The 144,179-nt window shown below is 39.1% G+C and overlaps 3 protein-coding genes and 1 non-coding gene across 6 annotated transcripts; all 4 read right to left on the reverse strand.

Moving 5' to 3' along the window:
• Positions 1 to 11,124: 11,124 nt before the first annotated feature.
• On the reverse strand, positions 11,125 to 14,671 carry LOC133831117 (uncharacterized). 2 transcript variants are annotated; one of them, XM_062261282.1, is made up of 3 exons: positions 14,515 to 14,671; positions 11,645 to 11,883; positions 11,125 to 11,473 (listed from the first exon to the last, which is right to left on the reverse strand). In XM_062261282.1, the coding sequence occupies exons 2-3, from the start codon at positions 11,825 to 11,827 to the stop codon at positions 11,381 to 11,383; spliced, it is 276 nt and encodes a 91-aa protein (XP_062117266.1). In that variant the 5' UTR covers positions 11,828 to 11,883; positions 14,515 to 14,671; the 3' UTR covers positions 11,125 to 11,380. The 2 variants fall into 2 exon arrangements, with proteins under 2 accessions (XP_062117266.1, XP_062117267.1); XM_062261283.1 differs by having other exon boundaries at positions 11,645 to 11,828; positions 14,515 to 14,656.
• A 28,438-nt stretch (positions 14,672 to 43,109) lies between these two features.
• LOC133832808 (alpha,alpha-trehalose-phosphate synthase [UDP-forming] 1-like) lies at positions 43,110 to 84,970 on the reverse strand. Its single transcript, XM_062263102.1, has 11 exons — positions 84,382 to 84,970; positions 46,838 to 46,959; positions 46,600 to 46,722; positions 46,290 to 46,391; positions 45,607 to 45,757; positions 45,232 to 45,320; positions 44,869 to 44,917; positions 44,454 to 44,554; positions 44,072 to 44,259; positions 43,745 to 43,862; positions 43,110 to 43,575 (listed from the first exon to the last, which is right to left on the reverse strand). Exons 1-11 carry the CDS (start codon positions 84,968 to 84,970, stop codon positions 43,567 to 43,569), a joined length of 1,641 nt encoding a protein of 546 aa, XP_062119086.1. The 3' UTR covers positions 43,110 to 43,566.
• LOC133833752 (small nucleolar RNA R71) lies at positions 48,254 to 48,360 on the reverse strand. Its single transcript, XR_009893115.1, has one exon. It is a non-coding gene; the product is annotated as a small nucleolar RNA R71 (small nucleolar RNA).
• A 2,278-nt stretch (positions 84,971 to 87,248) lies between the features above and the next one.
• On the reverse strand, positions 87,249 to 91,458 carry LOC133831118 (OVARIAN TUMOR DOMAIN-containing deubiquitinating enzyme 12-like). Of its 2 annotated transcripts, XM_062261285.1 has the most exons (12): positions 91,250 to 91,458; positions 90,933 to 91,072; positions 89,774 to 90,119; positions 89,522 to 89,673; positions 89,035 to 89,117; positions 88,617 to 88,671; positions 88,442 to 88,516; positions 88,262 to 88,335; positions 88,089 to 88,137; positions 87,902 to 87,986; positions 87,625 to 87,681; positions 87,249 to 87,511 (listed from the first exon to the last, which is right to left on the reverse strand). In XM_062261285.1, the coding sequence occupies exons 3-12, from the start codon at positions 90,084 to 90,086 to the stop codon at positions 87,456 to 87,458; spliced, it is 999 nt and encodes a 332-aa protein (XP_062117269.1). In that variant the 5' UTR covers positions 90,087 to 90,119; positions 90,933 to 91,072; positions 91,250 to 91,458; the 3' UTR covers positions 87,249 to 87,455. The 2 variants fall into 2 exon arrangements, with proteins under 2 accessions (XP_062117269.1, XP_062117268.1); XM_062261284.1 differs by lacking the exon at positions 90,933 to 91,072 and having other exon boundaries at positions 91,250 to 91,456.
• Positions 91,459 to 144,179: the final 52,721 nt, after the last annotated feature.

A 144,179-nucleotide genomic window follows, 5' to 3' on the forward strand; every position in this document is an offset into this window, starting at 1 on the left:
GTTTATGTGGAAGGATATTGGTCAGGATATATGCTCAGCAATCATACATGGTTTCTCTACAGGCCAATTTCCTAAGGAGCTTTATGAAACTACTTTTCTCTGATTCCTAAAGTGTCTAATCCAGCTAGGGCCTCTGATTACAGACCTATTGCTTGTTGCTCGACCCTTTATAAAGTCATGGCTAAGTTGTTATGTTCTCGGCTGGCAGTGGTGCTTCCCTATCTTATTCAATCTAATCAAGGTGCGTTTGTTCGAGGTAGATCTATTGCTCACAATATCATGATCCTTCAATATCTAATTAAGAATTATGGTAGAGCTTTTACTTCTCCTCGCTGTGCTATTAAAATAGACCTTAGCAAGGCCTATGATACTGTTGACTGGCATTTTTTGGAAAATCTCTTGAAGGCTTACTGCTTTCCAATGAAGTTCATTGGCTGGGTTATGAATTGTATCAGGAATACTACCTATTCTTTATTGATAAATGGTCGGGTTCAAAGTAGTTTCAAGGGGGAAAAAGGCCTGCGCCAAGGGGATCCTATGTCCCCTCTTCTCTTTGTTCTCATTATGGAATATATGACTAGAAGTTTGCAGTTGGCTGCCAGGTCTCCTTCATTTCGGTTTCACCCCATGTGTAAGAGCCTAAAGCTTGTATACTTGTGTTTTGCAGATGATGTTATTCTGTTTTGCAAAGACTCTCTTGCGGCTGTTAGTGTTCTTAAGGATTCTCTAAGGAAATTTAGTGAGGCATCTGGGTTGTCAATAAATGCTAAGAAGTCTCATACTTATTTTGGAGGAGTTAGTGCAGCATATAGGAATGTGATAACGCAGGTTATTCAGCTTCCTGCAGGGACATTTCCTCTTCATTATCTTGGGGTTCCTATGAGGCCTACTAAATGGAAGCATGTGGACTGTGAGATTATAGTCCAAAAAATGAGAACTAAGTTGTTTTCCTGGTCTAGTAAGCATCTGTCCTATGTTGGCAGTTTATTGCTCATTCAAACTGTCCTTTTTGGCTTGAGAAACTATTGGATGACTGTGTTTATCTTACCTCAAAGCATCATCAAGGAGGTAGAGAAGTTATGTAGAATGTTCCTTTGGGGGGCCTCGGGGACTCGTAGTAAACTTCATTTAGCTTCTTGGCAGCAAGTTTGCCTGCCTAAGGCTTATGGAGGGCTCGGGCTCAGAGATGGCGCTAGCTGGAATAGAGCACTTCTAGCTAAATATGTTTGGGCTGTCACTGCTAAACAAGACACTCTTTGGGTCAAATGGATTCAGCATGTTTACCTAAAGGGGGTTAACTTTTGGGACTATGTTTTGAAGCAAGATAGCAGCTGGTATTGGCGGAAACTCTGCCATCTAAGAAACAGATTCAGTGAAGGAGAGGTAATTGTTGCTGATTTTTCTGGGAAATTCAAGCCATCCAAGCTGTATAACAGCTCATTAAACCAGCAACATGTGGCCTATAAGAACGTTGTCTAGTGTCGTACAATCCTCCCTAAGCACCGTTTCTTATTATGGATGGTGGTCAACTCTTACCTCCTAACTAGAGATAACTTGGCTAAATGTACCATTCAGCTAAATAGTTCTCTCTGTCCGGTTTGTGAAGACCAGCTAGAGAGTCATCACCATCTGTTTTTTGAGTGCTGTTTATCCAAGAGAGTCTTGTCTTGTATTTTTTCTTGGCTTGGGTTTCATGCTTGGGCCACCAAGTATTCGGATTGGATTGTGAGGCTCAGTTTTGGGCAAAATGACAGTTTGAGCATAATCCTGAATATGGTTCTAGCTGTTGTGGTTTATCATATATGGAGGAATATGAATAGATGCATTTTTGATGTTTTCTCATTGACAGCTAACTATATAGCTAAAGATGTAATTACCTTAGTCCAATACAGATTATTCATTGTTCATAGTAGGAAGGCTCTCCCTCATCTCAAGCTTTTCTTAAGAAAGCTTCAATGTATGTAGAGTGAGGGTTGGAGCTTAGTTGGTTGTATCTTGGCTTTGTTTGGGCGGTTTGCCCTTGATTGTATTTTCCTGTTTGTTCAATGAAGGTTATTTCTTCTTGATCAAAAAAAGTTTCACTTAAGCTAATCCCAAGGCTCGGGGTACCAAAAACGTCCCCGAGGGCAAAATGGTCAAAATCCCTAGTATTCCCTCCTAATCTTGCTAACTTCAAATATATCCCCAAATATTCATTCTCATTACCCAATAACCCAATTTAATGCCAAATATCTAAAATACCCCTTGACACGCCCCGAGTCGAGTATTGGGTCTCATTGTGACTTTTCCGCTAACTTGCTCCCTAAGACCGTCTCATGCCGAGTAACCCAAATAAACCCACATAATAATGTGGTCTCTCACATAAATCACATATATGAACATATATACAATTATGCCCATAACGGGCCAAATTACGAAAATTTCTCTTTTAATAAGAAACGGGCCCACGTGCATATTTAATACCCCTAAACATGCATAACTAGTTATATTATCATATAACTCACATAATCACAATCAAATATATCAAATAAACATATAATTCCATATGTTTCCATCATAGCCCCCTAATCAAGGCCCTAAGCCTTATTAAGTAATTTTGGGACGTTACATGCAGGGGATTTCAATTGACTGGCATCCCTTGTCCTCATGCGCTGGCTTGCATTTGGGCATCTGGTTTGGATTTCTTACACTACATTGAGGATTGGTACAAAAAGGATGCTTACATTGCTGCATATGCTGGGATAATTGAACCCATGCCCAGCCCTGACAAATGGCCTCAAACTGGCCTTAACCTGATACTTCCACCTCCAGAGCATGCTTTACCAGGCAGACCCAGAAAAAAAAAAAAGAAACAGAAGTGCTGATGAACCACCACCTGAAGCCAAAAAAAAACTCGAAGGACAGGTCAACTTCAACATTGCAGTAATTGCAAGCAAATAGGGCACTCTAAAGTGACTTGTTCAAATCCTACTATTGTTCAGGTTAATTTCTGTTTTATCACTAACTTGTAATTGTTGGGATAATTTTCTAAGTGTGCCTAACATGATCGATATTACCACAGTAGCCAAATTTTCCAAGGAAAAGGGGCAAACCAAAAAACCTGAATACAAAGCCTAAGACTGTCAAAATAAATCAAAGGAGAACTAGACAGAAAGCAAGGGAACAAGCCTCTGCATCTCAGCAACAAGAATGAATGCAAAGCATATGATGACTGTTTTTTGTTAGCCAAGACTGTTTTTTTTTTTTTTTTTTGTTAGCCATGGAAGCCACCGTTTGTAAATGACTAATTGTTGTAATATCTCCCTTAGACAATGGTTATTGGCTTTTAGCATTATGTCCACTCTTTATGCATAGCTTTAATATGTTAATTTCTTGTTTTGGAACCAAATCTGCTTAATTATGCATAGTTGTAATATTTTGGCTATGCTTAGCCACTCAATTAATGAGTGCCTTTTTTTTGGTATCTGGTTTCCATTTTCATTTATTTATTTACTGTGAAATATATAAGTAAAGTATGTATAATGGCAACATAATGTATAGAAATTGCAAACTGGTTTTCTTTTATTCAAATAATCCATATAGACAAAATACAAGGCATCAGGGTGTGTACCCAACAATACAATACAAATTTTCATTTACATATCAACCAACAAGCAACCATACAAACAAACACAAATATCAGTACACTTATTCTTATACTCGTATTAAGCCAATCATGGTCATCCCTATTTGCAATAACTTGCTCTCTCAGATAGCAGTTTCCTCATACCATTGGCCCTTGCATTCTAACTTCATGTTCAATAGTTTGTATAGGACCTGAGAAATTGGCAATCTCATATTCCAGCTCCCTAATTTTTCTAAGCATCCCTAGTATGACATTTTTCGATCTATGAAACATTTCAGGGTCAATTCATTTGAAAATTTTGCATCCATCTAACTGAAAATTCATAAACACATTTTAACCAAACAATTTACATTATAGTTCTAACGTTATAATCATCCTTAAAAAAATTCAGGCAAACCATATCTTACTCTCATCTTGTAGCAAGATATGAACCTTCTGCCTAGATTATCATCAGTCCAGGAAGTCCTCTCAACCCACAGTAACCCACAAAAACAACTGATGTTAGATTAAGCATTGGATGTCTGAAATCTCCTTTTCGTCCCTGACGTTCTGCAAGAACTCTCATAACTGTAACTTTGTGAATTGCTGAAAGGGTTTTCTGTGAGATGCTTGCAAATATTGATCTTCCATTATCTCCCTTCAAGCTTCCTTCAATGTCCTGGTTCGAAAAATGTCTGGGTATTATGAGATTCTTCTATTCTTTGTTTTAGGTTTAATTGTGACCATTAGGTTTTAGGTTTATATTCAGTCAAAAAGAATTTAATTTTTATTTGTTTTATATTTAATTAAAATAGTTTTAAAAATAATTATGTGTTTTAAAATGTAAATAAAAAAAAGGTTTTAGGTTTGAGTTTCATTTTTTTTAATTAATATTTTTAGTTAATTTTTGGGGTTTAATTATTATTGTTAAAGATATTTTTAGGGTTTAATTTTATTACATTATTTTTAAATTAATTTTTATAATAAAAATTATATTTAATTGAATTTTTATTTTAAATAAATTATAAATTATTAAAAGTAAAAAAAAATACACATGGGCCAATAATATACTGACACCTATCAACTTAATGAGCTCAGTCAACACTTAACATACTAGGTAGTAACAGCTGCAACGAAAACATAACATTCAGTATTTTTGTCGCAAAATATATATATAAGTATATAAAATCGAAAACTTTAAGTATTTATACCACAAATACCCAAACAAATAATAGTAATAATCCTTACAAAAATATTTTAAACTTTAAAATTTCGTTTACGTTCTTTAGTTTTCAGATAATACAAAATTATCCAAATATACAAAGAAGATATATTATTTTGGTTCTCTAAGACCACTCTCATCAACAACTTTAAAATAGAGAGCTATCTAAAATAATAAATAAATATGTTAAAATAGATGTCCATCATATGCTTCATGCGGTTAGATGTTTCATAATAGAGAATTCTTCAAATATTTGAAGAAACAAGTTAAAAACACCCTCCATTAGATGATGTAAATTGGTTCTTCATTTTAAAGATTCTCTCAAATTTACTATTCATTCCTAGATGTAGAGAAGGGTATAGAGCTCCTTCAAAAATTAATATTTTATTACTTTTACTTTTGTTTTTCTCCTTTAAAGAATTTATTAATATTTAGTATTTTTTATTTAAATGAATAAATAGTATTTAAAAATATAGTATTTAAATGATGCAGAGAAAAACATAGAGAAGTTAATGCATGAAGAGAAATAAAAATTTGACGTAAAATAGAAAAAAATAGAGTTTTGGTAATGTATTTTGAAGAATAGAATAGAAAAGCTAATGTGAGTGCTCTTAGGCTATCTTCATTTTAAAGATTCTCTAAAATTTACTATTGCTTCTCTACATCTAGACCAGGAATAGAGCTCCTTCAAAAAAAATAATTAATATTTTATTGTTTCTATTTTTGTTTTCTTTCTTTTAAAGAGGTTTTAATTAATATTTTTATACTTTTTTTTTATTAAAATGAATTAATAATATTTAAATTATGTTAAGAAAAATATAGAGAAGCTTATAGAGTGAAGTAAAAATTTGATGTGAAATAAAAAAAAAAAGAGTTTTGATAATACATTTTGAATGATAGAGTAGAGAAGCTCGTGTGAGTCCTCTAAATTTAAACAAAATACAAAGTTTATTTTTAGGTTCTTAAAAAAATTAAAACAAACGGTCGGTTTTTTAATATAGGCTTGGTGCAAAATGACTCTTAATGGTGTGCGAAAGTAACTAACTGTCCATGTTTTTAATTTTGTAATAAAATAGTCTAATGACATTTTTTATATTATATATTATCAAATATGTCATTTAGCAAATTACTATTTTATTCTAAATATTTTAATATTATATTATATGTATATTAGTTTTGTTTAATTCTTTTTTATTTTAAAGTTATTTTAATTTTTTTTAGGGAAATTAACACATATACGATAAATTATAAAAAAAATTGAAATATACGGTATCTAAATGTATTTACAAATTTACAGCACCTCTAATGAATAGCCCATTATACACAGAGGCCCACCCAAACTCAAACCCCCAACCGAGTCATAATTTTTTTTGTAATCAGGTAAAGTTTACGTTTATACAATATTCATGCTTATAAATAGTTAAATTTGCATCAAAAATTTATATATGATCTAGTTAAATTATTATGGAATTTATTGTTAAAAATGTAAAACAAAAAAAACTTATATATTTTCTTGAAACAAACTATTACTAATTTTATGATGTAAACAATTAAACAATATTGTAACCATCGTTTACAAACTTAAAAATTATTGTTACATATAAAAATAATTTTAACATATATTTCTAAAAATATTCACAGAAATCTCTTACATAAATATATTCTTAATATAAAATGAATCAATGTAGAATTAAACTTAACATTAAACCAATATTAGTTTGATATTAAGTTTAATTAAGTTACAACTAACTTCATGAATTTGTAGCAAATTCTTACAAAATCTATCCCGGAAATTAAATTTCAAAACTTTTAGTCTATTTTTTTTAAAAAAAAAACAACAATAGCTTTGTTATTACAACCTTTACCTGAAACAAAAGACAGAAACACAATAACCATTAGAAAAAGATTTGTGAAAATTCAATGCACTGAACTACAAATTCAAGAAATTGTAATAGATAGTTACATAGCCAAAATTTAGCAAATTATAAAAATTGTAACCAACATTTTTAGTTAACATACTAACAATAAACATTCAAAAGTTGTAACAAATATTTACAGAAACTAATAGAGTGGCTATGACCTATAATAAATAACTAGAGCTATCAAGCTATCAACATGACCCTCTGTACTAAAACTAGGATCTCCTTGATTTGAGTATAAGAGTATAAAATAAACTAATAAAAAGAAACTTTGTTTAAAGGAAACAAAAAGTGATATTTCAATTTTTTTTTACGAATGTATGAACAAAAGGGTAATAAAATAATTTAGTCCTCCAATAGATAGAAGTTTATTTTAATTATGAAATAATAAAAAACAACAAAAAAATCTGGAAACAATTTTTCAAAACTGTAACATATAGAACCAAATCATTCTGCAAGTATACTTTACAAAATTGTAACAGCCTGTTACAGATCCACATCAAACAATAAACAGACTTTACAAACTTCAAATAGATGGTTACTGATCTAGAAAATAACATATAATAGTCATCTTTCTTGTATTAGAGTTTACTGCAATTATGAAATAATAAGAAACAACAAAAAATTGGAAACAAACTTTTCAAAACTGTAACATATGGAACCAAATCATACTGCAAGCATACTTTACAAAACTGTAACATACTGTTACAGATCCACATCAAACAATAAACAAACTTTACAAACTTCAAACAGATTGTTATAAATCCAAAAAATAACATATATAAGCCATCTTTCTTGTACAGAAGTGAAAATTTTCTTCGTTTTGAGTCAATGAATTGACATTAAAACACCCAATAAAATGACCATGTATACTTATAGGGCTTTGAAATGTTTAGCTTATTTCAATCAAGCAAAGTACATGGAGAATTGTTTAAATTAACATATAATAAACATTATTTCTTAAACACAAATAATTGTGATCCCCATTGTAAATGGTTATTAAGGTCTATTATAGATCTCAGCACATTTTTTATCTAGTTTTACTTTTCATGATATTAGTGATATAATCACAGGATCATGATGAGCATGCCATCAGATTTTAATAACCCAATTACACTCTCAAGCTTGCCACTAGATTCTAAGAATTCAAGCAAAAAATCAAAATGGTAAGCAATTAAATAAAATAGATAAATGCAACAAAAAAAATTAACAAGATTGTAACAATTATTTATAGAATCATAACATGTGCTAACAAACTTGAAACAAATTGTTACAGGACCATAATATAGAATCAAAAAAAGTCGTGAAAAATCATAATCAAAGCAAGCAAACATCATAACAGAGTACTTAATTTCATAGCCCCAATGAGCAAGCTACATGCCTTTTATCAAGAGAACAAGAGTTGTATCGGTGGTAACCGAAGAGCTATATCAATAGGTCTACACTTAATCAGTCATTATAATAAACATCAACCGAATAAATTCAAAAACAAAAAAAAACAAAAACAAAAAAAAAAATTGGACTTTTCTTATGAGAAAGGATAAATTTCTCTTTTTATTTTCTTAGCAACACTTGAAGAAGCAACAATGGAGTTCCTTCGGAGCCAAATTTAGTGTAGACACACACACATATATATACGAACAAAAAATAAGAGCTAAATCGTGTGATAGACACTTTAGGGGCAAGTACTTTAAATCAAGGATTCAAACACCAAACCAACAAAAATGGTGAGTAGCCATAGATAGAAACCTGGTAGACGAATGGAAATAATGAGTTTAGTTTTCAAGCCACAAAGATAAATGGGGAGAAAAAGAGAGAGGGACGATGAGAGTATTGAAAAATTTAGAGAGAGAAACAAGGAGAATGGGTAAAGAGAATCAATTTACTATGGTTGTGAGAGTGGTGAGAATGAGGAGTAAAAATAGTGAAAATATGAAGAAAAAAATAAGAAAAGTTGAGGGGACATGGTCATTGACTCTTAATGGAGGAGAGAAGTGAGTGTGCTTTTCACCTAATAAGGGGATATAAGATATTCGTATATTTGATATTAAAACTGTATTTTTAATATAAACTGTATATATCAATTTTTAAAAAAAACTTACCATGAATTGTGTAATTTTTTTATGGATTGTTGAATGTTATATCATACCACAAAATACATATACCGAGTTGAAAAATAATATACCTACAAAACTTACAAAATTATTACTAAAAAATGTATATACTATGCTAATAAAATTATATACTACCATTAAAATGTATATACTATGATATAAAATTATATACTACAATTATGTATAATAAGATAGAAACTAAATATCATAAAAAAATAATATACCATATCACAAAAAATATATACACTAGTTAGAAAATAATATACCAACAACTCATAAAAAACTTTAAAAAATCAATATAACTGTAAAATAAAAACTAATTAAACAAAACTAATATACATATACTACTATATTAAAGTCATATGCTCCTAAATAAATAAATGATAAAAAATGACAATTTAGGTAATAAGCAATGTAAAATGGTCATTTCTCTAAAAAATAAATAACAGGAGGACATTAGCTTCTTGATACCATTATTTTGTGTCATTTACTTCAATTATGTCCAACAAGTACTTACACATACCCTATTTCAAAAAAAAAAGTACACTTTGCCTATTTTTTTATGGGAAATCTACAAAAATGTACTAGAAGTTAAAAAAAAAATATGAAAAATACGGTATATTACAAAAATACAGAATTTTTAGATAAAAACACGGAGTGGAAAAAGTGTAAATACGGAGTGACTTTTAAATCTTAAATAAAAGCAGTAAAATATAATGTTTTGTGATCAACGTTTACAAACTTGTAAATATCTGTTACAAAATTGTAAATATCTTGTACGTGTTTGTAAATAATATTTACAAAAATTAGTTTTAAAATTGTATTATTTTGTACATAAAACTTACGAATAAAATCGTAACTAATTTTTTATTTTTGTAACAATAGTTTACAAATCTAGTTTCATAACTAGGAAATATATTTTTGTAACTAACATTTACAAAAATAATTTATAGTTAAGAAATCATAACCAAAATTTACATAAAAATATTATAATTTTCCATATGTTATAATATTGTACCAAAAAATTACAGTAAACATCAAATTTATATTATACAACTTAAAAATATAAATTTAAATTATTCATTATTTATAAAACACTTTATTATATGTATATATTTATATAAAAATACATTTAGAAGTTAGAGAGTAGTGAATTACAATAATTTTATATATAAGTTTTACATTTTTGTAACAATAGTTTGCAAAACTAATTTCACAATCAAGAAGTTTATTTTTGTAACTAACATTTACATAAATATTTATAAATTTATTTAACATGATTGTTACAAAAATTTACAAAATTATTTTTTTAACTTTAAAATATATTTTTACAACAAAGCTTAAACTTTGACTAGATTAAGATTTTAGTTTAACATTGAGTGTTGAGATTTGACTAGCTATGATTTTCAAAACAATATAATATTTTTTATCACTATCTATCCTACTACTATTAATATATGTTACAAAAATTTATGAATATATATAATAAAATTGAAAGATCATTTATATCAATTTAAATAAAAATAGGACTATAAATAAATTAAATATAAAAAGTAATATTAATGGAGAGAAAAAAAAAGTGAAAAATGACATATTTAATTAGAAATTTTATGTACGATACTAAGACAATAAAACAAAAAAGTAGAAGATAGTTGATATTAGAGAAAACCCCAACCTCTTCTGGGCTGAGGGAAGATAGTTCCTCCGACCCCAGGTCAATGGATTAGTTAGACTAATGGATATGTGTCAGCAGATTTTTTGGTTGTTGGCAAATGAGGGTATACCATGACCTCAGTCTTGTTATGATGGTATTTTAGTCTACGGAAAGTATAGTAATCACCGTATTTTAGTAATTAGTTTACATTACCGTATAAATCAATTTTTTTTTTCAATTGCCGTGGAGAATGCAATTTTCTCTTTTTTTATCAAGCTATTTTTTTTAAAGACCAATGTACCTTCAATTATAAAACCCTAATATATTAATAATCTATTTTTATTATTTCTACAAAATAAATTAATAATTTTATTTATAAGATTTAAATTATTTTTTCAACAATATTATTATGTTTAATTTTTTTTTTAAATGTTAGTTTTATATATTTTTTTCTTTTTTGAAGCATTAGTTTTAGGATTTTGCCTGTAATTAGTTTTGTCAACTATTTTTGTTCGTCAATGTCTTTATATAAATATTTTTCACTTACTGTATATGTATAATATATAAATTACAGAAAATTTCCTAAAATGATCCATATTTAGAGTGCCAACTCCCAACCAATATATACTGATATTTCATATATTTTGAAACTAATATTATTTTTATACAAAATCCCTCAAACGAGTACTTACTACCTTATGAGATAGGCCATAGTCATTAAAAATTTGTAGAGAAGGGAGATGAGTGTAGCCTTTTATACTCATGAGGAATATAAATTTTAATAGAACTATGAATTTTATAAATGCCAAGAAATAAAGCATATTTCTAAAACTAGATTTTGAGCTATTAGGTGGTGATGAAGAGATTCTAGTTTCCCACCGTTGTTTTAAGGGGCAGAGAACTTTCAACTCCTTCAGCTTCAGCAGTCCTATCAGCAACAATTTTCGACATTCCAAACATCTGAAAATGAGTGCAAATAAACAAATTTAGTAAAATCATTCGACATTAAAATCACATCACATCCAGCCTCATATTGTGCAATCTACTAATGAAATTACGAACACTAGTCACTTAATTAACAAACAAAACAATACTATATACAAACATAGAAACACTGATATGAGAGTAAACCTTTTGTATGGTCTTCTTAAAGCATGTTTTATGCTCATCCATGGAAGCATGGATGAACTCATCAATGTGATCCTTAACATCTTCCAAGAACGATGCTTCCTCGCTCTTCTTTTTCCGACAAGAAGTAACAGGTGGTTTTGCGATGGATGACTGCATTTCAGGCTGAGTTTTATTTGACTCCATCCTTAATAGTGTTCAATCATCAACTTATAATTAAAACTCACAAGCAGCAGATTTAACTGAAACCAAACAAAATACAAACCCCCTTCAATACAATGCATTTATTAAGGAAGCAAAAATGGTTTAAGACCTGGAATTTATTGATATCCACATAGTAAATCACTGTTGGATTGGTTTAAAACACTAACATTGCGTAGTAACATGAGTTAATAGAATCCCAGAAAGAAAAAAAAACATTTGAAATAGACCAACGTGAAAATTTAATAAAGTTGATTGAATTACACAAATATTAATATATTTCAGTTAAACAAGACAAACAAGAAAATTGAATAATAGTTAAAGTCTATTGAAACCCACATATTACAATCGAATTGGAATAAAACATAGAACAATTAGAGTTAAGTAGTATCCGGCAACAGAGGCAGAGCTATGTCCCACTGCATGTTGTCTATGATACGAGTTAGTTAGTATTTTGTTAGAAGTTTGTTATAAATGTTAGAATTCTGTCAAGCTGTTTGTTGTGCTAGCTGTGCAGATTAGTTCATACATATTGCTGTAACATAATGAGAATGAGTTCATTTTCTCCATCATATATTTCTCTAATAATATACATTTATATTATTTTTCAAAACAAGAAAAGCAAAATTTCATAATCTTGGAAGCAAATAATAATTTTCAATAGCCAAGAATAAATTAATACCAAATTTGATAACAAAAAATAATCTTATCATTTCATGGGGAAATCAAACTCTACCAAAAAAAAAAATTAATTGACTTCATTTTTCCTATCTAACTAATCACACAAAACAAAACCTGATTCAATCTCAAATTATATTCAGCACACAACACAAAATTAATCCTTTGAACATGAATCAGCACACGACACAGAATCAATCCTATAAGATATATGTAGCACACAAAATATGCAGGCAAAAAAATCATATAAGTTCAAGACTCTGCACACTCTTAACATTTGAATTAAGGGGTTAGGGTTTTCCGTGTGGGGTTTTAAAAATGTATAGCTTAGAGCAAATTAGTAAGTCAAGAACATGTAATTATTTAAATATGTAATTGTAAACATGAATATGAAGCTCTTTGTGATCATAAAATGAACATTTTAAAAGGAAGAGTAGGTCTCATTTGGTGTTTATTGCAATAAATTATAGTAATATTATCATAAGACACGACCCCTAAGAAAGAAAGAACTACAAAACTGAACCTACATGCAGAGGCAGGTTAAAATTGAATATTTGGAATCCCAACTCCTCACCAACCTCGATATCAAAGCGCATTATTCCATCAGAAATTATGGAAGTAATAGGAGACTTCAAGACTAGCTCTTTGAATGGAGCTAGAAAGCTATATATATTAATGAGAAAGTAAATGATAAAACCAACTGACCAAAATAAATGAACAATCGCAGATTCTGAAATTGCTAAACAAAATTAAAATTATAATGTACACATCTATAATAACCCTGAAAAAGAATGCATATATCTTAACAATTATATAAATGGCTATCGAACAGTGCTTAACAGAAATTCGTATGGCTTTAACAGAATATGTTTTAGAAAAAATAAAACTTTAACAGTGCCTATTAATCAGTCATCCAAACTCAACAGTTGCTTCTACTCAAACAAAAAAAAAAAATTCAACAATTGCTCCTTTACACAAAATTAATTCCCATAAAATGCAACAATTCAGAAGTATACACAACCTTTAGCATTCATAAACACATTACAAATACAGAAAAATTATCCCATCATCAATTCTCTCATCAGTAAAAAGAAACCCCAAAATAAGAAAAACCAACTCCTAAAACAGAAATTCTGAGAATTCAATATGGTTATCTGCTCCTTGAACAAAAATTCTGAGATTGAAAGTGTTGAAGTTATACAATCTGATTTCAACCCTGGAAGCTTTAAAGAAATATTAAAAAGATTAATTATATTGTTTTAAATATGCCTATAGCATATTAATATTAAATCAGTACATAAGCAAGATTCAAATTAGTATTCCTGCAAAAACTAAAAAGCTACATATGTTTAAAGAAACAGAGATGAAAAAACTAATTGTCCTTTACATAAACACAGAAAACTAAACTCAACGCCGTGTATTATATTTAGTTTAGAAATAAGTAAGAGTTTACAACTAAAAAAATATAGAAGAATCAAGAATAGAAATATTTAGAAGTACATACAAAAAATAATTCTTAATTCCCGATAATAGTAAAAGACCTGAAAGATAAAATTCTTCTACAATCAGTTTGAATTTAATAAAACTTATAATCAGTCAAAGAATTTGGAATTATTATGAATAGAGAAACAAACAAGCAAAAAAAATGCACTTAACCTCTACCAAAACCAAAATTAAACTCAAATGAATAGCCCATATGATCCAAAACATCAAAAAAATAATTCATTTTAGGAACAACACTAACAGACCACAACTAAAACATATACAAAGAAAACCAAAATTTGTCAACAAAAAAAATTAAGCATACTCATATTTACAAAATCATGATAAGAGCAAGCCTGATTAGGAACAAAAAAAGCAGATCAAATCATGCACAAAAATACAAACGCAAACCCCTTAACGTTTTCCATTAAATAGAAACAACTACCATGAGAACAAACATCATACAATCAATACCATCAAACCCTTGACAGGAAAAGAAAATATACGATTACCTTGTTTAAAATAGAACGCGACACCAAAGCCGAGCAAGACTACTTCGAAGACCGAGTGAGGATGACGGCGAGATGGAGAACGTCGAGAGAGGGAGATGGTGGAAAAGAGACGATGGAGATCTGAAATTTTATAAATTTTATTTTATTAGGATCTGCAATGTGATTTAGATAGAATGTGGGCGTAGGCTGGGCTTGGGCTTGGGCTTTTTGTTTTGGTACCCCACTAACTAAATTTAAGAGATTTTTTTTTAAATACAATTTTTTTTTTACTTTTTTTTTAAATACCTACTCAAATTTTTAAAGTTTTATAATTACAAAATATATGTTTTTTTAGAAAAAACAACTTAAAAATAGGAAAAATTACGGAATACACTGTATAAAGCAAAAAAATTTGAAATATACAGTTTCCTACTTTTATACAGTTTTTTTTATACCAACTTTACGGTATTCAAGCTTTTTTTTACAAAATTTAAACCCCCGAAGCTTTTCTCAAATTTTCTTTCTCTCTCATCTCTTTCATCCTCCCTTGTTTCTCATTTTTCATCTTCATCAAAAAACCTATGTGGGTTTCTTTTTTTTTTTTTTTTCAAAATCGTTTGCCATTGATTATTGAAACAATGGCTGTCACTCGTGCGGGGTCTGCATCTCCTGATCGAAGGAATCTGAGGATCAAGAGTCTGCCGAGTCGAAGGGGAAAGTTTTGAAGAGTAATATTTCTCCGTTGTCTAAAGGCAAAGCTGTTTTGAAGTATTCCTCGAATTCTTCCCTTCCTAATGTGATCGAGGGTGATGTTGGTGGTTCAGATGAGTTGAAGGAGACCAACATGCATGTGAGTGCTGAGTTAATTGGGCATCAGTTGAAGAGAAAACATATTCCATTGTCAAAGAGCAAAGTTAGTGCAAAGAAAGCAAAGAAACTATCGATTGGAGGCTCTAGTCGAGTAAAGTGCAAGGCTAACCAAAAAAATTTGAAGAAGAATGTTAGTTTACTGGATAAACCGAAGGTATTTTTTGTTGTTTCATTTAAATTTTTTTGTTCTTTTATCTGTTTTTAATCTGTTTTTTATGGGTATGTAAATATATGTTATAATTTTTTTAATTATTTTCCCAAATTTTGATTGTTAATGTTTCTTTATAATATAGCAACATTATGTTTCAGAGTTATTTACTTGTTTGGTTGTTTTGTTTAAAACTGTTTCAATTTTTTTTTAATTTAATTTCTCTAGTTGGAATATAATGTGTCTGTTTGTTTTGATGCTGTTAATATTTGTTAAGTTTATGTAACGATATGTTATAGATATTAAGTTATATCTTCTTGAAATATGTTTTCAATTTTGTTAGCATTTGTTAAGTTTTTGTAACAATATTTTTCAGGGTTGTGAATGTTATTACCGATGTTGTAAACATGTTTTTTATTTTTTGTAAACATGTGTTATAGGTCCTAATTTGGTAGTTTATGTATTTATAGATAATAGGAACTATATTCTTGAAATATGTTTTCAATTTTGTTAATGCTCTGATTTGAGTTATTTTTTCAATTTTGTTAGCATTTGTTAAGTTTTTGTAACGATATGTTTCAGGGTTATGAATGTTATTACCGATGTTGTAACACATGTTTTTATTTTTTGTAAACATATGTTATAGGTCCTAATTTGGTATTTATGTATTTATAGATAATAGGTTCTATATTCTTGAAATATGTTTTCAATTTTGTTAATGCTCTGATCTGAGTTATTTTTTCAATTTTTTTAGCATTTGTTAAGTTTTTGTAACAATATGTTTCAGGGTTGTGAATGTTATTACCGATGTTGTAAACATGTTTTTATTTTTTGTAAACATATGTTACAAGCCCTAATTTGGTATTTATGTATTTATAGATAATAGGTTCTATATTCTTGAAATATGTTTTCAATTTTGTTAATGCTCTGATCTGAGTTATGTACAATATAGGTTTAGTATGTTTCATTTTTTTTACATGTTTTATTGCTCTTTTAATAACTGTTACAATTTTTTTTAATTTAAGTAGTAAGATAATATTTATGTTCTATTCATTGAATGTTATATTTGTTTTGATGTTGTTAACCTGTGTTATGTTTTAGTAAGGATATGTTACATTGCTAATGTTCTGATATGATTTTATGTAGATGTGGATTATATTTTTCAAGTTTGGTGATATATTTTATTATTTTGTAAATTTAGGTTACAAATTTGTTAATCTTGGTTGTCTATTATTCTATGTAGCTTATGGAATGTTTTATCAAACATGAAGATCATTATAGAGCAAGAGTCAATTTTCACTGTGGTTTTGAGAAGATCAATGTGATCTCTGAAAAATTGACTGGGTCTCAAAAGGATTTGTTTAGTAAGACTTGTTTTGGTCATTTTCTAAACATTAAACCCTATGCTAATCAAGCTAAACTGGTTCACCATGTATTGTTGAGGGAAGTTAACCAGCCAAACGTAAATGAAATGTGGTTTAAAGTTTGTGGAAAGCTGATTAGGTTTTCATTGGGTGAATTTGGGTTATTGACTGGGTTAAATGTGTTTGGTGACATTGATAGAGGTGGAATTAAGAATAGTAATCCTATTGGATTGTATTCTAAATTTTTTGGTGACCATACAAGGGGCATTTCAAGAATTATTGTTGAAGAAAGGTTTCAGGCTACCAATTTTGATAATGATGATGGGGTTGTTAGGATGGTTGTACTTTACCTCATCACTAACTTTTTGTATGCTTGGCAAAAAGAGAAGAACATTGAAAAAACTGACTTGTATCTTTGTGATAGTGGTGGTTTTAATCATTTTTCATGGGGTAAGAATATTTTTAATGTGACTCTCTCATCATTGAGAGATACTTTAAGGCAAAATGAAGTTGTTATTACTAGACAAGGTTCTTACCCAACCTATAAGTTGAATGGATTGCCATTTGTTTTCCAAGTTTTTATTTACGAATCAATTCCTAGTTTAGATGAAACTTATTGTGAGAAGGTTAGTTGTGGTCTGCCTAGGATTATAAATTGTTTATCTGTTGCAATCCCATCTCATAAAGAGCTTAAGAGGAATGCGTTTTCATTACATAAGGTCATTTTTAATTTTTTTGTTTTTCTTTATTTATGAATTTATTTGATTTTTTTAATTTTGTAAACTGATTTTTCTGATTTGTTATTTGCAGACCAAAATTGTTAAAGTTTTGCCCACTGATGAAGAGAACAATGATTTCAAGCTTGAAGGATTTTTCCAATGCAACAAGGATTTGAATGTGGCTGATTTTGAGGATGATGATTTTGTTGCTCCTCCAAAGAAACCAACAAGTGAGGCTCCTTCATCATCTTATGTTCCTTGTGTGACATTTGGCTTTTCTGATCTGAAAATTATTGTGGATGACTGTCAAAAGAAGTGTAACAATATGTCTAAGGAAATTGATTCATGTCGTTCCTTCTCCAAAATCAAATCTGTAATTTGATCTGCCAATTGAATGAAATTTGGTAGTTCTTGAGGTTCATCTATTGAGAATGTTGATGTGTCTGAAATATCATTCACTATATTATTACTACTTGAAGCAACTGTAGAACTCATCTTTTGAAGTGCTCCACAGGTGATTGTTTGGTTGTTCTCTGTTACAGAAACTATCAAAGGGTATTTTGTGAGTGTTCTGTCATTTCATTTGCACTTCAAGTAGAATTGTATAGAGCTATCACTATTGATCTTCAATGGAGGCAATGTTTCTGCAATCTGGTACTCAATTGTTGCATTTTCTATTGACAGAATGGTAGACAAGATATTCATTAGTGTTGTAAATGAGCAATCTAATGGTATTAACACTCCAAGCATTTTGAAATCATCATACACATTATTTTCATTCCAATGATCATCATAATATACCAAAGATGTTATTGGATACATGTCTGCAAATGAATAAAAAGAAAAAATTAGATTGATATGTAAAATTCTTTATATTTTCATTATAAAACCAAATAGGAGCATCAAAGATTTAGCAAAGACAAATAGCTTATGGGTTATAAACTACCAAATTCTGCACAAGCTATTCACACATCCACCAATAAAATGAGAATTTAACATATAAACTCCTCACTTTATGGGTTATAAATTACCAAATTCTGCACAAGCAAGAGCAAATAACTTAAAGATTAATAAATGTTTACAATAAATTGGAGACATTCTAAGAAACATCTTTATAATATTTGTAACGCCCTACTTCCTTAGAGCCGTTACTAAGTGAGTTTTAAGACAAAACAGTGTGCAATGAACTCGCTAACCGAGGTTTTGAAACAAAAGTGTGACTAATTAAAAGTTAGGGCTGTAATCTTTGAAAATGCGACGTTTCATTAAAAAGCTTCTAGTATTAAACACTTGGGATCCCAAAACAAAGTTTGAAAACTATTTACATATTGAAATAAGTTTACAGTTGATTAATCATAAAAATCATAGATTATTACAGCCATTTTCGAATAAACCCCCAACCAAAGCAGTCGGGCAGGCCAAACATGTACGCGTTGCTTCACGCTCTCCGTACTCATGGTTGGTTGACTCAGTCATTGCCCTTACCTGCAACGCAGAGCACCCGTGAGCCGAAGCCCAGCAAGAAAACCCAAATAATACATAACATATGCAATTCATATAGCTGGCATAATTCACTGATAAATAGGAAAACCATCATAATAAACAAGCACGGCCATGCCGCCCCAGAGGCCTTACCAAAGCCTGGGGTTTCGGTTCTCACCACGAGGATAACTCATGTATCCCTTGGGTCCCACCCTGAATATATGCATCCCATGGGTCCCACCCTGAATATAAGCATCCCATGTGCTGTGTGTTACTTTCGGCCCCACAGCCGTACCCGGCCTACGCCGCACTCGGCCCTTGTCGTTCATTTCAGTATAATCACACATATAGTACATTCGAAATAATCATTCATACACATCATGATTCATTTAAGGTTAAACATTTGCACATAATACAATCTGGGGCCATGCCCTGCAATCACACAGTGGGGCCATGCCCTATTCTCGGGTGTTACGGTTTTCTTACCTGTATTCCGAGCCTCCTGATGCACTAAAGCCGCGAGCACGGTCCTCTAGCACGAGCCTCACCAACAACCTAGTCACAACACACAAGAAACATCCCTCAATACTAATCAACCCAAAACCACTTCCCGGGACCAATCCCGCACTCTCGGGACCTCTAAAACCTTAAAACAACACCCCGGAGACATCCCCCAAACCCCCCGGAGCAAAGGCCTAAAGTTGCCAAAAATGTCCACCTGAAATTGGCCTTGTGCCGCGGCACAACTTTCTTGTGCCGCGGCACCCATCAGTCAGGGGCTCCCTTGCCGCGGCACCAAAAACCTGTGCCGCGGCACGCCTTCGCAGACCCAGAATTCTGGGTTTTTCCCCTGCATCATCTCCGAGCTAAAACCTACCAAAATCATACCAAACCAATACCTAAGCCCCAAAATCGATTTAAGACTTCAAATGGACCATCTAACAACCCATAAACACTAGATTCAAGCTCAAAACACAAACATATCCAACAATCCACCCCTAGATTGAAAAAATCAGCAACTTCAAACTCAAACTTTAAAAAAACTTAACTCAAGCTTTAAGTTTCATAAATCTAAATGTTATCCAGATTTCCGGATAGCGTTTAGATGGATATCCTCGGGGAAGCAGAATTATCAAAGTCTTTCACGGTAGGTGACCAGAGCTCGCAGATGGACAGAAAGGCTTCGCCTCTCCCGTTTAGTGTCCGGCTTACTCTTTCAAGCAAACGCGACATGGAAGCTCGTCAACTCTCCCGGACTCCCGAAGGGATATCCTTCGGGGAAGCTCCTTCCAGGAGAAGCTCTTCAGGTTGCCTTCGCGGAAACAGTTCCGTGCCTCGCACGGAACAAGACCGAGCGGTCGAGTCATGGAGGAGGCATAGTTGGAATGATATCCGCCTGACACAGGATCCCGCCTGACACGCCCGACAGGTCAAGGCCGCACACATCCCAGGACGCCTAAAAGTACCATTTCGCCTACTGTTCCGCTGACAACTTGGAAAAGACGGCTGCCTTTGTGCATTCCCCATACTTTCACGTAAATATACCCACATAGAGCCTGGTAGCTAGGCGACTACGGTAATTGTATCCCCTATTTATGGCTGGTGTAATTAAGACTCATGTGAGTAGAGAAAAACCCTAATCCAAAACCCTAGCTATAAAGACCCCCTCATTTTACGATAGTGGGGACGGCCAACAAATCACATAGCAAGAACTCTACTAAAATCTCTCTAGCTTCATCTTCTCCAAGAGAACCCGAGAGAAACACTGTGATGTTGTGAGTTTCTTGTACACCAGCTGTTTAACTGTTATTCTCTACAAGTATAATAACATCGACTCGTGGACTAGGGCTCGTTAACGCCTGAACCACGTAAAAACACTGTTTGTTTATTTACATTTCTGCACTTCTACAGTTCTTATCTTTTTATTATTCCGTTCGTATTCGTTTCCGAAAAACTCGGTAAACATTTTGGTGCTTTCATTGAGAGTTGTAGGAAGTTGTTAGTCAGCTCTTTTTCTGCGTACTGAAAAGATGGTGACTACGAGAAAATCTGCGGTTGACAAAAATGCTAGGGTCAACCCCGATACTATGATGGAAGATGTGGTACAAAATGAACCCTCGGACCACCAAGGTGAAGACCCGACATCCTGCCAGGATCGGGTCAGTACTGAAGATACGACATACTTAGAAAGCGAAGAAGAGTATGTCCGAGACGGTTACTACAAAGAGGGCTACTACTACGAGAAGGATCCAGAACTGGTCCAAGTAGCCAAAGAACTGGTGGTCACTAAGGCCAAGCTTGCTGAGTAGGAGCGCGTCTCCGAAAAAATGCAGTGCATAATGGAGCGCCTCCAAAGCAAGTTCGGAGATCTAGGCGACTCGGACGAGGACGCCTCTGTTCTAGGTGGTGCTGATGCCACCATGCTGGATCCAGCCGTTGCTGGACCATCCAAAGCCGCCCCTAACAAGGGCAAAGAAAAGGTTGGGGAGCCTGTGCGCACTAACGCCCCTGCACCTCCTAAAGGCGTGAATCACCAGGCCGACTGCCCCCCCCCCCCCCCCGCGCGCAGAAGGTCTCTGGCGCTCCTAAGCCCAGACGTCCTTCAGCCCCAAGGGGGCACTCTGTGCCTAAAGGGCCCGGTGCTAAGGCACCCAGGCCTAGGGGAAGGAACAACCGCCCCAGTGATTCCGTCAACCAGGACGGTCGGGCTGCGGACACGCACTCCGAAGATAGCTAGTCCACGGTGGACCTAAGAAGAAGGTTGGAGGCCAAGTATGAAAAGGCCAAAGGAGAAAAGGCCCAGCCTCGCGGAGATGACCTGCGGAATCATCTTAATGACAAGTTCCGGGGACGTGACCTCCCGGAGAGTGATACAAAGAGGCTCGAGGAACAGATCGCTGCCTTGACCAAGCTGGTCCGGAAGCAAAGTGGGGCCCTGTCAGACTCCGAGGAGGAGGACCCGGAGCCATGTATTCGGAGGATCGCGGAAACGTCCCTCCCGGATAACTTCAAAATGCCTCACATAGAATTATATGAGGGGAGGACAGACCCGCGCACCCATCTAGCTAAATACAACAAAATGATGCAAGTGGCGCGCGTTAGTGAGGATGCCAAATGCATGTGCTTCTCACTCACCCTTACCAAGTCCGCGGAGGACTGGTGGAAAAGATTAGCTCCCGGATCCATCCACAGTTGGAAGGAGCTACAGTCCGCATTCAGAAGGCAGTTCATTGCTGCCCGAGACCACGACATGGAGGTTGGTTCCTTAACCAACATCAAGCAGCTACCCAATGAGAACCTCAAAGCTTTCATTCAGAGAATGATGGAAGCTACTGCTAAGACCAAGGTCAGCGATGACATGAAGCTGATCGCCCTTCAATCGGGCCTTACTGTCGGCTCCCTACTATGGGGGGAAATGCAAAGGAGGCGGGCAGAAACGCTGTCCGAATTCATGTCAAAAGCTCAGGGAATCATCAACCTTGAGGATGCCTACCAGCAGGCCTTTGGAGTTCCCCCAGCTCCGACGCCTTCCGTGACTGCGCCGAGCTTTGCTTCGCAAGCTCCCGCACCAGCCCTCACGCTTCCAGGAGCCCAGTTCACTCCAAGCGTGTATGGGCCTTCTGCGTCTGCTCAGACGCCGAGTCAAACCCATTTCTCTGGGTACGGAGCTGTACAAACAGGATGTAGTATCACTCCTGGACCCTCGCAACCGCAAGCAGAAGGCCCAGAACAAAATCTGAGCCAATCGCGGAATAAACGAGGCGGAAGAAACCCCAACCGGGGAGACCATTCAAAGAAACCCCGGAAGGACTATGAGCCCAAGTTCACGGAGTACACCAGTTTAATAGATTCACGAGAGAATGTCTATCGGGCGACCTGTAATATGGTCAACTACAGGAAGCCCCCGAAAGTGTCTCACGGAGGAAGGCGTCCGCGAGACTCCAATAAGAGGTGTGAGTTCCACGGAGACGTGGGGCACACCACAAACGAATGTCTTCAGCTGAAGGATGAGATCGAGTCCCTGGAAAGAGCGGGACACCTCGGTCAATGGGTGAGGATACCCATAATCTATCCCGGACAGGGAGTAGTTCACGGAGCTGCATATTCTCCGGGACAGAGGGGGACCGCTAGCGCTCCTGGAGCCGGTCACCCCCAAGCTCCTGGGTCTCAGTTCCCAGCGCTCCCTGCTCCAACCTCTCCGGCACCCATTGCCTTATTGGCTCCGGGACCCGGAAACCCATATCCGCCCGGCCTTGCTCCGCCACCCGTTGACGGACACATAGCCACCATTTCCGGAGGACCGCACCTTGCCGGAAGCACCCGCAACTCCCAGAAAAGGTACTTGAGGGAGTTAGAACACACCGGAGAGATGTGCGCCTTGGTTCAGTCACTTGCTCAGCGTCCCCGAATGATGGATCTTCCCATCACCTTCACGGAAGATGACGCCCGACATGTGCACTTCCCCCACAACGATCCCCTCGTGGTGGAAGCTCAGATTGCCAATAAGAAGGTATCACGGATCCTTGTCGATAATGGAAGCTCCGTAAATATCCTCTTCAAAGCTGCCTTCCACGCTATCGGATTAACCGAGACAGACCTGACCCCATGCCTCATCCAGCTTCAGGGGTTCAATGGGGATGCACTCATGCCATTAGGCAAAATTCAACTTCCAGTCACCCTCAGAGGAGAAAGCGACGCTTGTGCCTTCAAGCACTGCACATTTGTAGTGGTCGACTGCCCCACGGCGTATAATGCTATCCTAGGCCGACCGGTCCTAATCGATTGCGGGGCCATAACCTCGATACGCCACTTATGCCTGAAGTTTCCATGCAACGACGGGCGTATCGGCACCCTCCGGGGAGACCAACGAAGTGCACGAAGCTGTTATAACGTCTTCGTCCGATCCGTCTGCACGGTCCAGGAGGCGGTTGTTGCCGCTCCTTTAGCGGGAGATTTACCAGAAACTGGGGGTGCCCAAGGGGCGTGCGTTGACGAACTCGACCCTAGAGTGGGGGTCGAGAGAGCGATAGATCCGATGGAGGAAGTCGAAGAGGTGATCCTCAACCCGGGAGATCCCACCAAAGTCATTCAGGTAGGGAAAAACCTTCCATCGGCCATTCGAGAAAAGATCGTGGCCATTGTGAAGAATAATCAGGATATCCTGGCATGGTCCCACGCTGATATGATGAGGATTAATCCTAATGTTGCGTGCCACGCACTCAACATAGACCCATCTGCAACTCCAGTTCGCCAAAAGAGGAGGCCGTTAGACCCAGTGAGGGCCGAAGCAGTCAAAGCTGAAGTGGACAAGTTGATGTCCATAGGCTTTCTCCAGGAGTCACACTATCCCGTGTGGTTGGCCAACCCGGTTCTGGTCCCGAAACCCAATGGGTCCTGGAGAATGTGCATTGACTTCACGGACCTAAACAAAGCCTGCCCGAAAGATTGTTTCCCTCTTCCGCGAATCGATCAGATGGTAGACGCTACTTCCGGGTATGAACTCTTATCCTTCATGGATGCGTACTCCGGATACAACCAGATCAAGATGCATGTCGCGGACCAGGAACACACCAGCTTCCTCACGGACAAGGGTGTCTACTGTTACGTGGTCATGCCTTTCGGTTTGAAGAATGCTGGGGCGACGTACCAGCGTCTAGTAAACAAGATGTTCAAGGACCAGCTGGGGAGGAACATGGAGGTGTACGTAGACGACATGTTGGTAAAGTCCAAGACCTCCGGGGACCACAGTGACGACCTTGAGGAAGCTTTCGCCGTGATCCGAAAGTATGGAATGAAACTGAATCCGAAGAAATGTACTTTCGGGGTCTCGTCTGGGAAGTTCCTCGGTTTCATTGTCAGCTCCCGCGGAGTGGAGGCCAACCCTGAGAAAATTAAGGCGTTCATAGATATGCCTTCTCCCCGGAAGCATAAGGATGTCCAAAGCGTTACCGGAAGGATAGCTGCGCTCAGCCGCTTCGTATCTAAGGCCACTGACAAATGTGTCCCCTTCTTCAATGTGTTGCGAGGAAACAAGAGGTTCGAGTGGACCCCCGAATGCGAAGCAGCCTTCCAACACCTCAAGGAACATTTAACCCGAGCTCCCATTCTGTCCAAACCTGTCGAAGGAGAGGCGTTGTTCTTATACTTAGCTGTGACAGAGCACGCCGTGAGTGCCGCTCTCGTCCGGGAAGACAGCCGTATCCAGCTCCCTGTGTATTACGTAAGCAAGAGGTTACTGGACGCCGAGTCCAGATATTCAATGATCGAAAAACTCTCCCTCTGCTTGCTAATCGCTTCGCGGAGGCTAAGGCCCTATTTCCAGGTGCACACCATCAGAGTACTCACCAACCACCCTCTCCGACAAGTCTTGCAGAAGCCCGAGTCTTCTGGCAGATTGCTTAAATGGGCCATGGAACTGAGCCAATTTGACATCCACTACCAGCCACGTGTTTCCATAAAAGGACAAGCTCTCGCGGATTTTATTGTGGAATGCTCAGGAATGAATGACCTCCCGGAAGATCCTGTCCCGGAACTTCCCACATGGAAGGTCTATGTAGACGGAGCCTCAAATGAAAAAGGAGCTGGGGCAGGGGTCATCCTAATATCTCCCCAAGGACATCAGCTCCAGAGCGCCATCCGTTTCGCGTTCCCAGCGTCCAACAACGAGGCAGAACACAAAGCCATGCTAGCTGGATTGCAACTGGCCAGAGAAGTCGGAGCCCAAAAAATCGAGGTATACAGCGACTCCCTACTTGTGGTAAACCAAATATCCGGGGAATACCAGACGAAAGGCGAAAAAATGGCTGCCTACGTGTCTCTCTCCCGCGGCCTCCTGCAGCATTTCAAAGGCTACCAAATCCGCCAGGTCCCTCGGGACCAGAACTCACTCGCGGACATGCTGGCCAAGCTTGCAACAGACCCGGAGATTGAACAATATGGCCTAGTGCCCATCGGGCACTTAGAAGCACCTAGTACCGAGACACAGAGGGTAAATGCCATCATCGACCATTCCCATTCCTGGATAGGACCCATCCTCAGATTTCTCACCACCGGAGAGCTCCCCACTGATAAAGCTGACGCAAGAAAGCTCCAGTATCAAGCTCCCCGATACGTGGTTATGGATGGAAAGCTTTACCGCAGGGGGTTGTCCATACCCTTCCTTAGGTGTGTTGCCGGAACCGAAATCAGCGCCATCATCCATGAGGTTCACGGAGGCTTCTGTGGCGACCATACCTCCGGGCTGAGCCTCTCCAAAAAGATCCTTCGATAAGGATACTTCTGGCCCACCATGAAGAAGGATTGTGTGGATTATGTCAGAAAATGTGAGCAGTGCCAGAGGTACGCCAAGGTTCCGCAAGCGCCGCCTACAGAAATTACCTTAATGACCAGCCCCTGGCCGTTCGCCGTCTGGGGCATTGACCTAGTAGGTTCCCTTCCAACTGGAAGGGGCGGAGTGAAGTATGCCATAGTCGCGGTAGACTACTTCACCAAATGGGCTGAAGCTGAACCTATGAACACAGTCACGTCTAAGAAAGCACTGGACTTTGTCATCAGTAATATAGTGTGTCGTTTTGGGCTTCCACGAAAAATTGTGTCCGATAACGGGAAGCAATTTGATAGTGAACATTTCACGGACTTCTGTGCTTCGCATGGAATCATCAAAAGCTTTTCCGCAGTCGCCAGACCTCAAGCTAATGGGCAAGTGGAAGCAGTAAACAAAATCTTAAAGACCACGTTGAAGAAAAAACTCCAAGCCTGCAAGGCTCACTGGCCGGAAGAGCTTCCGCGAGTACTTTGGGCCTATCGCACAACAGAGAGAACTTCGACGGGGCACACACCTTATTCCATGACCTTCGGTTGCGAGGCCGTCATCCCAGTAGAAACTATGATCCCCTCTCATAAGCAGGACACCTACGACCCTACCCGGAACCACGCCCTTCTCCAGGAGTCCCTGGACATGATCGAAGAGCTCCGGGAGCAGTCGCAGGTCCAACTAAAAATGTACCAAGGCAAGATAGCCCGACACTTCAACACAAGAGTCAAGAGCCGTACATTCGAAGTTGGGGACCTTGTCCTACGGAGAGTATTTCCTGCTACGCAGGATCCGGGAGTGGGAGTCCTCGGACCCAACTGGGAAGGCCCCTATGAAGTACAAGAAAAAGTGGGCCATGGGACGTATCACTTAAAGACACTCGACGGATCTAAAGTCCCGCGCGCCTGGAACGCGGAGCACCTCCGCCGTTACTATCAGTAGGCCCCGGACTATCTAGTCGAAAGTCCTTGGTGGACGTAGCAAAAGTGTAAAATGTGGAGATAATCCTCCCTGCTATAAAACACATGCCTAACAGGCTAATTTAATGAAACACGGAGAGATTCACTCCGCTTTTACTGCATTTTTTATCCCTGTGTTCAAAGCTGCGTTTTAACAAGTGACCACGCGGTCCGGAGACGTCCGGACCCCACGCTCACTTGGGGGGGTATACATGGCTAAGGCATAGCCATACGCCCCTTGAACAAAACATACACAGAACACCACTTATGTGCTAGCATTTTTTAAATTGTTAAGCTTAGGTTAATTTGTTGCCATAAACATACTTGCATTACGTGTCATGTGCGCATTATGTGTTTATGTGAAAATTTCCATTGAAATGTCTGCCATTATGCATCATGAAAATTATCTCCTGTGTAGCCCAGCGATGAACAGGACTGGGGGTTGGGGCACATTCAGAGAGCTACGCCGAAACACCCCCAACTCCCTGACAAGTCCTTTGCAGAATACTCCGCGATCGCTGTAGAGCTTTGCTTCGCAAGCTCCAGCTCCGGGTCCCGCAAGGCGAAAGATGGCAAGATCCGCGACCGTTGTAAGCCTTGCTTCGCAGGCTTCAGCTTCGGATCTCACAAAATAATGCATGGCGAGCTCCTCGACCACTGCAAGCTTCAGCTCCAGGAGCAGATATGGTCGATCCCCCACTCACAGCAGGCCTTGCTTCGCAAAGCCCCTGCTCCGGGATCGCACATGGTGGGCGTGGCAATTTCCCCGACCGCAACGAGCCTTGCCTCGCAGGGCTCCATGCCAGGTCCCTGAAGTCAGCCACCATGAGGTTCGCAACGACAGTTAGTTTTGCTTCGCAAAGATCTAACCTTAAGTCTAGCGACGCTCACCAAAAGAACTCCCGTTCCGGCACCATGGAACGGCTCACCTTAGCAATCCCAGCGAACAGTATAACTACAAGTCCCGGGATTGGCTATTTGCCTTAGGAAAGCTGAAATACGGTGAAAGGAGTCTGGCCGTTGGAACCAGGAAACCTTCGTAACCTAGAAACTACGTGGGAAAAGACATCAGCCGTTAGAGCTTCAAGTTGGAAGTGCATAGGTTCTGGCCGTTGGAACCAAAACCTCATGCGCCCCTACAGCAGTTTCTACCGTATAAAAGTCTACCCTAAACGCAAAGTTAAACAAAGAACTCGGCAGAAAAGAAAGGAGAATGCTATAATTATGGCAAATATGTCTGCAATGAGAAAAGAGTACAGGGAGCTTCGCCCCAAAGAAAAACACAAATGAAAAATAATTAAAGATAAGGCCCCTTCAAGCATTGGGGGTGGCAGCGGTATCCACATCCAAGGCCTCGAGGTCAGCGGTTTCAACTGGGGCTGGCGGAGTCGGCTCATTGGAAGGCGGAACTTCATCACGGGCAGGTTCAGAGGTCCCCGCCTCTCCGGGATCTCCTGCCTCAGGGGCTCCAGCAGGTTCGTCAATGTTGTAAGTTTGGACGTACACCTCTGGGCCTTGATCCCACACCTGTAGCTTCTCCCTCATGGCGTCGGCATCCTCTCCCAGATAGCCTAGTACCTCCGGGTTCATTTTCCAGAGTTGATGCATGAGGACCACGTGCGATATATTAATCGTCCTGTTCAGTACCACCTCGGCATCCTCCTTCTCCTTCAAGCGCTCCGCCTCGGAGGTTGCCAGCTTTGCCTCCGCGACAGCTAATTGAGCTTTCAGTTTTTCCATCTCGGCCTTGGATGCATCCCGCTCTCCCTTAAGAGAATCAATCTCCTTGTGCTGCACCTTATTTTGGTTCAGCACGGATTGCTTCTCGGTCACATGCCCCCTGGTGGTGAATTGCAAGGCTCCGATCTCTTTATCCTTCTCGGCGAGCCCCAACTCCAGCATAGACACGAGATCCCTGCTCCTCTTATGAAATTGCTCTTCCTCGTGCAGCTTATTCTGAAGAGTGGCATATTCCTCTTGCCGCTTAAGGAGGAGATCATTTTTCGATTGCAAGCGGGCTTCCAAGGTATCCTTCTCCACCCTGGCTTGGGATAGCTCTTCCCGGAGCTTGGAGTTTTCGGCCTTCAAGTCATCCGACCGCTGTTTGAACTCATTCTCTGCGCTGGCCCAGTACTCTCGATATTTGGCAAGATATTTCTTGTCCGCCTCTTCCTCAGCCGTGCGCCGGGCCTGGTCAATCTTCTCCGAAGCCTCCCCCCTTATGCTCTCGACCTGTTGGGTCAGTTTCTGCTTCTCCGCCTCCAAGGCCTGGCGAGCCACCTGGCTCTCCTCCAGCTGAACCAGAACTGCACCCACCTCCCGGAATGAGCGTTCCGCGATCAGAGAGGCCTGCAAGGAAAGACAACAGAATGAGTTAAGCAGAACCAAATGTGCTAAGACAGATGCTCCCAAAACACAACAACTGACGGCTTACCCCGGACAATTGCTGCTTCACGGCATGTGTCAGCAACAGCGGATCCTTACTACTACTGATGGCCCATTTCTCAGAATTGAGGTCACACAAGCTCAGGGCCATGTCCTCCATCATCTCCGCTCCGAACGGTGCCAATGCACGTCCGAGCCTAGGCACCAGCCTCTTCTCCAAGGCTGGGCCATCCAAAACCGCTCCAGCCGGGTGAAGGGATCTCACCCCCTCGGCCAGCTCAGCTCTCTTCACGGCAGACAAGTTGTCTGCCCTTCCCTGAGTAACAGCCTTCTCAGCCTCCAACCGCCTCTTCAAAAAATTATCGGCCTGTCTTACACCCTCCAGGAGGGCAGCGGGGAAACGGGTTGGTTTCTGAGGGAAGTGGACTTCAGGCCAGGCAGAGGAAGGTTTGTTTGCTGAGAAGAAGGAGACCCCGAAAGGGTGGACTCCCTTTGGGCTGGAGGAGGAGGCAGACGGGGTATTAAGGACGGTAGGGAAGACACTACCGCCCCGGTCTGTTGTTGTTGCTGGTGTTGCTGTTGTTTTTGCTGCTGCGGTGGCGGAGGTGACTGCCTTTGTTATTGCTGTTGCTTTTGCTGCTGCGGCGGCGGAAGTAATTGCCTTTGTTGTTGCTGCTGGTTTGGCTGTTGTTGTTGCTGCTGCTGTGGCGGTGGTGATTGTCTCTGTTGTTCTTGTTGTTGCTGTTGTTGTTGTTGTGGTTGCTGTTGTTGTTGTTGTTGTTGTTGTTGCCTTCGACCGGGAGAAGAGTGTCTAAGGCGTTTCTTCTTGGCGCCCTCAGCATCTCCTCCGGGACGCTTGCTCACCCCAGTCGTCTTCACGGGGAACACAAGCCCTTCCCCGTCGCTGCTACTACTCGAGGTCGCCATAGTCTCGGAAGGCCCCTTGGCAGGAGATCTCTCCACCGCCGGGGACACTTGCGCCTCGCCACCTGTCTTCTTGGATGTGGCAGCTTTACCTCCCCTACCGGCTCTGGCTTTTCGTCCTTTCCCCTTGGACGGATCTTGGCTGGTGGCGGCTTTCTTGATGAGTAAGGTAACTCTCCCCAACATCCTGGCTTCGGGATATTCTGCAAGAAACGTACGAAGCAAGGTTAACGAACCAGCAAGCAATGTGAAAGAAGATAAACAGAAGACAAGACAATCAACAATATAAAAGCACAAGCAAGTCCGCCAGCAGGGAACAAGGAACAAAAAAGAGAGACGTTTGAGAGGGACGACCATGCACGAGAAACGTGGATGGCCTTCCCCGAGCGAAACAAGACACCGCTTCCTGCTCCAGGAAGCTCCCGTACTCCTTGAAGTCCGGGAATGACATGCTGAGGGAAGAAGGGTCAACCATGGTGACGCCTTCTTGCGGACTACTGTCATCCAAACATCCGAGGAGCTCATCTACCCTATCGCAATATCTGTCAAAGGGTATCCTGCGCGGATCTAGCCTAAGGAAGCGGGGATCGAACCCCATCTGAGAGGTCCGGGAAACCTCAGATAGGCTGGGGGTGTGGATCAATCGAAAACTAGTCTTATCTCTCCCGGAGGTACCAGCCCCCGGAGTCCCTTCGTTGGGGTAAGCTGCGGCGTGGCGAGCCTCGATATCCTCTTCCTCCGGCTGGGGGTCGGGGAACCTCTCCGCCCAACTAGGGGATAAAGTATTCTCGTCCCGGGCCGCTTGGCAGATCACCTTGGACAGCTCCAGGGCAATCTGCTCCCGGATGTCGGCTGACACCTGACTTTGCCCCCTTCCACTCACTGGCTCAATGTTTTGGAAAGAGGCGAGTAGCCCATACTCCCTCAAAGATTCGGAGGTCACAAGTCCTTCCACTTTCAGCTCTTCCTCCGAGAGCCCTTCGTATAATTTTGACCTCCTTATCATCTCTGCACAGCGAGGTGTCCGCGGGACGACTTCTGCAAAATCCAAAAAACGAGCATTAGAGATCCTCCCGAAAGGCAAATCAAACGTAAAGAAACAAAGTTAAAAAGGAGAGGAAGGAGCACTTACCAGGGACTTTGAAGTCCAAAGATAGGGCTGGCACCCTCTTCAATGGGAAGCCGGTCGTCAGGAACCAGTACTCCCGGAGGTCTGGAACCCTTGCGGTATGGCAGGTAGGACACATCACGTCCGGGTACCTCTCCAGCCTGTAAAACCCCACCTTGTCTGGATGACCTCTCATGGGTTGAGACTTCAGCCCATAGAAGTATAGCACCTCCTCCGGGGTAGGGGCCTCCAGGTCCCGGGACTTGCAAAAGATGTACCACCCCGCTAGGAGCTTGTAGCTGGGGGGAATCAACTGGAAGGGGGCAATCCCCGCCTTCACACAGAAATTGGCAAAATAACTTCTTAGGGGCAAGTGCGCCCCACACACTATGTGTGCCCAGCTCCAGGCACCAAAGCCCTCATGACTTTGACTAGCAGACTCACCCAGCACCGACAGACGGTGCCACATCAGGCCTGGGATGTTCTTCAGGCCTACTTCTGAGGAGTACAGCTCCAGCATGCCATAGTTCCTGAGCAGGTTCGGCTTCTGGTCCATCTCCCAGATTGAACTGTTAATAGTCGGGGGGCTAGCCGCGACCACTTTAGTCTTTCCTTTCCCCATTGCGCCAGCGACAGGGGAACCTTGCTCCTGGGCAGATTCAGCCTCTACCGCGGCAAGGATTTGTTCCTTTGAGGTGTTCGTCACTGAACAAAAGAAACAAAGAAGAAAACACTCTAAGCAGTCAGCACCCTTGTCATACCCTAACGGTATCAAAGGCGTCGGGGAGACCCTCCCCGAAAACTGCTTGGAGAGGCTCCCACCGAGCTTGCCGAGGGGTTGACACCATGCCACCCGAAGGACAGCAAGGAGCCAAACTCAAACTCCGAGCCTAAGCCCGCCAAGAGAAGTGTTTTCCCAGAGGAAGACACCCTAAAGGCGCTCATGCTTATGCCTTAAAACAGCAAACCAAAACAGCACAAGCAAGACGAGGAACGACTTTCCAAACGCAAATCGTCAAAGCATGCAAAGAGATTACTTATCGACTCACATCAATCGCATGCCTATCAAATCCCTATTCACGCATGCACATAGGCGATACTGGCAGAAAACTCAACTCTAACAACTACCAACAACCTAAGGTTTGGGAGGAAAGAGCAAAGTAGAAATACTTACTGGTATTCGGGTAGTTGAAGATTGAAGGAGTAACCGGATCACTGCACAGCACGATTGCGAGAAGTAAAAGCTGCAAAGACAAACGGCGATTCAAACCCTGAACTTCGGCGAACAAACCCACTGCCAAATCAAAAGAAAAGTTTCTAGATTCCTTACCAAAAGAAGTGGCAAGTTCGAAGGAATGGAAGCTTGGAAGCCTGAAAGTTCGAAGGTTTGGGAATCTGAAAATCCAAAAGATAGAGAATTTGAGAGCGTAAAGAGGAAGAAAGGTTCGTTCCCTGGTTTTTATAGCAGGAGTGAAGTCCTTTCGAATCCTGCAAATGGACGGTCCTGATCTTCCCATACCGCATGCATCAGATCTGACGGCTGGAGATGAAGCGCCGATCCTATTTATGACTCCTCGGATGGGAATAAAGTATTTATTTCCCATCATTATACCACCTCGGGCCCGGTGTACCATTAAAAACCGTCAAATCATTACTCAGATGCCTGACGCACGCATACTCAGCCAGTCGCCTCACGCACACGTCTTGGTCACAGAGCCATTCCCGGCATGACGCGTGGCCCTTGCCACACTTGAGTACTTGAGTTCAAACAGAAGAAATTTCCTTTCTTTTTCATACTAACACTCAGGCGGGAAAAAGGAACCCTTCCAGGAACACAGGAGGTGACCCCTCGCCTAATCTAGAAACCAGAATACCCGGAGGACTGTACAAGCTCCCGGATCTCTCAAAGCTCCGTGACCTTGGGGGGTAAATGTTATCCAGATTTCCGGATAGCGTTTAGATGGATATCCTCGAGGAAGCAGAATTATCAAAGTCTTTCACGGTAGGTGACCAGAGCTCGCGGATGGACAGAAAGGCTTCGCCTCTCCCGTTTAGTGTCCGGCTTACTCTTTCAAGCAAACGCGACACGGAAGCTCGTCAACTCTCCCAGACTCCCGAAGGGATATCCTTCAGGGAAGCTCCTTCCAGGAGAAGCTCTTCAGGTTGCCTTCGCGGAAACAGTTCCATGCCTCGCACGGAACAAGACCGAGCGGTCGAGTCATGGAGGAGGCATAGTTGGAATGATATCCGCCTGACACAGGATCCCGCCTGACACGCCCGACAGGTCAAGGCCGCACACATCCCAGCACGCCTAAAAGTACCATTTCGCCTACTGTTCCGCTGACAACTTGGAAAAGACGGCTGCCTTTGTGCATTCCCCATACTTTCACGTAAATATACCCACATAGAGCCTGGTAGCCAGGCGACTACGGTAATTGTATCCCCTATTTATGGTTGGTGTAATTAAGACTCATGTGAGTAGAGAAAAACCCTAATCCAAAACCCTAGCTATAAAGACCCCCTCATTTTACGATAGTGGGGACGGCCAACAAATCACATAGCAAGAACTCTACTAAAATCTCTCTAGCTTCATCTTCTCCAAGAGAACCCGAGAGAAACACTGTGAGGTTGTGAGTTTCTTGTACACCAGCTGTTCAACTGTTATTCTCTACAAGTATAATAACATCGACTCGTGGACTAGGGCTCGTTAACGCCTGAACCACGTAAAAACACTGTTTGTTTATTTACATTTCTGCACTTCTACAGTTCTTATCTTTTTATTATTCCGTTCGTATTCGTTTCCGAAAAACTCGGTAAACACTAAACAAAGTCAAACTTAAATATGCATAAATCCTTACCTTAAGAAGAGAATCCCATCTTAAGCTCCCTTGATTCATCTCCTAAGTCTCCAAATTTCAGCTCCTTCACTTCTCTTCTTCTTCTTCTTCCTCTTCTTCTCATTGCCCTAACTTTCCTTCTCTTTAGTTTTTCTTCTCTTTATTTTTAACAAAACCAATCAATGACAAAAATAACTAAGCCCCAAACCGTGTACCCCATATAACCCAGCTGCCATTTATCTAATTCCCAACCAAATGACCATTTTGCCCCTCCTTGCCTATCCTTTCCCAACTAAACCTCAAGGGCACATAAGCCCTTTCATTTCTATTTCATATCTACCATTTTCTTTCTAAAACTTGTTACTCTCAGCAGTAACAAATGGTTACCCAGGTTACTAAATCTCCAATAACCATTACCCGCTAAATCTCAGCTTAACCATAAAATTCCCGAGGTACCCCTAGGCTCCTCCCGAGCCGGCTATAGAAACCCCGTTGCGACTCTAGAGTTAGCTAGCTCTCTAGGACCGTCTAGGCACGTGCATCGCCATAATAACACCACACTCACGTGGTACAATTCACAGAATACAATTATCACATATATGCCCTCAGCGGGCTAAAATTACCAATTTACCCCTATCATGTAAACGGGGTCCACATGCGTAATTATTTCACCTAACATGCATACTAACCACGTAGTCATGCATCTCAATGTTCAATTAGTCATATAACATGCTTTAAATCATAACCATGCATTTAACTCATAAAATCACACATAAATCCCATCGTGCCCTCCTGGCATGCTAATCAAGGCCCTTAAGCCTTATTAGCGAATTTGGGTCGTTACAATATTGTAACAGTTTTTTTTTTATAAAAGGTTTTCAATTGTTTCTATGGTAAAATTTGTATATGATTCTGTGGAGAAATATGTTAAAATATATGTTTTTGCTAGATTGTCTTAGTGATTTTCGAAAGTTATAAACTCCAACTAATTATCTATTCTAGATGCAACATGTTCCAAGAACAAAATAGAAGAACAAGGAAACTTACCACATAATAGATGTCGTGTAGTTGTTTTTGTAGACCCATCGATTCAGAAATTTCGCAGTAGATTGCAAAAGAAAATTTCTGATTTTACCCTAACTTCTCGAATTTGTAAGCTCTAATATATGGTTTTTGAATGTTTTTTATTCTTTGAAGAACTCTGAAAATAGGTTGAAGACAACATGTTACAAAAAGATGGGCAGGGTTGTAATGGGTTAGGTTTGTGGGTTGGGGTCTTCCGTATATGTGGTATTGGGTTTTGGCCTTGTGGGCTTAGATTTTACCGTAATTTTGTAGGAAATTGGGAATACTGTAAATTTCGAATTTTTTTTGTTATGTTCCGTATATATCAAAATTTCCCTTAAAAATAAGTCACTGAATAAAAATAACAAAAAAACAATATGTATATCAGAATAACTAAACATCAAAAAAAAAAAAAAACGTGAAAACAACATAAAAAAAATAGAAAAAAGACAAAACCGTAAAAATGTAAAAATTTCCTTACAACTGTAAAATTGAAAAAAAAAATGTTTGACTGTAAAAACGTAAATTTTAGCGAAAATGAGTATTTTATGTAAAAATCTCTAAATTTAACTCTATCTTTTAAAAAAACCAATTTAATCAATTTAAAAAAAAATAGTATTTTATGTAAAAAATTAATCGTGTATTAAGTTAATAGTTTTTATCATTAATTAGTTCATATTATATATATATATATATAATATTTTTAAATAGTATATAGAATATATTTGGTCACTTTATTATCTTCCTTTTGTATACAATTATTAATTTTATACTATTTATATGTATCAAGAAACAAATAAATATAAAACACTATTTACAACATTTAAAAAAAAAACACCAAAATATAATAGAGATTGGTCTTAAGGTTGTCAAAAAAGAAAAATAATATTTTAATTCAAATTTGGAGTCTCTTTTCCCATTTTAAATATCTATATTATAATTATCTTTACTCAAGGAGAAAAAGGGAAAAATGAAACCCTTAAAAAATCACATCACCTTCTTAAAATTGTGAAAGGAAAAACATATTTTAAGGTTGATTAAATTTTAGGTAAAACGTATGTAAAGAAAAATGTAAAACGTAAAGTAACTTATGAAAATATACCAGCTTAAGGTATGTATTTGAATTATTTGATTTGCATTTATTAAATATTCATTAAATTACTAAGTAAAAAAATACTTAATTAATAATATTGTGGTCCAATTAACTCGTGATTGGAATAAGAAGTAAAAAAATATTAATTATTTAAAAAAAATACAAGTAGTAAATAATAATGTAGATTTTGAGACATTTTCTAAAATCAATTAATTTTAAAGGATTTTTTTAATTATTAATTGATTTTTTTAATTATTCAATCAATACCAAATAATTGAGAAAGTTAATATTACAATTTAATCAAACAATAATACCCTTCTCTTATATATATTAAAATTATTTTATGTTTCTAAAATTTTATAAAAATAATCATAAAATATTACAGAATAAAGTTATTTCACTTTTGAAATAAATTTTTTTCCCAAAACCATTTTAAAAAACGACAAATAATTTTATAAATTTTGTCAAAAAAATATTTTTTTTAATGAAGTTTACAATTTAATCAAACAATAATACCCTCCTTTCATATAGCTTGAAATTATTCTTATGTTAAGAATATTTTATAAAAAGAAGCAAAAAAATATTATAGAGTATAGTTATTTCACTATTGAAATAAAACTTTTCTCCAAAATGGTTTTAAGAAAATTATTTTCAAAATTAATAATTTTGTCAACAAAAAAAAAACTTTTTTAAAATAAAGTTATGAATATTTTTTGTTTTACTTAAATAAAATGATAAAATATATATAATTAACATTAAAATTGGAAAGTTTGTTTGGTAAATCTATTTTCATTTTTTACTTTTTTAAATTTTCATTAAATTTTATCAAATTTTGAAAACACATTTTTCTTACTTTTAATTATTTTTTAAACAGTTTCTCATTTCTTTTCCTCTTCACCCGGGTAACTTTGGGCTTCTTTTCTTTTCCTTTTCACCCGAGTAACCTTGGGCTTCTTTCCTCCTCCAGCATCGATGATTTCCAAAACTATTTACCAAATATATAAGTTACCAAATACATTTTTTATGTTTTTGTTTTTAAAAATAAAAAACAAAAGTAGTTACCAAACACATTTTTATTTTTAAAAAATCAAAAAACAAAAATGAAAACAATATTTCTATTTTCATGTTTAAGAAAATAAAAAATAAAAATTTTACCAAACACAACCATTATATCTACAAAATTACTAACACTGTCAAGATTAAATTAATTTAATGCATGTATTTACATTCTATTACATAATTTCAATTATTCAACTATTATTATAAATTTTACTATCAACAATATCCAAACTTATCATTAAATATAATTTTCCAATGTTTTGGAATTTTATTAATTAAAATTAATACTTTATAATAATAAAAATCTAAAATTAGTATATCTTAAAAAAGTGAAGAAAATAAAATCACAAGTTGCACACATCAATAAATGATATCGATCAATTTACAAGTAATTGGACAATTAAGATGATAATTGCTAAAAATCAGTTGTACAAACAAACGTGGAAAAAAAAACCAAAATATGACGTTAAATGATAAAGAGATAATATATTTTAATAATTTAGTCATCTTTACAAAATATTATTAGTTTCCATACATTTTTTTTAAATATTACACAATTAGTTTTGATGCAGGGAAATAAAGACGCACAAACTACAATTTTTGAAGTTGATATCATGCCTCGGAAGACACTTTAAATATTTGTCAATGATATTACATCAACAACACACGTGTTATACAAGTAAATCCTCGTTTCAAAATTAGAGATCATCCATATCAATGGACAATTAAATCCAACAAAAAAAAAATGACAGAAAATTAATATCACATACAATAACCAAAATATTAAATTGTCAATTTTAATGATTTAGAGACCTACAAAATATTTGATGAAAAAATAAGTAATTAATTAGTGCCCAAAAATACACATTTATTGATTTTAATAGTTAAAATAAATTAGGTTTTAATTAATACTTTCATGGAATTAATATGATTTAATTAATAAATGAAAGTATTTAGTTTTAATTTAGTTTGTTTATTTTGTAGGATTTAATTGGTATTTTTGGCACTTGGAAACAAAGAAAATAAAAAGAAAGAAGAAATAAATAAATAAAATTGAAGAAAGAAAGGAAATGTGACATTTTTGAAAGGAGAAAACCCAAATCGCAGCCGAGGCCCGTATCCTCTCCAGCTCCTTTTGCTTTCCAGGCGCAGGGTGTCATCCTTGCAGCTCGCCACACGTCGCCAAGATGCCCAGCTGTTGCCTCTAGCGCGCGTCACGCGTCCACCTCTCTCCAGCAGCCCAGTGACCCGCTTGTGACCACACCTGCTGACCCGCGAGCCCCCATCCTGACCTGCGAGCCCCCATCCTGACCCATGCCTGACTCGGTCAAAGTTTGGTCCTTTCTTCAACTCCAGCCGTGACAAGTGGCGCCTCCCCACTGGTCCAACCCTTGCCTTTAGCTCCAACTGCTCCACGTGGCCTCCTTTGATTGGCTGTGATTGGTCAATGCCACCAGCCACCCACCAGCCCATTTTCTTATGCATTTTGGGCCTTAACATTTCATTTTGAGTTTTAAAGCTCACATTTTGTATTAATTTAGAAAAGTGTATATGATGACTGTTGACGCCGTTTTTCGTCAGCAGTGAAAGAAGAGCACGTAAACAATAACTGATAATGACCGATTAAAATGCGACAATACAAACACACGATTTTTACGTGGTTCAGCAGTTAAATCTGCCTAGTCCACGAGTCTCTGTTATTAAACTCAAGATTATCTCTGAAAATTCTTCAGCATGAATTCTTCAGAGTTTTCTCTCAAGGTTCAGAATTTCCGTCCATTACAATGGTGCATGACCTCTCTATTTATAGAGAAGGCTGCAGAATACTATCCCACATATTTTGGGTAGTTACTCTTTTTGTATATAAAATTAATGGCTTTAAATGCCTATAATCAAATATAAAAGGAAACGTCCCCTGAAGACCAAGGGACGTATAACTGATCAAATAATATCCCACGATTCTAGGGGATTTATAGTAATAAATGAGGATTACATCTCGTATGGACAACACTTGTAGATATTCAAGGTTTTTATCATATATCTCCAAGGCCTTAGCTTCCCAGGTTTCTCGTCAGCTTTCGAGATCGTATGTGTGTCGAGCTCGGGACCCCTGATCCGAGGTCATCCCTGAGGATGGATGCGTCTCCGGAGCTACCTTTCGAGATCATGAACACTTCGAGGTCACCATACTCGAGGTCGTCTATGTCTTGCAGGCTCGATACTCAATCCTGGAGCATACTTCAAACTATACGAGTTCATTTGCTGCGAATCCAACTTTCGAGGTCATATTTAACATAGCTCGAAATCTGGGTATAACAATGATCATTCACTAAAATAGCTAAGTTAATATTAATAATAAGATTTGATTTTTCAAAATCATATTTTATTATTAATATTTCATATTTATTTTGTAAACCTCATTTGTAGTTTAATTTCTTTTTAGTCATTTTCTTCTTCTATAAATAGGGATTATTCTTTCACATTTGATATGTAATTTTAGGTGTAAAGAAACTATAGCAAAATTTCTACTCACTTTCTTCTCATACTTTCTTCTTAGAATTTTGTGAGAATGATGAGCATAATGGCCTAATTTTTCTAGGAAGGTTAGGGATGATTCTATATGCTAGTGATGTTATTTTGCTACTTTGATTTACTATGTTCTGAATATAATGCATTTGACTTGTTTATGTTAGTTCAACCTCATCTTCATTTTGTTATCTTTATTTACTTGTGATAATAATATATAGGATTAGTCATGCTCTTTCTATGTGTTTTTAATTAGTAAAAGTAATATTGATACATAATTTTATGTCTAATCTTCTACTGTATTAGTGCCCTTGGGTGTTTTGTTATTTTTATATTTTTCATAAGATTAACATTGTGCTCCTAAAGTAAATAACTTTATAACTCAAATGGATTTTTGTTAACAAATAATATGGACTTTAATGTTAGATTTTCCAAGTAAATGTTGGGATGTAAACTATTTACTTGTGTAGTTTTGTAAATCAAGTAACTAAACAAGCATATGGATGATTCTTGAAACCTTTCTACTTTTCAACTCTTGAGTACATCTTATTTTTATTTCACTTGTCTCATTTTATCATTTCACCAAAAAAACAACAAAAACATCTCAAATCTATTTTTTCATTTCCATTTCTAGTTATTTCATGTTACTAACTTTTTGTGTTATTTTTCTATTAATCTTTTGGTTTTAGGTTACCTCCTTGTGGATCGACCGTCCAACTTTTACTACAACTATCGCTAAGTGGTTGTCATATTTTGGGCGTTAAATAAATTTGGCGCCGTTGCTGGGGAGGTAGTTTTTTTTCAAAAGTTTTAGTGGAACTTTTACCAAGATGATAGTAACTTTATTTGTAATTTTGTTGGTATGAATGTTTTGTTAGGACAGTGTTCTTCTACTTGTGTGTGTTGTACTTTTTTTATTATTATTTGCTAATTTTTAATTAATTTGAATATCTAAAAATGCAGAGTTTAGTTATATATTTGAAAAAAAATTCTAAAAAATTGATATATATATATATATAAACATATACATATATATAAGTACATATATTTTTTTCTCTTTTCTTTTTCTTTCCGGATAAATTTTTATACATATATATAAAAAAAAACTTATATATATTAAACAATAAAACAATTAGTTATCTAATTTTATTTTCTTTTTTTTAGTTAATCATAATTTCATTTATTTTTCTTAATTTTTTTTTAATTTTCTTAGTTGAAGAAATATTTGTAAAAAAATAATAATAATAAGATTGTCGTTCTTATCTTTACTTCCTAAAAAAAAAAGTATATCTTCTTTGATGAATATTGTTAAGTAGGTTCCTTCCTCTCTTTACTTTATTTTTGTGTTGATTATTTTGTTGCTTTAGGTTCCTTAATTTAGGCTTTTCTTTAATTTTGCCTTAGTTTTTCTTAGAATTTAGGTTTTTAAAAAAAACATAAAATTGCATAAAATTGTTCATAAAATTTCAATCATAAAACACTTAGTATTGAGAACAATTGTGTAATATTACAAATGGTAAAAACCGATATTGTTCTGTTTAGAAAGATTGGTTGTTAATAAGGTTTGTGATAGCGTTACCCCCCACACTTACCTAGGAGCCCCAGGGAGTTCTGTTTAGGCAAGTGTGAGTCTAAAGCAGTACATTAGCAACCTTCCCAATTAACCTAGGAACATTTCAATCATATACATTTGCACTATTACGTTTTTGAACTTATTACTATAAGAAAACCAAGCTTATTCTAATCTTTCTAGGAACAAGTTTAGCAAAAAAAAAACAAATAAATAAATTTAATTATGATTTCCGAGAGTGGATGAATCATCACGAAACTTCTAGTGAAACTTCTTCCAATTCATCCACCACTCCTTTCGGAACTCCTTCCACCATTCCTGCTTCTCCACAAACTTTAGTTGATAATAATCCATTCACAATGGCTCGCAATGATGAAATCCAACCAAGAACTCTCAATGACTACCTCCATCCTACTTGCACTTCCACGCCTTCATGTATTATATTCCCTCCTAATATGCCCGCATTAGACTTTAAACCTGGCATGATTCAACTCCTGCCCATATTTCATGGAATGGAAAATGAAAGCCCATACGTGCATATTAGAGAATTTGAGGAGGTAGTAGCCACGTTCTATAACCGAGCCGAAAATGTCGATTTTGTGTGACTAAAGTTCTTCCATTTCTCCTTGAAGGACAAAGCCAAAAGCTGGTTATACTCTTTGAGACCTAGGTCTATTAGAACATGGGAGGAAATGACCAAATCTTTCTTTTTCACTACAAGAAAATGGGGTCTTTACCTACCAATTGTAAGTGTAGGTAAAACTAGCCTAATGGTGGGTAACATGGTTTACCTACCAATATTGAATTGGTAGAGATTGGTAGGTAAAAGTTAGTGGGGAAAGAGTCTTTACCTACACTTATTAACACTGGTAGGTAAAAGAATCAGTGGACCCCACTAAGTTATAAATCAATTGATGAGTAATCAGATGACGTGTTTGATGACATGGCATCCTATGTGTATGCTGACATGGTTTTTGTAGTTTTACGTGTCTGATGATGTGACATCATATGTGGCATCCTACGTGGCATTCTGCGTGGCATCATATGTGGCATCCTACGTGGTGTCATTTTATTAGCCCACATAGCATTATTTTATTGGTTTGTTACACAATTTATATTTTGTTCAAATTTAATGGTTATGTGTAGGTAAAAGATAATAACAGTTATTTATAAATGTTATATATTAGAAATAAACTAGAAAAAAACCATTCAATAATAAAATGTTTAATGCTAAAATTCTTTATAATGTTCAATACTAAAATAAATCATAAAGTTATCATTTTAAGGTTACCCCTACCAAAATAAAAAAAAATTCATAAAGTTCATTCCTTAGTAAATTAATGTAAATAAACTAAGAATCATCTTGTGACTCCCGAACTGAAATAGATGGCGACTCTCTTAAATTTGCATATGAAGCTTGGTCTGTTGGAGGTGGTGGAGGCGGTGCCATCAAATTGTTATGACGAAGTATATCCACAACTACACTAAGTTGTTCGTTAGTAGCATTAAGGCGGGAAGTTGTATCATTAAGTCGTTCAACTAACTCTTCATAAGTTGGTTGATTACCCACAATATTTTCACGATGTGGGTAAACCAAACTTATGAAACAAAAGCATGTGGTGCTAAAACATTCATTTCTACCAGTATATTTGTTATTCCATCTGAAAAAAAAAAGTAAATTACACAAATTAACACACTGTCACTTGATAAGTTTTACTTCACTTACCCAATTTGTACATAATTGAACATGGAAAATGAAAATATAGAAATGAAAAACAGATATCATATAAAATTCCAGCATGTAAAGTGTAGCAAGAGAAAGATGCCTACCAGTATAAGCAATCTATTATTGGATTCCAAATAGTGATCAACAGCTTCTTTCATAGGAAGTAGAGGTGGAACTTGCCTAGTCCTCAGTTGAGCTTCCACAATAGTATCATTAAGTTCACTGAAATGGAGAAACAACAAATGACACTAGATTAGAATAAAGCCTGAAAAAGAAACACTAGCTGGTATGAACAGATAAATATTTTTGCTTCTTAGAACATAAGTGAAATTTGAAATCCTAGAATACATGTCAATCTCCACATTGAGAAGGTTTCATTATCTATAAATCATACATGCTAATGCTAATGCTAATGCTATATATGAGCATACCTAACAAAGGTTGCAGCCCATTCTTGAGATGTATGAGTTGTTACATGCATGAAATTATGCTGGTGTCTCTTTTCTCTTTCATCAGCTGGCATATTCAAAGCATAAGCAATGGAAGCAGCAACTTCTGTGATATTCCATGGATTTACTAAAATGGCACCAGCACCGAGCGATTGTGCTGCACCTGCAAACTAAATTTAAATGGAATAAACAAGAAGATGCAAGCCCGAAGAACTATGAAGACAATGCGTTGAACATAATTCACAACAAAGTATTCCTTTTTTCCTTTTTCTTTTTTTTTATTGATAATTTAAGCTTTTCTGATGAATTTAACAATGGAAAAAACCTACCATGCAAACTCAGAGAAAATATAAAGTTAAATTACCTCACTCAGAATGAGGACTCCTTTCTTGGATGCTTGGCAAGCAACAAACTCATAACTCACAAGATTCATTCCATCTCTAAGAGAAGTAACAAGTGCAACATCTAAACAAGGAAAAACAAACAAATAAACAAAATTACATGCATATAAACAGAAATGAAAAATATCTATATTTATTTTTATATATACATATATATATATATAAAATTTGCACCGGAAAAAGAAATAGCAATTGAGTTACTCATGGTAAACAAAATTAATTAATTGAAGGCACAATTGCCTTCTGTTGTTTCACCATATTAATGTATTACATGATTGAGTTACCATAGGAATCACTACAAACTAGGCAGCCTAGGAACAATTTACTTATCTAAGACAAAATTGATTAACGGTTTTTTTACAAAACAAAAATGAGTACTAGTAACAACATACAGAGCGCACAATTCATGAAAGTCAAGAGATCGGTCCTGTACAAGGAAGACAAAATGGTTTAGCAGTCTTGAAATAATCATTGAACAAAATTGTAAGAAAATCAGGTTCAAAGAAAATGAGAGACAGAAACATAACATACATAATATTTGACTAAATTGCAGTTTCAAAACATATATTAATCAAATGTTGTTGCTTAAAAAGACCTGAACTCAGACCTTTTATTCTTCTTTTTGTTTGATTTTTCTTTCACTAAAATGTCTTTTGAAGGTTGGGAAAGTGATTAAAACAGAACAAAGAAGATCACTTGAAACAGTGTCTCTAATTTACATGATATATAAAAAAGACAAACCAAATGGTGTATGGGAACAACAGTAAGAGTTCCAAATCTCCCATTAATGCGTCCCACAATCTCATGAACTTGGCTTGTAAGCTTTTGATCTGTAACAAACAATAGTAAATAGATAAATAAATAACTGTATTATTTTAAAGCTTCATCAAGATGAGATTAATTTAATAGAGTAGAAATGAATGTTATAGCACCACATGCTTTTGTTTCAGCATGACTAACTTCCAACTCAGAAAAACTACCCATAGTCAAATGATTGAAATAACATTAGAAAATAAACTACAGATAGAAGAGGCAGTTATGAGTATTATCATCCATCAGACAGTGGTTACTGCAAAGTCAAATTAGAGTAGGAACATATTTTGATCATGAACATACATTCTGGAACATCTGTTCTGGTTGGCACGGCAATTTGAAGTAAAACTACTTTATCACGCCAGCTTGGATTTTCCTCTAGGAATTTTTCGAAAGCCAAAATCTTTTGTGGAATTCCTTTGATCATGTCAAGACGATCAACCCCCAGCATCACCTGTCCATAGTTTAACAGCAATGATAGGAAATTAGGGAACCAGAATTGTGAAAGGCAAATTCATGTAGATACATTGCTGAAACACCAAAATAACTCATGAACATCTGTTCTGGTTGTGACCAGAAAATTATAGCAGTTGCTATGTAGGTGTCGAGGAGGGGCTCGAACCTCAGACCTTGTAGGAGCAATATTAGAAGTTAAAAAATAAACTAGAGGCGAAAACTCATTTGTTTGTATATATATTAAAGTCAAGAATTCCATGCGAGTTGGTTGAACCTGTTCACTTCAGCCAATGCAATTTGAATAAAGAAAACAGATAACTAGAAAACACCTAAAGATTGCAAGAGAATTTGAACAAAACAGATCTTAAACTGCAGCCATATCTAATTATTAGCAGAAAAACAAGTCTTATTAGTAGACAAGCTAGCCTAGTAGGCTCCCTTCTTTGGGAAATAATTTTGCATGCCTCTATTTCAAGCCAAACATGTACCATATTGTTTATCAAAGAAACCAAAAGTTGTAGGTCAACTACCTTCCGACCAGCAAATCTCTCTTTCAGTTCTTTCATGTGTTCCTTGACTTGAGGAATTTCCAAAGCTCGAACAAACCGGTCAGAGTCTATGCCAATTGGAAACTGTAGTTCCACATCCAAATGGAAAGAAGGGAATGCAGGCATCACAATAAATAATGAAGTAAAGAAACTCAGCTTGAAAATATTAAAACTAATGCATTACACCACATCAATGTACAAATGATTATGTATTATGTACTATGTGAAATGCTAATTTTGCAGGTGCGCAAATAACTATAAAAGAATGATGGAAAGGCTTCCAAATTTGTACCGCTGCAACACGAGTAAGCTTTCCTTGGTCCTCTACTCCTTCAGGTGTACCCTCTAGCCCAAGTATACGAGTACAAGCACTCACAAAATGCCTTGCATAATCGTATGTATGGAAACTGGAAGCTCAAGAATCCACCAATTAAAATCCTCATCAAGAAATACTGGAATGCACCTCTGCAATCAATGAACAATTTCGTTAAGGGTAGCTGATATGTATAGAGTTAGAAATACAAGATTACATAATGACAAGTAGCTATTTGAACCTTTTCAGCTAAAGCTTTGGTTAGTGCAATTTGTCCAGTCTCATCAAGCACATTTACACCAGCCCAACCAATCCATTTAGCATCAAACTCCTTCACCCCTATTAAGAATTGAAAAGACAAACAAACAAACAAACAAGGGATTGAAATTTTTATCTATTTGTCACAATATCGAACAAAATGAGCTCAAGTGATCAGATTACCTAGAAGTGCACTAACCAAACCCTTCAGAAGCAGAGAACTCTAACACGCTCTTAAGCAATTCTCATTGTATCATTCTGAAAAATTAACCATGGACTAAAATATATACATACATATTTCCCATAATATATCATCACCAATAAAATAACAACTATCCCATGTGTAGAGTCTAAAAATGATTCCTTCTTCCCATATTTTCTCAGCTACCAAGCATGTCAACAAGTTGTTCTCTATCAAGAACAACACAAAATCCCCCATTTATAGATTTCAAGACACACATAATATCTAAGTATATGTATATAGCTGGAGGGTTACCTCAAGTTTTCAGATTCATGATTTACTCCCACAAGATTTGAGAAATCGAGATTTCGATTCATGAAGAATCTGATACGCTATGAAGAATCTGGGCTTCAGGGGAGGACGGAAGGGGCACCCCGCTCGTGCACATCTGGGTTCTTCTTCTCAGGTGGCGGTCGGCGAGTATGGGTTCTTCTCTCAGGCGAGGATGGGCGCTTCTTCTCAGGCGATGGTCAGCGTCGGGGCCTCGGGGGTACTCTTGTTGAGGATGGGCGCTTCTTCTCAGGCGATGGTCAGCGTCGGGGCCTCCGGGGTACTCTCGCTGAGGATGGGCGCTTCTTCTCGATGGGCGCTTCATCTTCGACTGGTTTTCTAAGAGGGAGAGAGGGCAGACAACCAGAGTATTTTTTTATGTCTGAAAGGTTAAATAATAAAATATATATTATTATGATTTTGTTTTTACTATAGTTAGAATTAATTTAATTTTAATTTTTGTTTTTGTAATGTTTATTTGTTTTTAAGATTTGTACCCTTTGTTAAAAATAATATGACATGTTAAAAGTAAGTAAGATGACATGTAGGATATTTTTAACACATCATCACACAACTCAGCATCATTTTTATTAAAATTTAAAATAATAAGAGGGAAATATTGGCGCCAAATGCAAAAAAATTTCCCTCCAGTATATGTGTAGGGTAACACTCTTTACTTATCCATATTATTAGTAGATAATCATCCTTCTAAAATATTATAATATTGGCAATATTTACCTACCAATAAATCTTACAAATAAATATTGGTGGGTAAAGGTTCCCTTTACCTACCAATATATATTGGTAGGTAAAGATCAGATTTCTTGTAGTGTTTTGAAACACTTCCCTAGCCATAAGACCAACAATCTAAAATGACAGATTTCCACATTTTCCCAAAAGGACAATGAAACGTTCTATCAAGTCTGAGAAAGATTCAAAGAACTGTTGAATCAGTGCCCGCACCATGGCTATGAGAACTGGTGTTTGGTCAGTTACTTCTATAAAGGGCTCACGAGTCGTGAGTACCAGTTTGTAGAAATTTTATGCAATGGTGAATTCCTCAAAAAAGAGCCAGACGATGTTCTTGAATATCTCAAAGAAACCGCGAAAAAATCTCACACTTGGACTAGTCCAAGTGCTACTGATAGCACCAACCGACATAAACCATCTGGGATCTATCAACTTCGAGAAAAGGATAGTGTAAGGCCTAACTCGAAGCTTTGAAAAATCAGTTTGAGGTATTAATGACAAAAAATGGGCAAAAACCGCACATGATCGCTCAAGCAGAACCACGAGAACCTTGCTTTGTTTGTCGAGGGATGGAGCATTTAGCTAAGGATTGCTTACCTTTTAATGAAATAAGGGGGGTTTATGAGGAGCAATGCAATGCCTTAGGGGCATATAACAAGTCATTCTCCCATACGTACAACCTTGGTTGGAGAAGCCCCCCAAATTTTAGTTGGAGAGATTCCAACCAATCTAGTCATCTAGAAACCAATGGAGAAACCAACATCAAGTTCAACCATCAAAGGTGTATTCTACACCTCAATACAATGCTCATCCACAATGAAACTCTCTCGAGAATACCCTTCATGCATTCATAGAGGAACAAACAAAAATAAATTGCCAAATGATGGAAGAAATCAAGGAAATGAAATGTCAATTTTCAAAATTGACTGAATCCTTGGCCATACCAGAAAAAGGAAAACTTCCTTCCCAGCCTAAATTCAATGTGCAAGGTCAACACATGGCCCAATCCTCAAATTCTAATGATCAAAATGTTAAGGAAGTAAATGCCATCACAACTAGAAGTGGTAAAACTTTGCAAGACCCATCCATAAAAGCCACCTCTCCCAACATTCCAAAAGTTAATCCCGAGAATGCACCATTCAATGCTTCTCCAAAAGTACCATTTCCCCAGGCTTTGAAACCTGTTGGGAAACTTCCTGATAACCGAGTTGAAATCCTTGAGAACTTGACACAAGTGAAGATTCATCTTCCTTTGCTTCACATCATAAAACAAGTCCTGACTTATGCCAAAATCATCAAGGATCTATGCAATGCAAAAAGGAAGCACCATGTCAAGAAGACTGCTTTCTTGACTGAGCACGTGAGTGTGGTGATTGAACAAAAGACACTGCCGAAATACAAAGTTCCTGGTTGTCCCACCATTTCTTGCCAAATTGGGACTCATGAAGTCAGCTAGGCCTTACTTGACCTTGGCGCGAGTGCAAATCTCATGCCTTACTCTGTGTACTCGCAACTCAGTCTTGGAGAAATGAAGCCAACATCTATTGTGCTAAAGCTTGCTGACTGCTCCACCAAAAATCCTAGGGGGCATTTTTGAGGATGTTTTAGTTCAAATTGAAAAATTCTATTACCCTGTGGACTTTCTTATCCTTGATACCCAATCTGTGGTAACACATGGAGTCAAAATTCCTATTATCCTCGGAAGACCATTCCTTGCTACTGCAAATTCTTTAATCAATTGTCAGAATGGCCTAATGAAGATATCATTTGGAAATATGACTCTTGAAGTCAATATCTTCCACATCGGGAAACAACCCCGAGAAGATGATGAATGTTATCAAACATTCATTATTGACACCTTAATTCCCGAGGAGGTTCAATTGCGAAGAAACTTCGATAATCTTGATGAACTCCTCATTCTGTCTAACAATGAAATTCTCAGTTCTATTGAGTCTACTCTTGCAATATTAGATCACAAAGACTCACGCAATAGAAGGACTAAGTTTTGGAAACCTCGCTTTGAAGAGCTACCTCATGAGAGGGCAAAGCCAAAAACTTCAGCTAAAGAGGTTCCTATTGTTCAATTGACCTAACTACCCAAGGGTCTGAAACATGTCTTCTTGGGAGACGGTGAAACCTTTCCAGTTATCATCTCGTTCAACCTTCAAAATTCTCAAGAATTGCAGTTACTCGAGCTACTACGAAGGCATAAATTTGCAATAGGTTGGACGCTTGCTGATATCAAAGGTATTAGCCCTTTAATTTGCTCCCATCGAATTAATTTGGAGGACGAGGCTATCCCTCGAACAGACCCTCAAAGGCCACTAAACCCCTTAATGAAAGAAGTCGTGAAAAATGAAGTTCTGAAATTGCTAGACGCCGGTATCATTTATCCAGTGGCAGTCAACAAATGGGTTAGTCCTACTCAAGTCGTGCCCAAGAAATTTGGTGTCACTATGGTCCAAACGAAAAAGAGGTCCTTGTCCCCATAAAAACTGTGACAGGGTGGCGCATGTGCATTGATTATTCAAAATTAAATGTCGCCCCCCACAAAGATCATTTTCCACTCCCATTCATTGATCAAATCCTTGAGTGTGGAGCAGGTCATCCTTTCTATTGCTTTTTTGATGGCTATTCAGGCTATAATCAAATTGAGATTGCATCAGAGGATCAAGATAAGACCACTTTCATGCAGAGTCCAAGAACTTTACTTAGCTAGTTAGATAGTAGTATTATAGTATTTATAGTATTATCTTTATAACTGTGGATTTTTAGTTCAGACCGGGACTTATTTGGACACTCATAGTAGTACTTGTAGATTTTCTAAGTTTAACCTATAGTTTAAGAATATTAATGTTAACCTAAGGTTTGATTAATATGACTGATATTAAGGATAAAATTTATTATACTATAAGGTTTAGATAAGAACCAATAGGATTTTAAGCACATGTTATGTATGGGTGATTAAGGATTAAGTATTTTGAGGATTAAATTTAATAAGGGTAAAGTTTGAATGCTCTAAGGTCAGTCAGCAACTTTGAATACGTTTGAGGGCTTAGTCAAGGCTATTTACTCAATTTGAATTAAGCTAAAAATGTGTAATTTCGTGTTTAAATAATCAGCGAATGCCGATATATCGCAGCTATAGGGGGCGATATATCACAGCACGTAGATACAGAAAACACGAAACGATGCACGTCTGCCTCGGGCATAATGGTCCAGGCGATATATCGCCTATAGGGGGCGATATATCGCCTCCTTCAGCTTATTTTGAAAATTTTTGAAATCATTTTCCATTCAGCCCTTCAACCTCTTGATAAGTGCAGCACCTTTTTGAACGAGTCTTCAGCCTCTGCTGAACAACAATTCAAATTATTTTCACCTAAAAAGCCATTATTTTTATTCAAGTAAAATTAAAATCCTTTCATTCCTAAACTCTATAAATAGGACCTAGTACCCATCCATCATTCATCTTTTGCTCTAAGTTCAGAGGCTGCAAGTTGCTAGGTGAGTGTGAGAGTGTAAACACTTGGGTGGGGAAATCATAAGCTTGATCATCATAAGCTTATCAAACACTTGGGAAAGTAAGGATTTATAGTATTTCGGTTCGAGGTTTCGATTGGTCTTACAAGTCTTCAAGGTAACCCAAACTCTAGTTTGTTTCTATACTTTTTCTTCAAAAGTTCTCATAGTCCTCTACTTATTCTAACCTTATTCTTATTTTGGTTAGGAAATCTAAGAACTCACACATAAGTTTTTGGTAAGTATTTTCTCAATGGTTTAGTCCTTCCATTCCTTTCATTTCTCTTCTTCTCTATACTCACTCTTTTTCAAATGGTTCTTAGGAGTGTTCCAAAGTCCCACCTTTGTCCTCTTATCCCGGTATTTTGGTAAGGAAAATAGGATAGAATTCATATGTTATATGTTTTATATGTGTTATCTTATGTTTTTATGTTATGAAATGTGTTATGATATGTATGTATGTAGGCTTGGGCATATGACCCATATGACTAACAAGCCCCAAACAGATTATGGGCATATGACCTACTTAGCTAGTAGGACCCCACTAATCTAATGGGCATATGACTTGTTTAGTCTATGGGACCCCAAGTAATAATGGCCATTATAGTATGTGTATGATATAAGTGATATGTTATGTTATGTTTTTATGTTTCTTATGAAATTTATGTATATGAACTATGTGTTAGATTTTCCTTGCTGGGCACTAGGCTCATTCCTTTTTGTTTATATGTGTAGGAAAGTAGCTATATTGGCGGGTAAGATTCGTGGATGCTTGGGAGAATGTGTATCGGTGATGAATGGATTCAAGGAGTCGAGAGTTTGATTTCGAGGATGTAGTCTTTTATTTATGGTTTATGTGTAATTTTTCCGCACCTATTTATGTAATTTCTTTTCATTTCAATTAAGATATGTTTTCTTTTTAAAACAATGGGATCCCATATCCTGCTTTGAGTTATGTAAGTTTTAACATTGGTTTTTACAAGTTTTTAATAAAGTATGTTCTTTTTTTTTTCACTTGTAAGTTCTATTAAAGATTAGGGCCTATATATAGTTTTCGTTAATGGTCCAAAGTCTAGAGTAGTTGGGGCATTACATTTCACTTGTCCCTTTGGCACCTTTGCTTTCTGGCGTATGCCATTTGGCTCGTGTAATGCACCAGCTATATTCCAAAGATGCATGATGAGCATCTTTAGTGACATGATTGAAAAATCAATGGAAGTATTCATGGATGACCTAACCGTTTTTGGAAATTCCTTTGACACATGTCTTCTTCATCTTGAAGTTGTTTTAAAATGGTGTATTGAGAAAGGACTTGTGCTCAACTGGGAGAAATGTCATTTCATGGTATCTTCTAGCATAGTCTTAGGCCACATTGTTTCTAAAAGAGGAATTGAGGTTGATCAGTCAAAAGTCGACCTTATCTCCAACCTTCCTACTCCTAAGACTGTCAAAGATGTTAGGTCATTCCTTGGTCATGCTGATTTTTATAGGAGGTTCATACAAAAAATTTCAATGATTGCTCACCTGCTAAGCAACCTCCTAGCCAAAGATGTTATTTTTGAGTGGACACCTAAGTGTGAGGATTCATTCCGAACGCATGTAAATTCACTCACTTCCGCCCCCATCATTCAGTCACCCGATTGGAGTCTTCCTTTCGAGATCATGTGTGATGCCAAAATCTTTGTTGTGGGAGTTTGTTTAGGACAACGAAGCGAAAGGAAATCCTTTTTTGTCTACTATGCAAGCTGAACTCTCAATAGTGCTCAAATGAACTATTCCAATACTGAAAAAGAGTTGCTTGTCGTCGTCTTTGCCCTTGACAAATTATGATCTTATTTGATTGGATCACCTATTACGATTTTCACGGATCACTCCGCCTTGAAATATCTCCTTTTCAAAAAGGATGCTAAGGCACGACTAATACGGTGGATCCTTCTCTTGCAAGAATTTGATATAACGATTAAAGACAAGAAATGTGTTGAAAGTGTCATCGCGGACCACTTGTCCCAACTTGAATTCAGTGATCCTACCGATGGTCCACCTATTCATGATGATTTCCCCGATGAGAAATTGCTTTCTGTTACTAAGTTACCGTGGTGTGCTCACATTGTGAACTACTTAGTAATAGGCGAACTCCCATCTAAATGGAGTCCACAAGACAAACGAAAATTTCTGGTCGATGTGCGAAATTTCTTTTGGGATAACCCATACTTATTCAAGTATTTCCCTGGCCAAATCATGTGAAGATGCATCCACGACCTCGGCTACCCCATCCACGTCAAGACCCTCCGGAGATAACCCTTCAAAAAGAAAGAAAAATGAAGGGAATAACTGTGAGGCAGATGGGGGGAAAAAGAAGAAGGGAGACAAGTATTTCTCCATTTATACGGTATATACCGAGTTCCTTGAGACTCGGGAAAATATCTTCCTCGCCAATGAGAATCAGGTCCCGTTTAGACGACCTGATCCAATGCGAAATCAGAAGGCGAAGAGGGACTCCAATAAGTATTGCAGATTCCATAGGGACGTCAGACATACCACTGATGAATGCCGACAACTGAAAGACGAGATCGAAGGCTTGATCTTGAGAGGGTATTTCAGACAATATGTGAGAAACTAGAATACTAATCAAGCCTCGATAGGACAGAGGGCAACGTCTGCGCAACCTGCCCAACAAAACAACAATTCCTGAGCACGAGAGGATGATCGACCTCCCCCAATAGATGGGGAGGATGTGGTAACCATATCCAGGGGACCTCACCTTGCCGGATCAGAAATGCCTAGAAAAGATATGTAAACGAGCTCAAGACTGGAGACAGTTCTCCCTACAAACCTGAACCATGAGCTCCAAAGCAACAGAGGGTTGAAACTCAACCCATCACTTTTATAGAAGAGGACGCATCACATGTCAAATCTCCTCATAACGATCCCCTAGTCATCACACTTTAGCTTGCGAACAAATGGGTACACAGAGTCCTAATTGATAACGGGAGCTCTGTCAATATCCTTTATAAGGCCACTCTAGAAAAGATGGGACTTACGCTTTGAGATTTGAAAGCTTGTGCAACAACGTTGTACGAATTTTTTGGAGAAGGGATTGCTTGTATGGGATCCATTGAACTCCTCGTAACCTTGGGAGACTATCCAGTCTCGGTAACCAAGATGATGGAGTTCATTGTGGTGGACGCCTTGTCAGCCTACAACGCATTGCTCGAGAGACCAACCCTTGTTGGGCTGGGGATAGTATCGTCTGTTAGGCATTTTCTCGTCAAGTTCCTGACATCTAGTGGCATCGGGACACTGAAGGTTGACTAGCTCGCTGCGAGGGAATGCTATAGGATTTCCATGAGAGGGAAAAACCAAACAAGTGCACAGACACTTGTGGTTATTCAGGAGATGGACGGATCCATCTTCGAGATAGAAGAAGAGATCGACCCTAGAGTTGAAGAAATGGTCGATCTCGAATCGTTGGAGGAGCTTGAAGAAGTAAAGCTCGATGAGAAAGATACCACGAGGGTGGTAAAAATAGGAAAAAACCTTTCTGAAAGTGCAAGATAGCAATTAACTTGTTTTTTGAAAGAAAACCAGGATGTATTTGCATGGTCACACTCGGATATGGTAGGGATTAGTCCGAGTGTTATAAGCCATGCGCTCAATATTGATAAGAGCTTCCCCCCGAAGCAACAAAAATGGAGGCTCCTAGACGACGACAGAAAGAAATCCCTAAAAGAGGAGGTCGAGAGGTTAAAAACAAATCGGTTTATTCGAGATGCTTTCTATCCTGATTGGATAGCCAATCCTGTGCTGGTCCTGAAACCCGATGGCAAATGGTGAACATGCATTGACTATTTGGACCTTAACAAGGCATGCCCCAAGGACTGCTTTCCCTTGCCTTGAATCGACCATCTCGTAGATACCATTGCAGGCCACGACATTATGTCATTCATGTATGCTTATTCTGGATATAACCAGATTGCCATGCATGCACCTGACCAAGAACATACGAGCTTTGTACCCGACAAGGGATTGTACTGCTACAACGTCATGCCTTTCAAGCTGAAAAATGTTGGAGCCACATACCAAAGATTGGTAAATAGGATGTTTGCTGAGCAGATAGGGAATAACATGGAAGTTTATGTGGATGATATGTTAGTCAAATCCAAACATAACAATAACCATGTAAACTATCTCGCTGAATGTTTTGTAGTGCTTCAAAAATACCATATGAGACTTAACCCATAAAAATGCTCATTCGGAGTATCTTCGGGTAAGTTTCTTGGGTTCATCATGAATGCTCGGGATATAAAGGCTAATCTTGACAAGAGCAAAGCTTTAATGGACATGCCCTCACCTAATAAACATAAAGATGTCCAGAGCTTAATTGGATGAATGGTAGCCTTAAGTAGGTTTATCTCAAAATCTACAGACTGATGCCTTCCATTCTTTATTCTTTTAAGAGGGGGCAAAAATTTTGAGTGGTCAGATGAGTGTGAATTCGCATTTCAGCATCTTAAGAAGCACCTCGCCAAACCACCGATCTTGTCTAAACCTATCACAAGAGAAGTTTTGTACTTATACCTCGCCACAACAGAGCATGCCATCAATGCAGTACTTGTACGTGAGGATAAGAAGGTACAAAAGCTTATATACTACATCAATAAGAGGTTACTGAGGGTAGAATCGAGATACCCATTAATGGAGAAACTGGCTTTGTGCCTAATGCATGCATCTCAAAAGCTCTGACCCTATTTCCAAGCGCATCCTATTCATATGTTAACTGACCAACCTCTGAGACAAGTGTTATCTAAGCCTGAAGCATTCAGAAGACTGTTTAAATGGGCTGTCGAGCTCAGACAGTTCGAGATTACTTATCATCCTAGAACAACAATCAAAGGACAGGCTATGGTAGATTTCATTGTCAAATGCACGGGGATCTCCAACGAAGAAGTCGTAACCCCCGCCCTCAAGCTGTGGAGACTTTATGTCGATGGGTCCTTCAATGAAAATGGATCAGGGGCAGGAATCATTCTAATCACCCCAACAAAAATTGCTTCCACTCGGTTCTAAGTTTTGGCTTCGAGGCTTTAAACAAAAAGGCTTAGAACGAGGTGTTATTAGCAGGACTTCGAATAGCCACTGAGCTCAAAGCAAAGGTCATTCATTGCTACAGTGACTCACAGTTGGTTGTTAACCAAGTCTTGGGTGAATATCAGGCTCGTGGTATAAAAATGGTAGCTTACCTGGAAAAAGTAAAAGCGACATTTGGGGGGTTTGAGTTCTATGCTATAGAACAAGTCCCTCAAGAGCAAAATTCAAATGTAGACGCATTGGCCAGGCTTGCCACGACTAACGAAGCTGACACACTCAACATGGTCCTAGTAGAATTTCTACCAACCCCGAGTATAACCGAGCCTGATGAGGAGGATATAAACATGATTAACTCGCAACCCACCTGGATGGCCCCAATAGTTGAGTACCTCAAAACTGGAAGTCTCCCTGCAAACCAGAACTCGGGTAGGAGGATTATGTACCAAATACCAAGATATACCATTTTGGAATGAAAGTTGTACAAAAGGGGATACTCTATGCCATTACTTAGGTGTGTAACTCTTCCCGAGGTGAAAAATATTTTGGAAGAAATCCATGAAGGATTTTTTGGAGACCATACTGGGGGGCATAGCTTGTCAAAAAAGGTGATTAGGCAAGGGTACTTCTAGCCAACAGTCAAGGCAGACTCATTCGAGTATGTAAAGCGCTGTGATAAATGTCAACGATTCGCTTTGACACCACGAGCTCTACCTACCGAGCTTACCATGATGAGCTCCCCATGGCCATTCAAGATATGGGGAATTGACCTCATAGGCTCCATGCCAACTGTAAAGGGTGGAGTAAGATATGTTGTAGTCGCTGTGGATTATTTCACAAAATGGACCAAGGCTGAACAATTGGCCACCATCACCTTGAAAAAAGTCCTAGATTTCATAGTATAAAACATCATATGAAAATATGGGATTCCCAAAAAGATAGTATCAGACCATGGGACCCATTTTGACAGTGATCTGTTTAAACATTTTTGCGAAAGGAATGAGATAATAAAAAGTTTTTCCTCCGTGGCCCATCCCCAGGAAATGGCCAGGTCGAAGCAGTCAATAAAACCTTGAAAAGTTCCATGAAGAAAAGGTTAGAAGAAGCAAAGGGGAGATGGCCAGAGGAGCTGCCTCGAGTCTTGTGGGCCTATAGAACCACGACAAGAACTTCCACGGGGCATACCCCCTTCTCTCTAGCTTATGGGTGCGAGGCCATGTTGCCTATCGAGGTCAAAATCCCAACTATAAGGCGTGATGCATATGATCAGGCCTCGAATCAATCCCAGCTCGCAGAAAGTCTGGACTTCATCGAAGAAGGACGAGACGAGGACCAATCGAAAAGTGCTGCATACCAGCAATGGGCTACTAGATATTTTAACAAGAAGGTCCGAGATAGGAAATTTGGATTGGGAGACTTGGTGTTAAGACGCATGTTTTTGGCCACGCGAGACCCATCAGCTGGGGTACTTGAGCCTAATTGGGAGGGCCCCTATTAGATTGAGTCCATTGTTCGACCTGGAGTATATAAATTGGCGAGGCTGAACGGAAGACTGATTTCGCGAGCTTGGAAAGGTGAACATCTACGACCTTATTATCAATAATATAGGAATGATGTTTATTCGTTTTAACCAAGCATGTATTTGATTTTTACTTTTTGATTAATAAAATACTGAATTTCACTCAAAAGTTGTATTTTTATTGTTATCCTTTTTTGCAAAACCCTCAAAATTCAATAACCTAAGATCACAATCATAGGATATGAAGGGGGCATAAGTGGTATACAATCATACCATAGGCTCGAAAAAATATAACATAAATTAATAGTAACTCTAATGGAAATGTCTGGATTATTAACCCGACATGAAGAAAACAATAAGTGTATGGATCATTAACCAAACACGCGAACTTGTATGGATCATTAACCAAACACACGACCTAAAAATGTCTGGATTATTAACCCGACATGAAGAAAGCAATAAGTGTATGGACCATTAACCAAACACACAAGATAAACAAGTCTGGAACAAACCAGCAAAACCTAACCGACAATAAAAAGTTGGAATTCTAAATAAACCAACTGTAAACTATAAGTCGAAACTAGGGCTGGAAATTTTTGCAAACAAGTTTTGACCTCGCAACCTCAAGGCCATACTCGAGGATGAGGAAAAGTAACTGGAAAGGAAAAATATAACTAGACTAACAAGGTTACATACTAGTTAAGTATTTTTCAAATACATGGTAAAAGTAAAGTTTGACCTTGACAATAACGAAGTCGAACATGGATATTTTGAATAAACTATGCATGAATGTATTGAAATTCAAACTTAAATCCAATATATATTTGTATGAATAAACAAGTATAAAAGCAGGTCCTTAATAATAACGTGCTCAAAATATTTTGATCTAGAAATATAGTGCATAATATGAAGGCAAAAAGCTAAAGGTAAAACAAAGTGCAAAAATATTTTCGAGTTAGAAAATTGAAAGCACAAAAATTACTATTGATATAAATTCATAAGATAATCAAAATAGCTCAAAATCAAGTTGTAAATTGTCACTGCCCCGAGGGCACAAAAAATATAATTACAAAAAAATTCTAAGGGATGCAACCCTATTCGAAGCAGTTCATTGTTAATTGGCTGAATCAAATTCAGCCTCCTCGCCCTTTTCATCCCCATTCTCACCATCTTGGATAGTGGCTGTGACCTCCTCCTCGGCCAACTGCTCCTTCCACTTGGAGATAAACTCCTCTTCTTTGTCCTAAAGGAACGAGGTTTCGATGTCATGGTTCAGAGACCACATCATATACATAGCCCGAACGGTAGCCCAATCCTTCTTGGTCTTAAACTCCTTGAGCATGCGCTTCTTCTCGTCCTCAAGAATTTCAAAGGCATAATTCTTTTCCTCCTTCAGGCGTTCAATCTCGACCTTGGCAGTGTCGAAATTCGTTGTCTTGACGTCGAGCTTCGCCTTCAAGCTGTTGACCGTCACCTCGGAGGAGTCAAGTTTGTCTTGGAGAGGTTTGAGGGCATCCTCAGTGTAATGCCCCCAAATCCCTAATAAGGTTTAGGACCTTGATTAAGAGGCCGGGAGGGCCATACTTGATTTATTATGCCATTGGATGATTATATGCATGCTTATGGGAATTATATTATTATATGATGATAAATGCATGCATATGGGTACACATTTTATTATAAGGGAATTTTAGTAATTTGGCTCATTGAGGGCGTAATTGTGTATTTTCATGCATGTGGGTGAATTATAAATAATACCACATTATATGTGGATTTGTTTGAGCCATTCGGCATGAGACGATCTTTGAATGCAAGTTATCGGTCTAGTCATAAAGGGATTAGCTTCGGGGTGAGTCTTAGGGTAGTTTGAGGATTAGAACATTGCCAGAAATTAAAGAGTAATGGGAGATGATTTATTAGCATATGAGAATATTGAGAATAGTGGGAATTGGAGGGTGTTAATTATGATTAAAGAGATAGGTGGGAAATGGCGATTTTGCCCTTGGTGGGTGTTAAGGCTTTTATTTAGGCATGAGAGCATTTAGGTCTTTTCACCCTAAGCTTATAATTAGCCATTAGAAGGTTGTGGAAGTGAACCAAAACAGAGCATCATTCTTTCCTTCTCCCATACATCATTTCTCTCCCATTTCTCTTTGGATTTTGAAGCTTCTTTTGAGGAACCAAGCCTTGAGGGTTTTGGGTTATGCACTACTATTGAAGAGGGTCCTAAGCTGAGATTGAGGTGAGTTTTTAACCATGGAATCTCTTGTTCTTGCTTTGTTTTCTCATTGAGTTTCAGTTGGGTTTTTCGTTTGAAATTTGAGTTTCAATGGGATTTTTTGGCAAAGGATACTTGGGTTATGATGCCTAGGACTTGTGTATATGATATTTGGGTTCATTTGGGGGTTTGAAAGAAGTTTGGAAGCTTGTTTTTCAGGTTGGAAATGGAGGATTCAAAGGAGGGGAAAAACCAGGGTGATCTACCTGGTGCTAGTGCTATAGCGCTAGCCAAGGCAAAATTCCCCTGGTTGTAGCGCTGGGGCGCTAGGGGGGCAGCATTGTAGCACTACCCTATTTTCTCTGATGCATGTTTTGGGTGTTTTTAAGGGTTTTTGGCTTGGGGTTTCAATTCCTAAGGCTCGGGATCGAAACTACTCACCGTTTGGGTACAATTCGAGATCCTGGGAGTGAGGTTTAGGTCAAGACCCTATTATTGTTGATTTCATTAATCGAAGATTGTATTTGGTTATGACTAGGTGACTGCTAAGAGATTAAAGGATTGATCATTTTCAAGGGTCGTTCATTTGTTATTTCTCACTCAAACCAAAGGTAAGAAAACTACACCCCATATGTGACATGCATGGTTATTATTGAGGAATGCTGAGTGTTTAAATGTGGACATGGATTGCATATCAAATGCTTAGAAAATCTTGCTTACTTGTGAATGAAACTGACTTACTAGTCAGAATCAGTAATAGTGTCAGAACTAGCTGTGAAGTTGTGACTTACTAGTCAAGTTCGACAGTATTTTTGAGCACTGGTCGTATGTTACTAACCTAAGAGTCAGGAGCGGCATAAGCATCATGAACACAGAGTTGATAAAAGATTAGTTCTAATCGACATCTACATTGAATGACTCCTCATAAGCATTAATGCCGGACCGACCTCAAGTTCGATGAAAACTAAAAGTGCTTGTCTAGTCTAAAGTCTAGTTACTTAGAGCCAGAGTCAGAAAGACTAAGGTGACCTACACGTCACATGGCTAGGAGGGTATGGGACCTCCGAGATTGACTTACTAGTCATATGTCCAAGATTGACTTACTAGTCCTCTGACTGAGATTGACTTACTAGTCATCTGACCGAGATTGACTTACTAGTCATCTGACCGAGATTGACTTACTAGTCATCTACCTCAGAATGAGAGACTTACGAGTCATCTACTAAGAGTGCAAGACTCCACAAACATTTATTTGTACCTGCTTTCATGCGCGATTAGGGCTATTATTGCTAGGCATGCACATTATAATTTGATGACATGTTATTACTGTTCATGATCATATTGAGTTTTCTTGCTAGGCTTCGGCTCACGGGTGCTATGTGGTGTAGGTAAAGACAAAAGAAAGCTGGACCATCCTTGAGTTGGAGAGCTTAGGTGATGATGTGTACATATGCGGCTGCTTGACCGCCACGACCGAGGGTTTAAAGAGGAACTAGGGTTAAACCCTATTTTTCCGCTTAGGTTGGCTAGTTGTAAATATTTTACTGTAATTAACCTTTAAATTATATTTTTGGGATCCCAATCTATAAAGTAAAGGTTTTAGTGAAATGTTGTATCTTAACCAAAAGTTTTAACCCTAAATCACTAATCATACTTAGTTACACGATTATGGCCAAATGACTTGAATAGCGAGTTTAGCACCATTTAAAATGCACAATGTAACAGTCCCTGGAGTTTAGGGCATTACAACTTGGTATCAGAGTGAGCCAAGGTTAAGGGTTTCTAAAGACAAGCTGGGCATGTACACTCGTCACTGAAGATAGCTTCACTCAGGGAACGGTAACTATTTCTGTAGTTATGTGCTTAACTGCTTAAATAGAATGTAAATGCTTTACCTGCACATTGTATTAGGGAGCATGAGATTCTGATAGAGCCTAGCTTTGGACTATTAATATGATTATATGATTACATGCTCCGTGAATATATAAATGTGATATTTTCATGCTGGAGTTAGAGGCATGGTATGTCTATTGGAAGAGCAGGGATTATGATTGATGTACGAATGCTATGGGCATGTTTTTAGCACTGTAGTGGTTTGTGATTGTAGTGTGGTATGATTGATCCCGTGGGGAAAGCTCTTGATATGCTCATCATATTTAATGGGTCAAGTTATTGACTGCAGATTTAATTAGCAGGTATGTATCCAAGGCAGATAATGAGGCATGGTGGTAGTTATATCGAGGCTGGGAGTTTCAGCTAAGGCTTGAGTTCTTCATCTGCCCCTCAGACTTTCCAGTAGGTGCTTTCTGATGTGCAATTAAGATTGCGGAGGCAGGAGGAAGATATTAGGTGTTTGAAGCAACAATGGAATCTGTCGGGGAACACCTCTTCCTTTGTTATGCCAGGAGTGGCACCAGTTTTGGCTCAGCCTAGGGTTGAGAACAGATGGGAATTTCTTTGTGGAAGATTCCAGGAGTATTACCCTCCAATCTTTGAGGGAGGCCTAGATCCATTCAGAGTTGAGCAATGGATGGGCATGATCATTTCCATTCTTGACAGTATGGGGCTGGTAGGTCATGATAGGGTGATATGTGCTACTTATGTGTTGCAGAATGATGCCCAGACGTGGTGGGAAGTAGTATCCCAGACACGAGATACAGCTGTGATGGACTGGAAAGAATTTAGGCAGCTGTTCAATGAAAGGTATTACTGTGATGCAGCCAAGACTGCTAAGATGAATGAGTTTCTGAATCTCGTTCAGGGAAATGCAATAGTAGCCAAGTATATTAGCAAATTTGATGGGTTGGCCAAGTTCTCTGTTGACATGGTACCCTCAGATGCAGCTCGAAAGAAAAAGTTTATTCAGGGATTGAATCCTAGAATAGCTCGGGGCATTAGAGTTGCCCCAATGCGTGAAATCTCTTCCTATGCTCTGGTGGTAGGGAAGGCTCTTGCTGTTGAGAGCGCAGGAAATCAGATTGGGCATGAGAGTGCTGGAGAGCACGGAGCTCAAGCAGTGATGCCTCCATTTATTGGAGCAAGTAAAAATAAGAACTGGAGGACTTATCCAATATGTGCTCGGTGCAAGAGGCGTCATTTGAAGGGGTGCTGACCAAAGACATGTTTCTTATGTGGAATGGTTGGGCATATCAAAAGGGATTGCCCAAGTCGAGAGACAGAGGAGCAAAAGGGGATGGATAGCTCGACTCTAGCTTGAGTGTTCATTGTGAGGCAGTCAGAGTTGGAGACTGAGACTGAGACTGAGACTGAGGTTGGTTCCTCAGGGATGGTAGGTCAGGTTTCTAGTTCTGATTTTGTATTATGGTAACTGGTTTTGGTGCCATGTTGTTTCTTTGTTTGTTGCATATAGAGAGGCATAGAGTTGTTATGCAGATCACATGGTTATGTTATGCTGGGAAAGTAATATTGTATTGGTGATTCAAGAGATGAGTTGGATTATGGTGAAAAGAACTCATCAGTGGTGTTGATAAAGTTTGTTATGACTGGCTTTAGGATGATCTAGAATATGGATTGGTTAACCGAATGTGGGGAAATGCAAAATTGCAAGAAAAGGATAGTAACTCTTGGGTTGAGAGTGGAAACCCTTGTGGTAGCAAGCACGATGCATGGATTTGGTATGCTGATGACATTTGTATTTAGAGCTAGAGATCTATTGCATGAGGATGCATGGAACTCTTAGCTAGTGTGGTGGATACCACTTAAGTTGTGCCAGTGGGATTAGGACAGAATGGATTAGTCTGTGAGTTTCTGGATGTGTTTCCAGGGGATTTTCCAGGGTTATTATTTTTATATAAAGAGATAGAATGGTGATTGGATTGGTTTCAGAAATGGAACCAGGTCTAGGGCACTGTATTGAATGACTTCAGTAAAGTTGTAAGACATAAAGGGCTCAATTATTGGGTAAGATGGAATTCTCAAAGAGGATCTTTGATCTGGTTAGTACCAACTGAAGATCAAAGAGAAGAATATGCAAAAGACTGACTATTGTATCAGATAAGGGCACTGGGAGTGCTGAGTATATTTTGAGGATTTGGTTAATGGCAAGATTGCTTTGATGAATCAGATGAACAGAGTATTCAAGGATTATCTAAATTGAATTTGTGATCGTCTTGGACGACGGTATTTTGGTATATTCTCAGTTAGAGATTTGCCAAGGTCAAGAAATGCCTCTGTGGGCAGGAGTTTCCTTGGACGGGCATGATATTATATGTACTTTGTGAAAGAGTTCTGAGTCTTCTTACAAATCAGAATCAGTTAGTAGGTTGTTATGACACCTCCGTGGCAGGGAGAAAGGGATTGCCTATGCATCATGTTGGTTAAAGGATCTGACCAGAACTAGAGTAGAGTTTTTGGTGGGCCAGGTGGCTAGTTTTATGCTTGAGATTATTATCTCAGAGAAGATCAAAAGGAAAGGAATTTAAGTGAACCACAGATGGCAGAATTGAGGGTAGTGTCTTAGCTGGATTAGCTAAGGGTTATGCAGTGTCAGGTATGAATTTATTGAGGTATAAGGATCGGATTTGGGATCCGAAGGACACTGAGATTTATTGGGAGATTCTGGATGAATCTCATATTATCCTATTTTATTCTCTTCATTCAGGCATTATGACAGTGTATCAGAGTTTGAAAGCTTAATATTGATGACCTGGGATGGAGAGGGATATAATAGAATATATGGCAAAGTTCTTAACCTGTTATCAGGTCAAGACAGAGTATCATAAACCAGCAAGGTCATTATAGCCTTTGGATATTCCATAGTGGACATAAGGAAACATTGTGATGAGTTTCGTGGTGGGGCTGCCCATGATAGTGGGTCATCGTGATTTGGATTGAGTCATTATGGACCAGTATTTAAAGTGAGTTCACTTTTATCAGTAAGGACGAATAATACAGCTGATCAGTTTTCAAACCTCTATGTGAAAGAGGTAGTGCGCCTTCATGGAATTTGAGGTCTATCTTATCAGATGAGGAGTCAGTTTTTACTTCCAAGTTTTGAGGAAGGTTACAGAAGGCCATGAGTATATAGATGGAATTTAACACAATTTATTACTCTCAGACTGATGGTAAATCAGAGAGAGAGACAGAGACTTATCCAATTATTATTGGAAGGACATCTTATAAGATGAATGAGATATTATATCTAGATCCTGAGGTAGTTCAGGGGAGCATGGAGGTTTTGAAAAGGGTAGAGCTTGTATGCTCACTTCTCTGAATAAATGGAAAAGTTTTATTGAATTGAAAAGCAGGAACATGGAGTTCCAAGTAAAAGATTGTATCTTCCTTCAAGTATCACCATGGAAAGGGGTGAGTAGATAGAGGCAAGTTGAGCCCTAGATTGATGTGACCATTTGAGTTCTGGATAGGACTGGTCAGGTTTCCTTTGGATGGGCCTTAGTTTTGGCACTATCAGTGGTATACAGTGTATGTTACATTTGTTGGGGTTTTATGCCCTAATTAAAACTCAAATTCTTTGTAATCTCATTTTATTATCAATAAAAGAATAGAAATCATTTTTTGACTTAGTTAATCACTTTGCTCACATGTTTTATTTTCATGATTATTTGTTTAATATAAACTTCTATTAAATCTTAAGCATATAGCTAATCGTATTTATAGTGACGTAATCACAGTGGAATATAAATATGATTATATGTTCAAAATATGTTAGTCCTAAGATTAGTCAGTGCACAGGATTTACACTTACTTGCTAATCTACGATATGATCTACTTACACATCACAGTGTTATGTTCTTTCCAGAACATTAGCAAAGTAGATAAGATCAGATGTATTTGTTACATCGGACAAAACTGATATTGACAATTGATAAGATAAGTAAACATACCATTATTATCTATTCTAGTCATATCATATAGTTGACCATAGGTCAATGCAATATCAATTCTGAGTGGTTAGTATTCTAACTGATTGTATTATTTGAGTTCTTTGACTTAATTGTTACTAGCTTACCCTACGGACTAGCCCATACTTACATCTTAGGAACTCAGTAGTATAATTGAGTGGGAGTGTTAATCATAGATATGAACATCTATAGCTTCTGATGAAGAAGTGAAATGATGGTTTCCTTTTAGTTTGGTTCAAGGTGTTAAATGATAGAGATCTCATTTGAGTAATTAAATTAGTTTACTGAAATATCATTTACAAGGAACTAAGTGTTTTAAGGATAAAATACAATGAGAGATAAAACAGTATTTTAGTCCTATCTCATTGTAGACCGTCTATAGTGGATTGAGTGACAATTATGATTGTAAAGACGGATAATTAATAGCGTATCTATATTTGTTATAGAGCATTCTATGAATTCAAGAGTGCAATTCCGAGTCTATAGTGGAGTCACGAGGAATTAATAAGTTAGTAAATTTATTTGTTAGATTTATGATAACTTATTGGAGCTTGATTTCATAGGCCCATGGTCCCCATTGTACCTTGGATAAAATCATCTAGATAGTCTCAATTAATTGATTTAATTATCAATTAGAATTATCAAAGTTGACTAGGTCAACTTTGGATAGTTTCACAGAGTTATGTAATTTTGAGAAGAAAAGATAAATTAAGGCAGATTTATTAATTAAGATAAATTGGTATCTAAATTAATAAATAAGTTTAAATTAAATTCAAATTATAGATAATTAATTTGATAAATGATTTAAATAATTATTTAATTAATTAAATCAATAGAAAATAATACATGCCTTGATTTTAAGTCCAATGGGCTTATAATCAAATGAGAAATTTCACGGGCCTAAAGCCCATATGATAATTTCGACCTAGGGCTTCATATTGGCTATTATTTTATTGATTTTTTAATTAAAATTAAATGGCCTAATTGAGTCTATAAAAGGAGTGCTTAGAGAGAAGTCAGAAGTTCAGATTTCTGACATGACAGATAAGTTTGACAAGTCACAAGTCAGATTTTCTGATAGGTTTTAGATTCTCTCTAAACAGAAGTCCTTTTCTAAGCCTCTTTGCTATTCTCTCTGTATCTATCTCATGTGTTGAGAATTTCCCACACTAATCTAGGTGATTCTAAGGATACATTGGAAGACTGTGAAGAAATTAAAGGAACGATTCAGTTTCTTGATAATACTTTGCGACAGAAAGGATACAAGAGTTAGAGAAACTGAAGGAAGGACGCTTTCATTTCGCTGCGTATACTGTAAGTATTCTTATCTTTGTTTCTCTTTGAATTTAATTTTAGAAACATGTTCTAGGCTATCTCATATTAATTTTTTTAATATTAGATATACATGAAAATAAATAAAGATCTTGTATAAGTTTTCCTAACAATATTTCCATGTTGAGGACATAAGTTGGAAGGAAACTCATGAGTTAAGTTATGAGAATCTTGAGATTGAGGCTAAGTTAGCCTGTAAGGAATAGCCAGTTCAGATATGAGACAGAAAGAATAAGTTTCTGAGGAACAAAGTTATACCTTGAGTCAAGGTAAGGTTATAGAGACAACGAGGTCGAGGGAGCAACTTGGGAAACAGGAATCAGTTGTGCGGAATTCATATTCCAGGTAGTTTAGATAAATTTCGAAGGCAAAATTTGTAACGTCCTGGATAGCCAAGACCGTTACACTGTGTGTTTATAAAGGTGCAAGACTTGCTAATCAAGTCATTTAGTTAGAAACGTGTTACTGAGACTATAGTTGAACTAGGGTTAAAATTTTTTGGTCACAAAAGTTACACTTCATATATTCAAACATACTTTTACATGGGATCCCAAAAGTAATAACGTTTAAAAAGACAGTTTACAAAATTTGAGGTTAAAAGTACAGCTACTAGCCACTCTAATGGAAAAATAGACATTTAGGCTTTCCTGTCCTGTACCACTCCTCGACCGTGGAGCCGATCAGCCGACTATGTACATTCAGCTCCAAAGCTCTCCAACTCAAGGCTGGTCCACTTTGCTCTTGCCTTTACCTGCACCACGTAGCACCCGTGAGCCAAGCCCATCAAGAAAACACAATAACAGAGCATAATCATCAATCAAACAATCAAATAATTAATACAGTGTAATCATACACTCAACAGTCCAAAACATCCATATAATCAGGCATTCAACATACCAAACTTATCAATTATCATTAACAACCAATTCACATATAACAACCAGGGTCGACGCCCTTAGGTCGCACCCCCTATTTATCCCACTGACTCCGACCAGTTTAAACCGAGCTTAGTGAATATCAAGTTGTCCTCAGCTACCAGTGCCCGAGCCGCGCCCTGTGCGCAAATATTGATTACGGCACTCTTAGATCGTTTATCACATGTCCCATGGCATAATACCATCTATGACATCATACAGATATAGGGAGCTCTTAGTCCCAATACAATCACATAACCGGGTACAGTTTTCTTACCTTTGAATTCCGGTAGCTTTGATCAATGATGACAACCCTTAAGCATGATCCCTTCCAAGCCCTAGCGTACACCTAGTCACGACCATCAATTAGAATCAACACCAAACTTCAATTCCAAAACCTAGCCTTGGGAAGCCCTAATTCCACCAAATGGGGTGGTGAAATCAAACCCCGAGCCCCCCGGGCAAAAACCCTAAGAAATAACCCAAAAACCCCCCTTCTGGAAACAGGGTAGCGCTACAGCTCCATAAGGAGGGCGCTATAGCGCTACAAGCAGAGCAAAAAAGCTCTGAAACAACAGGGCCTAGCGCTGTAGCGCCCAATGACTAGCGCTACAGCGCTAGTCACAGCACAACCAAGCTTCAGACTTTCTTCCTTCGATTTTCCCCGAGCGAAACCTCTCCAAAACTCATCCAAACCTTAACCATATCCCAAAACAAGCCTACCAACATCTATAACACATCCCATAAGACCTAACCATATGAAAATCAACCACATGCACCCCAAGATAAAGAATTCACCATGATTGAGCTTTAAGCTTAAAACTCAGCAGAACAACACAAATTCAGAACTTTGAAGCTAGAACTTCTTACCTTTGATGGAGGATTGACCTAGGTTATCTTCCACACCTCCTCAGCTTTCACTCCTCAAAACCTCAGCCTTAATTCCCTAGAATTCCCATCATAACTCAACTCAAAAATCCATTTCAACATTAAAAACCAGAAACTGAAAAACAACCTTAAAACTTACCTTAATTGGACCGAATTTTAGTAGAACTCCTAGTTTCTCCAAGAACCTCAAGTGCTAAACTTGACCTAATCCTCCTCTGAACCACAGCTCCAAGAATTCACAAGAAATGGTGCAAGAAAATGATAAACCGATAGAGAGAGAAGGGTAAGCCCCAAGTGTTCTATTTTTTCTTCTTTCCCTTTTTCTTTCAGCTTCCCTCAGTTTCTAAACATTCCACTAAGTGTATAAAGGATGAAATAACTCTTATCCCTTATAAACCAAATGACCATAATACCCTCCCATTAAATCTAAGCCCTTTAAACATCCTAAGGACATTTTAGTCATTACTCCCAATTCCAGCTAATTCCTCGAATGTCTCTAGTATTTACCGCTTACTTCCCGACACCTAACTAATCACCAATTATATTCCTAAATATCAAATAAACTCCAATAGATTTCCTAAATTCCCAGAAATACCCCCAGGCTCGCCCCGAGCCGGGTATAAATCCCCGCCGTGACTTTTCCGCTAAACCGCTCACTAGGATCGCCTTGAGTCACAAGCTACAAATACATCCACATAATAATGTGGTCTCAACAATTTATCACAAATATTTACATGTATGCCCTCAATGGACCAAAATTACAAATATACCCTTATAACCTAAACAAGGCCTACATGCATACTAGTACACATAGTCATGCATCACTTTTATCCAATTAGTCATATAAGCATGCATTTAATCATTTAAATCACTCATAATCCAGTTATGCCCTCCCGACACACTAATCAAGGCCCTTAAGCCTTATTAGTAATTTTGGGTCGAAACAACTATCCCCTCCTAATGAGAATTTCGTCCTCGAAATTTACCTGTATAACTCGGGATATTGATCCCGCATCGCTGATTCAAGCTCCCAGGTCGCCTCCTCGACCCTACTATTCCTCCACAACGCTTTAACAAGAGGAATTGTCGTATTGCATAGAAATTTATTCTTCCGATCCAAAATCTGAACTGGTCGTTCCTCATAAGACAGATTTGTCTACAACTCCAGATCTTCATACTTCAACACATGTGTCGTATCTGAGACGTACTTCCAGAGCATAGAAACATGGAATACGTCATGAACTCTCGACAATGACGGTGGCAAAGCTAACCGGTAAGCCACCTGACCGATCCTTTCCAAGATCTCAAAAGGTCCGATGAACCTAGGGCTTACCTTGCCCTTCTTCCAAAACCTCCTCACTCCTCGCAGTGGTGAAAATTGAAGAAACACGTGGTCCCCAACCTAGAATTCCACGTCTCTAAGCTTGAGATCAGTGTAGCTTCTCTGTCTGCTCTGTGAGGCGAGCATCCTAGCTCGGATCTTCTCAATAGCCTCATTTGTCTTCTGAACCATATCCGACCCCAAATACTTCCTCTCACCCATTTCATCCCAATGAATGGGTGATCTACATATCCTCCCATACAGCATCTCATAGGGAGCCACTCCAATCGTCGATTGGTAACTATTGTTATATGAAAATTCAATCAACGGGAGATACTTACTCCATGATCCCTCAAAGTCGATCACACATGCCCTGAGCATATGAGATTAGGAGGCTGGGAGGGCCATAATTGATTTATTATGCCATTGAATGATTATATGCATGTTTATGTGAATTATATTATTATATGATGATAAATGCATGCATATGGGTCCACATTTTATTATAAGGGCATTTTGGTAATTTGGCCCGTTGAGGGCGTAATTGTGTATTTTCATGCATGTGGGTGAATTATAAATAATACCACATTATATGTGGATTTGTTCGAGCCATTCGGCATGAGAGAATCTTTGAGTCTAGTCATAAAGGGATTAGTTTCGGGGCTCGGGGTGAGTCTCAGGGTAATTTGAGGATTAGAACATTGCCGGAAGTTAAAGGGTAATGGGAGATGATTTATTAGCATATGAGAATATTGAGAATAGTGGGAATTGGAGGGTGTTAATTATGATTAAAGAGATAGGCGGGAAATGACAATTTTGCCCTTGGTGGGTGTTAAGGCTTTTATTTAGGCATGAGGGCATTTAGGTCTTTTCACCCTATGCTTATAATTAGCCATTAGAAGGCTGTGGAAGTGAACCAAAATAGAGCATCATCCTTTCCTTCTCTCGTACATCATTTCTCTCCCATTTCTCTTTGGATTTTGAAGCTTCTTTTGAGGAACCAAGCTAGGGAACCAAGCCTTGAGGGTTTTGGGTTATGCACTACTATTGAAGAGGGCCCTCGGCTGAGATTGAGGTGAGTTTTTAACCATGGAATCTCTTGTTCTTGCTCTATTTTCTCATTGAGTTTCAGTTGGGTTTTTTGTTTGAAAGTGGAGTTTCGATGGGATTTTTTGGCAAAGGATACTTGGGTTATGAGGCCTAGGACTTGTGTATATGATATTTGGGTTCATTTGGGGGTTTGAAAGAAGTTTGGAAGCTTTTTTTTCAGGTTGAAAATGGAGGATTTGAAGGAGGGGAAAAACCAGGGTGATCTACCTGGTGCTAGCGCTATAGCTCCCAAAGGGTAGCGCTATAGCGCTAGCCAGGGCAAAATTCCCTTGGTTGTAGCACTGGGGCACTAGGGGGGAAGCGTTGTAGCGTTACCCTATTTACTCTCATGCATGTTTTGGGTGTTTTTAAGGGTTTTTGGCTCGGGGTTTCAATTCCTAAGGCTCGGGATCGAAACTACTCACCGTTTGGGTACAATTCGAGGTCCCGGGAGTGAGGTTTAGGTCAAGACCCTATTATTGTTGATTTCATTAATCGAAGATTGTATTTGGTTATGACTAGGTGACCGCTAAGAGATTAAAGGATTGATCATTTTCAAGGGTCGTTCATTTGTTATTTCTCACTCGAACCAAAGGTAAGAAAACTGCACCCCATATGTGACATGCTTGGTTATTATTGAGGAATGCTGAGTGTTTAAATGTGGACATGGATTGCATATCAAATGCTTAGCAAATCTTGCTTACTTGTGAATGGCACTGACTTACTAGTCAGAATCGGCAATGGTGTCAGAACTAGCTGTGAAGCTGTGAGTTACTAGTCAAGTTCGACAATAGTTTTGAGCACTGGTCGTATGTTACTAACCTAAGAGTCAGGAGCGGCATAAGCGTCATGAACGCAGAGCTGATAAAAGATTAGTTCTAATCAACATCTGCATTGAATGACTCCTCATGAGCATTAATGTCGGACCGACCTCAAGTTCGAGGAAAACTAAAAGCGCTTGTCTAGTCTAAAGGCTAGTTACTTAGAGCCAAAGTTGGAAAGACTAAGGTGACCTACACATCACATGGCTAGGAGGGTATGGGACCTCTGAGATTGAGTTACTAGTCATCTGACCGAGATTGAGTCACTAGTCATCTGACCGAGATTGACTTACTAGTCATCTGATCGAGATTGACTTACTAGTTATCTGAATGAGATTGACATACTAGTCATCTGACCGAGATTGACTTACTAGTCATCTACCTCAGAGTGAGAGACTTACTAGTCATCTACTCAGAGTACAGGACTCCACAAACATTTATTTGCACCTGCTTGCATGCGTGATTAAGGCTATTATTGCTAGGCATGCACATTATGATATGATGACATGTTATTACTGTTCATGAGCATATTGAGTTTTCTTGCTGGGCTTTGGCTCACGGGTTCTATGTGGTGTAGGTAAAGGTAAAAGAAAGCTGGACCATCCTTGAGTTAGAGAGCTTAGGTGACGATGTGTACATATGCGGTTGCTCGACTGCCACGGCCGAGGGTTTAAAGAGGAACTAGGGTTAAATCCTATTTTGCCGCTTAGGTCGGCTGGTTGTAAATATTTTGCTGTAATTAACATTTAAATTATATTTTTGGGATCCCAGTGTATACAGTAAACGTTCTAGTGAAACATTGTATCTTCACCAAAAATTTTAACCCTAAATCGCTAATCATACTTAGTTACACGATTATGGCCAAATGACTCGAATAGCGAGTTTAGCACTATTGAAAATAAACACCGTAACGGTCCCTGGAGTTTAGGGCGTTACACTCGGCTTTGGCTCGGGCTTCCTCTGCTCTGTTCTGGGCTCCTTTGGCCTCCTTTAGACCATCTTCGGCCCAAATACGAGCTTGGTTTTCCTCGTACACTAGGGTCTCCGCCATCGCCATCTTTGAGGTGAATAACGAACTTTGGCGAAGAAAACTAAGAAGGGCCTGAGAAAATTTGTTTATAAGGGTTAGAAAATAAATAGATTACCAAGGAGATTTAAAGAGAACAAAAAATAGACTCACCGAGACTGAGAGCTCCACCGTCTGGTCAATGAGGTGTGTGGGGTTTTCTCCTCTCAAAAATTGCCACACATCGGCATCAAGGTTGTTGCATGCCTGACTAGCCCGAGACAACATATCCGAGCACAAATCGGCTCCTAAGGCCCCTGCCCCTTTCTCCAGGGGGTACTCTCGCATGTGGGATGATGCCACGAACTTATGGACCATGGTCGGGGCACCTGTAGCTTTGAGGGCCGAAGGAGGCATGATTTGTTTGCCTTTGTCTGTGACAGGGATCTGACAGGGAGGAGCTTTCTTCTCTTGGGGAGGGGGCATGGTCTCTGAAGGCTTAGTAGAGGCAGCTACCGAGGTCGTAAGAGTTGTGTCAGGAACCACATTCGTGGGGACCAGAGCCTGGACCTTGGGCTCCGTAGAAGCGGGTTTTGAGGGAGACGAGCCTTCTGCGATCTTCGCTGACTTTGAGACGACCCCTTTCTTCGAGGCTGTGCGACCTCGTTTGGTTCTGCGGGGCTTGGGGGGCTGTCCCAAGAGGCTGTCTAGATCTGACTCCATGTCACCTGAAGAATACAAGGTACTTTGGTCAAGCCAGGAAAGAAAAAAGTCACACATATTTTTACACGTAAAAATGACTAAGTAATAAGAACCTAACAAGAAGACTCACCAGAGCTCCAGGAAATTCCTCTGTCTTCCAATGAGGCTATGGGAGTCCCCTCTCTAAAAGTGGGGGACATCCTTGAAAGGACTCTATAGTCGCTTGTGCCATAATGCACTGCTACCCCATCCCAAACCTCATTTAGACAATACATGGTTTGGTACTTACCTAGCTAGCTATCAAACCTACGAACCCTAAGGTCTACCCACGACCATACTAAGAAATTATTCCTGGGGTCCTCGAATAGGATCATCACGTCAGGCTTGTGCTTAAGTAATGAAGGGTTAAAAGGGGCGAGGTCGATGGGCTCGAAATTTTTGACCCCCACGGTTGCCTCTCGTAGGGAGCTTGGCAGTGGGCATGGGTACGTCCTCCCATCTTGCATATTTGCAATTGTTGGAGTCTTCAGTGGTCTTGCCTTCTCTTATAAGGTTGCACAGCCGGAGCCTGTCCACGTGAAGGAGATAGGAGAGGGATTGTCGACCATACGGAAGCTTGAGGATGGTTTCCCTACGCCCCCTTATGGCTTCTGTAGGCTAAGGACGATGATAGGTGGCTATATAAAAGATTAAAGTAAGTCAGCAGGGCATACAAGTTAAAAGGGAATTTAGCTAAAGAATATGAGGGACTTATGAATTCTCTGAAATGAGTAGAGTCGAGAAGGAGCGAGGTCATTTGTCCAGAAGAAGGAAATTTTAAAGTTCGGGGGGTGGTTTGGTATGTCCTCGAACATGCGCTTCTCTTTTGGGTAACTGGACAGATAGTAGAACCCATCTCCGCCATGGGCTCGGGAAGGGTTGCTTTTGAGGCAGAAGAGATATAAGATCTTGCGTGCTGTGGGCTCCTCCCACTTCATCTCCTTGTATAGCGACTTCAACGCAGACAGCACCCTATACGATTTCGTCTGAAGTTGGAATGAAGCAATGCCGGCATAGTGGAGAAAGCCTCGAAAATAATCCTTTAGGGGCAACAAGGCCCCAGCTCGTAAGTGCTCATGGCTCGAGGCCGCGAGCTTAACCTTCCTATCTGGGTTGTCTTCCCCAGGTGCAAAGAAGCTTTTCTCGTCGGAGCTAGTAGGATGACATACCAAACTTCTGAAGAGTCTCAACCTGTGACAAGAAAGGAGCTCGAAAATTTGTCGAGTTGAGGTGATGGAGCTTTAATAATGTTTGGCCTCGAAGAAAGAACTCTCCGAGACCGAGATGGAAAGTGGTTTGGGAGCTTTAGGTGGTTGGTTAGAAGGACCCTCCATTAAGCTGAATACGAGCTCACCAGGTGGAAAGGCTACGGTAACCTTGAGTTTGGGGTCTAATGGGATAGGCCTAATCTTGGGGTCTAGATTAGGGTAAGCTGCCACTCGAATTCTTTTTCTTTTTCTCTCTTCGACCTCGTCGATCTGACGTCGAAAATGGTCCCGTATATCTTCTTGCTCACACCGCTCCTTGTGCTCGCGGATCATGTTGGGGTTTTATGCCCTAATTAAAACCCAAATTCTTTGTAATCTCATTTTATTATCAATAAAAGAATATAAATCATTTTTTGACTTGGTCAATCACTTTGCTCACATGTTTTATTTTCATGATTATTTGTTTAATATAAACTTCTATTAAATCCCGAGCATATAGCTAATCTTATTTACAGTGACGTAATCACAGTGGAATATAAATATGATTATATGTTCAAAATAAGTTAGTCCTAAGATTAGTCAGTGCACCGGATTTACACTGACTTGCCAATCTATGATATGATCTACTTACACATTACAGTGTTATGTTCTTTCCAGAACATTAGCAAAGTAGATAAGATCGGATGTATTTGTTACATCGGACAGGACCGATATTGACAGTTGATAAGATAAGTAAACATACCGTTATTATCTATTCTAGTTATATCATATAGTTGACCATAGGTCAATTCAATCTCAATTCTGAGTGGTTAGTATTCTAACTAATTGTATTATTTGAGTTCTTTGACTTGTTCGTTACCAGCTTACCCTACGGACTAGCCCATACTTACATCTTGGGAACTCGGTAGTATAATTGAGTGGGAATGTTAATCATAGATATGAACATCTATAGCTTCTGATGAAGAAGTGAAACGATGGTTTCCTTTTAGTTTGGTTCAAGGTGTTAAATGATAGAGATCTCATTTCAGTAATTAAATTAGTTTACTGAAATATCATTTACAAGGAACTAAGTGTTTTAAGGATAAAATACAATGAGGGGTAAAATGGTATTTTAGTCCTATCTCATTGTAGACCGTCTATAGAGGATTGAGTGACAATAATGGTTGTAACAATGGATAATTAATAGCGTATCTATATTTGTTATAGAGCGTTCTATGAATTCAAGAGTGCAATTCCAAGTCTATAGTAGAGTCACGATGAATTAATAAGTTAGTAAATTTATTTGTTAGATTTATGATAACTTATTGGAGCTTGATTTCATAGGCCCATGGTCCCCATTGTACATTGGATAAAATCATCTAGATAGTCTCAATTAATTGATTTAATCATCAATTAGAATTATCAAAGTTGACCAGGTCAATTTTGGATAGTTTCAGAGTTGTGTAATTTTGAGAAGAAAAGAGAAATTATGGCAGATTTATTAATTAAGATAAATTGGTATCTAAATTAATAAATAAGTTTAAATCAAGGTTCAAATTATAAATAATTAATTTGAAAAAGGATTTAAATAATTATTTAATTAATTAAATCAATAGAAAATAATACAGGCCTTGATTTTAAGTCCAATGAGCTTATAATCAAATGGGAAATTTCACGGGCCTATAGCCCATGATAATTTCGACCTAGGGCTTCAAAATGGCTGTTATTTTATTGATTTTTTAATTAAATTAAATGGCCTAATTGAGTCTATAAAAGGAGTGCCTAGAGAGAAGTCAAAACATATGTTTGATAAGTCACAAGTCAGATTTTCTAATAGTTTTAGATTCTCTCTAAACACAAGTCCTTTTTTAAGCCACTTTGTTATTTTCTCTTCTTCTCTCTATATCTATCTCATGTGTTGAGAATTTCCCACACTAGTCTAGGTGGTTCTGAGGATACATTGGAAGATTGTGAAGAAAATAGAAGATCGGTTCAGTTTCTTGATAATACTCTGCGACAGAGAGGATACAAGAGTTAGAGAAACTGAAGGAATGACTCTTTAATTCCGCTGCGTATACTGTAAGTATTCTATTCTTTGTTTCTCTTTGAATTCAATTTTAGAAACATGTTTTAGCCTATCTTGTATTAATTTGTTTAATATTAGATATACATGAAAATAAATAAAGATCCTGTATAAGCTAATCCAACAGATCAATCAATGGTTTCGGGTGAACGACGATTCAGGACTGGGAGTTGGTGGGTGGTAAGGAATTGTAAACTTGGGCCCCCACCGATTCTTAGAGTATTGTGACATCTAACAAAGAAGAAAAAGGTGAGGGCCCATCATATAGAAAATAACAAGGGATTAAAATTTTGATAACTTGAGCTTGAGTACTCGAGATACGAGATTGCCTTAATCGAGACTGAAGGCTCGAAAGGGCGAGATTAACTCAGATGTCATTCCTGAACTATTGTAAAGCTCGGGCGTCGAGAGTGAACCCACGCAAGGGTGGGGCGGTTAATACCAGTTTAAAAGAATCCCGGATTTCCAGGGAAAAAGTTGGCAGTTACCCGAAAAGGCGATGCTTTCGGGATTCGTGCATTTAAACCCTAAACCAAAACCCTATTTCTTAAGCTACATGAAACCCCCCATTACCAGAAAAAAAAACTCCATTTTTACACATTTCTACCCTAAATTTTTCAATCTAAACATGCCAAAATTACTTGGATCAGAAAACTTGCTTAGTACAAGAATAAGGCCTTAGAAATTTGGTAAAAACCAGAAATGGCATCTTTACGGGCAGAAGAAACACGTAAATATATATATATATATCAAAGAGAGATCAGTGCACTTACACAAATTGGTTCATGGAAATGAAGAAATTGTCGACTGAAGTAGATGGAGCAAGAATGATTTCACGAAGCTGAATGTACTGGAGTTGTTATGCTTCTTTGGTTTAGAAAACATGCAAAGAAAGCTCTAGTTCCTTATTCTTTTTATCTCTGGTTCGTGTTTGTTCTGAAAGGTAAGAGTGAATGGGGAAGACAGAGAAAGGGTATATATATATTGTCAAACCAAAGGTCGAATTGATCTGGGTCATTTATTTGGATTAGAAGAAGATCCAAGGGATCATGTTTGATTCCAGATATATGGTGGAAAAAGAATTGGAAGGGACATACACAGAAAAAGAGAGTACTCGAGTATTCTGGGTATTCAATCCTCGAGTGATGTGTGTCTGCACTCGAGTGTGGTAGGTGGCACGATTCCTGAAAGTGAAGTTCGAAAGTTTCCTTCTCATAGGATTCGGACCAACACTTTTGAGGGGGCAAAATGTTACACCCAAATTTCGAAATCATCATAAGTGAGCCTTGAAATGTAGGCTCGTAAAGCATAAGCTCGAAGATAGCAACTTAGGGTTCAACACTTGTATAAATTTGTGTGATTCTTGACTTGTTCTTACTGGCGATCGAGCGCCAGTTCAGAAAACTCGAGCTTAAGCATCAAGCTAGAAAGGATGAACCTTCTCTGATGCATATGGGTGTAATTCGAGCCTTCGTTGCAATGAGGAAGCTGACCAGAATAACGAGCTTGAAGTTGTAGTCGATCTCGGAATAGCGTAAACCTTGCCTTTGAGATTAGCAATGCGTTTTACGCATGACAACTGTTAGGAAATCCCTATTCCTTAGGGATTTATTATTATCTGATATTAAATCTCAATTATCATGGGGTATTATGTAATGAGTGCATTTATTTTTATTTATTTCAAATTTGAATTGCAACTTCCTAAAATAAGGGGAAGATATTTTTCTTAACCAATCTATAAATAGATTGGAAAATTTCATTTGTAGACACACACAATTTGGTACTGAGAACACTCTGCTAAATTGCTTTGTAAAAGCTTTGAGAGAATACCACCAGTCAATAATATTGACTCATGGACTAGACAAATGTTAACTGTTGAACCACGCAAAAATCCCATTGTTCTTCTTTATTTTCTTAAATCGTTGTTTAGTGCTCTTCAGATTTAAGTTGACGAAAAACGACGTCAACACATTCTGGAAAAGACGGTAAATCCCGACCGCAAAGATTGGTCTACATGTCTTTTAGACACTCTTTGGGCATACTGCACTGCTTTCAAATCCCCTCTTGGGATGTCTCCCTATCGGCTTGTCTTTGGAAAAGCCTGACATTTACCTGTCGAGCTCAAGCATAAAGCTTATTGGGATATCAAAGCCCTCGACTTTGATCTAAATGTTTCAGGTATCAATCACAAACTCCAATTGTCCAAAATTGAGGAGTTGAGAAACAATGCATATGACAATTCTAGGATTTATAAAGCAAAATTGAAAATCTCTTACGATAAACAGATCCTGCGAAAACACTTTGAGCCAAATCAGAAAGTGCATCTGTATGATTCTCGTTTGCACTTGCACCCCGATAAACTGAGATCGCGATGGACTGGTCCATTTGTAGTGAAGCAAGTATTTCCCAACGATTCTGTTGAGGTCGGGGACCCGACAGATGGGAGAATTTTTTGAGTTAATGGCCAAATACTGAAGCATTACATTGAGAGTGTGAGTCATGTTGAAGAGGTTCTTCTTAAGAACCCAATTTATACACTCAGTTTTCTGAATGGTTTGTTTGTTTTATTTTTTTTATTTATTATTTTTTTGTATTTCTTTTTGTGTGTTTTTCGTTTTTGTCTTTTGTTTGTTTTGGGGTATTGTTATCAGGTTCTTTCTGCTCTCACCTCATGGACATGGTCATCATCCAGGTGTTCTATTTCCCTATCTTTTTCATTGAGTATTCATTTTGACATTGAGGACACTGTCTGGGTTTTGGTTGGGGGTGGTGAGCATTCATTTGGAAAATCTTATTGTCTTGTTGGATTTTTAAGTCAAATTTTCTCAAAATTATCAAAGCATGAATAAAACTTGTTAGTTTGAGTAAGTTTTTACTATGTTTAGCTATTAAGAAGTGATCTCCAGAGTTCTTTGTGCACTTTCCAAACATGTGGTAACACAAATAGTTGAGAGAAATTTCAAGTTTAAAGTTTTTCATTTCTTGGTGAGTTGTGAGAGTTGAGAAAACATCTTTTTGAACTTTTATTGATCATTTGTGTTGGTAAAGTCACATCTTTGGAGTTTAAAACATGACATTTACTAGATGGATGTTTTTCATATAAGAATGAGTCTTTGTAATAAAGTTTAAACTTGTGTTCTATTTATTTTATTTTATTTGTAATTTCCTTTTATTTTTGTGTTGCCTCATGTCAAGAAAAAAAAGAAGAAAAAGGAAAAAAAATAAAAAAAAGGAAAAAAAAACATAGTACAAAAAAATGAAAAATGAAAAAAAAAAAAAGAGAACAAGAGCAACACTTTCATTTATTATTTTGTAGTTGTTGAAAAAAAAAATCTTTCTATTATTATTTTTTGTTTTGTGTAATTGTATTAAAAAAAATATTATTAATAGGTTCCTATTCTTATTTATCATCTCTAGTTAGTTTTCATTTTATTCTTTGAGTTTTCTCATGTAAATCCCAAAGATTGTTTGTCAATTGAATTCCAATAATTCGATATGGCTATCTTGTGATCAATACTTGTTCAAATTTCTTGTCCTAAAAAGTTTATCTTTTCTCATTTGAGTGTAAACTGTTACATTTCCAACTCCAAGAATGTTATCATTTCCATAAAATACTTTCAATGCCCGTGAGGAATTTGGAGTTGAGACCTTTATACTTTTGAGATTTTTCGATATTATTTGTGTTATGACTTGCGATAAAAAATGAATGTGGTTTGGTGTACACACACGCAACTCTGGAATTGCAACTAGAGTAGCTTCGATAGTAATCTCTGACTTATTGCTGATACTTTGAAAATGCTTAGATGATTTTGCTTAGTTTAACTTAATAATTTTCTTTTTCGCTTGAATTGTTAGGGACAATCAATAATCTAGTTGGGGGTTGTGATTAGTGCCCAAAAATACACATTTATTGATTTTAATAGTCAAAATAAATTAAGTTTTAATTAATATTTTTTATGGAATTAATATGATTTAATTTATAAATGAAAATATTTAATTTTAATTTAGTTTGTTTTATTTTGTAGGATTTAATTGATATTTTTGGCACTTGGAAACAAAGAAAGAAGAAAGAAATAAATAACATTGAAGAAAGAAAGGAAATGTGGCATTTTTGAAAGGAGAAAGCCCAAATCGCAGCCCAGGCCCGTATCATCCTTTTGCTTTCCAGCTGCCATGTGTCATCCTTGCACCTCGCCACACGTCTCCAAGATGCCCAGTTGCTGCCTTCAGCGCGCGCCACGCACCACGTGTCCGCCTCTCTCCAGCATCCCAGCGACCCGACCGTGACCCGCGAGCCCCCATCCTGACCTGGTCAAAGTTTGGTCTTTTCTTCAGCTCCAGTCGTGACAAGTGGCACCTCCCCACTGGTCCAACCCTTGCCTTTATCTCCAGCAGCTCCACGTGGCCTCCTCTGATTGGCTGCGATTGGTCAATGCCATCAGCCCATTTTCTTGTGCATTTTGGGCCATGAACCTTCGATTTTAATCTTTAAAGCTCACATTTTGTATTAATTTAGAAAAATGTGTATGGTGACCATTCACTAAAATAGCTAAGTTAATATTAATAATAATATTTGTTTTTTCAAAATCATATTTTATCATTAATATTTCAGATTTATTTTGTAAACCCCATTTGTAGTTTAATTTCCTTATAGTCCTCTTTTCTTCTTCTATAAATAGGGACTCCTCTTTCACATTTGATATGTAATTTTGGGAGTAAAGAAACTATAGCAAAATTTCTACTCACTTTCTTCTCATACTTTCTTCTTAGAATTTTGTGAGAATGATGAGCATAATGGCCTAATCTTCCTAGAAAGGTTAGGGATGATTCCATATGTTAGTGATGTTATTTTGCTACTTTGATTTACTATGTTCTTAATATAATGCATTTGAGTTGTTTATGTTCTTTCAACCTCATCTTCGTTTTGTTATCTTTATTTACTTGTGATAATAATATATAGGATTAGTCTTGCTCTTTCTATCTGTTTTTAATTAGTAAAAGTAATATTGATACATAATTTTATGTCTAATCTTCTATTACATTGTTGCCCTTGGGTATTTTGTCATTTTAAGATTTTTCATAAGATTAGCATTGTGCTCCTAAAGTAAATAACTTTATAACTCAAATGGACTTTTGATAGAAAAGAATATGGATTTTAATGTTAGATTTTCCAAGTAAATGTTGGGATGTGAACTATTTACTTGTATAGTTTTGTAAATCAAGTAACTAAACAAGCATATGTATGATTCTTGAAACCTTTCTACTTTTCAACTCTTGAGTACTTCTTATTTTTATTTCACTTGTCTCATTTTATTATTTCACCAAAAAGACAACAAAAATATCTCAAATCTATTTTCATTTCCATTTCTAATTATTTCATGTTACTAACTTTTGGTGTTATTTTTCTGCTTATCTTTTGGTTTTAGGTTACCTTCTTGTGGATCGACCGCCCGACTGTTACTACAACTACAACTACAACTAAGTAGTTGTCACATTTTGGCCATTAAACAATAGGATTGAATTGTATGTAATGATTAAATCGATGGATGCTTTTTATATTTAAAAATTACTCCATAAATAAATGTATATAATTATAAGAGTGCAATCTCATATTTTTAGTGGAATAATAATGAGATTAATAAATAAATGTTATTATATTAAAGAGTTTTAATTAATAATATTTATTATTGGAGCTTGAAATTATAGGTCCATAGGTCCCCGAGATTCCTCTATCAATATTATTCAAGGTAACATTGAAACTGGGAAAATTCAGATAATGGACATAATTGTAAGAAATTTGTTCTTCAGGATCAAATATGTAAATGAGATAAATTAATTAGTTAATATATTAATTTTTTTTAATTTTAAAAATTAATTATTTAAATATAATTACAATTTCAAAAAATATCATTTAAATAATTAGAATAATTAATTAATTTTATTTATTGAATTAATTTGAAATTTATTCATTAATTGATCTGATAAGATTAATTATGAGGTTTAGATATTTTTTAATAAATAATAAATAAATAATTTTTTTTAGGACACGTGCCTTGAAAATAGCATGTGTTACACACCAATCACAGTGCTTGCACTGTGACCGGCGTGTAATAGAGTCCAAGACTGGGTCTTGGATATTTTTATTTATTTATATAATTACTTAAAAAATTGTTTTATAATTTGAATTTTGAATTTATACTTATTTTATAAAACTATCTAATAGAAAATTGTTTTGATCAAGAAGAAGATAATTCAAGATTATTCCAGAGTATTCTAAGTCTTTCACGGAGAGAAAAATTAAATTGTATTATTTTTTTCTATCCCTGAAAATTGTCTCAGACCTGAAAATTCTAAGATTTCATGTGTTGAGAATATATTGTGAATCACAAAAATTCCTACCATAACTCTACGTGTCCACTCACGTCTTGAGGTGTAGAGATACATCTTGGAAGATCTTAGTCTGAGTATTTTGGAGGCTGCTTAGGATTTGATGTTTGTTGGAGATACAAAATGATAGCAAGGAATCTTGATAGTTCTACAACTGGTAAATTCCTTATCTTTTTCTGTCATTGATTATGTAAATTCCGATTATTTAAAATTTGTTTAAATATTTTTTTCAAATCCCTAGACCCACCACCTTGTGCATTTCGCTGCTCACATGGTAAACCAGTTACCAACATTTTAAATCCCACAGGGAATGGTGTGCTCGAAATGTGTGGGGCGAACGGTTTGAGCTCCTCGTTCGAATCATAAGTTTTAACCTTATTTTTCTCTTCTTGGAGGAGCCTAAACTCTTCTTCGAGACGATTAATCTGATCCTGAACAGGATCATTGAGTGGAGCAATTTGTACCATTCGGGGTTGGTTTTTGTTCTGTGGAACTCCAACTCCCTGTTGCAATATCGAGTTATAATTATTCTCGTATTCTTGCGATATGGCATCTCCTCGTTGAGCATTCAGGTGTGGCCTCAAGTCCAGGTTATGCTGGTTGAATTGCCCCTGTTTCTGGTTCAAATGTTCTCGAAGGTTGGGACCATTGTTCAAGTAGTTTCCGTAATAGCAAGGTTCAGTGTTGTACACGCTAACCAACCTACTCATATCCTGACTATTGGTTTGATAACTTTCTTCAGCGAAACTTACAGTCCACTGTTGCTGATGCCAAGAATTGTTCCGAGGTGGATTCTCGACATAAATCCTAGTTCTTGTGGCTCGAGACCTAGACATATGATTGGTTTTTTGTTGCTGAGGTTGTCTTGCTTGTCTAGCTTCGCGGTTCGCTCCTTAGGGAGCATTGTTGCTGAACTTCTGTCTTTATCTAGCTCCAAGATTCCTAGGTAAACTGGCACTTCTCGCACTTCGAGCATGCCTTTGTGGTATTTCATCACCAGCTCTCTGTTCTTCTTGGGTTGGCCCCCTATTCGGAGGGATATCTTGAGCCAGAGAAAGGTGCCTTATAAGAGAGGGAGGGTGCCGAATAGGCGACGGCGGAGGCCTTTCATTGTTCCGAGCAGGTTGTGGGTTATTATTTTGAGTTGATCCCAAAGTAGCTCGGTTATTTCCAGTGTCTACTTGAGCCTCACTGGTTTGGCTGGTAGTCTTGTGGTATTTTGAGAAGGGTTCTGTTATCCAAAAAACTGGTACGAATGACGTGGCAAATGATTCTCGGACACGTGGCTGACACTTGGCGGAACTCTGCTAGGGTATCGACCAAAAGAAAAATTACAAGCAGCAGGCAGCCGAAACTTACCTGCGACCAGTATGGTCGCAGGTTCCGCATGCTTCATGATATTTTTATAAAGATCTTTGTAAATCCCGAAATTAACTCCCACAATTTCCTGAGTATCCGATTATTTAGGAAAGAATATTTGTAACAAATTCATGTAATCCCCCTTGAGCCTATAAATAGAGAAAGATAGCTCAAGGAAGGGACTTTTTGGCTTTCGAATCATTTGAGATTAAAGTGATTCTATTTGAGATATTTTCTTGTTCTTCAGAGGTTGGTGAAACTCATTGAACCCTAGTTCTTTGATCACTCCTTTGGATCTTATATCAATAACAATCTAAGTGGACGTAGGTTATTACCAGATCCTGGGACCGAACCACTATAAAATCTTGTGTCCTTATTATTTTCGTCATCACATTCTTTTCAACGTAATCTTCCACGTCAAGCGTATTTTGACTCCGTGTCAGTTGGCCAAAATCTGGGTCAACAGGTTCCTTTGTTGATTTGCCCTAGCGTTGTTTGTGGCAATTCTTCCTGCTTGTGCCTGGCGAGCTCTCCCCTCCACCATTTGGGCTGTGGTACTTCCACTTGGGCATCCCTATGCTCTCGTAGGGCATGTCTCGACCGTAGCAGCTCATATAGCCATTTCTTCACTTCGTCAGTTTGCTTCAACGAGTTGTTCCTTAAGTCGGCAGTTTTCGAGCTCCACCATAGGAACATATCTCATCGGGTCGTGGTAGTCTTTTTGGGGTTATTGTGAAGATTGTCTCGGATCCCATATCTCATCGGGTCGTAGTAGTCTTTTTGGGGTTATTATGAAGATTGTCTCGGATCCCATGGGTTTGTTGAAGAACTTCCCTCGTCGTTCCCTGAACCTTCATTTATTGGCCGCTTGTCGGTTCGTCGAGGGTGTTCCTCTATTCGAGGCATTGTTTCGAGTCCTTCGAGTATACCAGGAAGAAGGTTTCCACTTCCAGGGATTGGAATGTTTCTAGTGTGGGCAGCCATTGCAAAAACAAATAAAACATTTTGGGGAGGAAAGCTTGAATCGTTTAATGCTCTCAATGAAAGCACCAAACTGCTGACGTAGTTTTTTGTCAACTAAAAATGAAAGAAAATTAAATGATTAAAAAAGAAAAACACAATATTATTTTACGTAGTTTAGTAGTTAAAATCTACCTACATTCACGAGTCACTCTTATTGAGAATTATGAGTTCTAGACAAGAAGTGAGCGTAAAAATAAATGAATATATCCAATCTATTTATAGAACTGTCATCTTATTCTCTTCCCACAATTTGAGGGGAAAGTTACCAAATATACTTATTCAAATTTAAATTACAAAAGCACTTTATTTCAACATAAATATCTAGCTAGTTTCCTATAAAGATGGAACCGTTCATTAAGTGTTGACATCCATTATTCTAAGGCTTTTAACTAGCTTTCGAGGTAAGACCTTAGTTCTAGCTGAAATGATGAATTACTTCAAAGCCAATTCCTTTATCTTTGCTCATTAAACCCCCCACCATTGTTCCATGCTAATACAACATCTTATTAAATACGTTGTAAATAATAACTTAATTTTCGAGCTCATTATTTATCTATTCAAGCTAATATTACTTGCCTCAAAAATTGAATATAAGACAAATAAACTCAGGCTATTCCATAAAAGAATGACTAGGTCTAGGAAATAGTTTTCTAAAAGCTTATTTTATAATTATAAGTTTTTATTTGTATTTATAGGGAAAGTTTTTTCTTTCATTTGATATGCGAAGACGAGTAATGAAACATGATATTATAATTCTGTTCAGTATAGCATAGAAGAAAAATTCGACAAGAGGAAGAAAGACTGAAACATAAAAACTACTTATAATGCCAAGGAGTTTTTACAACAGGTTGACGATCAACTATTGATAAACTTGAGGAAAATAGTAAATGGCAATAAGTATTCAATTCAAGGAAGCTCCTCAATCATTGCTAATAGTTTTTATTGCCAATTTTTCCACCACTTTCTTTTCTTTTTAAACTCGTCCGAGGGAGTATCTGGAGAAAGTCAAAGCATAGAAACTTGCTCATAAGTCAAATATTCAATATATCCATAAAAAAAGAAAAAAAATATCTAAACATGCATGTAAAAGATAAACCCAACCAATTACCTTGTTGAGGATAAATTGAGTTGTAATGTACCTCAGCCCAAAAGCTCAAATAAATCACTGCAAATGTGAGACACATTGATTTACATATTATCTTTTTGATATCCTACACATGGGTAATAATGATTTGATCCCAAAAATCTGATTACATCCAATATAAAAATAAAAATATATTTGTTGATAATCAGCTTTCCAAAACACCCATTGAACAGATCCATACATAGAATTTCAGTGAACTACAAACCACTTGAACATAAAAATCAAGATTAGGAATACATACCACGTTTTGGAGTCTGAAATTTGGGAAGAATCTCTATGAATTTAGTATCTTTGAAAGATGCCATGACAATAATTTTCACACCATACTGAAAAGAGTGTATTGACATGAATTAGCCATTAATGAAAAACAAATTAACATCTCTTCAAGCAAGAAGACCAAATCATGCATTAAGACAAAGCTTTTGTACCGCATCAGCAGCTGCTTGCAATGTGACATGATCACCCCACTCACCGCTCCTGATTTCATACAGATTGGCAGCTATTTAGTGAAAAAAAAAGAGACCATATACAGCTTAATAATAATAATAATAAATAAATAAATAAAATAAAATAACCAAGAAAAATGAAGGTCAGTTGATACTTGGACATCTTCTCCAAATAGTCGTCGTATGCCATAGGAACATATCCCTCATAAATCTCTGAATGGGACTTAAGCTGGTCAGGATCAAACATAAAAGAAAGTTTGGATTAGAACACACAGAAATTCAGGAAATGTGTCACATTGGTTAACAAATAAAAAGCTTATTTCTGAGATTTGAACCTGATTTACAACTTGACGTCTCACATTCTTGTGATTATCAGGTGTGTCATACAATTGATCAGACAGTGCACGAAACTGGAAGGAAAAGTATATTGAATTATGAATTGGAAAATCTAAAGTCAATGCAAATGGATATTAAATAAAAAATCATAGATGCAAAGGAGAAAAGGCTAACCTGACAGTTGCCATCTCCTTGGACTTTATGCTCAATAAATCCAAATGATTGCAGTCTATAGACATGGAAAACAATTATTTCACAATTTGAATTACACATCAAACTAAATCTAGAAAAATAATTAAGAATCTCCTATTAAAAAATCATATTGAGTAGTAATGAAAACAGAAAATACTATAGGAATTGTGTATTTACTTTATATAACAAATTTACAATGAGAATCTCCTATTAAAAAATCATATTGAGTAGTAATGAAAACAGAAAATACTATAGGAATCGTGTATTTACTTTATATAACAAATTTACAATGAGCACGCTTCAGAATATCAATTCGATTACTTGTAGAAAATGTAAATACTACTATCCCGTTCACATATAACTTGAGCTTGCACCCTGGAGAGGAAAAAATGGATACTACCTGTCCAGTAGTCTCTGATGATCTGAAGTTGCTTCATCAATTGAAGGAATTTCTCCATTAATCCTAGGAACATGCTGTGCAAACTAGATGAAAAAGAAGAACCTTTAAATGCTAAGCATAAAGATTTCACATAAGCAAGATAGCAGAGACACTATAATTAACATTGAAATTCACAATTCTAGTACATATTCACTACAATTGAATTGACAAAGCATTTCATGTCTAGTCCCAAACAGTTGGTTCTTGAGTTCTGCCTTCAGAAAATTAATTTATGAGACACCAACAATATATAACAACACTTTTCCAACTGGTTAATACTAATAATAATTTCTTAAAAAATACATTCAAAATGAAATCGTTTAAACCTCCCCATGGGAGAAAAAAAATCCAAAGATAGGGCATGAATGAAACTTAGAATCCATATTTTTAGTGGCTACACAGATCAGGACCAATGAAATTCAGTCAACTTTACATGAAGTACACTTACAGGAACAGTGATCTGATCCAAATTCCAGTTGGCCCCATCATCAAGTGAATATTCATCTAGCTCGGAAGAGCGCACATACTCTTCTTGACCACTTGAGCTAGAAGAAGTAGAAGGCACCAAACTATTGGATTCTTCCTGGCCACAATCATTGCCTGCAAAATGAAAGAAATATTATCAGGTTTACAACCATAGATAAGTTGATGACAATGGATTGTATTAACGAATTCATTGCAATTTTTCTAATAATAATACCTGAAGAATAATTCCTTGGTGGACTTTGCCAAGTATGGACAGGAGCTAGTGAATGATTTTCTCCTACATGTGAGTATCCAGAGGATTCTTCCATATCTAGCCGTGAAAATTCTTCTTGAAGTGCATGTGCAATGATTTCATCATTTTCGACATTGTTAGACTCTGTATCATAATACTGTTTGTGGTAGATGTCATCAGAATGATTTTGTATCATGCCATCACGGTAGTAGGCATAACTTTTAGCTAGATCTTCATCATAACTAAATAGCCGATAACAAGACTGTAAAAAATCTGATTGCTCGTAAATAGCCATCTCTTGTATGATATTATTTGCAACAAAAACCAGCTGTTCAAAAAAGTTCTTAAATGTCATAAATCAAGAAAATTTGAAGACTAAAGTCATAATTAGCAATCACAAGTCAAGTTAGCAGTAAAAGAACAGAGTGACAATGTTTATCATTGAGCTAACAAATTACCAAATACTAAATGGGACCTTAACCTTGTATAAAAAGCAGTTTGACTTAAAGAAGAGTACTTTGTAGCATGAAATACTCACTGAAATTTAATAAAAAAAACATTTAAAATTTTTAAAGCATGCATGCAAACGTAAACTACTTCAGTTCAATTTAATTTAGAGATTTAATAAACACAAAAATTCTACGGTTGAACTAAAAACCTGTTTTTCTACTTATATGTATTAAAATTTTCAGTGGTCAACAAGTGCCTCAGTCCACAGAAAAATAATTTATATATGTATATCATAGATCAATACTGGTCTACTATAGCTGATGAAAGCTGGAAAAGCTTGACCAGACAAACAAATAAAGAATGCTGAATTCCTGAGAAAGATCCCTTTCTTAGACAAAATCAAATTTATTAAGCTTTTTAAATCAGTTTCCATCATTAAGACACTTTAGAAAAATAAATAAACATATATATATATATTTATATATTCTGCCTAAAAAGGTGCCTAAGAATATAGCAAAATAAAATTTAATATAATCAAGCAGTATAATGATAGGGTGTTCCTCCCCAACTTCAAAACTAAACCGTCCTCAATAAAACAGGTCCTAACTACTCCAGGTTTACTTTTATCAAAGTAATATATGAATAAAGGAAATAAGATTATAGCTTCAATTGAAGAAAAAGCAATACTTACCACTAGAACAGGAAAAGCACCGCAGAAGCTAAGAAAACTTAATCCATTCTCTATGTGTTAAATTTGATTATGAATATTTACATATACTCAGTCGATCGATCTCAAAGCAGAAAAATCCAATTTTGCAAGTAATAAATGGACTGTAATCAACCAATAAAATTCCTTACCAACCCATTGAAACTTTGATTAAATATGGGGAAAGTAAGCCAAACCCAACAAATAATTCCACATAATTTTCATTACCCAGAATAATAATTCAACAATATACCAATCGGAAAAGTAAAAAAAAATGAAAAAGTCCAAGAAGAACAACTCACTCAATCAGCTGAGAGAGTTTCAGAGCCAATACATTCCAAAAAGGCTCTCAAACCTTTGGTTGAAAGTTTTAGGTGAGAAAGATTATCACAAAGCACAGTATACCAGTACTTATTTATGTATATATATATATTTATATATAGTTCCCAAAAAAAAAATGGTGTGGATGAAGATGGAGTATTGAAAAAAAATGAAGCCGAAAATGGGAATAGGCGCACTTTCAGTACTCTTTATATACAGTTCTGGAATAAAGATCGAACAAGTTTACAGGAGAGGGCTTTACTGTACGGACAATTGGATGGTTCTGATTGTTTTCAATTGGCGGTGATTTATGCTCCCATTGATTCAATTTTATTTTATTTTATTTTTTTAAAATTACAATAATAATTACAATCTGAAAATTTTGGTAAAGAAAAGAAGCCAGTATATCTATCCCTATCTCGCAATTAATTTAATTTAATGAGGAAGTGATCCAACGGTTGAGATTACATCGAGTTTTACCGAGTTGAATTTTGACGGTTGAGATTGAAAGTTTCGGTATAAAATGGCTGCCTTTCGAGTTTTTTTTTTCTTCGTTTTAATTTAATTGTGAGTAAGATTAAGGTATCAAATTACGACCACATGGGAGTCAGGCGTGATGGGCGTTTAATTAATATATAAATAATTATTAAGTATTTTATATATTTTTTTATGTACAATTCATTAATATTGAGATGGATTTTACGTGTAATGCACTCATTATTTATTATATTTCAATACCTTTTTTCTTTTTTTAAAAAGCAATGACGAGAAATTTATGGAAAAAAAGGTTTCGTTACGTTCACTGACCGAACTAGACTTTTTTTTTAGACGCTACTAGCTATTTATATTTTTTATACGACAAAATAAAAATTCTATTGTTACTCTTTTTTTTTTCTTTTTCTTTTTTTGATATTGTTTCGATAATTAATTATTTACAATATATTAACTTATAAATCACAACAAATTCTTAATATAATTTCAAAAACAAGATAATAGTACTAAACACATCTTCTCTCTCCCAATTATTATACATAGCATTTTGCAAAATTAAAATTTTATATATTTTTTGATAGTACAGGCGTGAATGAGTGTGGATATGTATATAATATAGATAATTGACTTATTTGGTACATTGTATTTTTATAAAGTATCATTTTGGTATCCTATATTTTTAATAATACTCATATGGTACCATGTATTTTAAAAGACTATTTAGGATTTTTACCCTCCGAACTATTACCTCTACCGTATCGTGCCCCCTAATTTTTTCAGGCCTTTAAAAATTCCCCCCGAAATATTCACAGTAATGTAAAGAAGGACTTCCGTTAACTTTCAACACATGTGGTTAACAGAATGCTGACGTGACTCTTTATATGCTCATGTGTCTTGGCTACGTCAGCGCCATGTGTGTAATTTTAAATTAAATTTTTTAAAAATCTATTATCTTATTAAAAATTAATGAATTAAATATTAAAAATTACAATTAATAAATTAAACCATTTTTTATACATTAAAAAAAACCATATTTAAAAACAATTAAATTAAATAGAATTCACTTATTTTTTATTTTTTTCTCATTATTTAGTTTTAGTTATAAATGTGAAAATTAGATTTTAATTTTTTAATTGTTTTTTTAAATCTGGTTTTACATTTTTTTAATATATAAAAAATGGTTTAATTTATTAATTGTAATTTTTAATATTTAATTCATTAATTTTTAATAAGATAATAGATTTTTAAAAATTTTAATTTAAAATTACATACATGGCGATGACGTGGCCAAGACACATCAGCATGTAAAGAGCCACATCAGCATTCTGTTAGCCACATGTGTTGAAAGTTAACGGAAGTCCTTCTTTACATTACTGTGAATATTTCGGGGGAAATTTTTAACGGCCTGAAAAAATTAAGGGGCACAATACGGTAGTGGTAATAGTTCGGGGGGTAAAAATCATAAATAACTATTTTAAAATCATACATATTTGGTATCTTAGACTCAGATTTGATAAATAAAAATTTATTAATATGATCAAACTGTCATCAGTTATATGTAATTAAGTAATGAAATTTAAATTTGGAACTCATATAATTAAGAGCAGTGTTGATTAAATTGGCAAGATTTTATAAATTAAATTTGAGTTTAGGGTACTAAAAATGTACGATTTTAAAATATAGGAAACTAAATATGTAAAATTTCAAAATACAAACTACTAAATGAGCATTATTATAAACACATGGTATCAAAATGATACTTTGAAAAAATACAAGGCATCAAATAGTTACTTACCCTATAATATATTGGGATTCTATTAACATTTTGATATTATTAGTGTTTATAAGAGAAAATATAAGAGTTGAAAAGTTAATTTTATTATAATTTTGTATTTAATGAAAACTTAAAAAATGTGTGATTTTTTTAATAAAATTTTTAAGGGAGAAGTACATTAAAAATAAATAAAAGAGTGGTTAATCCGACTAGCATATGTAGTGTTGGTTCTTTGTGTTTAGTTACATGAATCATGCTATGAGTTTAATTAAAATGAAACTGTAGTAGTATATATTTAAATATGATCAGTTGTGTTAGACACATACATTAATTTATATAAAAATAAATATATACTCATGTAACATTATTTATTTTAAAATATTATTATTTTTTAAACTGTTTTATGTATGGTTTAAACTCATACCATGTACTTACGTACCTACTATTGTTGATTAAACATATACAACTTTATTTTGTGTATAATTATTAAATTTCTTAAGATTACAAAGTTTCTAAACAAAGTAATCGATTAATAAGTTGTTTGCGTTTTATTGTTAAAATATAACCGTCCAAAATCTAAGTCAAAGAAGATGCAATAATGTTGGTCCATAAATAATATATGTATATACATATATAACATAAGCACCTCTAACTCTAACTCCAGAAAAGAAGTCTTTTGGTGAAGAGAAAAGCCATATAATCCTCCATCTAATCAGTAGTGTTTTAAGCATAGATAAAGCAACTCATTGAGATGTCTATTTTGCATATATGCGGGCGTCAATTATAAATCACTTTGTAGTAGCTATATTCCAACACTACTGTTACTATATATACATGTAAATCTATACCAACTTAACTGTCATTAATTGTATCTATATATGTTCATAGGTTTATTATATAAATAATACGATCGTATTAGTGTGTTATTATATATTTAATAGATAGATCTTTCTTTCATGATGATGCATGCATTGTATTAAACTATATTTATACACATAGTGAATAGTTGTGACGCGCGCATGCACATTAAATGTATTAAACTGAATTTGAGATTAGTCTATCATATAATGACGTAGGTATTACACATGCAGTTATTGTTGAAACTCATTCGTCATTTTAATTTATTACTCAGAAATAATAGACCAATAATCAGCATTGTGAGATAATATATTATTACTATTCTAGCAAGAACAAGTATTCCGATCGAGTGGTGTGAGATATTTTTTAATCTTTATTCTTATGATAATGCCACTTGCTTTCTCTTTTTTTTTTTTCAGTTCTCTTTAAGGTAATTGTTAAGAGGGCTAATTCATAACATAAATCTGAATATTTGAAAGAAAAAAATGGTGAACATTCAATGGGTTATGCTATTAAATTTTGTTCCACTTTTATCTATAGAAAACTTGATGTTTTATGTGTTATAAGATATCTTATTTTTTTTAGGTATGTGACAAAAATATGCTTTTTAAAAAAATAATTGGACAACATTGTCCTTTCTCTTTTTCTCCTTCAACTTCTCTCTCTTTCGCTATAACCACAACACCACCACCACCTCTCCACGGTGGCAGAGCATACCACCTCTCCACGCTGCCATTTCCATCAACGCCTCCACATCCCACCACCATTGAAGCTGCCACCTCCTACTACCATTAAAGATCTTTCATAAATTTTTTTAATTTTAATGATGAAAAATTCAATCAAAAACTTAAATCGAAGGAAAGATTCCCTCAAGATATTAATTTATAGATTTTGAACACTTATGTATAAATTTTTTTGGTTTTATTTGCGTTATTTTCAGATCTAAAACTTAAAAATTTGCCAGAAACGATGTCTAACAACACATTAACGATGCAATTGCAATGAAGCCTTAAGAACATGGTTTTTAGGCGAAAATGATGCATTTGCGATGGTGCATTGAAAACATATTTTTAGGCCAAACAATGTCTAACAATTCATTAACGATGCAATTACAATGCATTTGCGATGGTATCTTGAAAACATGTTTTTAGGCGAAAATGATGCGTTTGAGATGGTGGCTTCCTAACGATGCATTAACGATGTATTTTGTGATGGTGGCTTGAATAAATGTTTTAGGCCAAAAAAATGTCTAACGATACTGTAAAGATGCATTTGCGGTGGTGGCTTGAAGACATTGGTTTTAGGCCAATACGATGTCTAACGACGCGGTTGTGACGGTGGCTTGAAACCATTGTTTTTTGGCCTAAAAACATGTTTTCAAGCAACCATCGCAAACGCATCATTAGACATTGTTTTTGGCCTAAAACCCATGTTTTCAAGTCACCATTGCAAATGCATCGTTACTGCATCGTTAGATATTGTTTGGCCTAAAAACATGTTTCCAAACTATCATCGCAAACACATCGCTAATGCATCGTTAGGAAGCCACCATTGCAAATGCATCGTTACTTTATCGTTAGACATCGTTTTGGCCTAAAACCCATGTTTTCAAGCCACCATCGCAAAATAATCGTTAATGGATTGTTAATAATTGTTTTGGCCTAAAAACCATGTTTTCAAGACACCATCGCAAATTCATTGTTACTGTATCGTTAATGCATCGTTAGACATTGTTTGACCTAAAAACATGTTTTCAAGCCACTATCGCAAACGCATCGTTAATGAATTAGTAATGCATATTGGTGCATAGTTAGGAAGCCACTATCGCAAACGCTTCGTTACCACATCGTTCATGCATCGTTAAGCATCATTTTGGCCTAAAAACCATGTTTTTAAGGCTCCATCGAAATTGCATCGTTAGACATTGTTTTTTTTGCAAATTTTTAAGTTTTAGATATGAAAAAAATGCAAACAAAACCAAAAAAATCTTGTACATAAGTGTTCAAAATCCATAAATTAGTGTCTTAGGTGAATCTTTCATTCGATTTAAGTTTTGGATTGAATTTTTTGTCATTAAAATTATAAAAAATTGATGAAAGAGCTTTAATGGTGGTAGGAGGTGGCAGTTTCGATGGTGGTGGGAGGTGGAGGCGTCGATGGAAGTGGCAGCGTGGAGAGGTGGTGTGCTCTGCCGTCGTGGGGATGTGGTGGTGGTGGTGTCGTGGCATAAAGAAAGAAAGAGTGTTTGAGAGAGAAGTTGAAGGAGAGGGAGAAAAAGCGCAATCTTGTCCAATTATTAAAAAAAATCATACTTTTGTCATATTCTTTAAAGTTAGTGTTGTACCCAAAAAATACAAGCTGAATTAATCAGCACGGGGTACAGGTGGCAGAGAAGCGTATGAAGAAAGTGTACAGATAGAGCATCTAGCTAGCTATGGAGTGAGCAGCTCGAGTCAAACTTGACATCCCAAAAGACTCGGAGATTCTTTGTACGCTCATTAATGCTAAAATATTATTCTCTATTTATTGCTCGATATTGTGGACATAGAATCAATAAGCATTAATGTACTTATGTAAATGAGATGTTACCCAAAAATGTATGTTATTATATTTATGCATGGTTACCCAAAACTGTCCATACATAATTCCGTATAAATACATGGGAGAATAAACAGAACAGGGGATCAACATTTTTGTACACTGAAACTCTGGTGAAATTGTCACAAACCTTTTCACGGTGAGAACAAAACAGATTAATAAGAGTGACTCGTGGACTATGTGTATTTTTAACCACTGAACCATGTAAAAATTGTGTGAGTGTTCTTGATAATTCTTATTTGTCCAATTACGGTTTAGCAAAACTCTACTATCTATATTTTCAGATTCTTTAATTCACTGTTGGCATACCCTAAAAATAGGGTATCTTATGATGGATAAAGCATCAAGTTTTCCTTATCAATTAACACCAACATTTTTAACTAGCTATTCTTATTTATTTTTATTTTTTTTGGAATTTGGATTTTAAGATTGGAAAAAAAATTCATAATTTTCCTTGCTTGGATTCAAACAAAAAATGAGAGTAAAATTTAATATAATTTTATAAAATTAAGAATTATATATTATAAAATTTTATGATTGTATATTTCTCTATATTTTTTGTCATAATTTCTTTTACAGAAAAAAAAAAATCCGAGCTACAAACAAGATTATATTGGAATGAGATTCCTTGTGAAATAGTCAATAAAATTAAACCAAACCAATAACATGGGTTGTCTTCGCATTCTTGCTTTATCCCCATATGTACCAAACCTAGTTTCCTTACTAAGATAAAAAAAAATGGCAAAGCAAGCACTCTACCTTCCAAAGTATTTTTACACACTTGTTTTGGCCGGCAAATATACTAGTTCAATCTTTATTGTAAATCTTTTTTCTTTTTCTTTTCGAAAAGATAATACTTTTGGTGAGCCTTTCTTGTAAACTAGAAACCCTTCTTTTCCTAGTTAATATCACCTCTTTCTATAGTTGTCAACTTTCTAATGTTTTATAGTGCAAGATAAGGCATAAATGGTAATTGACAGGACATAAAAGAGATATATGTAAATAAGCATATATTATATATAAAAAAATTCTTAACATTTTCGAAAGACATCACTCAAAAAATATATAATAACCTTCCAAACACGGCTTTCTGAAAACAACTGCCACAAACTTGTGTCCTTGGTAAAATTTTTAACATTGGTTTGGTAATATAGGCTTGTCATTTTGTTAATTATCTATCAGTTAGGTCTGAAAATTTATAGTATTTTCTTTTATGTAAAATTATCATTTTGATTATGTTAATAAGGATGTGTTGGTGTAAATTTATCTTATTATTCATATGTATTTACGTATATATATCAGGTTGAGTGATTGTTGTTTGATATCATATATGTGACTGTGAGCGAGCCAAATAGTATCCTTACACGTCGTGTATCACTACAACAAAAAATGGTTTTAGGCACGACATTATTAGGAAAAAAATGTCACATCTAATAATCTTAAATTTTGACTAAATTTTCGCGTGAGAAATTTTTATTCAGGGAAATTAACAAAATAGTGCGTTTTAATATCACCCTAATATTGCTATATAACCCTAACCCCTTTTCCTTCTTCTTCACTTTCATCTGAAACAATTTTTTTTTTCTAAATTCCTCAGCTGTGCCGAACCTTCAATCCCCAAACCCCCAATCGATTTTTCCCCACAAACCACCCATTTTTTTTTTCTCAATTTCCTCCTCTCCATCAAAACCCCCAAACCTCTATGTGTCGGATATATATGTGTGTGTTTTATTTATTTATATTTATATATAATGTGTGTGGATTTTATATATATATTTATATATATTTTTTATTTTTTTTAAATATATATATAATGTGTGTGTATTGAGTGTATATTTATATATATTTAGTTTATTTATTTAAATTTGTTTTAATAGTTATGTATATTATGTTTGTGTAGAAATTGAAGGAGATCTCTTAAAAAAATTTCTCACTAGGGCATCTCTAATTTTTTGGCATCAAGGTATTTATTTATTTTTTGACTATGTTGTTTTGATTAATTTAATTAATATGTTAATGTGTGTAGAAAGTAAGATGTGCTTAGTATTATTAATACGTGTGTAGAAAAATATATTGTGAATGTATGTATAATAATGTATGATGTGTTAGTGTTTGAATTTGATTAATAATATGTACATTGTGAATGCTCTAGGAATTTTCTGAGTGTCATTTGCAGGGTTTTAAATTATTGGGATATGTTAGAATATAGCCGTTATGTTGCCGAAATTTTAGTAGAGTTAGGAATAATTTTAGTAATGCTAAGATAAATTATTATAAAATTAATTGATGATAAATAATTATTTAATTTTGAGTTTATCATTATTAATTAAATTAAAAAATATATTAAGAATTTAATTAAGCTTTAAAAAATATAATTTAATACTCATATATTTAATAATTAAATTTTGAAATGAGATAAACTTTTCTTATAATTAAATTAGAAAAAAAATATTATCCAAAATAATTAGTAATAAAACAAAGTAATAATAAACTTAACAAATAATATATAAAATTTTAAAAAATAAATGATTGACAATTTAAATATTTTTAAAAAAATATTCAAAAATTTAACACGAAGGTTCCTGAATATTTTGATTCATGGAAATCAATGCCTCAACATTACAAGGACCAAGTCATTAGCATGATCAAGGTACAAAAATTATTAATTTTTTTTAAATGTGTTTTTAATATAGTGTATATATTATTAATATGTTTATATTTTTAATTTAGTGGTATTATCAAATAAAGGGCCACGAAGATTTCTTAAAATGTATATATGGTATCAATTGAGAGATAAAAGATCGATACCGTCATAGGAAAACAATAAGACACGGACACTTTGAGAAATACTACAAAGGACCAGAGGATCGAGACAAAGTTCTAGACAACCCAACCAAGGATGTTAACAAGGAGGAGTGGAAGCCGATTTTTCAGTTATTTACAAGTCCAAAATTTATTGCGTGTTCCCTAAAGAACAAGGAAAATTAGAAGAAACAAAAGTATTCTACAATACAGGGTACAAAATCGTTGGCGGCCATTCGTCACGAAAGAGTAAGTGAAAGTTAAAATGTTATCAAAATTATTTTCTTTTAAATTATATGTTCTCTAACATCTGGGTTATATTTTTTAGGCGAACCCGAACCTTATTGAGTCATGGAAGGAATACCACTGGAAGAAAACAACTAATGATTTTGTGAACGACGATGCTCGCCAAGATTATGGAGGTTTAAATTATGTTTTTCATAGAGTTATATTTATTGTTATTATCTCTAATGTTTTCTGAAAACAGGAAAAACTGAAGGCTGATTTTGAGTTACTGTTGACTTGTGAAATTGGCCAACAGTTGTATGTATAGTATACGGCACCTTTTGAATGAAATAAATTGAATAAATGACAGAGTACAATTATCTTAAGTAAATACACAAGAATTTTATAGTGATTTAGCCATGTTCTAATGAACAGTATTAACCTAATCCACTTAGTCTTTAGTATTGAATTACTCGATTGACAATTACAAGTACGAACTGTTGAGTTCTCTCGTTAAAAAGATTTTTCTCCCAAAATTCCAGAAAAAAAGATCCCCTGAAATGAAGCCCTGGGTCCTTTATTTATAGTACCCATGGGTTGTTACATGACCAGTAATACTAGGATCGTGGTTTGGTACACGATTATCAGGTAGTGGAGATACGTGTCCACCTCCCCATGATTATGAGATCGTGGGTCTTCTCGCTGTTTCTCTAGATTGTGGTGGATAATGCACGATAGAAACCTTTGAGGAAGATGTTAAGTCTCTGTTGGTATGTGAGACTTAGGTGCTAGGCCCGACGACTCGAGCTTGGGTCCTGGGCCTGTGACCTTTTGGGTGCTGGACCTGTTGATCCTCTGGGTGCTAGGCCTGTTGATCTCAGTTTGAACGAGAGTGAGTATTTCTCAGTGAAGTGTACTTGGGGGTTTGAGCCGACCACCCGGGTGGTTCTTTAGCAGGTTAGGCCGACCACCCCTAGGACTCTTGGGCCTACTTAGGCTGACCACCCCTAGGGGTAAGGGTCAGGCCGACCACCCCTAGGGTGTTTAGGCTTGGTCGACTGCCCCATAGGTCCTGGACCTATCTTTTTTTTGCCCGTCAGTCTTTTCTCAATACTTTGTCATTTTTTCCCTGATTTGTGATGTCACGAGTCGCATTGTCATTTTCCATGTCATCCTCGTATTTTTGAGGGATAACATTCCCCCCCCCCCCCCCCCCCCCCCCCAAGTTTATTGTAATATTTTCAACATTAGGGTAAACTTGATCCTGGTCCGAGAAACATACCGTAGCAGTACTTAAATAGTCAAGTTCCTCGGGACATTACATAGTACTTTTTTAACTATCGGTAATTTGCTCGGTATGAATTTTTTAGGGACAACTAGAAATTCCTAAAAATAATTAGGTTTTTCAAGGAAAATCAATTTCCTAAAAATCTAATATATTTTTCAAGGAAATTTGAAATACTGAAAATATAACATATTTTTCAAAAAGTTTTAAAGTCCTAAAAATATAATATATTTTTCAAGGACATTAATTCCTAAAAATAAAAAATAATTTTCAAGGAATTTTAATTCCTAAAAATATAAGTTAGTTTTTCAAGGAATTTGATTTCCTAAAAATATAATTATTTTTCAAGGAATTTTAAATTCCTAAAAATATAGATATTTTTCAAGGAATTTAAATTTTAACCATATCATATATTTTTCAAGGAAATTTGAATCCCTAAAAGTATCTTGTCTGCCTGAGAGGTTATAAGTAGGTCTTCTCCTCTCATTCCTGCTCTATACGCCACTTTCAAACAAGATCCAAGTCTAATTTCTCCGGTTCCTCATCAAACTCAATCTTTGGTAAGTATTTTCTTCTAATCCTCACATCATTTAATTTAAATGTGCTTAGATTTATAAGAAACACTTTGAATTTTTGAGGAATTTTTGACTAAATCTTCTTGTTTTGTTGTATCCTGATCCAAAATAATTGACTTACTTGAATCAAGATTTCTCTGTAAAATTCCTTAGTCTGGGCGATTTCCAGGGTTATAAACCCCATATTGGACGATTTCCAGGGATGGATCAGGTTTGGGCCGAGCACCTCCATGGCATCCAATCATGGACTGAGTACCTCTTGGCTTCTCCTTGTGCAATTTCCAAGCCTAGGAGCAGGTATGGGCACAGCACCTTCAGAGTTTCCAACCTTTGCCTTAGGCGATTTCTAGGCTTAGGAACATTGTTTGGGGAGAGCACCTCTAGGGCTCCTAATCCTTGCCTTAGGCAATTTCCAGGCTTAGGTACAGTGTTTGGGCCGAGCACCTCCAAGGCTCCCCTTCCCTAGCCTTAGGCGATTTCCAGGCTTAGACTTAGGGTTAGGCCGACCACCCCTAGATCTTCATGGGTCAAGTGCCTCATTTCTCTTGCCTTAGGTGATTTTCAGGGATTCAGGGTGGTCGGCCCAAGCATAAGCCGACCACCTAGGACCCTAAAAATAATTTTTTCACCTCAATTGATCTCCTTGGTTCATGGATATGCCCCCAGCTATTGGCTTCATTATGCTCATTTACTAACTTTAATCTTCATTTTTCTTCTATTGCAGATGTCCAACTCCTCTTCATCAGACAAGTCAGTAAGTGAGCATACTCCCCAGGAGTTCTTGGAAAGGGTGAAAAGGATTCTCCCTCGCTCCGCTTTATATTTTTTTAGTGAGGACGATTTATTGAAAAGGTACTGTCTAATGGCGAGAGTAAAACAGACGACTCGACAACCCTTTGAAGATGATCCTCATATTGCCAGGCACATCACTCAGGGCTCCTTGCCTGGCTCTTCTCATATTTCTTCTCAGCACAGTACGCCCCTCGGCTCCCAAGGCACATCTCAGCGGAGTCATTCTTCTTAGCGGGATAGGTCAGGTCAGCAAGACTCATCGCAACACCCTTTGCACCGAGATACTAGTCGGGTTCCCCATCAATCTTCTTCTCAGCAAGAACATACCGAGGGTTCTCATTGCTATGCTACTCATTCTCAGGAGTGTTCTATTCACAGGTTCTAGCCTAAGGTGGTTCGCCTTCCTTCCAAGAGCAAGACAGTCTCGCCAGCTGCGCAGCAGAAGAAGAGACGACAAAAGGAGTTCAATTCATCAGATTCTGGGGCCACCTTCGCCAGTGAAATCATATGGAAACCAGTTGAGAAGCCTCGCCCTACTGATTATGAGGTTTTTTTGGTTTAAGGGGGCAGCCTTTGACATGACTGAAGAAACGGTAAATAACTTAAGGAAGACCTTTGACCTCTCCGGCGTGTCTATTACTATCCCTTGTCTAGATGACAGAGTTGAGGATCCCCCTCTGGGTATGTGCACTTGGACACGTTCTGCCATTAAGTCTGGGCCCTACTTCCTCTTCATCCATACTTCTGTAGTGTTACAGACTATTTTGGTATTAGTCCTTCTCAACTGGCTCCTAATGTGATCATGGCCTTATCTGCATTGTACATTATTTATCACTGCAGAAAATGGGCTGCTCCAATGCCTCACAAGATCCACTACCTGTTTGACCTGAAGACAAACCCTTCTCAACGCAACTCGGGGTATTTCCACTTCCACCATTATATGAGCGAGGGTACCAACACCTTCTTGGAAGAGATCTCTGGAAATAACAAGGCATTTAGATATGCCGACAACTCTTTCTTTACCAAGGACTCAGAGGCCAAGTACTCAAAGTTTAAGCACGTTGGACCTTTTTATAGACCATTTCTGACCCAGGCTATGACAATTAGGGCCAAGGAACTGATTGCCATGACCCCTGAGGAGAAGAATGTCAAGATACTCGTTACTCCAAAGAACCTTAGGAAGGTGGGGTTGTTTCCTCCTACTATAGCCGATGTTCCGGATGATGATGGTCCCGAGCCCGTGACCGCCATAGACTCCTCGAGACCCATTCATGTCGAGGAGGTACCCTCTTTGTTGGTGTCGGGCGGACATGAGGGTGATGAGGCGGGCGCATCTGTTGTGTGCTCATTGCTTGCTTCAGACGACTTTGATGAGACTACGTTCAAACTCAAATCTCATTCAGAAGGTTCGACACTTTATCACCTTTATTTTATGATTCATCTGTGCTTAATATCCTTCTAACATTCGATCTTCTTTTGCCGGCTCAGACATGTTTGGTTGTGTTCATACCCAGCAGAGGTCGACTCCCGCTGAGGCCAGTCCTTCTATTTGAGTGGCAAAAAGGGCCAGGGTTGAGGCTAAGTCAGTCATGGAGGTTCTTCCTGAGGTGTCCCCTCTGACTCCTTTGGTGTCTAGTCCAATTCTTTTGGCGTCTAGTCTTGTTGTAGAGGTAGAGCCATCTTTGTCTACACTAGTTCCTCCCATTTTCATTGATGCAAGTGCTTCCTGTTCTGCGCCTGCTCCCTTATCTGAGCCACATTAATCTACTATACGGAACTTAAGTGCCCTCATGGACCAAGCATCTCATCTGGAGCAGACGACAACAACTTTTAATGGGATTAAGAATGAGGACTTGAACACCATTCTAACGAAGTCACTCCTAGACATTTAGAGTGTGAGTCCTTTACAGTTCTCTTCTTGCCTTGTTAGCTTGTGCTCTAACATTTATCTAACACTTTTATGTTTTTTGTAGGCACTGATGCTAGTCTCTCATGTCTGTTATAGGTCTGTGGAGTATACCTCTACGGTTTCCAACCTTCGTTCTGAGCTTTTAGCTGTCCGCCAAGAGGTGCTGGACCTTAGGCGTTCTTGGCTCTAGGGATGGTGACATTTCCTTAAAGGATGAAGAGATCAACACTCTCCGTAGTACCGTGGAGCTCAAATAGAAAGAAGTGATCAAGTTGACTCTCAGGATAACCCAGATGGAGGGGAAACTTGCCGATCAGCTCCAACAGTCCAAAGCCAAGAAAGAGAAGTTGTTTGCTGACATGGATCAATTGCGGAAGGACGCTCTTGTCGGGAAGGAGTAAGAGGTCAAAGTTGCCCCGGACAAGGCTCGAGAGGAGTATTCAGAGACAACTTTCTCTTGCTTTTACTTGATATGGAGATCCAACAAAAATCTGAACTTGGATTTCCTTCCCCGAGAAGACACGAGCGAAGGAGCTTACGAAGCGTCTAGCTCGTGAGGTTGCCGAGGTTTAGGGCAGTCTTTCAGATGGTACTCCTCGCCCTAGTTAGTCTTCTTTTGGTTTTTTACTCTGTCTTTCCTTTTATGCCATTGGTGGGGCACCTTGTACATGACAATTTTTCATATGACATTTTATGCCTTTATGCTTTTTTATTATGAGTACTCAGTTTATTGATTGAAAATTTTAATTTCCAATGCTTACTAAGTATATTAACTCACAACCCTCATTGGTTCAGGTATCAGTATACTCTGAACACGTGTATTTTGCATGCCATACTAACCTTACTCTTTTATATTTTTCATGCTAACAACCATGGTAATGTGGGTAATACGATACTTCACCAAGTACCATGAACAAAACGGTCAGGTCGACCACCCCATAAGGAACATAGCTAGGAATCTCCCTACCAATGCCCTTTTTCTTGTTTTTGTTTTTTGCACTTTCGGAACATATGTTGAACGAATGTCCTGGAAAAACTTGAGCTTGCTTAGTACTTAAGGTCACACACTCATTGCTCATGTATACCCTGATCGATATGTACTATATGCCCTCCAAGTGATCATGGGTTTTAAAGTCTTGGTCACTTGCTACTTTACCATGCCTTGCTTCGAGCATTTATACACATAATACTATCCTTTTCACCCAATGATGCAAGCAGCAAATTCTTGTCCCTCATTGGTAGTCGGGTGATGGTTTCATACTCAGTAGTAATGATATACACAGATGCATATTGTGTAGCAAGTGTCGATCACGATCGACGTAATCTCTCATGTACTCGTTATAATGATTGTAGACAAAAGTGTCTAAGTTGGACTAACCGGGTCTAGATGGGCTAATCAAGCCTGTAACGAGTCTTAGATCAAATTATTGATCGGTCCCTCAAGGACTAGATTCGATTATGATCCGATAATGGCGACTGGTCTTTGGACTAGTCTCTTGTTTTTTGATCGTATGGGTCGATAGGTTCCTCAAGAACCAGGATCGAATGTAATCAAATAATGGCGACTGGTCCTCAGATCAATCTCTTTTGTTGATCGTATGGGTCGATAGGTTCCTCAAGAATCAGGATTGAACATGATCAATAAATTTTAGCGACAAGGTCCTAGGACTTGTCTCTTGTTTGGATCGTATGGGTCAATAGGCTCCTCAAGAACCAAGATCGAACATGATCCATCATTTGGAGACAAGGTCCTAGGTCCTGTGTCTCGTTTGGATTGTATGGGTTGATAGGCTCCTCAAGAACCAATATCGAACATGATCCATAATTTGGCGACAAGGTCCTAGGACCTGTCTCTTGTTTGGATCGTATGGGTCGATATGCTCCTCAAGAAACAAGATTGAACATGATCCATAATTTGGCGACAAGGTCCTAGGTCCTATCTCTCATTTGGATCGTATGGGTCGATAGGCTCCTCAAGAACCAAGATCGAACATGATCCATAATTTGGCGACAAGGTCCTAGGACCTGTCTCTCGTTTGGATCGTTGGGTCGATAGGCTCCCCAAGAACCAAGATCGAACATGATCCATAATTTGGTAACAAGGTCCTAGGACCAGTCTCTTATTTGGATCTTATGGGTCGATAGGATCCTCAAGAACCAAGATCGAACATGACCCATAATTTGGCAACAAGGTCCTAGGATCAGTCTCTTATTTGGATCTTAGGGGTCGATAGGTCCCTCAAGGACCAAAATCGAACATGATCTGATGGGGTTGACAGGTCTATAGGACAAGTCCTTTGTTGAAAGAAATTTAAAGAACTAAGAGAAACTTAGGAAATTAAATCATTCATTGAAGCAAAATGGTTGTTACATAGATAATTTGAAAAATACTACATTTGCAAATTAAAACTTTTGTCGCTGCTGAAAAGCTTCACTGATAGTACCGGTGGAGGTGTTCTCCATTCCAATAATTTTTTATTAGTTCTCCATTCAGTCGAGTTATCTTGTAGGTCCCTAGTGGGATTATCTCTTCCACAAGGTATGGCCCTTCCCAGTTAGGTCCTAGTATCCCTGCTGTAGTGTCCTTAGTGTTTAGGAACACCCTCCTGAGTACTAAGTCCCAAACTTGGAATTTTTGATCTTTCACTCTGGAGTTGAAGTATCTGGCAACTTTTTGTTGATGTGCTGCTACTCTGAGACTTGCCTTTTCTCATCTTTCTTCGATCAAATCGAGTGACTCTTCTATTAGTCGATGGTTCCTCCCCTGATCGTATGTCTCTCGTCTATGCGATGGGGGAGTGAGTTCAACTAGCAACATGGCTTCATACCCAAACGCCAAAGAGAATGGCGTATGCCCTATCGCCGTTTGTGCCATCGTTCGATGTGACCATAGGACCTCAGGAAGTAATTCTGGCTAGGCTCCTTTGGCTTGTTCAAGGGGTTTCTTCAAAGTGTCTTTGATAGTCTTGTTCACTGCTTTTACTTGGCCATTAGCTTGGGGGTGTGTTACCGAGGAAAAACTCTTTATGATTCTATGCCTCGTACAAAAGTCGGTCAACATATCACTGTCGAATTGAGTCCCATTGTCTGAGACTATCTTCTTTGGAAGGCCAAATCGACATATGATATTCTTCACCACAAAGTCTAAGACTTTCTTTGAGGTTATGGTGGCGAGTAGTTTTGCTTCAGTCAATTTGGTGAAGTAGTCCACGGCTACAACAACAAATTGGACTCCTCCCCTTCCTGTAGGTAGTTTTCCGATTAGGTCGATCCCCTATACAGCAAAGGGCCAAGGGCTTTGCATCTGCATCAATTCGTTAGGTGCCACCCGGGGCATCTTGGAGAACATCTGACACTTGTGGCATCTTTTGACATACTCCATCGAGTCTTCATTCATCATCGGCCAGAAGTATCTTTGTCTTAGGATTTTCTTTGATAGGCTCTGCCCCCCAACGTGATCTCCAAAAAACCCCTCGTGTACCTCAATCATTAACAGCTTTGACTGGTCGGGTGTAACGCACCTTAGCAGTGGTAGGGTATACCGTTGTCGGTACAGTACCCCTTCGACTATCATATAATGTGCAACTTGTCTCACTAACTTCCTTGCTTTGTTCCGATCGCTGGACACTACTCCTTGGTTGAGATAGTTAATAATAGGGGTCATCCATGTATCTCCTAACTCAATAGGTAGTGTCTCTTGCTCGATTATGCTTCTTTTCGCCAAGTATTCGACGAGAACGCCATTTAGGGTGTCTGTATCTTTGGCACTGGCAAGCTTGGCTAAGGCATCGGCATTGGCATTCTGCTCTCTTGGGACTTGTATAATTGAATATTTCTTGAACTGTGCCAACAAGTCCTTCACCTTGTTCAGGTACTGCACCATCCTAAGTCCCTTGGCTTGATACTCCCCCAGTACCTGGTACACCACTAGCTGGGAATCGCTGAATATCTCAAGGGACTGTGCATGTACATTCCGAGACAAGCGTACTCCTGCTAATAATGCCTCGTATTCAGCCTTGTTGTTTGAAGCATTGAATCCAAATCTGAGAGCACAATGGATTTGATGATTCTCTAGAGTGATCAGTATGATTCCTATGCCTGAGTTGTGCTCATTGGATGCTCCATCAACATATAGCTTCCATACGGGAGTATATCCTTCCTTCTCGGTATCTCCATTCTCCGATTGGTAGGAAGGGTCTTCAAGATTGGTGCCTTCGACTATGAAATCTGCCAATGCTTGTCCTTTTATCGCCATCCTCGAATGTTAAGTGATATCAAACTGTCCTAATTCTACTGCCCACTTGAGTAATCGTCCCGAGGTCTCTGGTTTCTGGAGAACCTGTCTCAACGGTTGATCGGTCAGGACTCGGATCGAGTGAGCTTGGAAATATGGACGCAGCTTTTGAGAGGCGATTACTAAACAATAGGCTAGTTTTTCAAGAGGGGGATACCTAGACTCTGCACCTACTAGCCTTTTCTAGATATAGTATACAGGGTGTGTACCCTATTCTCTTCCTTTACCAAAGCAGCACTGATTGCATGCTCGGTGATTTCCAAATAGATGAATAGTACTTCTGCATATATTGGCTTCACTAGGACGGGAGGTTGAGCGACGTGCTCTTTCAGGGCTTGGAAAGCTTCCTCACATTCCTCGATCCATTGGATCTTCTTGCTGCCCCTTAGTAAGTTAAAGAAAGGGACACACTTGTCCGTAGACTTTGATATGAACCTACTGAAGGCAGCTACTCTCCCGGTTAAGCTTTGCACTTCTTTGATTTTGGTAGGTGACTTCATGTCGATCAATGCTTTGATCTTCTTAGGGTTAGCCTCGATTCCACGTGAATTGACTATGTATCCGAGAAACTTGCCAGATGCTACTCCAAATGAGCACTTGAGAGGGTTTAACTTCATGCTATACTTTCTAAGTATTATAAAGCATTCATCCAAGTCTTGAAAATTCCCTTCAGCTTCTCTGTACTTGACCAACATGTCATCGACGTATACCTCCATATTTTTGCTGATAAAGTCTCGGAACATGCCATTCACTAAATGTTGTTAGGTGGCTCCTGCGTCCTTCAAGTCGAATGGCATCACCTTACAACTGTACAATCCTTTGTCTGTTCAGAAGCTAGTATGTTCCTCATTGGGAGGGTGCATACTTATTTGATTATACCCAGAATACGCATCCATGAATGAGAGTATTTCATGTCCTGCCGTTGCATCGACCAGTTGGTCTATTCTAGGTAGTGGGAAGCAGCCTTTGGGGCAGGCCTTGTTCAGATCTGTGAAGTCCACGCCTGTTCTCCACTTTCTGTTTGGTTTTGGAACTTGCACGGGGTTTGATACCCAATCAGGGTAGTAGGCCTCCCTTATAAAACTGTTTTCCTTGAGCCGCTTGACCTCCACCTTCAGGGCTTGAGATTGGTCTTTGTCAAGCAGTCTTTTTTTTTTGTTGCACTGGTGGGTAGTTCTTGTCATCACGGATGGAGAAATTCCAACCATGTCCTTATGTGACCAGGCAAAGACGTCCTGATTTTTCTTCAAAAATTCCACCAACCATGCTTTAATTTCCACCTTTAACTCCTTCCCGACTTTGATTACTCTAGTCGGGTCCTCCTCATCTAGTAGGACTTCGTCAAGAACTTCGACTGGTCCTACCCCCATGATGTCATCCCCAAAGTGAGGATTGACGTCGTTTCCCTCTCTTTGGGAAACTTGCTATAATAATAAATCTTTGTTAAAAGGAGCCCCCCAGCTCCAGTAGAGTGTTTTTTTTGACATCAACTTCCATGTTGACAATCTCATTGGTTCCTTCATTCTCTTCGCAGCAAGTTACTATCATGTTGTTTACGCATGGTCCTTTCTTTGCCTTGACCACTAACATATTATAGCATTCTCGTGCCTCCCTTTGGTTACCCTGTACGCATCCTTGCCCTGCGCTGGTGGGGAACTTCAAAGATAGATGCCAAATAGATACTGCTGCGTGTAATGCCATCAGGAGGGGTCTCCCGAGCACTACATTATAAGCCAATGAGAAATCTACCACCAGGAATTCTGTCATTACAGTCTCGTGTTTGGGGGCATCCCCCACTGTGACTAGTCCTGCTGGTGCTAGGCATTCTCCTGTGAAACCATATATCACTTGGGAACATGGTGTCAGGTCCTTTACCGTGAGCTTCTTCTTCTCGAGGGATGATTTATAGATGATATCTACTGAGCTTTCGGTATCCACCAAGCATCTCTTCACCCGGGCATTGGCGATTTGAATGGTAAGGACCAGAGGGTCATTGTGGGGATACCTCACGTGCCTAGCGTCATCCTTTGTAAAAGTGAGTGTTTCACTTTCATACTTTGGATTTTTTGGAGACTGCACCTCGACTGCCATACACTGGGAACACTCCCCTACCTCATGTTTGAGGGTCCTTTCATCTCGCTCACATGCATTGTTACTGTTGCCTGCTATGTGGGGCCCTCCACATATGGTATCTAGTGTGAAGTCTACAGCCGCCGGCTCCAGTGGTGGACTTGTCTGCCTTCAGAATTCTGGATTCCTGCTTGGGATTTCGGACTTGACTCGGTACCTTGAGATTTTTCCTGATCGGAGAAGAAACTCTATCTCATCCTTAAATTGTTTGCAATTGTTTGTGTCGTGCCCATAATCATTATGGAAACGACAAAACTTATTCTTGTCCTTCTTTCCTTCTGAACGCAAGGGTGGTGGTTTTCGATATGGTACCTCCTGGTATGTTGCCAAGTAAATCTCAGCCCTTGATGTAGTCAGGATGGTATAATTGGTGAACCTGGGCTGGTAGGGCTGATGCTTAGGCTGTTTGTCGGCTGGTGCTGACTTAGCTTTCTTCTCTCCACCCTGCTCGACACCTGAGGTATTCCTCTTCTTACCGTTGCCCCCACTACTGCCCTGAGGGTTTGTGCCGTTCTTATTTGCCTTGATAGTGGTCGGATGCTTTATGCCTTTTTCTTCCTTCATGATAGCATCATCTAGCTTCATATATTTGTCGGCTCGGTCCAGGAACTCTTGCAAGGTGTTGATAGGGTTCCTGTGTATACTATCCCACAAGGGACTACGATAAATTATTCCTGCCGAGATGGCAACGAACTTCCCTCCATCTCCTACCGTGGACGCTCAGTTTGCCTCTCTCATGAATCTTTGAATGTAGTCTTCCATGGATTCATCTTCCCCTTGCTTGATGTCAGCTAGCTGATTGGCATAAACTGGTTGAATCTGCTCGGCACTAAAGACCTTGTAGAATTCCTTCCTGAACTTCTCCCAGGAAGTGATGGATCCAGGTTTGAATTTCCAATACCATTCTTGAGCCAAGTCAGAGAGAGTGGTAGGGAATACCCTGCACCTATACTGATGCTCCACACCGAGTAACTCCATCTGATCCTCAAACTTCCTAATGTGTTGTACTAGGTCCTCCTTCCCAGTGTATGTTGGGTGTTTTGGGGTCTTGTTTTTTGGTGGTGGTTGAACAACTTGGATATTAACATTTAAGGGACTCCCACTTCTATGTGCCAACTCGATATTGGAAGGTTTCTTTGTCAGACCCTGGACAACCATGACGAGTGCATCTATTTGAGCCTACACGGCTGGTGGGATTGCTGCTCTAGGTAGGGTAAACGTCCCTGGTACCCCCTCCTGAGCGCTGGTCCTCCTGTTGATGACTTCCCTCAGATCCTAAGGTTGCGCATCTTTCCCCAGCCTATCGAACACCGCATTGGTGTTATTCATCGGTTCCTTTTCCTTACGAGACTGAGGGTGTAGGGGTGGTAGGTCCGCCTTGTCCTTGTCGGTGCGACCCTGCCCCCGAGCCTCTCCTCCTACATGACTTTGAGATTTTGAGTGGCCATTTCCATTCCTGTCACGCCTCTCAGATGTTTGACCCTCATCTCCTGCATTGTTTCGTCGGTCCCCCTAGGAGGGGGCCTTCGGGTTGGTAATACTCCTACTCCGAGATGAAGTGTTATTCTTCTTAGTCACGGAGGAGGCAGTCTTGGACTGTGCCTCTTGATTCTGTCTCTGGGAAAATGGTTTTGAGAGTGTCCTTGGGGTCCTACTCCTCCCTTGGGACTCTCTGTTGCTATTGTCTCGCATTCCTGTTGCTTTGGCCTGAGCCTCTCTCATCGCCTGTGCAGCAGCTTCAACGTTAGCTCAGGCTAACTGAGTAGCCGCCTCCAAGGCCACAACAGCCTCTTGGTGTCTCCGGTCATCTTCCTGATCCCTCTGGATCATTCTCTAGACCTGCTCCTCTATCTCCTGTCATTTCCGTTCCATAGTCACCCTCTGATGGGAAATTTCTGCAGCAAAGTCCTCCAGCCTCACCAGAAATTGTGCCATCTCCTCCTAGTGAGCATCCTATGGATCCTCCGCATTTGGTTGAACTCCAACCTCTACCTGAGGTTTGTTAACGGGATCTATGTGATCCTGGGTGGTGGAATCCCTGGGAGCAGTCTTCTTTGTCTGATTGGGTTTTGGAGGCATCGTAAACTAATGAAATTGTGTTTCTTGATTTCGTACTCTCAATGAAAGCACCAAAATGTTGACCTGTGAAATTGGCCAACGGTCGTATGTATAGAATACGACACCTTTTGAATGAAATAAATTGAATAAACGATAGAGTACAATTATCTTAAGTAAACACACAAGAATTTTATAGTGGTTCAGCCCTGTTCTAATGAACAGTAATAACCTAATCCACTTAGTCTTTAGTATTGAATTACTCGATCGACAATTACAAGTACGAACTGCTAAGTTCTCTCGTTAAAAGTATTTTTCTCCCAAAATTTCAGAAAAAGAGATCCCCTGAAATGAAGCCCTGGGCCCTTTATTTATAGTACTGGGCTTTTACATGACAAGCAATACTGGGATCGTCGTTTGGTACACGATTATCAGGTAGTGGAGATACGTGTCGACCTCCCCATGATTATGAGATCGTGGGTCTTCTCGTTATTTCTCTAGATCGTGGTGGATAATGCACGATAGAAACCTTTGAGGAAGATGTTAAGTCTTTGTTGGTATGTGAGACTTAGGTGCTAGGCCCGACGACCCGAGCTTGGGTGCTGGGCCTGTGACCTTCTGGGTGTTGGACTTGTTGATCTTCTGGGTGCTAGGCCTGTGGCCTTCTGAGTGCTAGGTCTGTTGATCTCAATTTGAACGAGAGTGAGTATTTCTCAGTGAAGTGTACTTGGGGGTTTGAGCCGACCACCCTATGAAGAATATGGTGGGCCGACCACCCGGGTGGTTCTTGAGCAAGTCAGGCTGACCACCCTAGGGGTTGGGGTCAGGCCGACCACCCCTAGGGATCCTTGGACATATTGGGGATGACCACCCCTGGGGTAGAGGTCAGGACGACCACCTCTAGAGCTCTTGGGCCTGCTTAGGCCGACCACCCCTAGGGGTAGGGGTCAGGCCGACCACCCCTAGGGGGTTTAGGCTTGGTCGACTTCCCCATAGGTCTTGTACCTATCTTTTTTTTTCTCTTCGGTCTTTTCTCAATACTTTGTCATTTTTTCCATGATTTGTGATGTCACATTTTGCATTCTCATTTTCCATGCCATCCTCGTATTTTTGAGGGATAATAGTTACAAACTCAGCAAGCATCTGGTGCCACTTCCAATGATGATAGTTCAACAACGTTTGATCAGGTGGAGGTGCTACAAAAAGTATTGGGTCAAAGGTGGGGACACGAGCGAGGAGTGGACCACAAATTGAAGGGGTCGGGGTCATCATCTACCCAGCGCTCTCACTTCAGTGAGTCTTAAGACCTTCCTCAACATTCATTAGAACTAATAGAAAATTTGAAGAATAAGCTAAAGAATTTGACTGACCAAGTCAATTTCTTGTCCCAATTTCTTACACCTTCATTTCGTTCACAAAATATTCAGATGTCACCTATGCCTGATAGCGACAATATTTCTGGAGCTTCGTCTTCTCAACCTCCAGCTCCACCCTATCCTTCCATGGACGGGGCAGTGCCGTCTCAAGCTATGGAACCTCCTTACATGTACAGAGCAACACTATCACATTATCCGTGGCCAATTCTACCATCGTCGTAGCCGACATATCCTAACATGTATGGAGCATGATCGTCCATATTACCTCCCCAATATCCATGGTCGATGTCGCTGCAGCCACCACAACCACCACAACCGCAATAAGAAGACGATATGGAGGACGGTGCATTTGATTTAGGAGACTAGATTTATATTATTATTAGTTAATTGTTACATTATATTAACAATATGGATATTTGTTATCTTAATGAACTAATTTGAATATAATATTATTTTAATAATTTAAATTTAAATTAATTATTTTTTAATTATTCAAATAAATTTATTATTTTTTATAAATAAAATAGTATTAGGGGCGACTGGAGACATATCAGGGGTGACTGGAGACATATCAGGGGCGACACTTTGACAAAAAAAAATTGCCACAAGTGAAAAAGTTTGGGGCGACATCTCAACTTTTAGGGCCGACATCGTCGCCCTTGATAATGGAATATTAGGGGTGACCCACATGTCACCCCTAATATACATTATTAGGTGTACTTTATTAGGGGCAACCCACATGTCACCCCTAAAACTATTTTTTGTTGTAGGGTATAGAGATATATAAGCCTTTTGTACGTAATATAAATTACAATAAGTCTTTTGTAATCAAATTGTGAGAATATAAGATCTTATGTAGTGAAATAAGAGAAGGTAGTGACAAATGGATCAATCAAAATTTGTTGACTTGAAGAGGTGAGTACACAAGCGACATACATTTTTAATTAACACTTTTACTATATCTATTAAATACGATATGGTCATAAAATTTATTTTTAGAGATGTAGATGGGGCAGGTCGGTTCCACCCTACAAAAGATTCGCTTCAACCCATAAAGCTTCTGCCTCGCTTAAGACTTTTGATGCGGGTCGAGTCAGACCCACCCCAGAAGTGACGGGGCGAGTGAAACCCGACCCAATAATTTTTTTTTCCTTTAATGAAAGAAAAACTAATTTTTTTTTAAAAAATGTTACAATATAAAAAAATGGCAAAAGAATTTGTTAGACTAGACAAAAATTTTTCTTATAAATGACCTTCTTGACTAAAATAAAAATAAAATTTAATATACTTTAAAGCAAAACATCAATTTTCTCTTTTATCTCTCTTAAATAGATTTTGTCTTATTTTTTGATCAAGAAAACATATAAATAAATAAAACATAGATTTATAAATATAGATTTTGTCTTATTATATATAAATAAAACATATAAATATGTATTTATATTTATTTGGATCATGGATCACCCTAAATTATGGTAGTAATTTTTTTTTAAAAATAATTTCATAAAAAAACAATAACAATCGAGTAGGGTTGTGATCTGACCCGCTTTAATCGTTAGTGGGTCGTGTCAGGTCACTACTACAAAATTAGGATTTTCTGACAAATTTAAATTGTCGCTATTGAGCAATGACGACAGTCAGCTAACTGTCATATTTGTTTATGCCGACGTAGGGGTTGGTACGTCAAAAGTTAAAAATAGTCGTAGTTGCTGACAACGCTGACAGCTAAAAGTTGTCACTATAGCTAGCTACACCGACAGTTAAAAGCTGTCGCTGTTGCTAGCTAAGCCAACAATTAAAAACTGTCGCTGTTGCTGGCCATGCTGACAGTTAAAACTGCGCTGTTGCTGGCTACGCTGACAGTTATAAATTGTCACTGTTTCTTTCTACAACAACATTTAATAATTGTCGTTAAAAAATATACTAAAAATAACAAAATAAGTTGCTTAAAAATGTTGTCACTAATAGTATATATATATATTTAAAAATAACATAAATATTGAATCAAATGCGAGAATAACTAAACATAACATTCCAACCATAATATAAATTTAAAAAAAAAATTATTCAATATCATAACTCTAAAAATACATCTTTATTAACTGTCCAAAATCAAACTCACATATACAAACCGTACTCATTTACACAACAAATTATCCAAAAGCAACAAATAAACATCAAAATGAATAAATAACAATTATAACAACTCATATATGACTTCCACCTTTGACACGAATGCGCCTTACAATCTTGTTGCATAATCAACATGTCTATATACGATCTGCAATGACAAGTTTACAAAATGACACAGTAATCAGTAGTATATTTGTAGTATCCCAGAATATTTACTTAGCTTGCTAGATAGTAGTAGTAGTAGTTAGTATTAGTTAGTAGTATGTTAGTTACCGTGGATTTTGGTTCAAATTAGAACTTATTTGGAAACTCATAGCAACAGTTGTGGATTTTATAAGTTTAACCTATAGTTTGAGAATATTAATTATAACATAAGGTTTGATTAATATTGCTAGATATAGATATATATTTATTATAACCTATGGTTTAGATAGAGCTAATAAGAGTGTGACACTTGTTATAATTATGATTATTAAGGAATTAAGTATTTTTGATGGATAGTTTTAATAAAAGAAAGATCTAGAAGCTCTAGAACCTTCCAGCAGCTGTTAGGATCGTATTATGACTCAATCAAAGCTATTTATCCAATTCAAATTATGCTGAAAAAGTGAAAATACGTGTTTGATATATCAACGTATGCCGATATATCGCAGCATAGGGACCGATACATTGCCTACGGAAGATACGGAAAACATGTCGACTTTGCACGAACGATTGAACGAGGCTTGGGAATACAAGGGGAGGCGATATATCGCCTATAGGGGACGATATATTGGCTCCATGAATGTATTTTTGAAAGTTTGATTTTTGAATTTTAAAAATACCCTTAACCACTTAGACTTGTCTTCGAACGATTTTGACCGAGTTCTGGGTGTTAGTTGAACGAAAATTCAAATCTTTTTTATTTTATAATAATTTATTTATTCAAATTAAAAGGGGTTAGTTTCACTCCTTGAACTCTATAAATAGGACCTAGTGCTCAGCCATTTTCTTCATTCTTCAAGCATTTGATCAGAGCCTCCAAGGTGCTAGTGTTACTATAGAGAGATACACTTGGATTTTGGGTTAAAACTTTATTATTCTAAGCTTTTATAAACACTTGGGAAGTGAGAAATAGTGTGATTTAGGTATTGAGGTTTAGACCAATCCATAAGGTCATTCAAGGTATTTCTATTCATAAGTTCAGTTCTATATGGTTATTTAGTTTTCTTTATTCAGATCCTAACTCTTGTTTATGATTCTTTATTAGGTATTTAAGTTCTTGAAATTTAAGGTTCTTCCTGGTAAGTTTCTTCTTGATGGTTTAGTTCTCGTTTTATCTTTATTCTTTAGAGATTCTCACCATTTCACTGTTGGTTTATAGGAGTTTCTAATCCCGTTCTTGTTCCCAAATATCCCGGCTTTTGGTAAGGAAAATAGGCTAGATATATGTGTTTATATGTTATGATATGTTTTATGCTATGATATTCTATGATATGATGTATGTTATGTTATATGTTTTATAGTCCTTGGGCATATGAATTGTTTAGATAACAAGCCCCAAGACTATGTTTTATAGTCCTTGGGCATATGACTTGTTTAGCTAGCAGGCCCCAAGAATTTATGGGCATATGACTTGCTTAGCTAGCAAGCCCCATAAATTTATGGGCATATGACTTGCTTAGCTAACAAGCCCCAAGAAGTATGATGGCCATTGTAGTCCTATATGATATATGTTTTTGATAGTCATTTGTTTTTTTTATAGTATATGAAATAGTCTTATGCTTATAAATTATGATGTATGTTTTAATAGATTTTCCTTTCTGGGCATTAGACTCACTCCTTTATTTTTAGTGTGATGCAGGAAAATGATATGGAAGGCACAAGGATTCTTGGTAGCTTGGCTTGTGTGTTAAGGATGAATGGATTCAATGGACTGCGTGTTGATCGAGGACGACGTTATTTATTTTATGTCTTTTAAATCATGTTTTGATATAATTCCGCTATTAGTATTTAAAGTTATGTTTTACGTGTTATTAAACAATGGGTACCCATACCATATTTGCATCTTATTTTGTAATTTGCACAATATTTATTTTGGGGTTTTAATAAAGTTATGATTATTTTCTTATGTATGTTTTCTAAAAAATAGTAGCTATGTCTAGTAGTTTTAATGGTCCAAGGTCTTAGAAATAGTTGGGTCATTACAATATTTTCCAACATCATCAAAAATTAAAAATAAAATCCAGTACAAAATCAAACTTAGAATATTAAGAACAAAACATAAATACAAACACCCAACTTAATTAATTTATGCATAATACAAAATACAATCCCAAATCCTCATCATCACGAGCACCACCACCTGCAAACATAAAAAGCACACAATTGATTTACAACACAAAGAAAGAAATAAATACCCAAAAACACAATTGACTTACAATAGGAGACAAGGTAAACATACACACTTCTCTTTCATCTAATCGAGAATTAAAATTAATAAAAAAAGACTAAACAACAAAACAAAACCAGTGTTTATATCACAAACTAGAGAAAAAGACTTGCAAAAACCATATGCAAAGATCTATGACTTTGATTATTGTTCTTATACTGCCAAGCCCAAAGCATAACTATCCTGACAATGTAATCATAGGGACAAGAGCATATAAGAATTCCAGAATACCTTTGAAAACTATTTTTAATTAATCTTCATGAACAAAAAGAAAAAAATTAGAGAAATATAATGAAACAGATAAATGATTATGCATGACGAAATAAGAAACAAAACACAAAAAATCCATATAACAGAGCATATATCTTTTCATTTTCAAGTAATTGAACATTTGAACTAGACATTATATTCAATAATTTAACAATGTTCGACTAATAAATGAAAGGAATGAACTTGTACCTACTTTACTCGCATATTCAACATAGTTCTCTCCAAAAAGTCACAACCATCAAAGCCTCCTCCAGCTTTGCCTTCTACTCATAATACCATAAGCAAACAACTACTAAGGATTGGCCATTGTGATAGCTTATTTGTTAAAGAATCAAGGTTATTAATCCTCTAGTTTTTTATTGGCCACTGTGTTCCATTGTTTTTAAGAAATCAAGGGCTTGGCACCACAAATATAATCAACATATAGAATCTAATTGATATTATAGCTCACATAAGAATTGTAATTATTATATTTGACACGCCTAAGTTAATACAGTCTATAATCACGGTTTAACATGCCTATAGGGGTCTACAGTATTAGTGTCAAACACATGTACTCACCTTTGATTTTGTAAAATCCTTTATTGACATATTTTATAAAATTGACAAAATTAATTATTGATGTATTTTCGAAATATATTGTGTGGTATTTTCAAAATGGTTTGGTTCTTGTTTTGCTGTGAAATGTTTTCTAATTAGATTATTCTATATATGTTAATAAAATAAATATATAATTTCCTATAAAAGAATATCTTTTCTTGAATTTTGTATATATGGAAATTATTGGTATTGTTATCTGTGGATGCCAAAAGTCCACCAAGAAAAAACTCCCCAGTACATGGTGAAAATACAAGGCTAAAGGTCACTTAGTCACATTATCAGGTTCAGACCTATAAGTCTTGTGAAACTGAGAGATTGTCCCAAGGGAAGCATCACTTAGTGAGCCATGAAGTGTGGCCTTTGTGGATGCTCAATATTCCATGCCCATAAAAGACTCAAAGTGTATGCTTAGGCCCCATAAACGCCCAAAAATATGGCTGTGTTGGGGTGACCCCGAGCCACTGTTGCCTCTCGCGCGGCAGCCCTGATGACCTTGCGCGCGCCAACACCAGGCGAGGCCACCCCCTCGCGCACGCCAGCACCAGGCGAGACCCTTTTCCTTGCGCGCGCCCAGAATCAGGCGAGGCCATCCCTTCGCGCGCGCTAGCACCAGGCGAGGCCACCCCCTCGCGCGCGCCAGCACCAGGCAAGGCCCCCTGCCTCGCGCGCGCCCAGCACCAGGCGAGGCCACGTGTCCCGCGCGCGCCCAGCACCATGCGAGGACCCGCATCCCGCTCGTGCCACGCCATCAACAGGCCTTCCAAGGAGGTCTCGCGAAGGAATAGAAGCCATTCCATGGACTTCAAAGTCTGAGTGGCATGGGAGCCATGCCACCAGGTGGCCACGCGAGTGGGACGACACGCCAAGGGAGTCGTGTCCACATGGGGCTCGCGAGGAAGGCGTCTCACCTTGCACCCTTAGACATCTGTTGAGGCCACATGCCCATCACCCATGCTCATGAGTGACCTCGGGGTGCTTCAGGCATCCCATGCCAAGGACCCGAGAGCCTAGCCTCACGTCACTACCACTGCATGCACCAAGTGTCCCATTCCCTATGCCTTGAAGACCCCAATGCTTAGAGGTCCGGGTACAAGTCGAATGGAACATTCATGTAAGATCTAGTAATGGGTACGACCCTTAAGACCCTGTATGTCGAAGTACGGACACCCGTACCAGTGGGGGAGTGGGAATACTGGAATAAGAGTTATGGCCCGTACGCCTACGGCCAGGAGTCAGAGTCGACACCACTACCACCTGCACCGCTATGTCTGTCCCCACTCCACTGACATGGGTACGAACAAGTAGTGGAGACATCCTCCTGATGCCTGCCCCTGTACTGGATGCAAGACCTCAGCTTCTAAAACCACTCTCCTGATAGAGTACTTATGTACCATTTGGTCTCCTGGATCACCATGTATCCCAGGCCATCAGAGCCTACTATAAAAAGGACCCCTCTCCCACATGAGAAGGGGTTGGAAAATTCACTGTATGAAGAGGCTATTGAGAAATATACTAAGGCTTGCTCCATTGTTTATCTATGTTTACTTTTCCTTAAAGTTTATTCTCAGTTCTTATATAAACTTCGCCTGACTTACCTTTGAGTTTTTCGATCTAATTTCGTTGACGATATTTCACCGTCAACATTATCCAAAAAATTAGCATTGGTGATGTGGCAAGTGATCCCTGGACACGTGGCTGACACCTGGAAACATTCTACTGGAGTATCGACCAGAAGACACATTAGAAGCAGTGCGAACCTGCCTTACCTGCGACCAGCCTGGTCGATGGTTCCGCATACAAGGCAACATTAATGGGAAGATCTTTGTGAATCTCGAATTTATCTCACACAATCTCTTGAGTATCCGGTTATTCAGGAAAGAATATCTGTAACAATCTTTTGTAATCCCCCTTGAGCCTATAAATAGCAAGAGATAGCTCAAGGGAGGGGACTTTTTGGCTTTTGAATCATTCGAGACTATAGTAATTCTCCTAGTAATATTGTATTGTTCTTCAGAGATTAGTGAAACTCATTGAACCCAAGTTATTTGATCACTCATGTGATTTTTATATCAATATCAACCTAAGTGGACGTAGGTCATTACCAGATTCTGGGGCCGAACCACTATAAAATACTGTGTCTTATTTACTTTTGTCATTACGTTCTTCTCATTAATTTCATTAATATCAAGCATATTCTAACTCCGTGTCAGTTGGCCAAATCGTGGGTCAACATTCTGGTGCTTTCATTGAGAGCTTGATTTATCGTTGTTGAGAAAACTAATGGTGAAAGCTGGAAAGAAAACTGGACAGGCGGTCGCCGCTGCACCGTCAAACCCGCCGCCTCCTCCTCCTCCTGCAAGCATGGCAGAGGATGAGCCACAACTGGACTTTGAGGAGGAGGAAATGGATGATGCAACGCTGAAGAGTACCCTGGGCGCGTTGCAAGAAGAATTGGCTAGTCTGAGGGCCAGTCAAGAAACTGCCGCTGAGGTTATGGCGCGGCAGCAGCAGGAGATTGAGCGGCAGCGCGCGGAATTGAGCGAAAGGTAGAGGCAGACCGCCGCCAGAGCGAAGCCATGGCAGCCCTCGAGGCAGCCTTGCTATTGGCTAGAAATTAGGCTGCACCTGCCTCGCAGCCTGACCAACCGGTGAATGGACCACCCTAGAGGGGTCCAAATCCAAGCCCATCGATCCAGCCTTCGAGTCCGCAAAGGCCCGAGCAGCCTCAGATGCCCCATGAAGATGTCCCACTGGATCCTAAGGCACATCCACCATCCCAAGCTGCTCGGGGTAATCCCCCGCAACAGAGGCAGAATAGGGCCGAGCATCAGCCTCGCAGCCCTAGGCGCCGTAGGGATGATGGGCTGAACCTACCGAACAGAGGTCAGTACCCTCCTGGAAATAGGAGGGACTCAGAGTTAGGCTCTGCGGTCCGGGGCCCCCCACGACACGATGATGCACGGGGACACCACGACTCGCGCAGGCCACCCTCTAACGCTTGGGATGGTTCAGCCAGGAACGGACATCGAGGGAACATTTGATCTCACCATAGCCAGTCGAGGTTCAGAGATGGCCACGGATATAATGAGGCCGACTCAGGCAAAGGAAATGCCGATGGGAGGAATGAAGAAAGAGGTAAAGGCAGGAGCCAAGTACCTCAAGATGACCAACCAAATAGACAGGATGCTGGGGGGCAGCCCAGACAAAATAATGTCTTCAACCGGCTCGGGGGTAGCGAGCAGCGGAGAAGAGAAGAGGACCTGAGAGATGTACTCAATGATCGCTGTGAGAGGCATGGTGAGAACGTCCCTCCGGCAACAGAGGCCACAACGATTCCTGCCGCTGTGCAGGCCCAGATAGACGCCCTCAACCAGGCTATGCAGCAACTGGTCGGGGGAAGGACTTCATACATCGACCACGATAGGAGGAAAGGCACTCCTTTTGTACAAAGGATAGCTATTGCCAAAACTCCAAGCAAATTCAAGATGGCTACGCTTCCAAACTTTGACGGATATGGAGACCCAGTCTCGCGTGTCAATAAGTTTGAAATTCAAATGGACATTCAGAAAGTGTCCGAAGACGCTCGGTGCAGGATCTTCCCTGCAACACTTTCTGAAGCTGTGCAGGAGTGGTTCTTCAAATTCCCTCCCGCAAGCATTATTTCCTGGGAAATGTTCGTACGGGAGTTCTACGGACAGTTCTATGCTGGTCGTATACACCCGACCGAAGCAAACCAGCTAGTCGAAATTCGCCAGCAGGATGGGGAGTCAGTGAAAGACTACATCCAACGTTTTATGCGAGCAGCAGCTGGAGCGAAGACGGTCGGGGACGAAGGGAAGATGATGGCCATAACTGCAGGATTAAAACGTCGTTCTCCCCTCTGGAAGAGTCTACGAAAGGAAGGGGTGAGAACTACCCAAGAATTTTTGGATCGAGCTGATCGCTATATCAAGCTTGAAGAGGCCATTGTCGACGATGGAAAGCCCTCAGGCAAGGATAAGAAGGCTTCCGAACTCGCCAAGGCCGCCAATGGGTCCAAACCTAGTGGCAACGACAAAGGAAACAGGAACAGCAACGGTAATGGCAAGAACGGTGGAAAACGGCCGTATAACGAGCCTTCCACCTCCGACAACAAACGAGCCAAGGGTAATCGTTATGAACCTCGGTTCACTAACTACACTGCCCTTGTTGAGTCTCGGGAAGAGGTTTACCAGGCCACAAGTTCCAGTGTGCCTTACAAGAAACCTGGGCCCATTCGAAAAGACATTTCGAAAAGAGACACCACCAAGTTCTGTCGTTACCATAATGACTACGGACATGACACTAATGAATGCAACCGGTTAAAAGACGAAATCGAGTTCCTTATTAAACAAGGACACTTGAGAAGATACGTATGGGCCTCGCAAAGTTCCCAATGAGAAGCTACAGGTGGCAACGAGCAGGCACCCACACGCCAACGCTCGCCACCATTACAGCCTGCCCTCGTGGCTGGAACACTCTTAACCATCTGTGGAGGCCCGCACCTCGCAGGAAATATCGGAAAGGCTAGAGAACAATATGCTCGGACTCTGCGCCACGACCAGGACATCGAGATGATGACTGTGGAGGACCGTGCACCAAAAAAGGCTCGATCAGAGGGAGGAGAGATAACCTTCTCTGATGACGATGCCCAACACGTCAGGTTCCCACATTCCGATCCGCTGGTCGTGGACGTCCAGATGGCCAATGTGATGGTGAAGAGGGTACTGGTCAATACAGGAAGTTAAGTGAATATCCTGTATAAATCAACACTGGAATGCATGAAATTGTCCGTGAAGGACTTGGAGCCCTGCAATCAAACGATATACGGCTTCTCTGGAGAAGGAGTCGCCCCAGCCGGATTGATCAAACTCCCAGTAACGACGGGTACAACGCCTACAACAAGGACATTACTCGCCACTTTTGTAGTGGTCGATTGTCCTTCGACGTACAACGCTGTTATTGGAAGGCCCATACTGGTTGATCTACGGGTCGTCATCTCTATGTGGCACCTAGCCATGAAGTTCCCGACAGACGCGGGGGTAGGACGCGTTTTGGGAAACCAAAGGGAAGCCAGGGAGTGCTATAACGCCTCGATCACAAAGGCAAAAAGTGGAACGCTGAGGAGCACTACCCCAGATAGATTGCAGATGGCAGTTGATACGCAAGCCCAATCTAGTGATGAAGTCACCAAATAGAGTGTTTCCCAAAGTGAGGATGGAGATCTGGATCCTCGCTTTGGGGATTTTGAAGAAAATGTTGGACCCGTCGAGGACCTGGAGGAGGTCCAACTCGACAAAGAAGACCCAACCAAAGTCGTAAAAGTTGGGAAAAACTTAGAGCCTACCACGAAGCACGCACTGGTGGAATTCCTGCGAAAAAACCAGGAGGTCTTCGCCTGGTCGCATAAAGACATGGTTGGGATAGATCCTGCAGTAATCAGCCATGTCCTGAATATAGACAAAACCTTTCCACCCGTGCAACAAAAGAGAAGGCTGCTTGATAAAGACAGATCACGAGCCTTAAAAGAAGAAGTCGAAAGGCTAAAGGAGAATGGGTTCATACGGGTGGCTTTTTATCCGACATGGGTCTCCAATCCGGTGCTGGTCCCCAAGCCTAACGGCAAGTGGCGGACCTGTGTGGATTTTACAGACCTCAATAAAGCCTGCCCAAAAGACTGCTTCCCACTCCCAAGGATCGACCAGCTGGTCGATGCTATTGCAGGACATGAGATCCTCTCATTCATGGATGCATATTCAGGCTACAACCAGATTAGCATGCATCCCCCTGATGAGGATCACACCAGCTTTCAGACCGATACGGGCTTGTACTGTTACAAAGTAATGCCCTTCGGACTGAAAAACGCAGGTGCGACTTACCAACGGCTTGTCAACCACATGTTTAAGGAGCTAATCGGTGTAAACATGGAGGTATACGTGGATGACATGCTGGTAAAGTCTAAGAAGGCAGAAGGACATGTGAGGGATTTACAAGAGTGCTTTGATGTGTTAAACAAGTACCAGATGAAGTTGAATCCCCTCAAGTGTTCCTTTGGAGTCGGATCAGGGAAGTTTTTGGGATTTATCGTGAACTCAAGAGGAATCGAGGCCAATCCCGACAAGATAAAAGCCCTGATCAACATGAAGTCGCCAGAAAAGATCAAAGATGTACAAAGTTTGACCGGGAGGATCGCGGCCCTAAGTAGATTCATTTCGAAATCAACAGACAAGTGCGTCCCATTCTTCAATCTACTTAGGGGAAATAAGAAGTTCGAATGGACGGAAGACTGCGAGCAAGCATTCCAGGTGTTGAAAGCTCATATGGCACAACCTCCCATCTTGTCGTAGCCGATCGAAGGAGAAACTTTGTTCATTTATCTGGCGACTACCGAAGTTGCTGCTAGCACGGTACTTTTACGGGAGGAAGAAGGCGTACAGAAAGCAGTCTATTATGTCAACAAGAGGCTGATCGGTGCAGAATTACGATATCCGCCAATCGAAAGGTTAGCATATTGCCTAATTCTAGCCTCTAGAAAGTTACGTCCTTACTTCCAAGCCCATCCTATCACAGTTCTAACTGACCAGCCCCTTCGGCAAGTCCTCCAAAAACCTGAGGCGGCGGGGCGATTGTTAAAATGGGCAGTCGAACTAGGGCAGTTCGATATAACTTATTCACCGCGAGCAGCAGTAAAAGGACAAGTCTTGGCCGATCTTATTGCAGAGTTCACCGAACTCCCATACAGCGAGTAGTGCGAACAGCCTGAAGCACCTGTGCCTCAAGATAAAACTCCTTCGTGGAAGCTATTCACGGATGGCTCATCCAACGAATCCCACGCTGGAGCGGGAGTGATATTGATAACGCCGGAAGGGCATCGATTTCACTGCGCCATCAGGTTCGACTTCACTGCATCAAATAATGAAGCGGAATACGAAGCACTCCTCGCTGGATTGAGAATGGCAAAGGATATGAGCATAAAGACGCTTGATATCTACAGTGATTCACAGCTGGTGATGAATCAGGTTCTGGGAGAATACCAAGCGCGATGCTTGAAAATGGTGGCCTACTTAAATAAAACAAAAGACTTGTTAGCCCAGTTCAAGAAGTAAACCCTCCAGCAAATCCCGCGAGATCAGAATTCAAACGCAGATGCCTTAGCCAAACTCGCGAGCGCAAAGGATGCTGACACCTTGAACATCGTGCCAGTAGAAAGAATGAGTAAGCCGAGCATACAAACCACGGAATCCAGTATGGAGATTCGGATGGAAGATATGTGGATGGGTCCTTTCTTGGAGTATCTGATGAACGGTACGCTGCCAACAGATAGGAACAAGGCTAGGACTCTACAAAGGCGAGCTGCTAGATACATACTGGTCGATGGTGTGATGTACCGAAGAGGATATTCGATGCCACTACTCAGGTGCATTACACCAGAAAAAGATAAGGAACTCATGAAAGAGGTGCATGAAGGCTTCTGCGGGGATCATGCTGGGGGGCAGAGTTTGGCAAAAAAGATTCTAAGGCAGGGCTACTTCTGGCCAACGATGAACGAGGATTCCATGGAATTTGTACGAAGATGCGATAAGTGTCAAAGGTTCTCAAAGATTCCGCGAGCGGCTCCAAAAGGACTGAAACAAATGCAGAGTCCGTGGCCTTTTGCAGTATGGGGGATAGATTTGATTAGATCCCTACCTACAGGGAAAGGCGGAGTGAAATACGCAGTTGTGGCAGTTGATTATTTCACTAAATGGGCCGAAGCTGAACCACTCGCAACCATCACGACCAAGAAAGTTCTCGACTTTGTCTTTAAAAACATTGTCTGTCGGTATGGTTTGCCCAGAAAGATAGTTTCAGAAAATGGAACCCAGTTTGACAGCGATTTATTCACTGATTTCTGCGAAAGACATGGAGTTATTAAAAGCTTTTCTTCAGTCGCACACCCCCAGGCGAATGAGCAGGTCGAAGCAGTGAATAAAACCCTTAAAGACACCCTGAAGAAAAGACTTGAGGAAGCTAAAGGAGCATGGCCAGAGCAGTTTCCTGAAGTCCTCTGGTCGTATAGAACGTCTCACCGAACAGCGATAGGACATACTCCATTTTCCTTAGCCTATGGGTATGAGGCTATGTTGCCTGTTGAGTTAGATCCCCCCTCACATCGGTGTTTGACTTACGACCAGGATCAAAACACCCAGCTAATGATGGAGTCCCTAGACTCAATCGATGAGATACGAGAAAAATCTCAACTCCGAGTTGCTGCATACCAACAAAAAGTTGCCTGGTACTTTAACTCCAAAGTTAAAGAAAGAAAATTCAACGTCGGAGATTTGGTGCTACGACGAGTTTTCTTAAATACCCGCGACCCTACTGCTGGGGTACACGGACCCAATTGGGAAGGACCTTACCAGATTGAAGAAGTCCTTCATCCAGGCACCTACAAACTTGCACGCTTAAATGGAGATCTCGTTCCACGCTATTGGAATGGAGAACACCTGCACAAGTATTATCAGTAACAGTCCTTTTTAAAAGACTGGCTTGTATTAAATTTCAATTTTTACAAGTTTTGCAAAGAGGGTTAGCCACGTTGTATGGCTAACTGCTCGTATATGTAAGGTTTTATTATAGAATCGCTCCTAAAGACATGATTAGTCCATTTTTAATACGAGATTATAAGGGACTGTGCGCAGCCAGTCGTTCTTGCCAACCATTGTGAATTTAAATTTACAAGTATTTGTTCATTACGTTTGTTGTTTTGCTGTATTACAAGTATCATTTTTCATACGAACAGGAATGTTCGAACAGGCCATGGTCAGGGCAAGTGACCAAGGACCTAAAGCTCCTCGATCACTTGGGGGACATATAAGGCACATCGATAGCAAAGCATACTTGCAAGGTATGTAAACACATGAACAAAATGAGTGAAAGCATGCTACAATACTTAGAGTATTTTTCAAAATTTATGTTTGTTAAATCATGCCAAAGTACTATGCTAAGTTCGGTCATACGAACAAATGTTATAATAAATAAAGATATTATAGCATCAAGATTTAAGCCTTTACACCGCAAACATCGCTGCTTGGATGTAACTGTTCAAGTAAAAGGAAAAAGATTTACTACCTGTGCAGCAAAGTTTAAAACGAAAATATATTGTCTTTACATCACGACCCGTGGGTCGTGTAGCCAAAAAGAAAGAACAAAAAAAATAAAGGAAAAGTTTAAGAGGCATTTGGGGCTGGAAGGTCCTGAGCAGCATCCTGGTTGGTCGCGTCCTTAACAACTTCTTCTTCTTCTACAACAACAATACTGGGAGAGGCGGGGGTCCTCGCTCTTGCCTCCTCTTCGACCAGTTGGGCAGTGCAGCGGGCCAACTCGGCAGTCCTGACTTCCTCCGAAAGATAGCTGAAGTCGGCACCCTGATTGTGTTTCCAGAAATTGTAGAAACATCGGAGCGTCGTCCTCTTGTACCTCTCCAGATTTTTGGAGTTGTCAAACTCTAGCTGCTTCACTTTTCCTTCAAGAGTTGCAATGGCCTCATCCTTGGGCTTGAGCGTCTCCTCCAGCCTTTTGATTTCGCGAAGATGGGTTACGCTGGAATCTCGATACTGCTGCCTTGACTTTATTGCAGCTTCCTTTGCAGCTTCAGCCTCTGACAGCTTAGTCACCGCAACATCCCTCTCTCGAGCCATTGCCTCCAACTCCTTGGCATGCCTAGCCTCTGCAGCCGAAAGCTCCTCAGCTACCTTCACCTGATGCCTCTCAGTGGCCTTCGCCTTAGCCTGCTCGATGGAAGCCTGGACACGGGTATGAGTAGTGATAGCAGACAGCAAGGCCTGTGAATAAAGAAAAACAGTTAGAGCCTGTCGTGAAGAATAAAAGACTAAGGCTTAAGAAGTGAAGAAGTACTCACACTGGAGATTTCATTCAGGGCCCTGTTCAAAACCTGGTCGGCCCCCATGCTTTCAGCCTCGACCATCGCATCTCTAACACGGTCACCTTTACTAATGCGTTCAAGGCGATCCTTGGCTGATCGAAGGGCACGGCTCATGAGTTTGGCCCCGAGAGCTTCTTCACGGGTAGTTTCCTCTCTGGCAGGCGCAGCCGGAGGATTTGGCGGGGCTAGAGGGGTCTGCTTCTCAGTAGGAGCTGGAGGATGGACATAAGTTTGTCCAGTTGGCGCGTCCTTGGGGAGGTCTTCTGTTCGACCCTTCTTGGCTGGAGGACCTCGGCTGGATTCACCAGTTCTCCTTTTGGACCTCCGGTGGAGTTGAGGAACTTCCTCCTCCTCCTCAGCCTGATACATGTAAAAAATGTTGGGAGTGGCCATGTCTGCATGCAAGTAAACACAGGAAAATGATAAGACAAGAGGCAGGTGAAAAGTTATTATACAATAGAAAAGAGGTAACAAAGTGAATACCCGAGCTACAACTACTGGTCGCTACACTATTGACTCTATTAGTCATATACGCATTATCTGGCATGAAGAAGTCTGGCCCTAATTTTGGAGTATATGTAAAGTTGCCTTCCCCGTCGAACAAATGACAGGGAATTGAAAAACCATTTAAAAGTAAAATAGTGTTACCGTTCTCATCAGAGGACTCTCCCAAGTCCACAGCTGGCTCCTTGGCCTTTTGTTTCCCCTTGCCTTGGGGAGCAGAAGGCCTTTCTGCAGAAGGATTGCCCGTGGGCTCCCTAATAGTAATCCCCGTTGGCCTCCTCCTCCGAGGAGACACAGGAGGTTGCTTCTCAGGAACCCCCTCGGTAGTGGCTTCGTCCACCACGGACCCTCTAGTTTCATGGCGAGGAGCCAGGAGGCCAGACAGCCTCAAGTTTTCTTCAGTCACCAGGGTCTTGACGCTTTTTGCTGCGTCAGAAATCCTGGCCAAAGTGTTGGACCTCAACACCATGTCTGGTGTTGGGGTCGGGCGTAACCAGGGGCCTGAAAAACAGATTACAGTTTAAGAAAAATGGAAGGGAACACATCGACGAAAAGTATCGACCAGTTGGAGACAAGCACTTACCTCCTCGGGTGAAGGCCAGGTTGTTGCTGGTTATGTCCGGGGTAAGGAAGTACTCCTTATTATACTGCCCCACATTCGAGATATGCATAGTGTCACTCAGGAATGTTCGATTGGTTTCCTGGTGACAAAAATGGAAGAAACCCGTTCCGTGTTGTTGCGGGTTAGACTTGAGGTCAAAGAGATAGTTGACCTCGTGGGGTGAAGGTTCTGGCCATTTCTTACGTTTATACAGGATATAGAGTGCGGCCAGCATTCTATATCCGTTTGGAGTTATTTGGAAGGGGGCGACACCGAAATAATTGGCCACCCCCACAAAAAAGGGATGAAGAGGGAGATAAGCTCCCGCCTCAATATGATACCAAGACCAGGCGCTGTTTACACCTCCAGGGAGGTTAGCCCTCTGGTCTGTGGCAGGACGTATAATGGAAACCCCTGTGAGAGGGAATCTCCTGAAGCAGTTAGCAATCATCCGAAGAGTCACCGAACTGGCCGGGGAAGTATACCACAAGACATCAGGCAAGTTCTGATGGCGAGGGCTGGCCCTGATTTGGATATTAGGGTCAGGAGCAAGATTTTCTCGACCACTGGTCAAGGGAGCCCTTGCCTGCGAATCAGGCCGACCAGGAGAATTTGGGTTGTTTTCAGACTCGGGTCTTTTCTTGCCTGAAGATTTGGAACGGGACATTGGAGGAGAATAATGGGGTCTGGAAGAGGATCGCGAAAAAGGGATCTCGTGGACATGGTCAGCTGGTTGTTCTTCTCCCTCGAGCAGCTGGGCGAGAAGGTCATCATCAATAGGCCTTTCACCTCCCCACAAATCTGGCATTAAAGTCTGCATACAGAAGAATGGGGAGGTGAGAATAGAAAACTTTTAAAAGCTTTTTAGAATAACGCTGGTCGAGTATAAAAGTTAAGCTTTTATACAACAACATTCTAACAAAAAGCTAAATTTTTCTACACGAACAATTTGAAAAACGGATCAAAGGGTGAAAGTAAAAAGTTTTCTGAAAAAGCTATTTCAACTCCCCTTAGGACGGGAAAAACTTATTTTTTCAACTAGCTTAAAGATCGAATTTTTACTTCGATTTTACGTCCTAAAAAGCATGATCCTGGATTTTAAACTAACTCGTAACTCTATTGTGCCTACAAAATATTCTGTCTACAAGCGTCTCAAACCAGAAACAGATAAAACTCAAACAGTACACATTCAGAAGCATGCACCACGAAAAATTAGAAGTGTGGGAACTCGAAAACTTACCAAGAAAAGTGATCGTAAAGATGGAAGAAGGGTCTTCGGAGATCAAGGGGCTCTCGGACGGGGTCCTGAAAGTACAGGGGGAACGGTCTTCGGGAACGTTAAGAGCTCTGGATTTTAGGTTTTCTGGTGAAGACGATGGCGTGCGTAAAAAGAAAATAAAGATTTCGAATGTCTTATATAAGTTTGTCTGTGGCATTAAAAAGATGTAATCATCAGTTTCCCTTTTTTCAAAATATGGGGAAACGGGATGGCCGTCAAAATATTTTCTGGGGAATCGAAAGAACATGATTAGATAGAAGTGGGTTACTTTTTTCAAGAACACACGAAGGGTTCTGACACGTCAGGCGGGGTTACCGAAGAGTCGTTCGTTCAAAAGTTTATTTATTGCCCGTAGTAAACAAACTTGGGGGGCAAATGTTATCCAAAAAATTAGCATTGGTGATGTGGCAAGTGATCCCTGGACACGTGGCTGACACCGGGAAACGTTCTACTGGAGTATCGACCAGAAGACACATTAGAAGCAGTGCGAACCTGCCTTACCTGCGACCAGCCTGGTCGATGGTTCCGCATACAAGGCAACATTAATGGGAAGATCTTTGTGAATCCCGAATTTATCTCACACAATCTCCTGAGTATCCGGTTATTCAGAAAATAATATCTGTAACAATCTTTTGTAATCCCCCTTGAGCCTATAAATAGCAAGAGATAGCTCAAGGGAGGGGACTTTTTGGCTTTTGAATCATTCGAGACTATAGTAATTCTCCTAGTAATATTGTATTGTTCTTCAGAGATTAGTGAAACTCATTGAACCCAAGTTCTTTGATCACTCATCTGATTTTTATATCAATATCAACCTAAGTGGACGTAGGTCATTACCAGATTCTGGGGCCGAACCACTATAAAATATTGTCTTATTTACTTTTGTCATTACGTTCTTCTCATTACTTTCATTACTATCAAGCATATTCTGACTCCGTGACAGTTGGCCAAATCGTGGGTCAACAGGTATTTATTTTAATTTCTTGATATGATTTATTTGTCTAGAAACCGTGTACAGCTTGCAGAGATAATGTATATATTGTTTCCTTATTTATTTAAGGAAACTGAGTTTAAAAACTGTCCAGGTTCAATGAATCTGTTTGAACGGATTGCCAGTTTGTTTGAACAGATTCTGATTTTCCTTTTTGGGAAGATTTTCCATTTATTGGCTGATTGGTTTTTGATTTGTTTTCCACGACCTAAAAGGATTCTAAAGGGTATATAGACATCCTTAGGTCGTTGGTTTTTCTTGATCTCTCTTGGTGTATTATTTTCCAAATATTTTTCAAGTTTTAGAGAGAGTTTTTATTGTGTGAAGAACTTGAGTCCAGCAAGTTCATAGTAGTTTATTACAATGTACTTCTGTATTGTTTTCTTTGTGATAATTGTGCAGGTTGAACACACTTGGACATTATTCATCAAGCTTCAGGAGAAGTCTTGCTCGTGAGTCACTTTTTGGGAGGAAGAGTGAAAGTGTTATGATTTGACGGGAGTTCAAGATCTTAGCACTTCAGAAATTTGATTAAGAGTTTAGATTACAACAGTTGCGACAAATTCAAGAGGGTGTCTTTATTTGTATAAGTCAATTTGGTTTTGTAATCATTTAGATATTCTTCTAATAAATTTCATTCTCTGGGCGTGGCCCCGTGGACTAGTAGCAATCTGCAAAGATTGCTGATACCATGTATAATTTCGTGTGTTCTTTACTTTATGTTCGTTTTTATCTTCTGTTGATAAACTGTTTAGACATATTTGGTTTCTGTTCAAACAGTTTCTGTGTCCGTTTAAAAATTTCAGTAACAGTACATCGATTAATTATTTAATTTGAATAATTAATTTGGTAATCATAAAAACGGAATTTCAGATTTCTCACAGAAACAAGATATGAAGCTCTCATGTATCCTCAACTAACACATCTGGTGCCACTGGTTCTCCAGTGCAAATAATTGTAGTAATGGAAGACATGAAAACTAATTTCTTCAAAGGCAAGATTTTTGAGCATGACCTTAGAACATTAAGTATTCTTCTCAATGTATGGAACGATCAGTTTTATCTGAAATAAAGATAAACTACTTAATTTTCCAAAGAAAAAACTATAAACTACGACATTGAAACACATGAGAATAAAATGAGATATGAAAATTTATCATTTCCAAAAGTAGAACATATTGCAAATGAGAAACATATTGTTTACCCAAAAAATGGTTCCTGATGACGTGGTAGGATTGACTTACACGTGACTGGCACGTGGCGGTTTCAAGTGAAAGATCTTGTTCGACCAGCGACCAGAGAGTTATTAATTAATCAAGCCTCACACTTAGGTGCGACCAGTTTGGTTGCATACTTTCATTTACTTCCTTTTTGATATGAAATATTGTAATATTTGCATATATTATATTTTACTTTGATACGCAAATCTTAATTGTAATTAAGGCCCATACGCCCATGTAACCTTCTTGAGCTTATAAATAAGAATGAAAGGGCTCAAGGAAGGGACTTTTGAACCTTCAATCTTGGAACTCTGAGAGACAAATATAGTGTGATTATTCGCCAAAATTGTAATCTTTCCAGTGTTTGTGAAACTCGTGAACCCTAGTTCATTTATCATAGTATTGGGATTCAATATCAATAAGAACACTAAGTGGACATAGGTCATTACCATCCAATTGGGGCCGAACCACTATAAATCATTTGTGTCGTTTGCTTTCCATTTCATTTCTCTTCTTGTTTTCATTTTATTTTCTATTGTTTATCTGACTCTGTGTCATTGACCGATTTGAGGGTCAACATTTTGGTGCTTTCATTGAGAGATTAATAAATCACTTAAAGAAGATCAAATGGCGAAGACATCCAAGAAGACGGGGCAGACTGCTGGTGCTGCATCTACTGAGTCTCCTCCACAAAATGTGGCTGAAGATGAGCCACAATTGGAATTTGAAGAGGAAGAAATGGATTCTGAAACCCTGAGGACAACACTGAGTGTGTTGCAGGAGGAGTTGGTCAATCTGAGGGCCAATCAAGAGAAAGCGGCTGAGACGTTGGCATTGCAACAGAGGGAAATCGAGGGCCAACGCCAAGAACTAAATGAACGGCAGGCAGACATGGACTGCCGATAGAGAGATGCCACTGCCACCCTAGAAGTAGCCATTCAGTTAGCCCGGGGGCAAGTTGCACCAGCTTCTCAACCGAATCAGCCACCAAACGCACCACCACAACGGGCCCCAAACCCGAGTCCTCTGCTTCAGCCAATGAGTCCTCAAAGGCCAGAGCAACCACCTGCTGCTCAACAGGATATCCCAATTCAGGATCCTGAGTAGCAGCCACCTTCTTGCGCTGGTCGAGAAAATCCCTAGCGTCAAAGGCAGAATAGGGCCGGGCAGCCTCCCCGAGGCCCTAGACGCCCAATGGTTGATGAGCCAAATCCACCGAGCAGGGGGTGTTGACGGTAAGAACTCGTCAGCGATTAAAGGTTAGAAAACTAAGATTTTGTACTAAGGTTAGCTTAGAACCAGATAGAAAGAACTTGAATCCACAGAAAAACCAGAACTCTCATGGAATCAAAATCATATATCTCTTAAGTGTCTCTCATACAATCAGTTTTCCAACCCCTTAACCTAAGGGGTCGAAACCTATTTATAGGTGGGCTCTATTGGCCTCCTGATACAAGTAGGTCCCAGGGGACGTGTATGTATGCAGGTACAGGGTCAGGGTAGTGGCTCAGGACATAGTGGTGTCTACCCTGACAATGCCCAAGTAGTGGTGCAGGACATCATACTGTGGAGTCTGGAATATTGTTGGGGGTGCTCAGGTAGTGCCTCCACTCTCCGTACAGGTTCATACCACCACTACTCCTCAGATGCAGATGGCAGAGCCATGCCTCTATCCTCCTCACAATCGTACATCTCATGTCAGTACACGTGCCTTGCACCCAGCCGCCCTCATCAATTCATGTTTGGTGCCTAATTTTCATTTGACATACCCATTTGGTGTTTCCAAGTGTTCCTCATGCATATATCATGAAGGCTCCAAACTATACATGTCATGAGAAGCCAAGGCGCTGGGAGGCTTGTGGCGGAACAAGGTGCACACATGAGAGGTAGCGAGGGACACAGGTGATTTTGCGAGGCTACACCCTTGCATAGCGGGAGTGCCTCGCATAGCGAGGCTGACCTGCTTCAATCGTACGGGGGCGAGGCTACACCCTCGCATAGCGAGGCTGGCCTACTTTGATCGCATGGAGGAAATGCGAGGGGACGCGAGATACATAGAGGGGCTGCACCATTACATAGCACGGGTACCTCGCACGACGAGGCTTGCGAGGCACGGGACACGCAAGATGCACCAAGGCACGGGACAGGCGAGATGCAACAAGGCCGCACCCTCGCATAGCGAGGCTGGCCTGTTGCGGTCACATGGAGGTGAGGCGCGATGCTTGCGTAGACGCGGCGCACGCGAGTGGCCAGCCAAGGACCCGCGCACAACGAGGGCCACGTGGCGCGCATGGGATGCCTGCCGAAGACCCTCGCATAGCGAGGATGGCGTTCGGGTTGGCCAACGGCTGAGGACCCTCTCATAGCGAGGGTGACTCTCTTAGCGCAACACCTCCGATGCCATGTGACACCCTTGTTCCTTTGTAGGGCACTCCGTATCTGCAAACAATGAATTTATTCACAAAGGTGGTGATATGCTTGGCCGTTATCTTCACTAGAGGTTCTGCTTCGACCCACTTGGTGAAGTAATCTACGGCTACCACCGCATACTTCGCACCACCTCTTCCTGGGTGAAGGGCGCCAATCAGGTCTATTCCCCAGACAGCAAAGGGCCAAGGGCTGGTCATGCTGGACAATTCATTCGGGGGTTTTCGGGAGTAGTTCGCATGCCTTTGGCATTTGTCACATTTTCTTGCGAAATCATTTGCATCTCTCTCCATGGAAGGCCAGTAGTACCCTTGCCTCATGGCTTTTCGAGCCGTGGATGGTCCACTTGCATGGTTGCCACATTCACCCTCATGTATTTCATATGGTACCTTCACAGCTTCTTCCTCATCAACACATCACAAGAGTGGCACAGAAAACTCCTTCTTGTATAAGATCCCATCTACCAAGGTGTATCGAGCTGCCTTATAAACTAGCCTCTGAGCCTCCCCCTTGTCTGTTGGCACCACTCCATCCTTTAGGTAGTCTATAATCGGGCTGGCCCATGAGTCCTTTGGGACGCTGACCATGTGAATGTTTGGACTAACAATGCTTGGCCTTGGTAAGTATTCTACAGGCACTGATTCGAGGGTATCCCCATCTTTAGTGGAATCCAGCTTCATGAGGGCATCAGCATGAGTATTCCTCTCTCTCGGGATTTGCTCTATGCTATATTCCACCAATTGCTCCAAATAGCCTCTTACCCTTTCCAAGTATGCAACGATCTTGGGTCCCCTTTCTTGGTACTCCCCTTTCACCTGGAATACCACCAAATGTGAGTCATTAAAGATGTGTAGATGCGTTACCTTCAGCCCCTGGGCCAACCGCAGTCCTGCTAGAAGTGCTTCGTATTCTGCGTCATTGTTCGAGGCTTCGAACCCAAACCGTATCGCGCAGTACATCCTGTGTCCTCCGGGTCCAGTCATCACGATGCCTGCTCCAGATCCTCCTTCATTGGATGCTCCATCCACGTGCAGGCTCCATTCCTCAGAACTCCTTGGCTCCCTTTCTGCGACCGATTGTCCCTCTTCTTCACTTCTTCCTTCATTCGGTTGACTAGTGAACTCCACTATGAAGCCTGCAAGCGCTTGTCCATTGATGGAAGTTCTCGGGGTATAAACCATACCGAATTGACTCAACTCGATCGACCATTTTATCAGTCTTCCTGAGGTATCAGGTTTATGCAAGACCTGTCTCAGAGGACTATCAGTGAGAACTTCAATTGCATGGGCATGGAAGTAAGGTCTCAACTTCCTCAAAGCCACCACTAATGCATATGCCAACTTTTCAATCTCAGGGTATCGATTCTCCGCGTCCACCAACCGCTTGCTGATATAGTACATGAGTTGTTGATGCTTCTTCTCCCCTTTAACCAAAGCCGCGCTTACGGCATGTTCGGACACTGCCAGGTATAAGTATAGCTTTTCACCTTTTTCAGGTTTTGCCAACAGGGGTGGCTTCCCCAAGTGCTCCTTCAGCTTGATAAATGCCTCTTCACACTCTTCATCCCAAGCGAACTTTTTGCTCCCTTTTAGGATGTTGAAGAAGGGGAGGCACTTGTCAGTTGATCTCGAAATAAATCTATTAAGGGCCGCTACCCTTCCCATTAGGCATTGCACCTCCTTCTTATTATTGGGTGGGCTCATATCTATCAGGGCCTTTATCTTATCAGGATTAGCCTCGATGCCTCTGGAGTTGACCATGAAACCCAAGAACTTCCCCGAGGATACACCGAAAGTGCACTTGATTGGATTTAGCTTCATTCGATATTTCCTGAGTGTGTCAAACATCTCATCTAGGTCCTTGTTGAGCTCTGCGGCATTCTTGGTCTTCACCAGCATATCGTCAACATATACCTCCATGTTCCTCCCTATCTGGTTAGCGAACATCTTGTTGACCAACCTTTGGTAGGTAGCACCCGCGTTCTTTAACCCGGAGGGCATCACCTTGTAACAGTAGAGTCCTCTATCCGTTATAAATGACGTATGCTCTTCATCACCTGGGTTCATAGGAATCTGGCTGTACCCGGAGTAGGCATCCATGAAGCTAAGTAATTCATGCCCAGTCGTCGCATCCACCAACTGATCTATTCTCAGGAGCGGGAAACTATCCTTAGGACAAGCCTTATTCAGGTTTGAGAAGTCAACGCAAGTCCTCCATTTTCCATTCGATTTTGGGACTAGCACTGGATTTGATACCCATACAGGGTAAAATGACTCGTGGATGAACCCATTGGCCTTCAGCTTGTCAACCTCCTCCTTCAAGGCCGCGTACCTCTTTGGGTCCAGCGCTCGTCTTTTCTGCCTAACGGGCCTTGCCTCAGGGGAGATATTCAAATGGTGGCACATGACACTAGGATCTATTCCCACCATATCTTCGTGACTCCACGCGAATACATCTAGATTATCCTTTAAAAACCTTATCAGCTTCTCCTTCACGTCACTCTGAAGACTTTTTCCTACCTTCAATTTTCTCAACGGTTCCTCCATTACTTCTACCTCCTCTATTTCCTCCACAGGTTCTGCCCCTAATTCCTCCACGGTTCTAGGGTCTAGTTCCTGCGGGTGCACGTAGTGCCTCGTGTATCACCATGGCCATCGGTTCTCATGGTTTCACGGATGCGCGGAGGGAGGTGTTGTAGCACTCCCTCGCTTCTCTCTGTTCTCCTTTCATACTAGCTACTCCTCCGGGAGTTGGGAACTTGATGACCAAGTGATATATGGAAGTTATCGCTTTCAATTCTCTCAGGGATGGTCTCCCCAATACTGCATTGAAAGCTGAAACACAATCTACAACGACGAAGTTTGCCATGACTGTAGTTTGTCGGGGTTGCTCCCCCATGGTGAGTGCCAATTCGATCGTCCCTAGGGGTTGTATCGAGTCCCCCGTGAATCCATATAGGGAAGATTGGCAGGGCTTCAAGTGATGGATGCCCAGCCCCATCTTTTCCAAGGCGGGGCGATACAGGATATCCACTGAGCTGCCATTGTCCACCAGGACCCGATGCACCCGCATATTGGCCAACAGAACTGTCAATACCATAGGGTCGTTATGGGGAAAATGCACCCCTCGTGCATCCTCCTCTGTGAAAGTGATCGAGTCATTTTCTCCCTTAAAGCTTTTTGGGGGTCGTTGTTCCAAACTCATGATACAGGGTGGTGGACTTTGCCTGACTTCTCTAGCGTACCTATCTCGTCCTTTCCAGGAGTCTCCCCCAAACCCTGGGCCTCCGAAAATAGTTCTCACTTCTCCCTGAATCTCTGGAGCTCCTCTTTGCGTCTGAGATATCACTGGTTCGTCTTCCGACTTCGGCCTTTCTCTCTTGACATATCGGCCTAGGTGCCCCCTGCGGATGAGCTCCTCAATTTCTTCTTTCAAATGAATACACTCTGCTGTGGTGTGACCAATATCCTTATGGTATTGACAGTATCTACTGGGATCCCTCTTGGACCGGTCCTTTCTCATTGGTGGGGGCTTCTTGAAGGGAATGCGCTTTTTGTTGGTGAGGTAGATATGCTCCTTGGTATCCGTCAGGTTCGTATAGAAAGTATAAGCCGTTTACCTATGGTCGCTTCCCCGCTTGGGCTTTCTATGTTGATCATCCCTCGACCCTTCGTACGCTCTCTTCTTCTTTGCTCCATTCGACCCTTCATTAGCTGGGGGCTTTGCATTGGACTCACACTTTCCCGCCTTTAAGTTCGCATGGCCATCCTCTACACGAATGTACTTCTGCGCTCTCTCGTAGAAGTCATCTAGGTCAGTGACTTCCTTTTTGAGCATATTATCCCACAATTTTCTTCCTAGACGCACCCCTGCGGTGATGGCCATTTTTAACTCCCTGCGGGTCAAGCTCCCCACTTTGGCTGCCTCCATGTTAAACCTGTGGATGTAGCTTTTTAGACTCTCATTTTCTCCCTGTTTTACATTGGCGAGGCTGGTGCCAGGCATTGTATAATCACGCACGACGTGATGCTGTTGGAGAAATTCATCTGAAAACTGTTGCCAAGACCTGATGGATCCCGGCCGAAGTCTTTTAAACCATTTGTAAGCGGGTCCTTTCAACGTGACTGTGAAACAGTGGCATCAATCCCCACTACTAATCCCCCTTAACTTCATCAAGTCGTTGAATGCGTCCAGATGGTATTTGAGGTCTGTGCTTCCTTCATACGGGGTCATATGAGGCTCCTTGAAGTTGGCTGGGAGTCGGATGGCTTAGATCTCTTTGGTGAAGGGCGATTCATGGTCGAACTCATCCTCAATGGTTTGTCCTCTAGATGCGGTGACAATCTTGCTCCGCAGGCTCCTCATCTCTGTATCGAGGTCTTCCCTCCTCTTCTTCAGGGAGTCTCTCAACATGGACAGGTTGACATCTTCCTTTCCTTTGCCGTCCCGGGGTACAGTAGGAGGGGTAGTCCTCTTATCTGCCCTCCTCTTGTTGAGCTCTTCTCGTAGATCTGAGAGCGTCCTCCTTGAGGTGACCTTGACGTCGTTGCGAGAGCCAACATTGTTCCTTTGCCCTGGCCCCTGGGGTGGCCTCAATGGTCCGGGACGCTCATGCGGCTTCACCCTGGGGGTATTACTGGTGGAGAGGTGAGTCCTCCCATTGTCTACTGGAACGGTGGTCTCTACCCCTTCCTGACCTTTCTCTTTTCTCTTGGGCAGGGTCACACTTGACTTACCTTGCAACAGGCCATTCAGCACCTCTTGCATATTCTCCAGGGTGGTCTCCAACCTTTGGTTCTTACGGTGCAGCTCACGTATCTCCTCTTCATAGAACCGAGATTTAGAACTCGAGATCAAATAATGGACCTGGGGATGCTTATCATGTCTACGCGTCGAGGGGCCCAGGTCCTGCCGACTGGAGTTCGACACCTGTGGTGGTTTAGGGAGCGGGAACTCGTCGGCATCCCCTACTGGTGCGATGGTTGCCCTTGGAGGATTCTCACCGGGCGGGATGGTCGGTGATGAGACCTCCCTATCACCCTCGTGAACCTCAGGGTCCTCTAGGGGCTCCACATCTTTGGGTAGAGGAGGATTCTTCATGGAGGCCTTCAGCTGAACTCCATTAAGGTGGACCTCCACCTCTCGTGGCTCCCTGAGTCGCTTTGAATGTCTCGGAATTTCTTCTTGCAGGGATTAATGGTAGAATAGTAGCTTGGTACTTAACTTCCCACAAACTGTTGACGGTAAGAACTCGTCAATGATTAAAGGTTAGAAAACTAAGATTTTTGTACTAAGGTTAGCTTAGAACCAGATAGAAAGAACTTGAATCCACAGAAAAATCAGAACTCTCATGGAATCAAAATCATATATCTATTAAGTGTCTCTCATACAATCAGTTTTCCAACCCCTTAACCTGAGGGTTTGAAACCTATTTATAGGTGGGCTCTATTGGCCTCCTGATACAAGTAGGTCCCAGGGGACGTGTACGTATGCAGGTACAGGGTCAGGGTAGTGGCTCAGGACATAGTGGTGTCTACCCTGACAATGCCCAAGTAGTGGTGTAGGACATCGTACTGTGGACTCTGGAATATTGTCGGGGGTGCTCAGGTAGTGCCTCCACTCTCTGTACAGGTTCGTACCGCCACTACTCCTCAGATACAGATGGCAGAGCCACGCCTCTATCCTCCTCACAACCATACATCTCATGTCAGTACACGTGCCTTGCACCCAGCCATCCTCATCAATATATATTTGGTGCCTAATGTTCATTTGACATACCCATTTGGTGTTTCCAAGTGTTCCTCATGCATATATCATGGAGGCTCCAAACTATACGTGTCATGAGAAGCCAAGGCACTGGGAGGCTTGTGGCGGAACAAGGTGCACACATGAGAGGTAGCGAGGGACACGGGTGATGTTGCGAGGCTACACCCTTGCATAGCGGGGGTGCCTCGCATAGCGAGGCTGACCTGCTTCGATCGTACGGGGGCGAGGCTCGAGACACGGGCCATGCTGCGAGGCTACACCCTCGCATAGCGAGGCTGGCCTACTTCAATCGCACGGAGGCAAGGCGAGGGGACGCGAGATACACAATGGGGCTGCACCATGACATAGCACGGGTACCTCGCACGGCGAGGCTTGTAAGGCACGGGACAGGCGAGATGCAACAAGGCCGCACACTCGCATAGCAAGGATAGCTTGTTGCGATCACATGGAGGTGAGGCGCGATGCTTGCATAGACACGGCACACGTGAGTGGCCAGCCAAGGATCCGCGCACAGCGAGGGCCACGCGGCGCGCATGGGATGGCTGCCGAAGACCCTCGCATAGCGAGGATGGAGTTCGGGTTGGCCAACGGCCGAGGACCCACGCATAGCGAGGGTGACTCTCTTAGCCCAACACCTCCGATGCCATGTGAGGCTCTCGCCCCTTCATCCCACTGGCATGTGTCTCGCAGTCTTCAGGGTGCCTCGTGATGCAGAGGTTCACTTGAATGGAATTCACAAGGGAAGAATTCCCACATTTACAGGGGGCAACATCCTTCTGCTAACATAAGGTACACCGAGTCAAGCTCTACGGTCAGGGGACCCCCACAGCATGATAATGCCCGGGGACCTACCGACCAACGCAGGCCTCCCCCTAACACTCGGGAGGTGCCAACTAGAAGGGGGAACAACGCGACTAGTCCATCGTGCCATAGTCGGTCGCAGTTCAGGGATGGCCATGACTATAATGAAGCTGATTCTGGCAAAAGGAATGCTGTTCAAGGGCGAGAAGAAAGAGGTGGAGAAAGGAACCCCCCACCAAGAGAAAATAGGCCTGCGGGCCAGAACGCTGGGGGGCAACCTAACGTCTTTGATCGGTTGGGCGCCAGCGAGCAAATGTGCAGAGATGATGACTTAAGGGACGTGCTCAACGATAGGTGTGAAGGGCACGATGAGTACGCCCCTCAGCACCACTCTCCCCAGCAATCCCAGACACCATACAGGCCAAGATCGATGCATTAAACCAGTCTGTCCAGTAGCTGGTAGGGAGCCAGACATCCCACATCGAGTATGATCGGAGAAGAGGCACTCCATTCATACATAGAATAGCTGTGGTGGAAACCCCTAGCAAATTCAAGATGCCAGTAATACCAAACTTCGATGGGTACGGGGACCCAGTGTCTTATGTGAATAAGTTTGAGATACAAATGGACATCCAGAAGGTGTCAAATGATGCTCGCTGTAGAATCTTTCCGGCCACCCTAATTGATACTGCTTAGGAGTGGTTTTTTAAATTCCCTCCCGCTATCATCGTATCATGGGAAATGTTCATGAGGGAATTCTACGGGAAATTCTACGCTGGTC

The sequence above is a fragment of the Humulus lupulus genome, chromosome 4, assembly GCF_963169125.1.
Source record: "Humulus lupulus chromosome 4, drHumLupu1.1, whole genome shotgun sequence".
In the NCBI taxonomy this organism is placed as follows: domain Eukaryota; kingdom Viridiplantae; phylum Streptophyta; class Magnoliopsida; order Rosales; family Cannabaceae; genus Humulus; species Humulus lupulus.

What these genes read in the sequence shown, in the direction of transcription:
- LOC133831117 (XM_062261282.1), bottom strand. Translation starts at nt 11,827, where the DNA reads ATGGAGTCAAATAAAACTCAGCCTGAAATGCAGTCATCCATCGCAAAA. An exon ending in TTAAGAAGACCATACAAAAG is followed by an intron (nt 11,474 to 11,644) that starts GTTTACTCTCAT and finishes ACTCATTTTCAG; the next exon opens with ATGTTTGGAATGTCGAAAAT.
- LOC133831118 (XM_062261285.1), bottom strand. Translation starts at nt 90,086, where the DNA reads ATGGCTATTTACGAGCAATCAGATTTTTTACAGTCTTGTTATCGGCTA. An exon ending in GACGTCAAGTTGTAAATCAG is followed by an intron (nt 88,336 to 88,441) that starts GTTCAAATCTCA and finishes GATCCTGACCAG; the next exon opens with CTTAAGTCCCATTCAGAGAT. An exon ending in TGCAAGCAGCTGCTGATGCG is followed by an intron (nt 87,987 to 88,088) that starts GTACAAAAGCTT and finishes CACTCTTTTCAG; the next exon opens with TATGGTGTGAAAATTATTGT.
- LOC133832808 (XM_062263102.1), bottom strand. Translation starts at nt 84,970, where the DNA reads ATGTCTAGGTCTCGAGCCACAAGAACTAGGATTTATGTCGAGAATCCA. An exon ending in GCAGCGAAATGCACAAGGTG is followed by an intron (nt 46,960 to 84,381) that starts GTGGGTCTAGGG and finishes AATTCTTAATAG; the next exon opens with GGGTGAAGGAGTTTGATGCT. An exon ending in CAGAACAGATGTTCCAGAAT is followed by an intron (nt 45,321 to 45,606) that starts GTATGTTCATGA and finishes TGTTTGTTACAG; the next exon opens with ATCAAAAGCTTACAAGCCAA.